The 138,961-nt window shown below is 43.5% G+C and overlaps 3 protein-coding genes and 1 non-coding gene across 8 annotated transcripts; 3 read left to right on the top strand and 1 right to left on the bottom strand.

Annotated features, from left to right (window-relative positions):
- The first annotated feature begins 12,997 nt into the window (after positions 1-12,997).
- Positions 12,998-25,027, top strand: Rdh12 (retinol dehydrogenase 12). Its single transcript, XM_038337313.1, has 7 exons — positions 12,998-13,176; positions 14,842-14,960; positions 15,403-15,558; positions 16,321-16,425; positions 17,203-17,412; positions 21,749-21,938; positions 24,441-25,027. The coding sequence occupies exons 1-7, from the start codon at positions 13,109-13,111 to the stop codon at positions 24,541-24,543; spliced, it is 951 nt and encodes a 316-aa protein (XP_038193241.1). The 5' UTR covers positions 12,998-13,108; the 3' UTR covers positions 24,544-25,027.
- Positions 25,028-34,981: 9,954 nt separating this feature from the next.
- On the bottom strand, positions 34,982-97,238 carry Zfyve26 (zinc finger FYVE-type containing 26). 5 transcript variants are annotated; one of them, XM_038336306.1, is made up of 42 exons: positions 97,147-97,238; positions 96,392-96,668; positions 94,745-94,823; positions 91,129-91,218; positions 88,434-88,956; positions 87,725-87,855; positions 87,023-87,187; positions 86,799-86,887; positions 85,761-85,924; positions 84,992-85,198; positions 82,582-83,190; positions 82,291-82,377; positions 81,284-81,352; positions 80,801-80,952; positions 77,714-77,915; positions 76,462-76,725; positions 75,097-75,216; positions 74,820-74,984; positions 73,427-73,645; positions 72,348-72,450; positions 69,627-70,372; positions 67,514-67,710; positions 66,473-66,577; positions 64,983-65,105; positions 64,456-64,632; positions 62,467-62,713; positions 61,498-61,593; positions 58,260-58,423; positions 56,151-56,287; positions 54,258-54,289; positions 53,267-53,403; positions 51,746-51,966; positions 49,602-49,749; positions 49,142-49,351; positions 47,881-48,102; positions 44,353-44,550; positions 43,141-43,340; positions 42,181-42,322; positions 41,677-41,736; positions 40,677-40,859; positions 40,132-40,176; positions 34,982-37,008 (listed from the first exon to the last, which is right to left on the bottom strand). In XM_038336306.1, the coding sequence occupies exons 2-42, from the start codon at positions 96,583-96,585 to the stop codon at positions 36,805-36,807; spliced, it is 7,626 nt and encodes a 2,541-aa protein (XP_038192234.1). In that variant the 5' UTR covers positions 96,586-96,668; positions 97,147-97,238; the 3' UTR covers positions 34,982-36,804. The 5 variants fall into 5 exon arrangements, with proteins under 5 accessions (XP_038192234.1, XP_038192235.1, XP_038192236.1 ...); XM_038336307.1 differs by having other exon boundaries at positions 47,881-48,099; XM_038336308.1 differs by having other exon boundaries at positions 85,761-85,921.
- Positions 97,239-98,153: 915 nt separating this feature from the next.
- Positions 98,154-138,021, top strand: LOC119819902 (DNA repair protein RAD51 homolog 2-like). Its single transcript, XM_042055406.1, has 8 exons — positions 98,154-98,216; positions 101,293-101,401; positions 103,072-103,185; positions 105,333-105,449; positions 119,135-119,271; positions 131,731-131,850; positions 133,724-133,907; positions 137,938-138,021. Exons 1-8 carry the CDS (start codon positions 98,167-98,169, stop codon positions 138,019-138,021), a joined length of 915 nt encoding a protein of 304 aa, XP_041911340.1. The 5' UTR covers positions 98,154-98,166.
- Trnae-uuc lies at positions 110,403-110,474 on the top strand. Its single transcript has one exon. It is a non-coding gene; the product is annotated as a tRNA-Glu (tRNA).
- Positions 138,022-138,961: the final 940 nt, after the last annotated feature.

The raw sequence follows: 138,961 nt of genomic DNA, 5'->3' as shown, positions 1-138,961 counted from the left end.
GAGGTGGAAGGCATCCTTTCTCAGAGACTGTGACCTATGGGGGTAAAGCAAGTAAGACATTCCCCTAGAGAATAACATTTCTCTGGGAACAGGCAGCTCCCTGGTCAAGCTTTCTTTCATCTGAGGTCTATTTCGTGGGGATGAACATGGGTTAAATTTTTTTTAATTACTTAAAAAAAATACCAATCCAAATTCCCACTCCCTCCTCTCCTCCTAGTCCCCTCCCACTGCCTTCACACACCCTCCCACCCCACCCCCTCCAATCCTAAAAGAGGGCCATGCACCCGGCCCTGTGGAAAATCCAAGGCCCTCTCTACTACATCTAGGTTGGGCAAGGTACACGTCCAAAGAGAACAGGATCTCAAGAAGTCAGTACGTGCAGTAGAGACAAATTCCAGTGTCAGTTGAGATAGAGGAAGGACAGATATGACAGCATGGGTTAAGTTTTAACAAATCATTATCTATCTGTGATTTCCCATCTACACTAATAGTTTCTGGTTCTTTGGCTTAATAACTTTCCATTTGATTGGAAGACACCTGTTCCATGGCCAACTTGAAGCAATATGGTGTGCAGCGACTGGGGAGGAGGTTCCTTCACACAACGCAGATTCTTAGAGACATAGCATTAGATTGTCTAGTGACCATCAGCTTTTGTCACGTTCTTCTCATTGTGCTGTTTAGTGTTTGGACATCAGCTCACAGGTCAACAAAAAGCCTGTTGTGTGTTTTGTTTCTTACTCATTTTACAAATGTTTCAGGTATTCCTCCTGGGAACTGGAATGCGCTGAGGCCCAGAGGGAGCCAGGCAGACATAACCTATGCCCTCTCAAACTTAAAGGGTGCCAGGGAAAGCCATGGAGAGGGATTACTATAAACAGATCATGGGAAAGCTGTGGAAGAATAGAGCTTTGGCAGTTGACAAAAGGCAGGGCTCTCCTGCTCTAGAGATTAGTGAGGGCTGCTCTGAGATGACCTTTGAGATGAGGCCTCATGGGAGGTCAAGATTAATGCACCTCAACACAGAGGAACTCACCAAGGAAAGACCCCACCACTACCTCAACACACAGGAGCATACAGAGGAAAGACCCCACCACCCCCACAGGGCTCAGAGCTGGGGAAAAGCAGGGTAGAGTGCAGAGGACTTAGGGGCAAGGAACAGAGCCAGAAATGTCACTAGCCAGTGTTTATATAGGATTTATGTGCCAGATCATGGACAAATACTTATAGTCCCCCCACCCCCACCCTATTGCTAAATCCTCTCAGCTAAGCCCAAATTTATTAGCTTTTTCAGTTATTGTTTTGTTTTGTTTTTTACTTTTCGAGACAGGGTTTCTCTGTGTAACAGTCCTAGCTGTCCTGGAACTAGTTCTTGTAGACCAGGCTGGCTTTGAACTCACAGAGATCCACCTGCCTCTGCCTCCCGAGTGATGGAATTAAACATGTGGCCCGCTACACATGGCTAACTAACTCTTTTCATTCTTACAAGTGTGAATCAGATACTATAATTTTTTTCCATTTTACCAACTAGGAAACTAAAGCTCAACTAAAGCATTAAGTTAGTTTAGTCAGAGTATGGGTAACAGACCTGGGGTCCAGACTTCAGCAGGGGATGCCCTGGGCTTCTGTCCTTAACATTAAACCATCCTGCCAAAAAAGATGAATCTGGAAATCTTCTCCCTAGACATATACTGTTTTCATATCCATATAACACTAGCAAACAATTTCAGGTGACTTGATACATTGTCCTTATTCATGAGACCTAAAAACTGTTGGTTAAGGTGCTGGAGAAAGTGTCCAACAGTTAAAAACACTTGCTGCTGTTCCAGAAGACCTGGGTTCAGTTCCTAGCAACCACATGGTGGCTAACAGCAGTCTGTGACTCCAGGTCCATGGAATCCAGTGACTTCTTCTGGCCTCCTCAAGTATAAGGCACACACATGATGCACAGACATGCAAGAAGACAAAACACCCATATGCACAAAATAAGAATTAAAAAACAAAACATTGGTTAAGCCAAGGATGGTGGCACACACTTTTAATTCCAGCACTCAGGAGGCTGAGGCAGGTGGATATCTATGAATTCCAGGCCAGCCTGATCTAAATGAGTTCCAGGACAACCAGAGCTACACAGAGAGAACTTATCTCAAACTCCCCATAGCAGTAACAACAACAATAATAAGGTGGGTGAGCTCCTTAGAGATGCTGTTTCAGAGGAGAACCTGGACAGAATCATAGGGACTTTGTTCCACCTTACTCAATTCTTCTGATTTGTAGCCTGCCTTCCCTGATTTATTAGCATCAGTATAAAGTATACCGGCTCTGGTTATTGGAACATCACGGATGATTTGAGGAAGAATCCAAGAAGTTCTCTTTATAAAGTTAAGTCTATTGTTTTTGGGGATAGTTGTTATTAATTTCTCCCAAAAAATTAGCACAAGCTCTTTGCCATGGTTCATTGTCTTCCCATAATTTTTTTTTTAAATCTCATCAGCAGTGAAAGGCACTATAATTTCTGCTGGGTCTATGCCTGCTAATTGACAAAGTCTCAATTTACCTTTTATAATTAATTCAGAGACTTTTTCCACATAAGTTTTTAATTTTTTACTTGGTTTATGTGGTAAAAAGATCCATTCTAAGATAATATCATCTCTCTGCATTAGAATTCCTGTAGGAGAGATTCTGGAAGGCAATATGACAAGAATACAACTGAGCTTTGGATTCACCCTATCCACATGTACCTCTTGTAGTTTTTCCTCAACCATTGTCAGTTCCTTTTCTGCTTCAGCTGTTAATTCTCTGGGACTGTTTAAGTCTTTATCACCATACAAGGTTTTGCCTAAATGAATTATTAGATCAGGTGTTATCCCAACAGCCAGTCGTAGCCTGGAGATGTCTCCTAACAATCTTTTTTTTTTTTTTTTTTTTTTGGTTTTTCGAGACAGGGTTTCTCTGTAGCTTTGGAGCCTGTCCTGGAACTAGCTCTTGTAGACCAGGCTGGTCTCGAACTCACAGAGATCCGCCTGCCTCTGCCTCCTGAGTGCTGGGATTAAAGGCGTGCGCCACCGCCGCCCGGCATCCTAACAATCTTTGAAAGTCATTAAGAGTCTGTAACCGATCTCTCCTAATTTGTGCCTTTTGTGTCCTAATTTTTTGTAAATCTATTTTATAACCTAGATAATTGACAGAATCTCCTCTCTGTATTTTTTTTTCCAGAGCAATCTGCAATCCCCACTTAGGTAAAACTATCTTCTTCAAAACAGTCTTTCTAAGGTATCTATGTTTGAATCAGACAACAGAATATCGTCCATGTAATGGTAAATTATAGACTTAGGAAATTGTTTGCGTATTATTTCCAATGGTTGACTTACAAAATATTGACACAGGTGGAACTGTTTAACATGCCCTGTGGGAGGACAGTCCACTGGTACCTCCTAGAAGGCTGAGAGTTATTATAAGTAGGCACTGTGAAGGCAAACTTTTCTCTATCTTTTTCTTGTAAAGGTATAGTGAAGAAACAATCCTTTACAGTTCCAGAGGGCTAAAGTCCGTGGTGGTAGAGCAAAACCATGGCAGCAGGAACAGCTGAGAGTTCGCATGTCAAACCACAAGCAGGAGGCAGAGAGCACACTGGGGATAGCATAAATCTTTTGAAACCTCAAAGGTCACCCCAGTGACACACATCTTCTATCAAGGCCACAACTCTTAATCCTTCCCGAGCAGTTTCACCAAATGGGTTCCAATATATGAGCCTATGGGGCCTGGTCTCATTCAAACCATCACCCTAATAGGTGTGCACAATGGAATTTTATTCAACTATGCAGAGGAACGAAATTATGCCATTTTCTAGAAAATGGATGGAACTGAAGATTATTACATTAAGTGAAATGGGCCAGACTCAGAAAGACAAATGTCTCGGTTTTTTTCATATGCATAATCTATATTTCAATACAAACATGATAGTACATAGGTATAATATGAACATAGGAAGACTATGAGCGGGAAGGAAGAGGCCTAAAGGAAGGCAGAGAGACAAACAAGACAGAGTCCTTCCCAGTGAGGGTGGGAGAGAAAAATAAAACAGTTCATGTCTTCTCTCTTATGGAATCTGGATTTGACTCTCTTCCTATCTACCTGTCTATGTACCCTATGTACTTATCTGGTGTCTATCTACACATGCAACAAGAAAGCACTGGGGAGAGAGAAGTAAGCAGTGAGGTGGGAGGAGGGAGAGGAGAGGATAGTAGAAGGGTACCTATTATAAGGGTATGAAAAAATATGCTATATATACACTATATATATATTTATATATCACATATCTATATATCATATATAATATAATGATATGTGTGATATGTCACATATCATTATAGTATATGTTGTACATTATATATGTTATATAGTATAGCATGTTATATACTATAATGATTTATTATTATAATATATATTATATACCATAATGAACCCTATTATCTTGTTTGCTAATTTTAGTCATTTAGAAGGCTGGGTACAGGCAAGGGATAACCGCTAAGGTCAGAGACACAAGCAGTGGCGAGGGAGAACATGTTGGTCCTGGAATGCCAAGCTGGAGCTACACTTTTACATTACATCAAACAATGGAGGGTTTAGACAGAAGAATGAGGCACTGAGTTCATGTTCTATTTAATTCCCCAAAGAAATTACAAAGCTTAACACACCCATTTCTCCCTCCCGGATTTCTCTGAGTTTCGGACCTGTGTTTCCCACCACCCATCAGGCCCCTTTATCTGGATGTCCTGGTCCTCCCCATGAGTTTCTTACGTTTTGGTAAATGAGACCATCTTTCTGTGTACCTACCAAGAACGCAATGGGTGTTGTTTCTTTTCCCTTTGGAGAGGTTGGGACCTGGCAAATCGCCCCTCAGTAACTGTAACCCAACATCACATTCATTAATCCAGACTGGTAAAGTACTCAACTGACATTTGGAAAGAAGTGAGCAAGCCTGTGGCCTCGGCAACAAGCTGGCTCCCAGATACCACTGGTTTATAGATGAATATCGTTCTCTTTCAAGTTTACATCTAGGCGTGAATTCAAAGGTAGTAAGATGTCATTAGTAAGGGATCTTTGTTTTATTGCTTAAGGTATTTATTTTGCAAATGTGTGTTGAGTAATAGTTCTCTAGGGCAGCTTTGTCAAACCATTGTTCCAATTATCCATAGTTGGGTAACATTCCACCCACACTTAGGAATTAAATAGAATTTACTTCACAATGATCATGATTTGATCATGATTAGGAATTCAGAAGAGTTTCACAGGGTGATTCTTCTGTGCTCTATGGAGCTGACTGTGATGGCTCCATGGGGCAAAATTGACATGTGGGTAGGTCTGGGGAAATTCAAAAAGGTATCCCTCAAATGTCTTGAGCTTTGGCAGGAATAGCCAGAAGCTGAGGCTGGACTGGGCCACTCACGCTTTGTCATCTTGGGATCTCTTTATGGTCCTCCCAGAATGCTGGTTGTTGTAAGATGAGTGGTGGGTTGTCCCACCACCTGGCTAGCTTAGCCCTGAAATAATTACACAGAAACTGTATTTATTTAATCACTGTCTGGCCCATTAGCTCTAGCCTCTTATTGGCTAACTCTCACATCTTGATTAACCCATTTTTATTAAATCTGTGTATCACCACGTGACTGTGGCTTACCGAGAGAGAGTCAGCATGCCTGACCTAGTGGCTGGCTCCATGGAGGCTCTCTCTGCCTGTCTTCTTCCTCCCAGCATTCTGTTCTGTCTACTCCGCCCATCTAAGGGCTGCCCTATCAAAAGGCCATGCAAATCTCTTTATTCAACCAATGAAAACAAAACACAAGCAGAAGAACCTCCTACATCCGCTGGTTGTTCATCATCTCCTCCTACTTCTTCTCTGCCTCCTCCTCCTCTTCCCTGTCTTCTTCTTTTTCCTCCTACCTATAGTTATACAACAAAAACTCAGATAATAGGAAACTTATTATGTCCATACACAACAGAATACAATTTTAGCTATGCACACAGATTTTGTTTGTTGAATTTATAATAAGATAACTTTGCGTTTTAAGAGTGATAGGCAAGAGAAAGGAAGACTCCTAAGCCTAAACATAGAAAGCTGCATGATGCCACTTCTGTGTGGTCTGTTATATAAAAGAATGACATCGAGGTTACCTGCCCTTTTGAGATTCAAGGGAAGGGGACACAGAGAGAGTTACCTCTCCATAGCCAAGCATACTGAGCACTGATGCTGTGTTTAACCTCACAAGTGTGACTCTAGTGAAATTAGCCTTTTGATCTTCTGTGAAACAGCTGCAATTGTTTTCATACTAAATGTTCATGAAGACATTTAAATCTAGTTCATTACGTTTTTATTGTTATGTGTGTATAAAGTTCAGAGGACAATTTGTGTTTTGTTTGTTTGTTTGTTTGCTTCTTTCAAGACAGGGTTTCTTTGTATAACCGCTCTGCTTGTCCTGGAACTTGACTTTGTAAACCAGGCTAGCCTTGAACTCATAGAGTCCCATCTGCCTCTGTCTCCTGAGTGCAGGGATTAAAGGCATATGCCACCACTGCACAGCTTAGAGGGCAACTCTTATGAGTTCTCTTCTGCTTCTCTGTGGGTGCTTGGGCTCAAACTCAGGTTGTCAGGCTTCTGTGACAAGAGCTTTATCTACTGAGCCACCTTGCTACCCAAACTGTTTGTTTTTATTATTAAAGATTTATTTTATTTTTTAGTTATGTGTGTATCTGTGTCTGTGCATCTTACATGCCACATATCATATGCAGGTGTCTATGGAGGCCAGAAAAGGGTGTCAGGTCCCCTGGAGCTAGAGTTGTAAGTGGCTGTGAGCTACCATACAATGTGGGTGCTGGGAACCAAAGTTGGGTAGCTTCGAAGAACAGGAAGTGCTCTTACCTGATGAGCTATCTCTCCAGGCCCCCGAAAATTTTTTTTACTCAATGAATTATGTTTTTGTTTGTTAAATAGTTATCATATAACAATTGCATCTCTCTCTCTCTCTCTCTCTCTCTCTCTCTCTCTCTCTCTCTCTCTTTCTCTTTATAAAAGATGCAATCTCACTATGTTGCCTATACTGGTTTCCAAATCCTGAGACCAAGTGGTCCTCATTTCAGCCTCTTGAGTACTGTGATTAATTCATCCTTTTATAAAGTAAGATTTAGGGTCTGATGAGATGATTATTCAGTGGTTAAGGGCACTTGCAGAGGACCAGGGTTGGTTTTCCAGCACTCACATGGTGGCTCACAATCATCCATAACCAGTTCCAGGGGATCCGGCACCTTCTTCAGCCTCTGCAGGTAGCAGGTACGCATGTTGTGAGGTACTCACCAGAGAAGACCACTCAGACACAGGTTCAAGCCAATAGAAAGTTTTTATTAATTGGCCTGCAACTACTCTGGGTGTTCAGGACCCCAGTGTAGCTCAGAACCTTTCTTACAGTAAGCTTTAAACACACAAAGGCACATCCTGGGTTGACATCACTAAGTTAACAAAAGCAGTTAGCTAGAGGCAGAACTACAGAACCAAAAGGCAAGGTTAGTACATTTGTGGACTTCCCCAGAGCTATGGATTTTGATGGGTTAGGTCTTCGTTCTGGTTTTGGTAGGTGTCGCTACCTACATGCTGGGCTCTGCATAGGCCTAAACGGTTCTTCTATCACGGTGTCAGTTGTGCCAAGGTCTGGGAGTGAACACAGGCACGTGGTGCACATTTGTACATGCAGACATGATACCCATACACGTAAAATAAAATTAAATAAATCAATTTTAAAGCACAATTTAGAGATGGAGAGATTGTTCAGATTTGGTAGTAGCATTGAGAGGTGGCAGGGTGATAACAGGAGAATCAGTGGGGAACTTGGGGGCTGGATAGCCTGGAGTATGCTGTGCCGCCTCAAATAAGGCAGAAGGAGAGAACCACCCTTGACAGTTGCCTTTGGCCTTCAAACACTAATCCGTTTCGGCCTCTATGTATGTCCCTATTCAGGACACATCGTAAAAATGAAATCCTACACCACGTGGCCCTTTAAATCCAACTTTTTTTCATTTAGCATAATTTTTGCAAGCTTTATTTTTATTATTTTCAATTGTGTGTATGCATGTGTGCCTGTGTGGGGGTATGCCAGATTCTCTTGAAGCTGGAGTTATGGGCTGTTGTGAGCACCTGACGTTGGTTCTGGGAATCAAACTCAGGTCCTCTGCAAGAGCAGTATGTACTCTTAACCACTAGGCCATTTTTCCAGCGCCCCCAGCATAATGTTTTGGTTTTGTTTTTTTTAAAGATTCATAATTTTCTAGCATGTATTAATATTTAATTTCTTTTTATGGCTGAGAAATATTTCAATTTGTAAATATGCCTATCTTGTTCAGCCACTCATCAATGAATGCAGTTTGATTTTTCTGCTGCTTTTTGATTATTGTAGATAATGCTGCTATAAACATTTGTGTGCAGTTTCTGGATGGACACATTTCCATTATCTTGACTGTATACCCAGGAATGGAATTGCTGGATCACCTCTCATTCCTATGCTCAATGATTTTACAGGGAAGCCATCTCATTATATATCTTTACTTGCAAGTATGAAGGTTTCAATTTCTCTGCATTACTGCCAACACTTGCCATTGTGTATTTGATGTTAGCCTTTCTTGTGGGTTAGTTTTCCCTGATGATTAAAGAGGCAGATGCCTTTTCATATACTCATGGGTCATTTTGGTCTTCAGAGACATATTCTTGGAGAAATGTTCATAACCTGTCGGATTACCCCTCTTACTCTACCGCCTTTTGCTAAGCATAGTAGTCATAACACAGTACAGATATTGTGCAGCTGTTTTGTGGAAAGGCATTTGAAAGTTAGAAAGCAGTTTCTCCGAGCAGTGTAAACAGTCTTACTGTGAGTGCAGCCACCCCTTTGGCAAAGGGAGCAGTTAGTATTATTGTCTCAAGAGAGTTGACTGCTTACAGTTAAAGGTGGCGCCCACCTTTAACACCAGCACTCAGAAGGCAGAGGCAGGAGGATCTCTGAATTTGAGGCCAGCCTGGTTCTAGGACGGCAGGACAGCCGGGGCAATAGAGAAACCCTGCCCTGAAAAACAAAAACAAAACAAAAAACAAACAAAGAAATCAAAATAATGGCGGTGTTTCCCAGACTGATGACTGGCTAAGGTTTATGATGGTGAGATTAGAGGAGCTAAGGGAAGGGTGTTCAGAAATGCTCTGTGTGGTTTTCTTTTCCCTCAACAGTTTTATAATATTTCAAAGTAAGATGCTTTACAAAGCAAATTGGATCAGCCGTGATGTAGGAAAGCTTGAATATGTTTTCAGTCTCTACGGAAAATCCTGTTTATAAAATAATTATTATTAGAAGAGCTCATCAGAGCGCACACAAAAGGATAAGAGAAAGAGCCTCAAAGGAGCACTGCAAACTGGCTTGCTCCCTGGCTCACCCAGCTTGCCTTTTTATACCTCCCAGGACCACCTACCCAGAGGTGGCACTACACCCAGTGGGCTAGCCACTGTCAATTATGAAAGCGATTCACGGACTTGCTTGCAGGCCAATCTGATGAAGAGTTTACCGGATAGTTTTATGTCAGCTTGACACAAGCTGAAGTCGTCTGAGAAGAGTGAGGAAATGCCTCCAAAAGACTGGGCTGTAGGCAAGCCTGTAGGGCATTTTCTTAATTAATTATTGATGGGGGAGGTCCCAGCCCCTTATGGGTGGTGCTGTTTCTGGCCTTGTGGTCCTGGGTTCTATAAAAACGTAGGCTGAGAAAGCCATGGGGAGCAAGTCAATAAGCAGCACTCCTCCATGGCCTCCACATCAGCTCCTGCCTTCAGGTTCCTGCCTGTTTCAGTTCCTGCCCTGACTTCCTTCAATGAACCCTTTCCTCCCCAACTTGCTGTATGGTCATGGTGTTTCATCACAGCACTAGTTAGTAATCGTAAGACAGAGGCATTTCCTCAAACTGATGTTTCCTCTTCCCAGATGATTCTAGCTTGTGCAAGTTGACATAAAAGCAACCAGCACAGCATTCTTTTTTTCTTTTTTCTTTTTTTGGTTTTTCAAGACAGAGTTTCTCTGCAGCTTTTTTAGAGCCTGTCCTGGAACTAGCTCTTGTAAACCAGGCTGGCCTCGAACTCGCAGAGATCCGCCTGCTTCTGCCTCCTGAGTGCTGGGATTAAAGGCGTGTGACACCACCGCCCGGCTCCAGCACAGCATTCTTGATCTTGATTCTCTTTCTTCTTTCTTTCTTTCTTTCTTTCTTTCTTTCTTTCTTTCTTTCTTTCTTTCTTCCTTCCTTCCTTCCTTCCTTCCTTCCTTCCTGTCTCCCTTCCTCCTTCCTTCCCTCTCTTTCTCTCTTTTTTCTCTCTCACCCTTCCTCACCCCTCATAAAATTGTGTGAACCTAAAAACCAGAGTGATGAGAAACCTCTTTCAGCCAATGACCTTTAAGAGCCTGGACAAGGTTGGGGCATGACTTTTTGGGTACTCAGAGAAAACCACTGACCTGCCCAGTACTCTCTTGTTCCCAATTCCCCACCTTGAGGATAGACTTATCGTTTCTGTTCCCTGAGCTTTCCCCTTACAATAAAGAATAATAATTGGAAACTTTTGGAGTTAGCTTGAGATTATTTGACTCGTGTCCCCCACTTTTATGCATCCAGTTACACCAGAGAAAAATTCACTAGGACTGAGCAAGCTTATTTAGGATTAAATAACATTATAATGGACCACTCAGGCCGCAATAAACCATCAGTGTATTTGGGGGACAATGGTGTGTGTTTTGGAAGTGAAATGATAATTACCTAAGATATTTTGAAAGAAAAAATTATGACTAAAGTAACTATTGTAAAGGTGATGCAAGTCTGAGGTCAGATGTCTTATGGAAATATTTTTTCTCTCTGTGTGTGTAAGAGGTAGATTTTCAAAAGACTATAGATTTTAAAGAATCTTTTGTACACAGCTCTTACTAGCAATTGCATCTGCAAGAGATCCACTCTTTCCTTGGCAGCCTTCCACATTTATTTATTTATTTATCCATTATGTATTGAGACAGGATCTTATTATGTGGCTCAGTGAGGCCTGGAACTCACTGTGTAGATCAGACTAACCTTGAACTTGCACTGATCCTCCTGCCCCTACCCTGCTTAACTTAGTCATTTATTTTTGTTAGGATGGACACAACTCTCTGTTCTGATCCTGGCAACTTGTATAACTGTAGAGAATAAAATTTCACATTCTTGGAGAGATTGCTGAAAACTCAACCACATCCACCCCTGTTCCTTGCATGTCTGCCTCATACAAACACTGGTAGCAGGTTTTTGTGGAGAGAAAAATACACGGGTTTGATTTTTATCTCTGAGTGTGGAAGATTAAAAACGTACTCAAATGAGATATAAGTCAAACTTTTTTGGTTTTCTTAAGGAAAAGGTAAATATAAAATATAGTATAAAATATGGTCTATGGGAACCAGGGGAGAGCATGACTGGTAAAGACAGGTGGAGGCCGCAGAGAAGGTAGAGGTGAGACAGAAAGGGGTTTAAATGTTTATTCAGCTAAAGAACATTTATATGATGTTAGAAAGTCAAAAACCATAAATATAGCAATGTCCCAAATCTCCATACTGAAATATTTTCTGTGTTGGTTTTCCATGACTAAAGAAAGGTATATATGCAGGCATGTTTCAAAATGTTTGTAAAATCTTAAGCCGAAACATATCAAACGTTCATAACTTTTGAAGAATTTCATGATAAATATCCAACTACCACCTACTTTCTATACTAACAGTTTTGTATGTTTGATTTACCACGTGTTTAAAGTAGATATAATAGTGGCATAAGGATGGTTTGGTGGGCAAAGGAGTTTGCTGACCTAAGTTCAATTCCTGGGACCCTTCTGGTGGAAGAAGAGAACTGTCTCCAGAAAGGTGTCTCTGACCTCCACATGCATCCTGTGACGCAATACCCCTCCCACAATAAGTAAGTATAATGTGAAAATTTAAAATAGATGCAGTAAAACATTGGTCTCACTTCCCTCTATTCATCAATCCACAATATTTTATTAATGCACTTAATCTACTTAATACAAACGTAATATGATTTCTGGATTTTGTGATATTTGTGGCAACTGTTAGGTTTGTTTTTAAAGATTTGTAATAGGCATGGGATAACTCTTGGGCATTGGCTTGTGGAACCTGGGAGTCAAACTCTGGTCATCGAGCCTGCGTGTTTTTGCTGATACCTGCTGAGCCATTTTCCCTGGCCTATTTATTTATGCTGGAGTTTGTGAGTACATGCATATGGAAGCTAGAAGACAATTTCTCAGGAGCCAGCTTTCTCTTTTAGTCTTCTTTTTGAGGCAAGGTACCTCTTGATTCTGGGTACCTTTCAGTTCCTCCAGGCTCCCTGGCCCCTGAGCTTCCAGCTTCCATTTTGCACTAGTATTACTGTGATTACAATTGGGAACCACCTCTTCTGGCCGGAGTCACCACATCTGGCTTCTACATGAGTTTTGGGGATTGAACTCTGGTCTACTGGCTTGCTTGGAAAGTGCTTTACCCACTAAGCCTTCTCCCTGACCCTCACTCTTCTACTTTAGATTACACATATTTCAAGCGTCATTAGGTCTTGTTCTTTTGACACAGGGTCTTGCTATATTGTTTAGGCTGGCCTTGAGCTTGTTTGTCATCTCAAGTGATCATCTTGCTTCACCCTGCCAAATAACTTGAATTATAAAAATGTGTCACTATGAGTACTTTTTATAAAGTCTGCTGATAAAGTTAAACATATTCTATCTTGATGATACAGTGGTTGGGGGAACTCCAGTTTCGCCAAATTCTCTCTGCCAGTAAAAAACCTAATCTTCCCTTAAGCCCCACCCCTGCAGGACTACATCTCCCAGGCGGCTGTGCTCTGACGGCTCTCGGATTTAAGTAAGATTCTGAGCTCCATTTAAACCAGCCTGTTGCAGAGTGCCCTGGAGTGAGAGGAGCCAAGAGTCAGCAGAAACTGCCAGGAGTTGGAGCCAGAGAAGGATCCCGAGGCCAGGTTGAGGGTGGAAGCTGGAGCAGCAGCAGCCAAGGAGGTTGACAAGATGCTGGTTATCTTGGGACTGTTCGCGTCTTTCCTCTCGATCTTGTACCTGACAGCTCCATCCATCAGGTTTGTCTTAATCCAGCAACTCAGCAATACCTTACAAAGCCCTGCAGTGGTAGCTGCCTGCGACTGCTAAAGGAGAAAAGGGAAGACGGTGAAAGAGAGATTAGAACAGTAAAAGCAGGAAAGGAGGGGTTATGGATGCGAGGTGGAAAAAGAGACGGAAGCACCTGGGTGGGCGGAGGTGGGGCTGATTGGAATTCTGACGCTAAGGGAAGGCTTAGGGGACAGGTGTCCTGGAACTTTCATTTAACCCCGTGAGGTTTCTCTGACACTTTCCCTTTCTTTTCTGACCTTAGGTAAGGTAGGTGTCAAGCAGTAGGCACTCTGGGAAGGAAATAAACTCCCTTCCCGTGATACTTCTCTCAATAAATGTTTAGAAATAGCCCGTTCACGGGGGGATTTCTGGAGGTGTAAAAGAAAGGGCTATTCTGAGCAGAGAATTATAAATTTGCTGATGATTAAGAAGGTTAGATAGGAGGCAGGCGTGGTTGTGCTTGTCTTTAATCCCGCACTCTAGAGGCCGAGGCAGCTGGATCTCTGAGTTAGAGTCCAGCCTGGTCTATAGAATGAGTTCCAGGACAGTAAGGGCTAAATAGAGAGACCCTGTCTTCAGTCCCCATCCTCTCTTCCCGCCCCTGCTGCCAAAAAGAATAAAGGTTAGATAGACATATTAGGGACAGGGTGTCAGAGTGTTATACTCAATCATGGACACATTTACAAATGATTTGAACAACTTTGGGTTTCAGTTTTCTGCTTTGTAATGTAGAAATAATACTGAAATGGCTTGGAAATTAATATAAATTACACAAGGAAATATAGTATGTATGGACAGTATCTAGCTTGGGAAAGATAGTGAGTGTAGAGATGGTCTATCCTGGGGTAGACAGTGAGTGTAGAAAGTGTCTAGCCCAGTGTCTGTCAGCCATTGATGTTCAGGAAGTGTTCTAGACTCTATTATGGTCTTGTTTTCAGCAAGAAAGTTTTCTCTGCATGCCAATGGCCTGAATAAAATCCCTAACCCAGTGGCTGAAAGTCTCTCAGGATGCTCTACCATGTACAACTGAAGAGACAACTGAGGGGTGATACTTACGTGTGTCAGCCCAGATGCCGTCCACCATTGGAGTCCAGGGCTCAGGGCTATTGATTCCACTAGTGTTTATCACCTGTGTGTTTCCAGTGTGGGTCAGAGGAGGAGGCTGCCCTATGGCAATCTAGAGATTAGACTGTTAGCTTTGTTACCCGACAAGGAATGGCTCCAGAGCATTTTCTCTGCTTATTCAGGGCACATGACCTTCCTCTCTATGCCTCTGAGCTGGCCACTACCCTGCCCAATCAAACAGTGGTCCATGCAAACTATCTTCTTTGTTTTTGTTTGTTTGTTTTTTGTTTTTTTGAGACAGGGTTTCTCTGTGTAGCCTTGGCTGTCCTGGAACTAGCTCTGTAGACCAGGCTGACCTGGAACTCACGGAAATCTACCTGCCGCTGCCTCCCAAGTGTGGGATTAAATGTGTGCACTACCACTGCCTGGCTCAAATGAACTTTTTAAGATGATGACATTTTATGACACCAACTTAAAGTCCTCCGTCTTTGTAGTTATGTAGTCTCATTTTATGCATCTCAGCATGAGTTTGGGAGACTGGTGTATGATTTTCCTCCCTTTGGGCACAGGAAGTTCTTTGCTGGTGGAATTTGTACAACGAGTGTGCAGATTCCCGGAAAGGTAGTGGTCATCACAGGTGCCAACACAGGCATTGGCAAGGAGACGGCCAGAGAGCTTGCACGAAGAGGTGAGTCCTTCCCCATCTGTTTCCCTGGGGCCACACCTCCTGCCCTCTTCACCAGGGTCCTGCCTGAATTTCCTTGTCTTTCTTTCTGGGCTTGGAGGCAATGATGGGAATTTAAGGACACTGGAATCCAAGTCTAATGTGGCACTAATTTATTCCAGCTTTCCTCATAGCTCCCTTCCTTCCTGTATCTTCCCTACTTCAGGGAGTAAGGGGAATGATGTCTATGTATAATAGTGGTCAAGTCAGTTATTCTAAGATCGATACTAAGCAGGATGAAATATCAGAGTGCAAGATGAGGGTTCTCAGGTGTACTATAAGAAGCTGGAAGTGGCAGTATGGCTGCTCCACTACCACAGGGACAGCTATGAGTATGCTCTACCCATCAGCTGCAAGCTCACTTCCTGTACCTCTGCACACATTGCCCTTTCTGCCTTGGCCCCAGGAGCACGAGTATACATTGCCTGTCGAGATGTACTGAAGGGAGAGTCTGCTGCTAGTGACATCCGAGCAGATACCAAGAACTCCCAGGTGCTGGTGCGGAAATTGGACCTATCTGACACCAAATCCATCCGAGCCTTTGCTGAGCGCTTCCTGGCAGGTAAGGTTCCAGCGAGGAGCCAGGAAAGCAAGAAACTGAACAACGTAGGGATGACTGCCCCACCCAGAACCATCTATGGCCCTTGCATCATACCCATGATCCCACTGGACAGGTTCAGCCACATAAACCAGCAGGACAGGGAATTGGCAAAGGGACAAGCTGGGCAGGATCTTTATCAACATTTTGCTCCACAGTAGGAATCTTGGAGGTTTCATCTCCATGTCTGAGCTTGTACCTTGGCGTGAGGTGTGGCCCTGGTGCTGTTCTTCCCTTTCATCCAGAAAGTCAACCTTCTGTGGCTACAGGCACTAGATGAGTGTGTGCCATTGTCAAAATGCTCCCATGTCTTGGGAAATTACCGGCATCTACCAAGGACTACAGGTCCTTGAGGGACAAGGTCTAGGTGTGCCTTGTTTTGCCAAGTCTTCCCAGGGCCCATCAATGTGGGCCTGCTCCAGAGCTGGTGATTAGTATACATTGGCCATCTGAATGAACAAATGGTGTCCAGGAAGATATCAGCAAGTAAAACCAGAAACCCAATGACAATGGTAACTCTATGTCACCCAGACAGGTCCAAATGGGGGAGTAGTTATTGACTTCTGAGGCAACATCTTATCTTAGGAGACAGGAGAAAGATGAGTGGTAAGTGATATCCTTGCCTAACAAAGAGTAGTCACCGACAAAAGCAGGGAGGAGGGTGCAACACTCGAGATGGTGACAGGTAGCTAGAGGTTGCATTGCCAGCCTGATTGTACTCAACAGAGGAGAAGAAGCTCCATATTTTGATCAACAATGCGGGAGTGATGATGTACCCCTATTCCAAGACAACAGATGGCTTTGAAACCCACTTTGGAGTCAACCACCTGGGTAAGTATCTTTGTGTGGTTAAAGGTGAGCTATAACCCACCTTGACCTCTTGGGAAGATGACTCTGCCCAGTGCTCAGGATCTCCATTGATCCTCATAGAGCATCTTAGGATCCTCATAGGATCCCTCACCACAAGACACATTGCTTGTTTGCACTTTTTTAAGCAGTCAAAAATGTGACTCGGTGTTTCTATTCAGAAGCCCCCATCTCAGAAAATACTAGGGTGCCATCCTTAGATGGGGTAGTGGCAATGTGGGGCTTGCTGGGCAGAGCCAACCTATGGGTATTCAGGATCTGGATTTGGGAGAGAAAGTGACATCCACACGAGAACCAAAAAAAGCCTTGGGCTGGTGTATGGGGGTAAGTAAACCTTGTGCAGTTGATACACAAGATAGATTGGTGTTCAGAGTTCAAGATTAATGCTCTAGTCACGGGAGCATGTGGCATATTCTAAGCGAATGTTATTTTTGCTGACTATTATAGCTTTCTTTCTATATGAGTAGATGAGAACCCACAGTTATACAGAGAAATAAGCAGATGAGAATATAAACAATAGGTACAAAAATCTAGATTAAATATCATTGATGCAGTCTAGCTTTGGCCCTTGCTCTGGTGTATTGACTGACTTAAAGAAAGTGACCATTTAGCATGGAGTGATTCAAGCTTTATCCACACGCAGAAGACAGTGAGGCAATATGAAAAATTCTCTCTTCTGTCCCCATACTCTGAGCCTAGAGACATTATAGCCTTGAGTTTTCCTTTTGGATTTCTTTGTAGGCCATTTTCTTCTTACATACCTGCTTTTGGGGAGGCTGAAGGAGTCTGCTCCTGCACGGGTGGTAAACCTATCCTCCGTGGCCCACCTTGGTGGCAAGATCCGTTTCCATGACCTCCAAGGAGAAAAACGCTACTGCCGTGGCTTTGCCTATTGCCACAGCAAGCTGGCCAACATACTCTTTACCCGAGAGCTGGCCAAGAGGCTCCAAGGTACGTGTGGGGAAATAATAAAGTATTTTATGTTGTGATGGTAGCGGCAGGCTGCTTCCTGCCACCCAAAATAATTATATGGAAACTGTATTCATTTAAACACTGCCTGACCCATTAGTTTCAGCCTCTTATTGGCTAATTCTCACATCTTGCTTTAACCCATATTTAGTAATGTGTGTAGCACCACAAGGTGGTCGCTTACCGGGAAGGATCTTAGCCTGCGTCCATCTCAGAGAGGAGAGCTATGGCAGCTGCCTGAGGCATCTGCCTGACTCTGCTTTCTTTCTCCCACAATTCTGTTCTGTCTACTCTGCCTACCTAATTTTCTGTCCTATTAAAGGGCCAAGGCAGTTTCTTTATTAATCGATGAAAGTAACACATAGACAGATGACCCTCCTCCATCAATTTTATCATTTAAATAATAAAAAACAGGACCCTTAGTACAGATTATAGGTTCATAGAAACTTCTGGAGCCAGGCTGTTGAACATACATATTTTAGTACTATTCTGCATGGTTCAGAGAATGATCTTTGATAGCTGTGCTTTTTGTTTTAAATAAGTGAGTTTAATAAATATGTAGGAAGCAAAAATAAAAGAATAAAGAGTAGTAACAGAGAGAACAGTGGACAGATATTAAAACACCAGACTGGGCACTATCAACATCTAGTGTATACAACTGGACTCGCCCAGTTGAGACAGCAAATAAAAGGGAACATCAGGGTCTTCCAAACACCTAGCAGAAACTAACTGAGGAAGCCCCATTGTGGCAGTCAGTTGAAGTCCTAATTGAGAATACTGAATAGAACATAAAACTGTTTCTAAGCAAAAGAGCAAATAGCTCCAGATAAACATAACATTACCAAAGCAGGCACCTGCAACATCCAGCAGAAACCAAGTACTGAAATTGAAGCAGTCAGCCAGAATTCTCGTTGAGCTTTTTCTCCACGGGTGAGCCTCCTGTAGCTGGACTTTAACTCCCTGCTCCTTTTCCAGGCATTTTAACGTTACAGGATAGACAATGAATAACCTTGGTTGGGAACTGCTTCCCATCTAGGTGCTCTCAAGAACACATTTTTAACACCCTTAGCTGCTTGCCATTTTTTTCCCGTCTTCCCATTACAGAGCCAGGGGCCATTCTGACCTAGGAAAGAACAGGGCCGGTTGGAAGATGTTTGACATAATTATGCTTCAGTGTGAAGGGGGCAACTCCATTTCCAGAGCTTCCCAGTGAGTTCTAACAGAGAACAAACATTTACCGATACAATGTACCTTACAAGAAGGACCATGGAGTGTCGAGGAGACTGAGGCTACTAACAGAATGGAGTTGCTGTCCCTCAGGAAGTCCTGGGCTGAAGAAGTTGGAACTCTGGAAAGTTGCCTTATGTTGGCCGCCTCTTTGCCTCTGATTATTTTGTTTCATTTTTCCAACAACCCTTTGTAACAGTCGGAGTGGGTAATAGTATTCCCATTTTATAGGTCAGAACTGAAATCCATGGAAACTGCTATCTCAAGATTATACGATAAATGGAGGCATCAGAAGACCTCAGGGATTACTTCTGTAGTTCATCGAGAGCCAGATCTGGGATGTGGGCTTTCTGCTCTAACCCCAGAGCTCTTCCTCCGGTGTACCTTTCACTGAGTTCTGATAAGCTTCTGCCAGGAAGATAGGGCTGGATTTCAGGCTCCTGGGTCTGAGTTCTTGCCCTTCCGCATACTAAACTACTTGTGCATATGTAGGCATGTTCCTTTAACTTCCCCAACCACCTCGTTAGCTATAAAATGAGAGCTTAATCCTTAATAATTCTGCTCTTCCCTGGGGTCTAGATAATCCATGGGTCCTGATATCTCTGAGTTTTGGGGACTGTTTGCTATTGTGAATAATTCAGAACTGGGAAGAATGTCAGTATCAGAATGTCAGAGCAGGAGAATAAGATAATCATGGCAATAAATAGTAATGACAGGGAGCTTTGCATGTCAGGCACCGTATAAGCCTCCAAATGTTCTTATGAGATAAGGATTATTATTTTCCTCTATCTATGAATGAAGAGAAAGGCACAGCTGTATTAAGGAATTTGCTCAAGTACGTTTCCCAGCTGAGACAGTCCTCACTCAAGAATCTAGCAATGGGAGTCACTCTCCATGTGGGGCATCAGAATGGGCCTACTACCTATGACCTTGGGAAATTTATTTAGTTGCTGTGTGTCTCCATTTCCTTAGCTGTACATAGGCATCTTAATGCTACCTACTGCTGCATAAGCCTCTTTTCAGAGCTAAGACATGACTTGCCTCTGTCCCCTGCTCTCCAAGTCCCCCTGCCTCTGATTAGTTGAGTAAGAAGCGCTGTTCCAAAAAAGGAGAAGGAAAAGGGAGGCACAGGATTGCCTGACCTTGGTGTCACACCTGTGCTGGGTTGAGCAGGTGTGAGAAGAAGCAACAACCTCTCAGCATCAGATGGTCAAGAGTTTTGGCCGGGCCTTTGGAGACAGTCTGAGGTAGTGAGGAGACAGGTGAGAAGCACAGACTCTGTGTTGAAATGAAGTACTAAGGCACATAAGGACTTGGCCCATAGCCCTCCCCCACATGTTCTGCAGGTCAGTTGAGGATGAGGTTTCTTTGACAAGCCACAATTATGGAGCCTGATGATAGCCCATACCAAATCAGTGTATTCTCTTCAACAATTTATTTCCCTACAGGGAATACCTTCTCAACCAATCAAGGCTGTATGTACAACCAGATTTACCACCCACATATTAACAATAATGACCTCATTTGTCTCAGATTTCTGAGGTTACAGCAGTCTCCTGCTTGAATTATTTCCTAAGTTACTTACTTATCTGTTATGTCCACTACTAAGTAATCCAAAGGTGCCTGCCCGCCTTGTGCAAGAGAGCGTATAAATCTACAAAACAGCGCTACAGGCAAGAGCACATCCAAGGAACAGATCCTAGAAAGATGCCATGCAATGTGGCCCTGAACGCAGAAGAACCTGCATTGTAACTGGAATGGAGTCCAAATTGCTGTTCCTGAGCTGATTTTCTTATCCGGTTGTTCCCTGTCAGTCCTCACCTTTATTTTATTTTATTCAAGCTTTGAACAATAACTACTTTCTAAAATAGTTACTTGTTGACTAATATCGATGATTTTTTTTAAAAAAATAAAATGTATCTATTATGTGGACAAAATTTTCACTTTAACTTGGTTGTGAAAGATATCCTGCTGTCACATCAAAGGAAGGAACAATATTCTAGCTTCATCTGTTCCTGTTTAAGGCATCCACTCTTAGAGATATACTTTATGTTCATAACTGTTATGGCTGGAGAACCAGTATTGAATTTATAGCATCGCCAGAAGCAAAAATGTGATATAAGTTACTTGCATCAGTAAAGGAATGGCCTGCTCTTTACAAAGTAGAAATTGAAAATCAAACACCCTTTGTATTCCAAATTAGAATCTCAAAACTTTTGTAGTTTTCATTAAATTACCGGGAGGTTTGGCGTTGTTAGTCCATCTTCCAGCATATGGTTAAATGTCTCAGTGAATAACTGATGCAAGCCATTAGTGGCTGATTGATCCAATGATAACTCTGCTAGTAACTGATTTATTTTCCTTCAGTAAGTTGTTTATATTTTTATTTCATATGCATTGGTGTTTTGCCTTCATGTATATCTGGGTGAGGGTGTCAGGTCCCCTGGAACTGAAGTTACAGACAGCTGTGAGCTGCCATATGGGTACTGGGAATTGAACCTGGGTCCTCTGGAAGGGCAGTCAATGCTCTTAGTGCCATCTGTCCAGCTCCCTTCCTTCACATGTGTAAATAAAAAAACTAAAAAGCAATGAAACAATACAGGTAAAGTGCACAGTGCAGCCCCTGCACGTAAAAAGTACTGAAAATGAGAGATGGTACGGGAGTCGTATTGGGGCAGCTTAAGGTCCCATAATTCCCACCAACACCCCTCCATCCACACCTCATAAATGTGCTTCCCCAGTTATCCTCTATTCTCAACCTTTCAAACAGATTGTTGTCCCGAAGCTCCTCCCAGAGAAATGGCAAAGATACTGTTATTAATGATTAATACTTCTATTTCCCACATATTTTTATTAGTAGATTGAAAGTCTCCGTATAAGATAACATTGAAATAGGACTCTTCTTTTGGAGCATACAAAGCTGAGAAGGCTATGTAGATCTTTCTCAAAGAGATCAATTCATTACTGGGCAGAGTGAGTAGACCCTTTTGAAACCTAGACTTGGGTTTCCCAAGTCCCTTCTTGTCATTTGGGTATTTTGCTGCAGGGCTCAGTGCCTGTCCTTGGCCTTACTGTGTCTTCTTTGTCCTAGGAACGGGGGTCACCGCCTATGTGGTACACCCAGGTATTGTCATGTCTGAGATCGTCAGGCACTCCTTCCTACTGTGCTTGTTGTGGCGGCTTTTCTCACCTTTTTTCAAGTCCACCCGGCAGGGAGCTCAGACCAGCCTGCACTGCGCCCTGGCAGAGGGCCTGGAGCCCCTGAGCGGCAAGTACTTCAGGTACGGGTTGGCAGTGCAGGGTGTCTCCACTACCATTGTGTCTGTGAATCACGGAGCTTTGCATTGGTCAGATCCTTGGTGCTGGATGATGGAATCCAGGCTTGGGTAGGGTCAGTTTTATTTCAGTGTGCCAGGTTTCTGTGAGCATCTTTTGAATTTGAGTGCCACATGTAAACATAACTCCATGTGCAGTCAGAGTTTCCAAATGAGAAGTTCAAGCTAAAGTCTCCTTCCCGTTCCCTGACTTAATCCGGCCCAGTCTGGTTTACTGTCGGTTGCTAAGCAACACGCCATTTGTTAAGTGGAGCTCTGAGAGTACCTTTAGTGTCTGCAGTAGGGGAATGGATGAATGGTAGCGACCAATGCAATGTGGCTTGAGCTCTTGGCATGTGTTTGACCCTCAGCTAAGTGTGTTATGTGTATCAGATCATACAGTCATCTCAGCTGTCCTCAAACTCAAGAGTTCCAACTGTCTCTGCCTCTGCCTCCCAAGTGCTAGGATTAGCGGAGTGTGCCACCATGGCCAGCTCTTGATTTAGTTTAGAGGCATTTTCTCACTATGAAGTCCAGTCTGACCTCAGATTTATGATTTTCTGTTTCAGTCTTCTGAGTGCTGGGGTTATAGTTATGTCCCAGCATGCCTAGTTTCCTTTTGTCTTTTAAGTGTAGCCATTAGAAAATCTGAATTATGCATGTGGCTCATATTTTTGGTTTGCATCCTTTTGTTGTTGTTGTTGTTGTTTGGAGGGGAGCAAGTTTTCTCTGTGTAGTTTTGATTGTCCTGAAACTTACTATGCAGACCAGGCTGGCCTCAACTCACAGGGTTCCCCTCTGCTTCCCAAGTGCTGGGATTAAAGGTGTACACTCTAATGCCTGGTGTGCATCCTCTTTTTATTGAACAAATCTACCCCCACAATCTGAGTGTTTACATTACTGCCTTATGAATGTGACAGATATTATGTAGTCATTTAATGATTTCAGATAATGTTTAATTAATAAGGGATTTTCATAATACAATATGAGAAAACAAACAAACAAAAAAAACCCAGAATACAAACTATAGGGGCTGAGATATGACCCAGTTGAGGGTTCTTGCTGCTCTTGCAGAGGACAGCAGTTTGGCTCTCAGTGCCAAGTGTCTCACACTGACTGTGACTTCAGCTCCAGGGGACCAATGCCCTCTTCTGGCCTTTACAGGCACTCACTCACATGCAAAACTCTCACACGGACACGCGTGGATACATAGAATGAAAATAAAATCTTTTTAAAAGACCACGTGAACGTTGTTACAAATACATAGTGAATATTCTAGAAAAACCTAGGGAGATGAGGAAGTGCCAGACAAGCTATGAAAGAGGCTTACAACTTCTTATTCTAGCTGTTTCTTTATTATTTAAAATGTTTTGGAAGGTCTTACATATATTTGCTATCTATATAATTAAAATATATTTTAACAACAACAAAAGACTTCTTCCTTAAACTAAATACAACATGATCTCCCTTTTGTATAAAAGTAAAAATCCACATAAACGTACATATAACTATGCATAAACAAACAAGGTTGGAAAAGGCCAGCCAAATGATAGGCTTTTTTTTTTAAAGCCCAAATTATATTTTCCAAACATCACATAGAAGTGTCATAATTATGACAACTAGAACTGCAACGGGCGGTCTGTCTCCTTTCCACTATTCTTCCCATCCTTGGTCCCTCGGCTCACTCTAAAACAGGTCAGTGCTTATGTAGTTCTCCCTGGGCACAAGTGACTTTGGATGGAATTCAGAGTTTCTCTAAATTTAGTAAGAAAGTCACTGCAGTGTTTTCTGTGACTTTGCCATCACAGGTTACATTGAATTATTGAAGATATTTCATAATGCCTCTTTGGCTCACAATATTTTGAAATAGTTGGGTATCAGTTCTGGTATCGCATCTTGCTGTAGGTCACACTAACAGAAAGCTTATGTTTTACTATTTCAAAACTTGTTTTATATTTATATATATGCATATGTGTTTATATATTTAAGATTTTTACATTTATGTGCATCTGTGTGAGTGTACATGCACGCGTGTGAGGATGCCCATGGAGGCCAAAATGGATGTTGGATCCTCTGGATCTGGAGTTGCAGGTGGCAGTGAACAGTCTGACATGGTGCTGGGATGCAAACCTGGATCTTCTGAAAGGGCAGCAAACATGCTTTGCTAGCAACTCATTTCTTCAGCCCCTATATTTTGGTTTTTCAAGACAGGGTCTCATTGTAATTCAGGATAGCCTCAAAGTCACTCTGTAGCCAAGGATGACCTTAATCTTCCAATCTTCTTGCCTCTGCTTCTCAAGGCCTAGGATTATTTAGGCTGCACCCTGACCCTGAAATACTTAAGAATTCATTTCAGTGTAGTTTCCTTAAGTCCAGTGTTCATATTTTATATAACTAGAAATTTATTCTGAGAAATACGTTCTGAGATTGTCAGTTTTCATTCTAATGTTCGCTCTCTGTGTCTGCCAGCGACTGCAAGAGGACCTGGGTGTCCCCAAGGGCCCGGAATAAGAAGACAGCTGAGCGTCTATGGAATGTCAGTTGTGAGCTTCTAGGAATCCAGTGGGACTAGCTGGCTGGGAGACTATAGTCTTTTCAGGCCCAATCCATGTCGTAATGAAAGGGGACCAAAGACAAGGGGAGCCTGAACAGATTATCCGTTTAGCCTGCTGCTGCTGCGACTCCTGCCTACTCCGAACCTTCTAGAATCCTTTGTACATATGACCTTTTTGTGAGGCAGGGTCATAGTCCACAATGATAGTCACACCTACAGACCATTCTCCTCAAAGACTTAGAGAACCCACAACCCTCTGGGGCAAGAGGTCTGCGCAGACGCCAGGCTGGACATAGGGGTAGAAGAGGAACCTAAGGAAATCAGGTCTGTTTCCTCACCAGCATCATGAACACTAGCCTACACGTTCATGGGAGCACTAGCATTGCACATTTCTATGAACTATAGGCTCAGACTCTAGATTGGCCTCTTTTCTCTTTGAAATGAAATGCTAGTCACACCCCTGAAGTCTGGACTAAGAAAGGAAGACGTGGCTTACTTTGGACGAGCTTCATTTCTTCTTTTGAATGTCCTGGAGCCTTTGCATGACGCTGAGCACATTTTCCACCATGTAGATTCCCTCCCCACCTAAACCATTCTCTTTACCTCAATTTTTAGAGAAATAAAGATTTATGTTCATCTCATTGTCTTATTTGTTTTCTCAGGGAGAAATGGAAGAAAGGAAATCAGCTTGTCAGTCCAGTGAGTCCATATGTCCTCTTACTGAGCCGCTCACCCATACATCTAGAACTTTCTTAGAGTACTGTGTCTGGGTACAGTGTAAGCTGGCCAAGCTAGCATTCACTCAGGTTTCTTTCAATGCCAGTATTTTGTTATGTGAGAAGTAAGAGGTGCGACTTAAAATACAGAGCCATTCAGCTCCACCACAGATTATGATCAGATAGATTTGACATATAGATACAAAAAAGCAAGCCCCTGCCAATCTGTTTCCCTAAACTTATGGCTCTCATTCCCTCTGGTTCCCCTGTTCTTCTGTGTTGTGGCCCTCATGATCTCCTTGCTGAAGGTCATCCAGAAGAGGTAGGCAGATGTGGGCAATGTTACAATCCATTGGCTCAAGAAGTCATGTTCATTGATCCTAGATCTGAAGGGCATTTGGTGATAAATACTCTCTTTTCTTTAATGCAACATAGCCTTACATTTTTATAAGTTTTTATTAACTGTACAAAATAATGGGTTTATTTATGACATGTTCACACATGTGTATGAGGTACTTTGATCATATTTATCCCCATTATCCATACTTACCTTCTTGCCCTTGGAAGTAGCCTTTAAAAATCTTTCATTATTAATTCTCGATCTCTCTGTGTAATGTGAGTGTGTGTGTGTGTGTGCACAAGTGTTTGCTGTGTATGAGTATGTGCACATGGGTGTTTGCATGTGAGTATGTGTGTGTTTGCATGTGAGTGTGTGTGCATGTGAGTGTATTTGCATGTGCGTTTGTGTGTGTGCAAGTGTTTGCATATAAGTGTGTGTTTGTGTGTGATGTTGAACTCAGGGCTTTGAACATTCTAAGCTAGAGTATAAACAAGGTCAAGACAAGCAGAAGAGACAGAATACTTATGCACTGCATTGATGATGACCCTGAATGTCCTCTCAGTGCTAGGAACAGGAACAGAGACTAAGAATCATGGAAGGAGAGCACCCAGCAGAGCATTCCATGAGAGCGGTGTGTGTGTGTGTGTGTGTGTGTGTGTGTGTGTGATGGTTCACACGTGAGTCCCAGGCACATCTGCAGGGTCTAAGAGATCTAAAAGATGCAGTGGAAACAGGGATGCGGGGGACAAGCTTGAGGTGGGATTCACATATATAACAGAGGGGGTTAAATAGATGCAGAAGGGGCAAAGCCATGTGTGGGCTACAGGAAGCTTGCTGCTCTCTGGCTCCCCCACCCAGGGCATCATACTCAGAATGAAATCGGCATTAGATGCTAGAACAGAAATTATGTTTGCAAATGGCCACATGAAGTTTGGAGCTGGCTCTGCAAGGTAGTTCTTCCTCCATTTCAGACCCAATCATGTTTGTCCCAAAGGGTCCCCTAAAACTCACTGTCCAGGACAGACTGGCCTTGTGTCAAGGAGAAAAGATGACAGCAAAACAGTCCAAGAATGAAAACATGATGCCCCTGAAAACAGGAGGGCGAGTCAGCTAATGAGACACTGTGCCCTTGAGAACAGCTGGAAGGCAATCATAGAATATAAAAATGCTTGTGTGGACGGCTGATTGGAAGTCTCACTGAAAGGAAGGCATTCTGCTTGGGACCTCGGTGTAAATCAGAGACTCTGGCTGACTGTTTTCTTGAGCGATTCTGCCAGGTGGTGGAAGAGCCTAATCTGATGTTCTAACATACTATTTTTCTTCTACTTTTTTGTTTGCTGTATGTTTAACATTCTTACTCACTTGAAACCGAAAGGCTATCATGGATCATTTTTTAGATGTAGCAGATGCCAGACTCCATTTCCCCTGCTATTCCTGTGCTTCTTTGAGCCAGAGCCTCCCTTAGCAATAAGCCTCTAGGCTAGAGGTCATCTCTCTACAGCTTCCTCCCAACATTCAAAATATTGTCCAGTGTAGGACAAGGAGGAAGTGTCAGCCTTGGCTTTTTCCAGAAGAGACTTTCCCAGAATTAATAATCAAGTGACCCAAAGTCTTGATCCCACATCAATAATGCTATTATCAGTAGTGGAGACATTGACCGGTCCATCTTGGCACTCCCCTGTGACCACAGAGAAGGTTTTCCTTTGGCTTCCTTGTGTTTGGATATGGACATGGCATCTGGTCTTGGCAGAGTGCTCCCTGCAGTCTGGGATACTGGATCCTAGAAGAGGAGGCCTCAGGGGTGACAGTCCTCCCCACTTCTTTCCAACTGTTCCAGTTCCCTTGCCTTCATCACTCCTGGATCCTCTGAGTCTCTGACACTGTTAGCAAGGCTAGCTCACTACTACAAATCTTTTCTCCCTTAGCTTGCCTGACAGACTGTCCAAGATTTCTTTAAAATAACACCCATAAAAATAAGAGAAAAGGAACCTGAAGAGACATACACAAACGAGCAAGTGTGTCAGTGTGCCGAAATGATGACCGACTGACAGCCACAGGTGATCTTGGCTGTCACCAGGCTCAAGTCTAACTTGACTCTGCATCCAATGCCACCAAGCATCTCAAGTCTTAGAGGACAGACTTCCGTGTATTTATTCTCTTCTCATTATAATACACACACACACACACACACACACACACACACACATTGAACAGACTCAGGACAACAACAACAACAACAACAACAAAGGAACGTTTTGCTCAAACTCAAGCGAAAGAAAAGCTCAAGATAGAGGACACAATTAAGGGGACACAGCCAGCACCCCACACAGGCCAAAGGGTTTGTGGTTTAAGAGAAAGCGGGGCTGGTTGCTGGGAACCTAACTAAGTTGGTAGAGTGCTTGTTTTTCTCTGCTGTGTCCTAGTACCACTGCAGTCTGTCTCATCAAGGCCCAGAAACAATGGAGCCTGTCAACCACAGACTGAAACCTCTGAACCAAATTGTTTCTCCAGGAATTTGAAACATCAATGAATCTGAGTAATCCAGCCATCTTCCCAAGCCCCTTTCCTGGGACCTCCTCCTGACCCTCCCTCTTTTGTTCTTTACTTCTTAGCATCTACAGTGATCTTAGAATGTGTATATAAGGAGACACTGGACTAGCAAGAAACAGCCCCAAAGTCCCTCAACTGGAGAAAAAAAATGTATCTTCAGTGTGGTGTTTTGAATGAAAATGACCCCCATAGATTCATAGGGTGTGGTCTTGGATGAAGTGTGTCATTGAGGGTCAATTTTGAGACTTCAGAAACTCAAACCAGGCCCTGCGGCTCACCCTCCTGCTGTCTGTAGATCCAGATGTGGAATTCTCAGCTACTTCTCTAACACCATGACTACCTTCATGATGCCCTGCTTCCCATCATTCTGATAATGGACTAAGCCTATGAATTGTAAGCCAGCCCAATTAAATGCTTTCCTTTATAAGAGTTGCCATGGTCATGGTATTTCTTCACAGCAATATAAAATCCTAAGACATCCAGTATAAATATATATGGAGTGCTATTGCTTTTGGGGTTGTTGTTCTATAAACAGTTGTATTATTTATATTATTTAAAAATTAACCATACATGGATAGATGGATTTCAGAAAGACAAATGTGTGTTTTGTGATAAGATTTATATTTTATAATAACATATCCATATGCAATTGTAGGAAACTCCAGAAAAATGTGCAATTCATTCAAATTTTCTTCTTCAGACTCAGACTTGTTGCCCAGGTTATAAGTCTATTTTGGGGAAGGTTCTGCAAACTTGAGGAAGTGGGGCCTTGTTGGAGGAAGTACTTGACTGGGGGTATGCCTTTGAAGTCTGTGCCTGGTTCCTAGTTCCTTCCTCACTGCCCACTTCCTCTATGTTACTGGGTGAAGAATCCCCCATCACACCCTTCCACCACTGTGAAGATACCACTTGTGCTGCCTAAGAGCATGCGGGCAAGCAACCATGGATGGAGCCTTCTGAAACCATGAGCCCATATAAAGCCTTCCTCCATTGGGTTGTTTCCCGGAGGTATTTTGTCATAGCTATGAGAAAGCTAAAATATGCCAACCCATAGTCATGTCCTAGGCTATCCCTTTTGTGACTCTGACTTGTTTCAGCGTCCTTACCTCTGCCCGCATTGTAAACAGACCGCCCAAGCACCAGGACTCATATGCAATTGCTCTGGTCTTGGCAAAGTGTTGTCAATTTCCCCAGATGTTTCTAATATGTTGGGCCACTGGTCCAAGACAATCATGGTGATGACATTTTCTTAGCAAGCGACTGGTTCTAGAAAAGTCATGTGGTACAATCATGGCCAATGGGACATAAGAGTTTTGGTATTTTTAGAAAATGTTTCCTAATTAAGTGATTACAAAGTGAGACAGGCAGGTGGGTGTGATGGCATATGCCTGTAACTAAATCCAGTACACAGGAGGCTGGGTATCAAGATGGTAAGTTTAAGGACAGATTAGACCATATAAGGAGTTCTCAGACCTGTCTGGGCTATATGGCAAGATTGTGTCTCAACACTTAATGAATGAAGAAGTACACGAAGTATAAATGTAAAAAGTGAGTGGCATAGAGCCGGGCAATGGTGGCTCACTCTCAGCATGCAGGAGGCAGAGGCAGGTGGATCTCTGAGTTTGAGGGCAGCCTGGCCTACGGAGTGAGTTTCAGGACAGCCCTGTCTCAAAAAGCAAAACACAACACAAAACAAAGAAACAAAAAAAAGAGTAAGGCATAGGAAGAAATTTGTTTTCTATTGCACGCTGTCCATGAGTGGAGCTGAGCTGGCCCAGCAATGAAGCTGACATGCTGAATCTGGTTTGTGGCCTGATACAGTGGCATTAAGTAGAACTATAGAACATTTCTAATACTAAGCCATTTTAATTTATTACCAGTGTAAAGCAGACATCTCTCTGTTTTTGTTTGAGAGAGAGAGAGAGAGAGAGAGAGAGAGAGAGAGAGAGAGAGAGAGAGATCCTCAATATGTATTCCAGACTGACTTAGAACTTGCTATATGCGGCAGGCTTGAACTTGCCATCCTTCTGGGTTACCAGTGTTTGCCACCACACCTGGCTTCCTGCCTTGCTTTCATCCTCCTCAGTTTCTTCATCTTCCAAATAAGATTTTGACACCTGCTTTACTTCAGCTATCTGTATCAGTATGTGGTTAGCTGATTATTAGAAGTGAACATTTTTTTTTCTTTTCTAAAAAAGAAAACAAACTATTATTTCATTTTACATACCAATCCCAGTTCCCACTCCTTCCCCTCCTCCCATCCTTTCCAACTTCCTCCCTCACCCCCCATCCACTCCTCAGAGAGGGTAAGACACATTGCTTTGAGGAAGGATCAAGGCCCTCCCTACTATATCTAGGTCGAGCAAGGTATTCATCCAAAGAGAATACGTTCCAAAAAGCCAGTACAAGCAGTACAGATAAATCCTGGTGCCACTGCCAGTGGCCCTGCAGTCTGCCCCAGCCATACAACTGTCACCCACATTCAGAGGGTCTAATTTGGTCCTATACTGGTTCCTTTCCTGGTCAACTGGAGTTGGTGAGCTCCCATTAGCTCAAGTAAACTGTTACTGTGGGTGTCCCCCAAAAAGGCAGTCTACTGAATGGGAAAAGATCTTCTCCAACCCCACATCAGATAGAGGACTAATCTCCAAAATATATAAAGAACTCAAGAAATTAGACATAAAAATTCCAAATAATCCAATTAAAAGATGGGGTACTGAACTGAACAGAGAATTCTCAACAGAAGAATCACAAATGACCAAATGACACTTAAAGAAATATTCAACATCCTTAGTCATCAGGGAAATTCAAATCAAAATGACTCTGAGATACCATCTTAGTCAGAATAGCTAAGATCAAAAACACCAACGATAGTTTATGCTGCAGAGGATGCAGAGGAAGGGGAACACTCTTCCATCACTAGTGGGAATGCAAACTTGTACAACCACTCTGAAAATCAGTATGGCGGTTTCTTAGAAAATTGGGAATCAGCCTATCTCAGGACCCAGCAATACCACTCTTGGGCATATACTCAAAGAATGCTCAGTCATACTACAAGGACATTTGTTCAACTATGTTCATAGCAGCATTATTTGTAATAGCCAGAACCTGAAAACAACCTAGATGTCCCTCAACTGAAGAATGGATAAAGAAAATGTGGTACATTTACATAATGGAGTACTATTCAGTAGTAAAAAACAATGATATCTTGAAATTTATATGCAAATGGATGGAACTAGAAAAAACCATCCTGAGTGAAGTAACCCAGACCAAGAAAAATGAACATGGTATGTACTCACTCATAAGTGGATACTAGCTGTAAAACAAAGGATCACAAGCCTATAGTCCATGATCTTAGAGAAGCTAAGTAACAAGATAAACCCAAAAATAAACATATATAGATTCCCCTGAGAAGGGGAAATAGACAAGATCTCCTGGCAAAATTGAAAGCATGGTTTTTTGAGACAGTGTTTCTCTATAACTTTGGAGCCTAATCTGGAACTATCTCTTATATACCAGGCTGGCCTTGAACTCACAGAGATCCACCTGCCTCTGCCTCCTGAGAGCTGGAATTAATAGTGTGCATCACCGTCCAGCATAAATTTTTTTCTATCTCAGGAAATGACTTCTATATTTGGTGTTTTGCTAAAAGAACTATTCTTACCTACACACAAATAGTCAATTTCACAGAGACAAAGAGTCCAATGGAGGTGTTGCCAGGGGATGGGGGAATTTTTTTATGAACCCATGCCACAGTGGTCTCTTCAGTGATACACTTGCCAGAGACCTACCTATGCTTCTTTTAGTAACCCCAATAAACTCACTGGTTCACTTGAGTGGAATTATTTCTTTGCTCTGTCATCAGTACCCTAGGTGAAATGAATATTTGTTTTTCTACATCCCCCCCCCCCCCAGGAAAATTAATGCAACATAGGAGAGAGGGTTAGACCAAGAAGAGCCCGTTTCTGCCAGGGTAATGTGACTATTGATATTTGCTTGCCTGGGTATTACGAGTCTAACTGCCTGTGATCTACTCTGCCTAAGCCTCAGCCAAAGACATCTGGCAGCCTAGCCTGTCTCGGGTTTCCAAACCTAGTGCTCCTGCGTCCTGCATGCAGGTGGAATGCTCCCATACTCTTTATTGTGACATGTCTTCGTGTCACGGCCACGCCAGATGTTTTCAGGCCTCCTTCCATCCTTAGCAGGTTTTTGCTCCATTTGTTTTTGTTTTGTTTTGAATGAGAAATCGGAGAGGCTCACATTTCTGGGGAGAGATAACAGCAGCGATGTGAATGCCCTCAGCTCAGGTGTCGTTCTGCAAACGTGCTCTGAGAGAACGAGAAGCAGGTTTAACCTTGACTTTTGCTCTTCTCAAATACTACAAAGGTAGTTTTTTTTTTTTTTAAATCCATAGATCATTTGATAGTAAAAATACAGTTGGGCATTTTTTGTTGTTATGCTAGGAATCATAAAGTCTGAAAAATGGCAACTAAGTTTTAAGAAGGTCTCAGGATGCTATCTGTCTCCCACTACGTGAGCAAGAATCGATGAAAATGAGACCCTATCTCAAAAACAAACAAACAAAAAAATCCATCAGGTTTATAAATTCCTGGGGGACAAGAATGGTGGCAATGGTAGGGTGAGCACTCTCTACCCCACTGGTGGGAAAGTAAATTGCTATGGAAAATGGCTGCAATTATTGAGCAAATGCACATACCCTCTGACTCAACAATTCAGGATAATCTGCTGTGGCAAAATACCCATGCACCCCGCCCTGGAACTGAACACTAGATATTGGTGACACTGGTCACCTCTGAGAGGGAACAGGCAGTGGGACAGAGATGGGTGGACTCTTCAGTCATATTCCTACTCCTACTGTATCGCCTATCTCCACCCCTTCACCATGAAAGCAGACATGAAACATATCAAGTTTCCTAGTGGTAGAGGGGACACTAAGAGGATTCTAAATTGAGTTTTTCATTTTTTATGGTGGAATTGGGTAATTGAACCTAGAACTTTACACATGCCAGGCAACTGCTGTACTTTCAACCAAATTCCTTTTCTTTTTTTGGGGTGGGTGGGTAAAGTTTATTTAGTGGGTTATGGAGGGGAAAGGTAAGGGGAGAAGGGATAGGGAGAAGGGGGGGAGAAGAGAGGCAGAAGCTGCCTCTCCAGAAGAAGGGCAGACAGAGAGCTCAACCACATTTCTAACACACTAATAAAACAATACTTTATGACAATAGACTTATTTTATGTATGTGGATGTTTTGCTTATATATATGTCTGTGCACCATGTGTATGTCTGGTGCCCTTGGTGGAGAGAAGTGGGTGTCACATTCCCTGGATCTGGTGTTGTTGGGAGGCCTTCTTGGTCAGCTTATAGTCTGCCATAGTCTGGCAGCTCTCTCTGAGCTCAGCAACAGGGAGGACTCCCTCTGCCCAGCAGAGGGTTTCCTATGCTCTATCTGAACTTATTTGAAGACTGTCTCTAGGTCCAGACGCTTGACTTATCACTGGTGTGACCCTTGACGCAGTTCCCTGCAGAAGCCGTCTCCCAGCGGCCCATATGGGAATTAGACATAGTTCCAGGATCTTTAAGGCAGAACTGTGCTTCCGCATATGATCCTAAGACTTGTACTAAGGGTTTTGGGATAAGAATGTGCTGTTTAGTGCAAATTAAGGGATGCCCCAGCCACTGTCCCCATCCTTTCTTCCTTACTCGGGAATAGAGTTGAGCTGTCTCACTGAAGCTATCTCCTGGGAGGCTATTTCCGCCATGGTCACAGGCCATCCAAAGCTCTGTCCTCGCTTTTGTCCCTTTGTCCTCATGGACTGGTGGCCAACAGACTGTGAGAAAAAGGGAGATTCCACATGGAGTCTGTAAGTAGGTACTGGAATCGAACTCCAGTTCTCTGGAAAAACAGCATTGCTCTTAACCCATCAGCCATCTCTCCAGCCCCAAAGTGTTTTCTTCGTTTTTTTCGGGTTTTTTTTTTTTTTTGAGACTCTGTAGCTCTGGTTGTCCTGGAACTCACTATGTAGATGAAGCTGGCCTTAAACTCACAGAGATCTACCTGTCTCTGCCTCCTGAGTGTTGAGATTAAAGGTATACACTGCCATGCCCAGCCCCTTCTTAAGGTTTTAGGATTTACTAATACTTATGTGTATTGTGTGTGTGTTCATGTGTACAGACACATTCATGCCACGGTGTATATATGGAGGTCAGGAGACAACTTGAACAGCCAGTTCTTCCTTTCCGTGTTTGTGTGGGTGTCAGGGACCAAAGTAAGGTTGTCAGGCCTGTGTGGCAAGTGCTAAGACACTGATATACTTCTGGGACCCACTAGCAATTTTTTTAATACACTGGGAATTTGAGAAATTGACTGTATGAACAGTCAGTGCGGGACTTGTTCAAGAGAAAGTTTGTCAGCTGAACTTTCTTCTCTACTCACCTTTCCACAGAACACACGAGCAAAAGGCAAGAGTCTGCAAACAGGGAGCATGGAGAAAGAGGATCAGGAGTTCTAGGTCACCTTCAGCTACACAGCAAGTTCAAAGTCATTCTGGCCTACACGAGAACTTGTCTCAAAACAAACAGAAGTCACGGGCTGGAGACATGGCTAGGTAGTTAAGAGCACTTGTTCTTACACAGGACTTGAATGCAGTTCCCAGCAACTCACAGGCAGCTCACAGCCACCTGCAACTCCAGTTCCAGGGGATCCCATACCCTCTTCTGGCCTCCACAGGTGCCAGGCGAGCAAGCACATGGTATAGCATACAGACATTTAGGCACTCATACAATTTTTTTTAAAAAGTGTGTTTATATAAATCAAGCCACGAAGCTAAGAAGTAGGTAGAATAGATAGTTTATTGTGGCGTGGGTGTAGAACACACAACCCTTCAACATGTATGGGTGTTTTGATGTTATTGTTGCTTTGCAGGAGACCACAGTGTGATGTCTGGGGTCTGTAGTTTCTTCTCTGTTAACCTGGTCAATGGTTACCTATTTTATAGTTCAAGTTAGGAGAAAGTCAGGGAAATCTGGTTGTGACACCCAAAATCAAGGGCTGCAATACTTACAACCCAGGTGTGTAAAGTGCTTATTCTCAGTGCAAAAAGGACAGCCTTGAGTGTAAGCAGACACCAGGCACTGGGGGCTCCCGGGATCTGGGTGGTGTGTTCTATGACTCAAGGAAGGGAAAGCCACCACCAGACTGCACCCTCAAGGGATCGAGTATTTTCCCCCAGCCTTTCTTCTCTAATAGGACCATAGCTTGGACTCTTGATAAATGTCCATTAACAGTTGTTAAGAAAAACTTGGTTCAGAAGAAATGAACAGGGCTTCTAAGCACCAGAGACACTGATTTCAGTTTCCAGTTCCTGTTGCCTTGGCAGCAAGGGGGAGACCAGTAGGCTGAGCTCTGGCTGGTGGGAGTCATGGGGCTACAAGCTTTTCTTTGGGGCTCTCATTTGTAAATCAGTCACTGAATGACAAACCCTTTCTCTTGAGCACTGACTTGTCTCAGGTGGGAGGATAAGGATAAGCAGATGCGTATTTAACCCTTCATCTTGTTCCCACCACTGGATGGGACTTATTTGTTACCTCCTTGTGCTGACTCATCTGAAGGTCCAACTGTGACATGAACCCCATTCCTCAGTGTACTGCTGCCTCATGAGCCAGGTCTTTGCATATTCCAGCCCATGGTCCTGAGGAGACTGAAGGGAAGCATGAGGGATAGAGAAATGGTTTCTTAAAGAGGCACAAACAAGAATGCAGCTCAAATAGGTAGAGTCTGGCCATTCGTTCAGCCCCAGGATCCTAGCTACTATCTCTTTCCCTGGACGCTAAAAGACAAAGTCATGTGTTCTTACCCACCGACCTTGCAGTAGGGATACTGACAAGAGCCAACCCTGTGTTCGAAAGAGACCTGCTTTTTCCTCCGCTCTGGATGAATGTGATGGGGCCTGGCCTCATTGACCTCACCCCTCACTCAGCCTCCCCAGGTCTGACCATTATGCTGTCACCAGAGCCTTCAGATGCCCGCACCTGAAAACCTTGTGCTTGTGAGAGGTGCTGCCGGGAGAGCTCTCATGGTCCTCAGGTGTAAACACTCCCAGTGCCTTCTCTGAATTTTGGAAAGGGAGAAGAAGCATTTCTTTTTCCAGCACTGCTTTGTAACTCTGTTAGTCGCTCATGTTAAGAGGAGTCGCTAAAGTGTGTCTGCACAGTGGGGAGGAACCGTGGACAGACAGGATGACCTAGACTAAGAACCAAAAATGCAAGGAAGGTTTGCAGACCAGCACGAAGCCAGCACAAGGTAGGAAGGAAAGTGCCTCTCTTCAGCAGAGGGGTCTCATTTGTTCAGATTGGGCGTAAACATGAGTGCACAGGAGCATGCACACGTATGTGCACACATGCACACACACAGTCACTCTGAGGTAGAAAGAAGTGGCTATCTCTAGACAAACACGAATCCTACAACTTCTCATGGCACTTGTGTGAAAGGACCTGCTCTTGCCCACACAGCCAAGCAGGGTCCAACCTGCTCACTCCAACCTCGGGCAGGGCCAGAAGTTCCACTCCACAGGAAGACGGAGATGGAGGGCATTGTGTGGCATTGTGCCTGTGGTCATAGCTCCCAGGCTACAGTTCCTAGGTTCTGCTGCCCAGGGTCACTTCCTGGAGCCTGAGCCATGGGCACCACGGGAGTGGCTTGTCAGAAGCCACTGAGCACAGATGTCTTGAACCACAGAGTCCCCACTGCTTTTGGCAGCCTGTTGCACCTGCTGGACCAGGGCGGCAGCCTGCGAGTGTTCTTGCTTCACAGCGATCAGGTAGGCAGAACGCAGTTTGCAACAGGTCAGATAGGCTCGGACCTAGTGATTGGTTGGGCACAAGATAGTGGAAAAGAAATGATCAGAAAAGGCAGGTCAAGGAGCATAAAGAGTCCCAGGAAGTGCTGGTGGGTAAACAGTACTTTTCACACACCAAACTGATAGCTAGGCTCTTGCCTTCTATTATTTCATAACAACATTCTAGACATCAAGCGATTGCATGGCTTTGTGCTCAAATGTAAAGCGCAATCACAGATGAAATAAGATTTTAGAAACCAAGGTAGACAGGCAGACTCTGCTCTTTATCCAGCTTCCTCCAGTTTCTTTTTGGAATCAGAACTAGTATTGCCAGTGCCCACAGGCTGTGGTTTTATAGTTTCTTTTGATTAACTGATAGTCTTGACTAGACTACAAGGTTCATGAGAGCAGGGATAATATACTCTTTGGGCCTAGCATGCAGTCAGTGTGCAGCCAATGGGCCTTCCATGGGTGACTGGGTGGATGAGTAAAGAGTCATACCTTCCTTTGGCAAAGGGTTTACAGATTCCCCTTTTCTGTTTTGAACACGCTGAATTAAAACAAAAACAAACCTTTGGATGGGTGGTCCTGGGGACTGAACCTGGACCCCATGCATGCTAGGCAAGCACTCTAGCATTGAACTATATTCCCAGTCTTGAATTTAAAGCCCACTGACAGATAACATGGGGAGAAAAATGGATACACATGATTAGAAAAGTTCTAGTTAAGATATTACCCCATGAGACTTTTTTTTTTTTTTTTTTTTTTTTTTTGGTTTTTCGAGACAGGGTTTCTCTGCAGCTTTTTTAGAGCCTGTCCTGGAACTAGCTCTTGTAGACCAGGCTGGCCTCGAACTTACAGAGATCCGCCTGCCTCTGCCTCCCGAGTGCTGGGATTAAAGGCGTCCCGCTCCCATGAGACTTTAATGGAATATTCTTGTTTGGATGGAAGGCAGCTCGGTGTGGGGATAATGTATCTCCTATGCTGTCCGTCCCACGATTCAAGAGCCCTTTTCTCCTTGGCTCCGGTTTCACCAGCGCCTCCATCATTCTGAGCGAGCCCTAGCAAGGGCTCCACAAGCTGTGGCTGAGCTCCCGCTGGCAGCTGCTTTTCTACCACAACAGTTATTTCTGAATTGGAGACATTTTTTGCTCCATGCAAAATGCTTCATCTTTTGGGGATATGTGTGGGTCCTGCTAACCAAAGTCTCTTTGACTTGATTTCAGATAGTTTCCCACTACAGAAAAAAATCTGGTGAGCTGTGAGCTCACTGAAGCAATTGGGCACTGCTGTTGGGGGATACATATGCTGGTCTGGGGAGTGAGCCCTCATCTAGGCCTCTAACTCCAGCTAATCCTACCTATATGAAATACCACAAGCTGACAAGCAAAATCCAAGAGAATGTTATTGTTAGAATCTAGAGTAAAAAAAAAAAAATAAAATGGATCATGCCAGTTTTTGGCAAGACCCGTGCACTGAGGTCCCAAAAGAACTTTAGAATAGCTGCTGAAAGAAACAACCATTGAGTCTTGGGTTCTCATTCAGACTGTACAAAAGTAGCTGTCATTTTGGAATGTGGAAATTTCATCCTTTCCAAGCGCCTTATTGGGATGTTGTACAGGCAGTGGAGAAATGTCTAGAACAAGCTCTCCTTAGGATCTAGCCTAGACCATGGTTGGCAGGTTCTGCCTGGGGACCGATTGCACTGCAGTGGGAGCAGCTCCGTGGCTGTGTAAGAAGCCGCTGACACTAGTTTCCATCACGAGGGACTGATAGCTGGGAAATCTGGCTCCTGATGGCCAGCCGGTCTGGCTTTGCTTTTTTCAGGGCTCTTCTAGCCTGGAGGCCTTCCTGAAGATGGCAGGATGATGGGTCCCATGACCAGCCACAACTAGTGACGCCAACCAAAGGATAAGCTGGCTGGCACTTCTCACAGAGGTGATCCGAAACAAAAGGTCTGGTCATTTCCCAAACAGGGAAGAGTTCACGGCCCTCTGAGGGAGCACTGTCCTCCAAAGGGCTGAGTGGATGTTCTGGTTTGAATGTGAAATGCCCCTCACAGGGTTATGTATTGGAACAACTGGTTTGTGGCTGCTGGTGGTGTTTGGAAGGTGAGCCCTCGCTGGAGGAAATGGTCACCTGGAGCGTGTATTGAGGTTTTAGGACCCCACTTTTTGTTATCTCTCTTATTTCTTCTTCCTTCCTTCCTTCCTTCCTTCCTTCCTTCCTTCCTTCCTTCCTTCCTTCCTTCCTTCCTTCTTTTTTTTTCTTTCGAGACAGGGTTTCTCTGTATAGCCTTAGCTGTCCTGGAACTTGCTCTGTAGACCACGCTGGCCTCGAACTCAGAGACCCACCTGCCTCTGCCTCCTGAGTGCTGGGGGTCGAGGTGTGTGCCAAGACCGCACAGCCTCTCTCTGTTTTCTAACTCTGGATGCAATGTGAGCAGCCAGCCACCTCCTCCTGCCCCTGTGCCTTTCCATCCCCACTACAGTGGAATTTATTCCTTAAACTCTAAGTTGGAATTAATCGTTCCTTCCTTAAATTGCTTCTTATTAAGTATTTTGTCATAGCAACAACAAGAACAGTAGCTAATACAGTGGGTTTTTCTTACTGGACTCTTTTTTTCCTCCAGAATAAGGAAAACCTTCCCCACCAGGAACCTCATCCAATCAGCCAGCCTGAAGACGGAAATGAGATTTCCTCTATGGCTAACGGGTGAGAGACCTGAGAATAACACAGAGATTTAAGAACAGTCTCAGGGAGAGGGAATTGGGAAGACATCCGGGTGGTGGTGGGGCACGCCTTTAATCCTAGCACTCAGGAGGCAGAGGAAGGTGGATTTCTATGAGTTCAAGGCTAGCTTGGTCTACAGAGTGAGTTCCAGGACAGGCTCCAAAGCTACATAGAGAAATCCTGTCTTGAAAGAAAAACAAAAAAAGAAACAAACAAAAATGGGTAGGCAAAGGTTTGGGCAGTCAATGTTCATCTGCTCCATCTATTGCGTCTGGAGCGTTTAAACCACTGTCTAGGTCCTGGATAACAAAGAAACCAAACCACAAGACTGCATGGAACTACTGTGCGGGGCAAGGGAAGCCTTGGTGCTATTCATGCAATAACACCACCAGGGCTAGGAGACATCCTGCTCACCTTGTTGTCATCGCTGTGGATCGCCTGGATCAGTCCCTCCAGCTCCTGTGTACAACAGAGACATAGCGGCTGTGAAAGGAAGAAGCTAGGGAAGCCTGCCGGATCCTTCTCCCTACCTCAATTCCCACTATAAGAATAATGAATGATGGCTAGTCATAATACTAAGCTTGGGATTGGGGCAGAAGGAGCATCTCCTCTGAGGCCCATGCTGAGCTTTCACAAATGGATGTTGCTCTGTTTGCCCCACAGGCATGTCATAGAGGATGGTTTTGCAAGCAGCAAGTTTCAAAGCCCACTCTGGTCTATCTCATCAGAACACTGACATTTCCAAGTGCACACACTATTAGACGAGAGGACACCAAGGGATGCTTTCTGGAGACAGCCATCAGAATCATGACTTCTACAAAGGGAGAGAGTTGCTCAGAGTGAGGTCATGATTGCAGAGAGTTAGGAAGAGAAACGGGTCTTGTAGTAAGGATGAGGATGAGGATGGGGTGATTCTGAAGCAGATAGTGGACACCCAAGAGATCCAGGAGTGAGCGCACCTGTGGCGGGATTCTCTTGAAGGCTTCCAGGCAGTTGAGGAGGATGGTGTCGCCGTCACTTTTGGCTGCCATGCCTGACTCACTGACACATTTGAGCAGCCGTCGGATCTCACCGTACTTTTCCCTCTCCACCAGCTGCCTGGCGGCTCTGCAGTAGGTTGCAGCAGCATCCAGTTGGAAGTCCTAGGACAGATGTGGGATGACGGACTTAGGGCACTGGGAGACACCCACAGTGGGAAAAGATTGCAGTTACAACAGGGAACCCAAATAAAACAAACATGTAGAAGTAAGAAAGGCTCCCTTTGGAGTCAGGCAGACATTTGAGAAGTGAGTATAAAAGCCGCCCCCTCTTGGTATGAAGTGGGGTACCCTACTTGCTTCCGTGGGGCTTTCTTTTACTCAGGACAGGGTCAAGGCTGGTCTTCATTGCCTGAGCTTCCTTTCCCCACTTCCCAAACACTGAGATTCCAGAGTGTACCACCATGCCTGGATCCATGGACTTTCAAAGACATTCTGTTAAGTTTCTAAGGACAATCCTCTCTCCCCTGACTAACCTTTCTCTGGGAAATGGTGCACAGGGCTGGTGTTTGTTAAGAGCTACCCAAGTGATGAAACAGATTATCAAGACTCACTTGCTGGGACCTGCCAGATAAATGCCTTGGAACCCAGCTTTGGTTAGCCCTTACACCATAGGACTTCGGAGAGATAGCCTGGCTAGTCCTTCTAGACAGGTTCTCCTGAGACAGTGAGTGACATTTTTGCAGTTGTGGGTAGCTGTCTTACATGTGCTCCTAGATACCTTTTGAGATGCTATGATTGGCTTTTGGCTAAAAGGCATATTACCTGGCATCTGACCCAGTTCTGTTATCTGTTTTGACATGTAAAGCTGCTCTTCTTGGGACAAGAATATTTTTTAAAGAATAGCCTTTCCCAGAAATGTCAGGTGCGGGGTCCCTTGCCATAGTCTTGAATGGAACATCAAGAGTACAGAACATCATACCTGTAGAACGCGGAATGCAATTCCAAAGCCGTCTTCCACATTTTTCCCTCCCAGCATAACCTGGAGGGAGAGGGAGATGGAGATATGCTTAAAGAAATGATAATTATTCAAATAACTTTTCAATAAAAACATCAGGGTCCCTATTTATCTATATCATCATGTTTTTGTGGAGACGGTCTCTCTACACAGCCCTGGCTGGTTTAGAACCCACTATGTAGATCCGGCTGGCCTTGAATTCATGGTGATTCTCCTACCTCTGCGATTATAGATATGAGCCAACATACCCAATCCATTTGCTCAGTTATTAAATATATGTGGAGCCTTTACCGAGCACCCAGCAGCAGAGATCCAAGAGACCAAAAGGCCTCTAACTCCCGCCTGAGGCACGCATTCCAATGGGGAGGAAGCCATCAAGCAAACGACTGAAATAGTCAGATAATTACAATAGGGATAAGCACTCTGAAGGAGGTGAGCAGTCTGCCACAGGTGAAACACTGCACGCACCTTGCAGGCAACTTCCATCTTCATGTGGTTATTTCCGAAGAGTGTTGGCAGAGGCAAAGTGGTGATCTGCGAGGTGCCAGCGCTCTCACACCGATGTAAGAATCTGGTCACTTCCATCTGTAGCTGAAGTGTATTCATATGCCTGCGGGCACAGGGCGGGCACAGGACAGCCTCAGCAGGCTCTCAGAGAGTGGGGGTCTGGGGCTGGGTGACAGGCTCATAAGAAGATGGCAATGGAGAGACCAAAGAAATGGCACGAAGGGAAGAGGCTTGAAATACCCTCCAAATAGTATGGTTGGACAGAAATGGAAGACCTAGCCCCTCCCCCTGAGGCATACAACAGTTAAGGCGCACTGTGGAACTAGACAAGCTTCTGGCACTGACTTAACAAATATTTACTGAGTATCTATGTGGCAGGTCCCAGAGTGAGCAGGAGGCTTGAGCCCTGCTTTCATGGCTCATGGGCTAGAGGAGAGATGGATAGTAACCTGACACAGAAGAGGTTTAGTGACTGAGTCTAAGAAGACAACTAATTAAAGTGTTGGAAAATCTGCTTATTCTCTCTCTCTCTCTTTTTTAAACTAGATCTAGCTACACCGCTGGCCTCAAATTCACAATCCTCCTGCTTCGGCATGTACTACCATGTCTGGCTAAGCCTTTTCTTTAGACAGTATGTTCTGAATAGAGGGGTTGACAAGCATAAAAGAAAGCGCTTGGGTTGAGGATCCTGGAGGCTAGTGCCTGGAGGCCAGTGGCTGACATCTACCAAGGAAGAAGAGAGGGGCAGAGAAGGATTGTGCTGGACCTTTTTTGCTCATTGTAAGGAATGTGGGCTTCAGTCTGGGATAGCATGGGATCCTAATCCCTTCCTAGAGTGGCTTTCCAGGCTGTAGCAGATGCTGTCATCCAAGGGTGATGCCTTCCCGCCCTGCGCTGACCATCTCCAGAGTCTTGACATACCTGGAGACATCAGCAGCAGTCATCTTCTTCCGGAAGAAGGTGCTTTTCTTCCTCCCGGAGCTGCGGGATGTTTCTTGGAGGTAGATCTTCAGGTGGTCCTTGGCCTTAAGCAACCACGAGAGCTTTTCTCCAAGCTCCGTGTAGGACTTTGCTTTGTGACTGAAGAACCGAATACAGGTCATGGCAGCCCGGACTTGGTCCTAGGATTGGGAAGCAAATGTTTGGTTTAGGAGAGATCAGAGATGTTGGGGTGGGGAAGTGGGTGTCACAAGAAGCCTGATCTGATAAACTTCAGGTTCTGGCCCTGTGATGTCTTCATCCTTAGCTGGAGCCTGGCATCCTCTTGATAAGTGCCAGTGTCTATCATCAGCCGAGCAGCATTTTACGTCAGTCATCACAGGGTCCCAGAGACCCTACAGTGAGCTGCCTGTCAAGCTCTCGGGTGGGATATTATCTCACCACGGTAGAGGTCTCAAGGAAGATCCTTCCGACTCTCTATTAAGTACCGATTCAGCTTTGACTTGGCATCAGATGATCTCATTTCTGAGATCATAGTACTGAGAATCAGACAGGGGGAACTTGGTTCTTCTCCTTTCATGCATTTTCTTTCAGCTTCCCAGAACATATTCCTATGGATTCTTTATTGCCTGCCTTCCTTCCTTCCTTCCTTCCTTCCTTCCTTCCTTCCTTCCTTCCTTCCTTCCTTCCTCATCTTCACTTTTATATTCCTTGAATTCTTTTTAAAAATTATAGTATTTATTTAATTTATCTATTTATTTATTGATTTTTACATGGGTGAGTATTTTGCCTGCATGTATGCCTATGTACCACATGTGTGCCTGGCGTCTGCGGAGATCAGAAGAGGGCATCAGATCTCCTGGGACTGGAGATGGTTATGAGTCACCATGTGGGTGCTGGGAATTGAACCTGGATCCTCTGGAAGAGCAGGCAGTTCACTTAACCGCTGAACCATCTGTCCAGCCCCACACTTTAAATTCTGAAGAATGCTATTATGGGCAAGATTAAAGCTTGGCTCTAAATGGAGGAAGAAAGTCTAAATATTTAATAATGTTGGAGAGTGTGGTGGATTTGCTCCAGGGTCAAGCACCAAGGTCAGGAATCAAATGGCTGTCCTGTTCCCTCATCTTGCACAGCCTCCCCTGCACGACAAAGCACCAGCGCCAAGTGGAAGGGAGGGTGGGTTGCTGTCACCTTCATAAACTGCTGCAGCTCATACAGGATGTGGTAGTAGTTCTTCTTCTGCAGATGCTGGCAGGCAGCGATCAGGTACGTCCCCCAGCTCTCCAGGGTTGGATCAATGGATTCCAGTAAGTTTTCCAAAGTGTGCAACTTCCCACTTTTATAGCTCGGCTGGAAAATGCCTTCTATGAAGACCTCGGGAGGGCTTTCCTGGCGCAGGAAAGAAGTAAGAAGTCAGAAGTGTGGGAATGGTCCCGGTAGTCTGGGTTTGCTCTGAACCTCCACACCCTCCTAGGGCAGTGCCTCTCGGCCTTTTCCTCTGAGAAGCCCTCTCCAACGATGCTCCATGCACTCCTTCCTTGAGTGGCTCTCTCCACTCACTGCTCTTCTTCCTCGCCTAGGATTTATTTATTTTTGGCCCTGCATGCTAGCTAACAAGGAAATTTGACACTGCTAATTCCATCAGTATCAGTTCTTTACAGTGTTGGGGATCAAACCCAGAGCCTCTCAAATGCTAGAAGACCTATTTACTGTCTCCAGTGGGCCCAGCAGTTTTTGAAAGAATAATGACTTCCTTCTCCTTAAAAAACTATTTTTTTCAAAAAAATTAATTTTTTAAGTTAAATAACATTGTTTAAATTTCTTGAAAAAGTTTAAGCTTAACTTTTTTTTTTTTACTTTTAAGTAAGAAAAAAATCTTTATTTTGCTTTCATTATACAACAAGCCAACCACTCTAGGCATCCTTTCAACATCTCTGGCCACTCAATTTCCTTAGCTGGTTCCTCTCATCCCTTGTAGGGCTCCTTTTCTCTCTACTTTCCTAGTGATTTCATCCAGTCTCATGGCTTTCCATGCTGTGTGTGATGACATCCACACCTCTACTTCCAGCCTGCTCATCCCCCTAGACCTCCCAAACTGTATATCCTGTGGGACCCAGCTGCCTCTCAACAGGACTTCCTGCAAAGCCAATGAATCCAACACACAAAAGACTGCATTCTAGATTGTTCCACGAAACTTGCTCTTCCCACATTCTCCTCTTTCTCAGTCACAGTACAATTCTTCCAGGGGCGCAGGTCAAAAGCCTCAGGACCACTTTTCTTCTCAAACTCTGATATAAAATACCTCAGCAGGTTCTACCACTGAAACGCACCCAGAAGCTGCCCATGCCTCACACCCAGAAACTGACCCACTACACCATCACATTCATGAATTATCGAAAGAGCCGTTCCATGGTACCCTTTCACAGTCTGTCTCCTCCACAGAAAGCCAACAAACCAATTTTCTTGGCACATGAATCAGAAGTTACTCTTCAGCTCACTGTCTTCCAGTGATTCTGCTCCCCATTCACTAATAAAGTCCAGGCTCTCACAATATCCACATATACTATGTGATTTAGCTATTGCCTTCCCAACTGTATCTGCTACCACCCAGGCCCCATCTCTCCTGGCTTCAGCCACCTGACCTTTGTATTTGTTACTTCCTCTGCCCAGAGTACAACTCCTCCAGTTGTTCTTGTGTCTTTCAGCCCTTTAGTCAGATGCCACCTCCTCTGGGCAGCCCATTTTCTTCTGTTCTGCCTCTCCTTCTACTTCCCGTTCTCCTTCCTACCCTTCCTCTGCCCTCTTCTCCCTTCCTCTCAAGTTCATGCTCTTCTTTTGCTACCTCTTTTGATACAGAGCCTTTCTGCATCGTCCTGACTCCTGGAACTCGAACTGATGAGGCAGGCCTTGAACTCACACAACTCTGCATGACTCTGCCTCCCAAGTGTGTGCTCCTGTTCTGGATGTTTACCCTGTTAAGCTTGAAAGGACGAACAGAATTTCTCCCAGGAAAACAAGGAAGGCAGGGCATTCTAGATAGATGGAACAGCGCATGAAGATTAATAAATATAATAATATCAATATTTTGGTGAATCTGGGACATGGAATATCAATAGCATTCATGGTGAAAAAAAATCAGAAATATGGGAGACAGATCTTGAGGTCCAGCCGCATGCTAAGGAGTTAGCTTTCATCCTAATGATTTGTGAAGACCCTGTGGAGAGAGGGTGTGTGTTTAGGAAGTTCACACTGAGGGCAGTGTGACAGGAAAAGGAATACACAGAAACCCTATGCACATCAGGTGTTCAAGTGTCATTTTCAGTGCATTTCTTTTCTGTACCCCTGGTTGCTTGAGGACAAAGGTAAGGGTCTTAAAAAGCTCAAGGGTAGTTGAAGACAGGAGACAAAGAGAAGGTTTCCTTACAGGCTTTGTCATCTGCAAAGCAAGGGCAATGCTGTCGTCAGCTTCCACTTGGACTATAAGATAAGCAGCTTACCTCTGGCTGCGCTTATCCAAGGCACCAGACTGATGGTTAACACTCAGTCTGTGCCGGCAGAAACATCTTTACTTCTCAACTCATGTGGAGAGGGAGGGAAAGGGGAAATTAACTTCCAAATAATCGACTCATCCTGTATGGTTCTTAAGACACGGCTCAGCAGCTGAGATACAGCAGCAGCCACACAACGGTCTCTTTCGCTGTCCTGTAAGGGTTGGATCACAAGCTGGACTTCTCATGGAGTCATCTAGAAGTTGTCTATTTGCAAACTACTGTCGGATGCTGTTCTGATTTAGCGTGGCTGACTGATGTTAGTCTGTGCTAAGTTCCTTCAGTTTCCTATGGAGTTTGGTAAATACTGGTCACTTTGTCAGAAAGTTACCATGAATGTTGAGATAAAAGGAATTCTAGGCCTACGACATAGCTCGGAGGGGAAAAGGTCTTAGTGTGCAGCCTGACCACCTGAGTTTCGTCCCCGTGACCATGCAATTAGCAGGAGTGTGTATCTGTAAGCTCAGAACTCTGATGGACAGATGGGAGGCAGAAACATAAGGAAGCTTATGGGGTCAGCTAGCCTAGAGAATGCAGAACAGCACAGAGACAAGAAACCCCACCTCAAAGGTAGAAGGTGAGATCTGATTTCTGGAAGCTGTCCTCTGACCATAACCACATGCACCATGGCCCTGTGTATAGACTCTCTGACACACACACACACACACACACACACACACACACACACACACACTCTCCCCCCCTTCCCTCTAAATAAGTAAACAGAAGGGTGATGACCAAGGAAGTAACTCTTAGTGCTCTTCCATCAGGAGGGAGGTGGCAGGGGAGTGAGAGAAAATCAAAGATAGGGTGTGCTGCCTCCTCATGCACACGTGTGGGGTGCTCCTCTCTGTAACAGCTCTAGGTACACTCTGTCCTAGGCCAGGTGGAAACCAAGGTTCAGCACTGTGCCTAAGGTCACTGTGGAGACCAGGCTGACGGTCTCACTGTGTTCTACACTGTGGGAGAGGAGACGAATTTGCTATTGCTGGTCAGGAGGGAAATTTGGGGTTTAATGTGAGACTTGCTGACCTCATTGGATGACTGTGTAGACAAAGCTTCTTAGACCTGTGTCTGCAGGGAATTGTCTCACTGCTAGAGTATACAGGATGGGGTGGGGGGCAGGGTGTGGTCAAGGTGGCCACTCTTGGGCTGTGTCTGAATGTCTCACCTTGTTGAGCAGGTGCAGCAGGGCTTCCCGAAGGCAGTTATGCCTTATGTAGAAGCTGATGATGGCCAAGTTGGTGCTGTAGTTGTGCAGGTAGAAGAGACATTCCTGATAGTAGGTGTTGTTCATGATCTTCCCATCAGGAATCACCTCGAGGAAGAGGCTCTGGGTCCGAAGGGTGGCTTCCAGTTCCCGCAAGGTGGCAAAGTAATCGTCATCTTGCTGCTGGCAGGAAAAAAGAATGGCTTTGAGCTCCAGGACCTAAGAAGTTAAGAAGTGATTCCCCCTCTTCTACCCCGCTCCCCCACCCCTAGCTTCCAAGAAGCATGGACCAGAGGCATTCACCACTAGGTCTGGCCTTCAACAAGTCTTAACACTAGAAAGGCTTAGTTGGCAGTGTATACAAGGCCGAGGCAGAGGATTCATGAGTTCAAGGCTGTTCTGGATTACACATTATAAAGCCAGGGGCTGGGAGGTGGCTCAGCTGTCAGAGGTCTTGTTGTACAAGTTTGTGGATCTTAGCAGTCATGTACAAGTCGGCGTTCTGGTGTGCGCCTGTAACTTGGTGTTTGGACAGGCAGATTCTAGGGGACAGGGGCTGGCCCGAGAGTTACTCTACTGCAAACAGTGAGCACCAGGTTCAGTGAAAGGCCTTGCTTTGAAAGAAAAACAAAGTGCAGTGCAGCAAGATAGTTCAGCCAGTAAGGCACCTGAAACCAGCCTGACCGCTGAATTGATCCCGGGAACCCACTGGTGGGAGGCAGAGCTGACTCTGCAAGCCGTCCTCTGACCTCCATGAATGTGTGGGCTCATATACATACACACACTCAAAACAAATGTAAAAGCAAAATGTTAAGATTGACAGAAGACTGGCTGCTAACAATGACCTCTGGCCTCCACACACGCACATGCTTGGGCGAGTACTTAAGTGTATTCACGAATATACTAGTACATTCAATGCATGAAATAACAAAACTGAAAAGAAAAACCCTACATGGAAAATTAAAATTAATTTGGGCACGTGAATTTTTGGATGCCTCTATAGTATCTTTTAAAATACTGATCTCCTGTTGCTTTTGTAACCATGCAGCCACTTATCTAACTACACATACTACAAACAAAATACACAAGCACACAAACATCAGCCTAGCAGCCTCTGCGCCTAACCCCACACTACTGACTGAACTGAAGCCAGTCCACTCCCTGGATCTTCACTGCTCCTAGCCTCTTAAAGGACAGGGCGCTCTACCCGCTTTGCTCTTACCAAAGAGACGAGCGGTCTCACTGTGGACTCCAGGTACTCAACCACATCCTGGACTAGCCTTGAGCCATGACTCAGTTGATTGAGGTCAAGGGGAGGCTTCAGGCAGCGACTGAACTTCTCCCGTGCAGCAGCGAGGTTGCCAGCTTTAAGGCAGGCCATGCCCCAGGCATGCCATGCCCCCGTGGAATCAAGCCCGGTCTTTGTAGAGACCTGGAGGGAAAATTGCTCTATCTGTGAGAGGTGTCCACATTCAGGTCTGAGAGTCTTCCCAAGCCATTCTGTTCCTTTGCCCCATCCACCTGCCCAACATCCACGCGCTGCAATCTGCACACCAGCGAGTTGCTTGTGCCCTGGAAGCATCCATGATCGGGACCACGGAGAGATGGTGGGAACTGTTCCCAAGGCTAAGCAAAGGCCACTCATGGCAGAGGGGCAGAAGAATGCTTTATCTTTGCCTCACCTCAACGCCCAGTTGGTAGTACTCAGCTTCCAGGAGCTGGTTCCTCAGCCTGGTCACCGCGGCCGGCTGCAAGATTTGGTCTAGAGATGGCACATGGCGATAGGCAGCGGTGACTAAAATATGCAGGACATCTACCTTGCTGATGTAACTACAGGGAGAGAGAGGGCATCGCAAATGAAGCTGTGTGGAGCTCTGGAGCAATTGTTGCTTGAGTGCTTCTATTGCATCTTCACTGTTAAGTGTGATCGTGAGAACTGAGAGATACACAGCACATGTACACTGAGTGAAGGTTTGAGAGTCGGACTCTTTTAACCCCACTCTCAACTTAATAGTTCTGAGACCTGCCTCAACTCACACATCTGTTACATGACTATAGAGCAGAAAATGAAATGTGTCAAATGAAAGAGCTTAGGATAGTGTCTGGAACTTCTGTAGCACTTATAATCTGTTGGTTTGTGTTTGAGCAGGGATGCCCTAGGTTTCTGTCTGAGACAAGGCCTCTATATTGAATACTGGAGCTCACAAATTACCCATTTGCTTTTGGCTCTTTGGAACCCTGCTTGGAAGAGTACAGAACAAGAGTCATTGACTCAGGGGCTGGAGAGATGGCTCACCAGTTAAGAACACTAGCTGCTTTTCCAGAGGACCTGGGTCTGGTTTTTAGCACCCACATGAAGGCTTACAACCACTTGTAACCTCAGTTTCAGAGGACCTTACACCATCTTTTGGATTCTCTGGGTACCATGCACACATATGGTGCACATGCACACACAAACAAAACATTCATACATATAAAGTAAAAATAACTCTTAAAAAAAATCTCAAAAAGTCCCACCGACTCATATTCCTGGTTGGTACAGTGGTTTCACCACGCCTCTTTCCTGGAGGTGGCACCAGGCAGGGGCACCTTGGCCCTTTAGTCTAGTCTTCACACCCTCTCTCCGTGCCAAGAATGGCCCTCCTGGTAGCCCACTGAATCTTATTCCTTACTCCTTTGGCAATCTTACTCCTGACACCCAAAGATTAAAAAAAAACCTAAGCAGGACAGAGCCCAGAGGGCCACACCACTCATTCTGCCTGATGTGGCAAGTTCGCAGCCATGGCTCCTGGGTGCTGTCTCAGAACCACAGCAGACAAGCCATGGCTCCTCACTCGTCTGCTTAGCAGTTTTCCTGGATTCCCTATCTTTAGTGATGCTTAACCTGGTAGGAACTGGGTAGGAGAAAGGACAGTGTGTAAAATCTGATTCGAAGCCATACAGTAATTTGAAGACTTATATTAATAAGGCTCCCTTTGGAAAATGAAAACATTTGAACTAGATGATGTGTTTTTGTTTGTTTTGTTTATCTATCAGAAGGAGACATAGTTCAAATCAGAAGCGTCTGGTTTGTATGGCAATATACACAGAAAGGAGTCATACACTGACAAGAAATCATCATAATGAAAGTGTATGAATGCAGAGTGGGGCACAAAGAAGGTGTGATTTGAAATCAGTGCTGTAAACTGTCCAGGAGGCCCATGACTGCTTGCAGGGGTGAGAACCCTGCTGAGTGAGGGCTTCCTTGATCTCTGCCACCTCCAGGGGCCCAGAGGGGTTAGCAGTGCTGTCTGAGGCTGGTCTTAAGGGATGGAGTGGGCCTGTGCCTGAGGGAGGCATTTATGCTTCAGAGGGCTTCCTGCCTCTGGATTCCGAGCTGTTGGGACTGTGGACTCACGTCACGAGTCATGGATCTGGGTGGATGGATAAGCAAGGAATTAGGAGTCTTCATGTCAGGTTAATGAGTGGAGGCAAAGCAGGTTCAGTTCCCGCCTCCAAGGTCCTGCCTTGACTTCCTTCTATGACGGACTGTGATGTGGAACCGTATGCTGAATAAGCCCTTGTCCCCAGAATTGCTATTACACATGTTGTCTTGTCATAGTAATTAGAAAGCAAAAGAACACCTTCTGTTTTTAAGGACCTAGGGAAAGAAAAGGACACAGGCTGACAGAGGGCGAGGATGACTACTTGTGATTAGGGACTTATATTTCATTAACATTAAATGAGACGCATGTCGGCGTGTCTTGTCAGAGAGGATAGAAAGCCATATGGGGTCACAGATAAAAGACTGCCCCAGGCAAAAGAACAGAGGCTCGCTTCTATGTACCTGTCACAGAGAGCCAGGTCCTGGCTTCGGCCAGCCTTGACGAACATCATCTTGGCGCTGAAGAGCAGCTGCTTCATGATGTCTATGAGCAGCCCCGCGTCCAGCTCCGGGTTGGTGAGGCCTTTGGACAGCTTGCAGCAGTGCTCGATCAGCTGGTGGCCACAGGCAACGCTGTCTCGGTGCAGGTTCAGGATAGCAATGCACAGGGAGGCGCTGGGGGCCTGATCAGGGGCAGGGAAGGGAGAAAGAGACAGTGAGTTTAGGGACCAGAGCAGTTTTCTAAAGCAGCTGTTCGGCAGAAACCACCATTCCCACTTTATGAGGCTGGAAACCATTGCAAGAGGAAGCTGGACACATCACAGCAGGGCAGAAGCAGAGCTTGGCGCATTTCAGAAGCTCAACCTTCCACGGCCAGAGCTCTAGTTGCTAGGCTGTGTCACACTGCGTCACGGCCTTTCTACATAGCCCCGGTTGTCCAGGAACTCACTTCCTACTTCTTGACAGTGTCCACAGGTGGCCTCCTTCTCCTCAGTTGCAGTCACACTTCTCTGTGACTTGGATGACCACAGTTACTTAGCTGAAGTCACTGTTTAAAGTCCTGAACATGCTATGCTGCTGCCAGATCAACATCTGTAAAGCACCCCTGTGAAATTCCTAGGTGCTTCTACCTATCACACAGTCATTTCTTACCGTCAGCTTCCTTCACAGCTTCATATATAAATTGTCTTTCTCAATCTTACCACATTACCCCTTACATCATCAATGCTGTCTTCGGATGCCCTCATCATGCCCTGTGATTTTTGGACTCATTGCCTTTGCTCGGATATTTAGAAATATGGGCCCACAAGTGTGTTGTTGTTGTATGAGTGTGTGTGTTGTGTTCATACAAATGTGTAAAGGTGGGCATGCATTTATGTGTGCATGTGTGTGTTGAGGCCAGAGGTTGATATTGGGTATCTTTTTAAATTGTTTTCTACATTATTATTATTATTATTATTATTATTATTATTTTTGACTCAGGGTTTCTCATTGAACCTGGAACTTGATGATTCAGCTAGAACCTGCTAGGCAGCAGGCCCCAGGGTCTGCCTGACTTTGCCTCCTCGGTGCTGGGACTATATAGGCACCTGTTGCTGCATCTGGTTTATATGTGGATGCTGGGGATTCAAACTCAGGTCCTCATGCCTGCACAGAAAGCACTTTACCACCCGCTGAGTTCTCTCCCCAGTCCCCGCACAGGTCAGTTTTGTGCTCTATCTTTCCCCTGTCCTCGACACTCCCCCTTCACCGCAATCTCCACATTTTTCTTACCACGCACATACCCTTCTTTCTGGTTTCTTCCTGTACGTTCCCCGAGATGTTCCTCCTCTTCTGCCTACCTGGTTTACTTGTTTTGGCTCTCATATAATTGTAGAGTAAGCAAGCAAGGACCAGGCTGTGGTTATCAATCTCTGTATTCCCTGTTCTACTATCAGACATCATAAAGAAACTTAAGTGACCATTACATTTTATTATTATTACCTGCTCATAGTAAAATTCACTCTGCACCAGCTCGTTTTCTTCCTCATTTAGACTCAAGATCCATTCTACCTCCATGGCTTTGGGGACTCGCACCACAGCTGAATATGGAGGGCTTTCATTCTTCGAGCTGTCTGAAACTAAGAAGAGAGTCGTCAATCACATGCCAGTCATTGGCTGGCCATGCAGCCTGATAAGCTAGTGTGTCACGAGCACATATTTACCTACTATCTAAGAGTCCCTTTTCCTCTCCTTGCTCCCTTTGCTTTCTTTTTAAAAGATTTATTTACTTGTTTGTGGGTGTGCCCGCATGAGTTTATGTGTACCATGTGTGTGCATGCACCAGCAGAGGCCAGAAGGGGGCATCAGACTTCTGGAATTAAGACTCATCAGCAATTGCGCATCACTGAGTTTGGGTGCTGGGTACCAAACCAGGGCCCTCTGCAAGAGCGGTAAATGTTCTTAACCGCTAAGTCATTTGTATAGCACCTTCCTCCCTTTTTGTTTTCTTTAGGAAACCTCATTAGATTCTTTAAGTACTCTTCCCCTAGCATAGGTCTGGGACAAATGTCACAGTATTTGTGCCATGACTGATGCTTCCCACAAGAAACCCTGAAAGACATGGCTCAAACGTTGGATACTCCAAACACTAACCTGCTATGGAAAGACATTGGCTAAATTGCTAACAGTGATAATCTCAGGGTAAGGACAGGGCATTGGATGATGGGGCAATGGAGGAAGGGGCTGTGGTGAGGTAGATAGGGTAGCTTACTAAAAGATAAGCACCAAATCCATTGGTTTTGGCCTCCCTGGGGTTGGAAGCTACTGGGCCTAGATAACGGTTAATATGAAGAATGTCGAGGGAAACAGCTGATGCAAAAGCCAAGATTTCTCTTTGGTGAATTCACCAAGCAGACAGAGTTGCCATATGGCTATCAGCTGAGAGCCAACTCCAGCACATAACAGAGCCACAGAGAATGGGATCAGACCTTACCTTCTGACTGGCATGGGCTCTCCTCGGGTACACTAGAAACAGAGAAAGAAAAACAAAATTCCTCAACCATTGCTTCTCTGTTTTGAGCTCAGTGAATGACATTTGCTCCATCAGTCACTGGTCGGGGAATTAATGGCGCATTAACTCTTGCTCTCTCCCACCGGTCACAACCATCTCTTACCATGCTCTGTCCATTATATCTCTTACATATCCATTTAAATGCCCCCATTGCTCTGTGTCCGAGGGGAATCTCATCATTTTTCTGCAATAACTCTCTTTGACAGCCGGGCCTCTACTTGCAGCTGTAGCAACATTTTAAGAATTCAAACCCGGTCCCATTCTGCTCCTGCTGAAGAACCCTTCAGAAGCGGCTCAGGCTGAAAGAATTCTACATTCACAGTTCAGGAGAAAGGCCCTTGAGACCTTCCCTGACTGCCTCTTTAGCGATCTCCTTTCATCCATGACTTGTACTCAAGTCGTAAAGGTCCTATTGCTCCACCACCAGCTCTGGTCAACTTCTACTGGTGCCACAAAGGGCCACGTTAAAAATGAGTACAAGGAACACTCTGGCTGACCTCAGTCCATCATGGCACCAGGGAGTAAGCCCAAGTCTTGTGCCAGTGTTCAAGTCTTCCGGATTCAGCTGCCAGCTTTAAGGACAGGGTCCAGTGATCAGAACCCTAGCCTGTCATCTACCTACTAACAGCTCCTCAAATGGTCAATTTTTTTCTCCTTCCTCTGCCTTTGATGTGCCTCTCCAACCTCTAGGCATGTCCCCCCGCCCCACCCCATTTTTAGTTTTTTTTTTCCCTACCAACTCCTCATTCTTTAAGATTCATTTCCTGGGGACCCCTCCAGGACACCCTCCTGCCTATCTGGGCCAATCTGTGTGTACAGTCACCGCTGCACTTACCCAATCATTCCTAGTGTTTATTAGCTGTCTCCCTAGTAAAATGGGGGTTCCTTTAGGTGATGGAACTACTGCAGAGTGACTGCTGGTCAAAGAATTCCCATCAGTACTGATTGCTCACTTGAAACCCCATAAGGACAGTGTTTGGGTAATCCCTGTCCTACCCCTGGCAGGGGAAGGCAGAGAGTGTATGTTAGGGTTTCAGGAACTATACCATGTGTATGGCATGTCTTCCTTCCCATGCCATCAATACTCATTGTGGCAAATAATCACCAAAACTGCTAAAGAGTAGAACACATAATCTAGTTAAAGTCTGCTAAATAAAAGAAAACATGAAATCTAAAGTTAGGTTCCTTTTTATGGGGGATTTCCCCCAGATGCACTAGGAGCCTTACACTTCACACTTTCACTCTGAAGCAGTAGAAAAAAAAACCTCAAGCAACCATGAGTCAGCAAACACTGTCTTCATCCATCTGCCTTGCCAGAAGGAGGGACAGTTTCTGAAATTTATCTGGAGGCTAAGTATATGCAAGAAAGTGTAGGGGCTTGTCTATGAGTAACAAGTCAAGATGACTACTCAGTTGGAGCCGAAGCAAATGAACCCAAGCACTTGGCAGTTGTGGACATGTTGTCCTGAGACCAGCTGGAGCCAGGAGTGACCAGGAAACAGGAGAGGTGGCCAGGTGAGATGGTGACCTCGCTGTGTGGAAGGGCTGAGGACTGAAGTGTCTTGATTTCTGAAAAACCAGCCTGTAAGAACTTCCTTCTCATCCCCACTTCCCATCTAGAAGTTTCTCTGACAAGGTCATTCAGTAAGCACTTCACAGTACAGCTAACAACACAGCCAGCATGCACGTTAAACCCAACACCCCCATGAGTGTAACAGGTTCAAAGCACTGCATAGTGGGCGTGCTAGCCGTGTAAGAACCCTGGGGAGAGAACAGTGGTCCATGACAGTGTGGGTCCTGTTGCAAGACACTCACTCTTTGTTGTAGTAACCGTAGCACTGGTCACACACGCGTACAGGGTTTTCTCGGCAGCCTTCCACCACCATCTTCTTAGAGGAACAGGAGCCACACACTAGCCGCCCACAGCGGCGACAGTGATGACGTCTGTTAAACTGAGGAAAGGGAAGAGATGAAAGCGAGACTGTCGCCCAGAAATTTACCCTGGTTTTGGGCAACCATGGCTCATCAGGAACACCGGACACTTGGGTTACTGAGAATGAGCACACTAGCTCCTGTCCTCAGAAAGGTCACATTTAGGACTGGGGATTTAGCCTAGCACAAGGCTCTAGGTTTGATCCTTAACACCTTCCCCTCCTCCATACACACGAAAGAAAAGAAAAACAAAACAAACGAAAGCCTTTCAAACTGACATTTTAAGGTATTATTCAGCTGAGGGACAAACATTCCAAGCCCTGGGTAGCCTGCAATCCATAGCTCTTGACAGGGGTTGCTTCTGCATGGAAGCAATATGTTGAGACACTCTAGAAAGCAACAGGGAAGGTGGGCATGGTGGCTCACCTTGATAATCCCACCACTTGGGAGGCCAAGGCAGGAGGATTGCTGCGAGTCTGAGGCCACCCTGGGCTACATACACAGTGAGTTCTAAGCCAATCCGAACTATAGCAAACCCAGGAGGGGACTCCAGAGTCCTGCTCTCCCGACCATTTGGCAAAATGACTGCTGAGCTCCTTCTGAATGTGGCCATAGGGTGTGTGTGGTGGGGGCTGGAGACAGGAAACAGGATGCCGAAAGACTGACAGAGCACAGCTGAGGGCTTCTAGGAGCTTACATGTCCTTCTGTATGGACAGCAGAAGCTTCTCTGAATATAGCTGTCATTATTAGCACATTCCGTGTTTGGTAACCCAAGTAAAAATTTAAAAATTCAATCAGGAAGAAGAGCTTTGCTTAGCCAGTGAGGGCCATGCTTCTATAGAGTCGATGGAGGTAAAGTGAGAAGGCCACCTTTACTAAGCGGTTTATGGTATTAAAAATTTAAAGCTTTATTTTATTTTTATTTATGTGTCTTTGTATATGGGTTCTGCATGTGAGTTCAGGTGCCCAAAGAGGCTACGGACACAAGATCCCCTAGAAGCAGAGTTACATGCAGTTGTGAGCTGCCTGGTATAGGTGCTGGGAACCGAACTCTGGTCTTCTGTAAGAGCAGCAAGCATTCTTAACCACTGAGCTATCTCTCTAGCATGTATGTATGTACCTACATGTCTGTCTGTCTATCTGTCTGTCTGTCTGTCTGTCTGTCTCGGAAGTATCTCTTGTAGCTCAGGCTGGCCTCAAACTCACAACATAACCAAGGATGACCTTGAACTGCTGATCTTCCTGTCTCACCTCCTGAGTATGGGAGTTAGAGATGTGTACCATCACATCCATTTTAAGTGGTATTGGGACGGAACCTGGGGCTTTGTCCATGTTAGGCCACCACTCTCCAAAGTGAGATATATACTCAGGCCCCTCCAACTGTTTTTGTTTTTAAGGAGGTATAGCTTCATTTCATTTTTTTATAGGTTGATAGTCATTCTATACTCTCTCATAGAAGAAGAGATGCAGAGAAGTTGTATCTCTACTGCTGACATTAGTGCTGTACTGCCTCTAGACAGATACTGGTTAACTGTGGTACCATATGCAATCCATGAGCCAACTTATAATTAGCTTATAATAGGCACATGAGATTAAAATGTTTATAGTCACATTGCTATTAGGAAGTAGAGCTGAGCATAGGACTTGAGTCTTCTTTCTCCTGAGGTAGCATATATAATCACCACCAGGCCACTGTCTTATTGTGAAAGACAGGAACTAGCTATGAGATCGCTAAAGACTTGGTGACTCCTGTCTACCTTTATTATTCGATGAAAATGACAAGAGTTTCTATAACTTAAGGCTATTTGAGGATGTCTACCACATGAATGGATCCTGGGAAAACACTGAGGCCAGGTCAAAGGCAGACCCAGCTGTAGGTCTGGCGACCTGAAACCATCACGGTCTCTTGGGGACAGGAGGCTGTGTACTCAAGCGCACACGCTGGCCCTCTGCATTCTCTCCCCGGAGTGCTGCTGAGGAAGGCTGCTCACCATTGTGAAGCGCTCTCTGCAGCACACCATGCAGGTACTTTCAGTCTCATCAGGGACCCACTGATCCCTGGCAGGCGGTGCTTCTGGGGGCACAAACTCCAGCTGCGGCTGAGTCTGCGGGGAAGCCCTTTCCTTAGGACTGGGGGAACGGACTAAGGCACTTCCTGGAGAAAGAAGTCAGAGAAAAAGCTGGTAAGTGAAGCGGAAAGAGTAAATGTTACTGTTTAACAAGGCTCCCCTGGAGTGATAGAGCCAGTTGATAATCAATGGCTGCTTGAGTCACAAAAGAGAGACAGGGACACTCTGTGTCCCCTCCCCCATTGGCCATGTACAACAAAAATCTATCAAATACAATTAATAAAAATCACTGAGCCTGGGGGAAGCAGTGGCGGGTCGGTGGGTAAAAGGTGCTTGCTGACAAACCTAAAGACTTGACTTTGATCCTAGGACCCATGCTGGTGGAAGGAGAGAACTGATTCCTGCAAATTGACCTCAACACATGTGTTATGGCAAGTTATTTAATAATTAACAACAAAAGTAAATGTAATTTAAAATTACTGAGTCTACATTGAGATAAGCACTAGATCTAACTACCAGTGCACCAGAAACTTAGGGGACGCAGACCCTCATTGTCATAAAGAAAAAGTCAGCAAAATCTAGCATGTAGGGTAGGGGTGGTAGCACACACCTGTGGTCCTAGCACTCTGGAGGCAGAGGCAGACTGATCTCTGAATCTGTGGATAATCTGGTCTACAGGGCTAGTTCCAGGACAGCCAGAGCTACACAGAGAAGCCCTATCTAAAAAGAAAGAAAGAGATAAAGAAAGAAAGAAAAAGAAATCCAGCACACGGGATAAATTGCCTAGTTTTCTCCATAAAGAGGTAGACTGACCAATTAATTAAGACAGACATGAGAGGGGCTGGAGAGATGGCTCAGAGGTTAAGAGCATTGCCTGCTCTTCCAAAGGTCCTGAGTTCAATTCCCAGCAACCACATGGTGGCTCACAACCATCTGCAATGGGGTCTGGTGCCCTCTTCTGGTCTGCAGGCATACACACAAACAGAACATTGTATACATAATAAATAAATAAATAAATAAATATTAAAAAAAAGACAGACATGAGAGATACTTTAGCCAAATGTCACATATGGATGTTATTTGGAATTGAATTTAGAATCAAAACAACGATAAACAAACAAACAACATTATGTGATGATTTAGGGTATTTCAATATTGACTAGATATTTGATAACAATCATTAATTTGTGTTTAAGTCCAATAAAAGCATTGTGGTTTGATTTTTAAAAAAGATTTTATTTTATTTCACATTATATGAGTGTCTGTGTGTCTATGTGTGGGCATAAACACATGTTAGGGCAAGTGCCCACAGGATCCAGAAGAGGGTGCTAACTCCCCTGCAGCTGGAGTTACCACCAGTTGTAAGTCACCCAGTGTGGGAACGGAGCTTGGGTCTTTTGTAACAGTAATACATGTTCTACTGAGTCAGCTCTCCAGCCCCAGTGGTTGGATACTGTAAAAGCATTTGCCTTTTGGGAATTGATAACAACGTTCCTATAAGTGAAATAATGTCTATCTGAGATTTATTGAGAAACAACCCATTAGAAGGATAAGCACACAGATGAAATAAGAAAACACACACACACACACACACACACACACACACCCCAAAGCTGCTCAGGCGGCCTCACACAGATGCACAAAGCTGTTTAGATCCCCAGAGTTCGGGTCCTCCCTTCAGGTCTGCTGATACTGTGAAGCATGGCCAGGAGATGGCAGGGTCTTTGCTTTATGGTATCTGATGAGATTTCTTACTGCTTCTTACTGTCTAGAGGAGCAATTTCCCCACCAGCAGAAACAGAAGAGGACAGAAAACACAGCGCTTCTCAGCAGCACCCAGAGTTTTGCTCTTCTCACTGTTTGGTCAAACAACCGCTGAACCTTTTCTGAATACGGGCCATTGTGCAGCGGGCTGGACACTGGGAAGGAAGGATGCTGAAAAAGGCGAGCAAAGCAGAATTGAGGCCTGCAAGGAGCTTGTCCCTTGTGCGGGCAACGGAATCTTCACGAGGGCTAAATCTAGCTAATCCTCATCATGAACAGATTCCATATTTACAGTGCTATCTATTCACTCAATGTGTAGCTTCAGAATCGATATTCTTGTGCTGGCTGGCTGTCAACTTGGCACAAGCCAGAGTCACATGGGGACCCTCAGTTGGAGAACTGCCTCCATCAGACTGCCTGTGGGCATGTCTGCAGGATCTTTTCTTGATTAATGATGGATGGTGTGCGTGTGTGGGAGGGGAGCAGTCCAGCACATTGTGCCACTCCTGGGCGGTATAAGCAAGCTGAAGAAGCCGTGGGGAGCAAGCCAGTACGCAGCGTTCCTCCATGATCTCTGCTTTAGTTCTGCTCCACTTCCTCCAGTGATGACCCGCTACCTGGAGGTGTAAGGTAAAGAAACCCCTTCCTTCCTTCCTTCCTTCCTTCCTTTCTTCCTTCCTTCCTTCCTTCCTTCCTTCCTTCCTTCCTTCCTTCCTTCCTTCCTTCCTTCCTTCCTTCCTCCTTAAGCTGCTTTGGGGAAGTATTTTATCATAGCATTAGAATCAAACTAAGACACCTCAAAATCGACGCTCCCACAGCGTTTACAGCTACTTATCGACGTATCTAGACTGGAGAGATTGATTTCCAGTCACCCAGCATTCAGGTTCACAGTAGAGGCTGACTAAGGTTCTCACGTGCTGGTGACAAAGGGTCTGGAGATAGTAGGGGACAGGGCAGGGCTGGGCATGCAACTGGTTCCATACAGATGGGCAGATTTGGAATTCACATGGGAACTTGTTGGTGAGGCAAGTCACTTCTGAGCCTCTTCTGAGACAAAGAATACAAAATCTACTAGAATGGATTACTTTGTTGGATTTTAATAGGATAATCTAACTGAGGTGTGTGTGTTGTGTGTGTGTGTGTGTGTCTCTCTGTATGCATGCCCATATCATGCCCATATGCATATTGTTCCCTCCTCTTGGAGCAACAGCTCATAGCTTACCGGTTCAGCGTTTGCAGGGACTTTTATAGACATATTGTCACAGATAATAAGAGTCAACTGTAAGCTGAATCTAATGAGAAGTAACATGCTAACATAAATTATGAAAAACAAGAGTTTCTTAAGTGGGAATGAGGGAAGAGAGGGAATGAGACAGTCAGACTAAGAAGTTCTTACCAGGACCAGCAACAGAGAACTCAGCTGATGACGATCTAGACAGGGTCTCAGAGTCGGAAGCTTGCTGGACGAGCTCCTGGAGGTGAATCACAGAATCTGTCGAGAGAGAAAGAGCTGACAAAACACTGGCTTGCTTAAGCATCTTTTTTTCTCATGCTACATGTCTAGTGCAAACCTCTGTTTTAATTTTGCTGGTTGAGGCATCATGATTTTATTCAATACATACAGAATGGTAAAAGAACTTCTAAGCTGGCCAGTGGTGGTGGCACATGCCTTTAATCCCAGCACCCAGGAAGCAGAGGTAGGCAGATCTCTTTGAGTTCGAGGTCAGCCTGGTCTACAGAGCAAGTTCCAGGACAACCAGGGCTATACACAGAGAAACCCTGTCTCGAAAAACCAAAACCAAACCAACTAAACAAACAAAAACAAAAAAAACCTTCTAAGTCAAAGGTACATTCTTCTCAAATTTCACAAAAAACAAACAAAAAAATAAATAAATAAAACACCAAACCATGTTTAAGGCGCGTGAAACAATGGAGTATGTTTTTTCAAGATAAATCTAAAAATACCCAGAGAGACGTGGAAAACATTTAAATGATGCCCCTGGAGGATGGGAAGCTGGCCAGAAGCTTCACCTAGATTAGTTTCTTTTTCTTCATTCTAGAAGAAGTTGAATCAGCTCACAGACAACTGATGTCTGATGTGACGCTGGAAATGAAGCATACCCCACCAAAAATGATGGCACTTATGAGGCCAGTCAAGGCAGACAGATTTTCTCAGCAATGTCTGGCTTTTCACCCCTTAGGATCGCCATGCATGTAGTATTTGGCCCTTCTAAGATCCAGATCCTGCTGAAATAACAAAGAGCCGTATCTCCCTTTCAGTTAGTAAGGAGAGGAGACAGAACCCAAGAGAAGCAAGCCATTTCTTCTGAAGTGTCAAACTGTTGTCTAGTATGCAGCCAGTCACCTGATCGTTTTTCCCTCAGAAGGTACGGGAGGTCCAGGGCTTTCCCTGCATATCTGGAGAGCAGCGAGTCAACCTCGTCCAGGGTGAAGCCGATCTCCTGTCCAGCCAGCAGCTGGTGCAGAGTCTGCACAGCCATGGTGGCCCAGTCCACCTTCATGTTCATCAGCAGCTGCTCTAACATGAGCAGAGGACTGGAGGACAAGTGGGCATAGCTGGCCCGGTGCTGCTCGGGCAGGGTCAGAAGAACCTGTTTGCAGAGGAGAGTCAAGAAATGGTATACAAGTATACAAGCAATAGGATCTTGCTTTTCTTGCAGGGAAGTGGAAGGGTCACAGAGACAGAGCTGTGGCTAGCTAGTGGTCATTCGGTAAGCAAGGCTGAACTTCTAAGTCCTCCGGGTGGCAAAAGAGAAGTGTCCTAAGGACTTTGACCTAGACAAGTGGTTGCTGATCTTTTTCTGCAAGGAGTAAGAGAGTAAATATTTTAGATTTTAGGCCCTTAACCTATTCAGTTCTGTAGCATGAAAGCAGACACAGGCAAATATTTAAATGGACCTATGAATGGGCGTGTCCCGATTCAATACAACTTGACTTATAAAAACAGGCTGAGGACTAGATCTGGCCTACAGGTGACTGTCTGGGCTAGACCCTCCAGGCATGGTTGAACTTTGCCTAACCCATGCTATCATTCTATGTGAGGTCTGAGTTAGAATGAACAATACAAGATGAAGCTAGTAGGCTGCCCAGTCCCGGCAGCTCCAGTGTCCTAATCTTAAAGGTGGATCCAAATGTTCTTTAGTGGTCATTCGTGAGGTTCGAGTGACCATTCATATGGTCACTTTTCTGTCCTGCTCACTACCATTTTCCCCAGGTAATTAGGTGACATGGATCAAGAGGAAGAGCTGCGCATAGTGGACGACACCTGACCCCCAGCATACAGAAGGCGGAGGCAGAAGGACTGGGAACAGTCTCAGTTATGTAGTGAGTTTGAAGCCAGCCTGGGCTACATGAGACTGTGCCTCCAAAACCAAATGGACAGGGGGCTAAAACCCAACAACCCCAAATTCCCATAATAGAATAAAATAAAAAAGGAAAAACAACTTCTCAAGCGTAAGGCTGTGCCCATGATTTTCTTGGCACTTGTTCTGTTTGTGGGCAGTGTATATGAAGAAGTCAGAAGAATTAGAAAAGAATTGAGGGTCCCCTCTCTCCAAACCCTGGGTATCTGGATTAATTAGTCTTGTTTGTAATGTCTTCTATTGGTGTCTCTAACCTATTTTCTCATAGAATTACTGAGACAAATGACCCTTCATGAGAACAGACTAGTTTATCATGCAGTAGTTTTAATTTTAAAATTTATGTGTGCACGTGTGTGTGTGAGTGTGTGTGTGTGTGTGTGTACCTGACTGTCTATCATGCACTACATGCATGTACTGCCTGTGGAGGCCAGAAAAGGGCATCCCACCCTTTGGAATAACAGGTTGTTGTGTGCTGTCTCACATGGGTGCTGGGAACTGAACCCGGGTCCTTTGTAAGGGCCACCAATGCTCTTAACCACTGAGCCATCTCTCCAGCCCCTCAAGCAGTTTTAAACGCCTACATCCAAATCTGTTTGGAAGAGAAGTAGTTCCTATCCCATGACCACTTTTAATAAGTCTGGTGTGAAAGTGAAAGTCAATTACCAATATTTTTGAAAAAGCCAGCAATCCTAATGTACGGTCAGGCTTGAGAAACAATGATATAGCATGCACCATAGAAAGCACAAGGACAGCTTGAGAGAACTGGGCAAATCTCTCTTTGGAGGAAGTGCGGAAAGACTGCGACAAGTCCCATTAGGACAAGGTGAGCTACCAGGTCAAGTTTTTACACAGCACAGGCCAAGGGCGGCAGGTGCCTGGCACAAGAGCTGAGGCAAGGGCAGATTCTGAGGTGGAAGTGAGGCCAGCAGTCCCCACTCCAAGCTTTATTTTCTCAAACCATTCCTCCTCACCTTAGATCCCATGTACAGTGCCCGGATTTCACGGTGTCGGTCGGTGGTCAGTTCTCCATAGAAGTGGGAGGTGAGGTAGTTGGCCAAGAAGTGTGAAGTGGCTAAGCTAGGGTGCTGGTCAAGGGACCTCTCTGTGACCTCAAGGCACATGGTGCGATCAGGGATTCGTTGCAGGAGCTGCAGCAGAGGGTACAGAAGGAGGTGAGACCTGCAGAACTCTCACGCCAGCCTTGTTTGGTGGGAGACGATAATATTTAGGTTCATTTACTTGGGGCTAATTATCTTTCTCCACTCATTTGCTGCCACTCCCATACTTAACCCATGAGCTGTGGCTTTGCCAGGACCCAGATGCTCCCCCTGGCACCTAAGGTAGATCTGGGCACGTAGCTCAAGCGAGTATAAGTGGTTTCTGAAGCATGGAAGTCTGCAATCACAAATACTGTGCAGAGGATTCAGTAGGAGAAAAAGTTACCCGAGGATGAACCTCGGCTCTCCCCCAATAGAAATGATAAAGACTCAGAGCTTACCTGAAGAGCCTTCTCATGTTCTCTTCTTTCTAGCAGGTGGAGAAGATGTTGGTGGTGCAGACTGATCAGATGCTCCCTTGGAATGGAATATAGACAGCCCCACTCCTCACATAGTTCATACTCCTGGAAGGAAATACACGCCTTCAATCAATTCCTTTAAATTACTAATGGTCAGGGCTGAGAGATGGCTCAGCAGTTAAGAGCACTGGCTGCTCTTTCAGAGGACTTGGGTTCAATTCTCAGTACCTATATGGCAGCTCACAACTGTCTGTAACTCCAGTTCCAGGATCTGGCACCCTCACATAGACATACACATAGGCAAAACACCAATGCACGTAAATAAAAACAATTAAGTCTCTAAAAAAGTTTACTGTCATTTTTTTTTTTGAGACAGTTTCTCTGTATACATTTGGAGCCTGTCCTGGAACTGGATCTGTAGACCAGGCTGGCCATGAACTCAGAGATCCAAAAGGTGCCACTACTGCCCAGCTTAACATCCTCTTTGTTATTGTTGTGTTGCTCTTGTTGTTGAGACAGGGTCTCTCTATAGCTCTGGCGGTCCTGGAACTCACTGTATAGACAAGAAGGGCCGGAAACTTGAATAAATCCACCTGCCTCTGCCTCCTGAGTGTTGGGATTAAAGGTGTGTACCACTACACCCAGCTTTAGAACATCGTCTAGCATCCCTCTCTGTGCCTCTGCCTTGTCTGACTCTGGACTAAGTTTTGTCACTTGCTATTTTATAGCACAGCCACCTGGGGTGCATCTTACATTGCCTTTCCCCCTTCGAGGGCAAGGACTAAGATTAATGATCTCTGTCTCACCACCTTTCTGTACAGTGCCCTCCAATATTCTAAATGTTTCCTGAATGAAGGACGACAGTTTGAATGAGCCTCTACATTTTGAATTATATGTATCGGTCAGGGCTGAGAGATGACAGCCCTGCCATCTTAAAAGGCAGATTCATTTCTATTTATTAGTGTCAAAATGGACAGTATAGACAGGAAAGAGAGTCTCATTCATGACCAATCATGGAAATGCAACTTGGACCAATAAGATACCATCCTAGTGGCACACACAGACAGACAGACACACAGAGATACACACACACACACACACACACACACACACAAAGTGGACAATATAAAGAATTAGCAAGGATATAGAACAATTGGAAGTAGGAGCAAGAATTGACATGTGATTTGATGAGACACTTGACTTCATCCTAGTAAAAAGGATGCTCATGATGAATAGCGTTCCCGTAGAAACATTCTGCACACAGTGTAGAAAATCTCACATGGGAATTCCATGGTGATGTATTATCCTCTCTATCTCCATGTGTTTTGGAAAATCTCACAATTAAAAGAAGTAAAGATGATATTGTAGTTAGAGAGTCTGTAGACATCGATACCTGCAAAGGACTCTAGCTACACACCAGCTAAGGTGGTACAGTTCAGGGAGGAAGATGAATCCATCCTGGAAAACGGTACCTGTGCTTCCAGAATCATGTTCATGACAGACGATGAGTCTTCAGTACAGCAGCTCCTCAGGGTCTGCCAGTCAGCCCACATGGGGGGATCCTGCAAACCTAGGACCTAAGGAGAGACAAGCAAACCATAAACCACCTGGCAGCTTCTCCCTCCGAGAACAAATCTGTATGCCCACAAGAAAGGGGCTATTCTTTGAGCTCTGCCCCAGACTCAAGCTGTCTGAACTTTTCAGGAAAGAGGGGGAAGAAAGCAAATGGACAAGGGTTGCTTGGTGACAATAAACATCTTCAGAAGTAAAATCGGGGGGAAGTCTGACCAGTAGCCAGGACAAGAAGTTCTTGGAGGTTCAAAGCCTGTCCAGCATCCTGAGGTCATCCGTCCCAAGTTTCTCTACCTCAACACTCCACCCAAGGAGTTCTTCCAGCCTGACCCGTGAATCATCATCCTCCCCGCAGCATTTGAGCTCAGGATGAAAACTGTTCAAGAGGCACGGATAGGAAACCTTTCCCCCTTGCCATGTTCACCTTGCCTGGTGAGCCCTAGGCTCCGTACTAGGCCACAGGGGAAGGCTCTCATATACTATATACTGGTTATACAGCTGAATGCCCTGAGTCCATCTCCCTGAGCCCCCTCAACTTGGATAGAACCCACCCCATAAGATTCTTCCACTGTTGAAAGATTCAAAATGGTTCTGGAAATTAGCTGAGCTTTAGAAATAATATTTAAGAACAGACATGATGTAAGTAGAATCTACACAGAAGCTCATTCATGCATGTGAAAATACCTTTGTGGACTGTACAGCACCATCCCAGTATTAATTTTATTACTATCCTTCCTCAAAGCAAATGCATTTAAAACAGTAAGAGAAATCACACAGAGCTAGACAAAAGGCCTCCTTTCAGTCATGGAAGAACAGAAGTCCAGTACAGAGGAAAAGCCCAGCCTACATTTTCTGTTTCTTACAATACCCCATCGAGAGAATGGGCTGAGGGGACAGCGGCTAAGAGATCTGTCTTCGATTCTTGACGCAACAGCCTGTACCTTCTGATATACCCGCAGCTCCATTAGCTTCCTCTGAAGCTCAGACTTCAGTTCTTCTTGGACAGCCATGTCTGAAACACAGTAGGCCAGGATCTCCAGGCATGACTCCAGGGGCCACCTGTCTACAAACCGCAGGGCCAGCTGACTTCTCAGAGTTGCGTCCTTCACAGGAAACAGGTACTGCCAACCTTCCTTGTCTACAAGACAAAGCAATGTACGGGGGCAGTAAGCCTGCCCTGAAGAAGTTTAAAAGCTCCAGTTAAGAGGGCTTTGTTCTATTTTATGGCCCAGGAGTTTGTGGGGGTTGGGATATCCTTCCAATCCATGTGATTATAGCTAGGTCTTATACCTGGAATATTACACCACAGGGAGAAAACCTCTACTCCTAGGCCCTCTTTATGCAAGCCTGTCACGACCATGGTACTCTCTAAAGGGAGAGAAGGAAAGAACAAAGGAGAGGAGAGGAAGGAAGAAAGGGATGCTTCCCACATTTTGTCCTGCAGCACACCCGGTGCCCTTGCAAACTCAGCTGTCAATAAGGCTTGAGGGCTCCCTGTAATTTCTACCCTGCATCCTACACAAAAGTTATTGGAAGTAAATGAGCCTCATTCCCTAAATGTCACATCATTAAGTAGCTCGCTCTCTCTTTTCCACGCCCATTCATAAATCTGACATTGGAGAGATGAAAAGATAAGCCCCAAGCATTTAATATCATACAGTTTTTTTTTTTTTTTTTTTTTTTTTTGGTTTTTCGAGACAGGGTTTCTCTGCAGCTTTAGAGCCTGTCCTGGAGCTAGCTCTTGTAGACCAGGCTGGTCTCGAACTCACAGAGATCCGCCTGCCTCTGCCTCCCGAGTGCTGGGATTAAAGGCATGCGCCACCACCGCCTGCCTATCATACAGTTCTTTTACTGAATTTCTTACCCTTCTTGGGGCGGTCTCCTTTCAAAGGGCAGCTCTGGGTCTACGACAAAGCTACCCTGTACAGCACATCTGGTTTTTGCTCTCTCCGGTAGAGCAATATGGCTCATTGGTTTTCTATTTTGATTACACATGAAAATCTCTTCTATTTACATGCATGCACGAGCGCACGCGCGTGCGCATACATGTGGAGAACAGAGGTTGATGCTGGGTATTTTCTATTGATTTCCACCTTAGTTTTTAAAAATCTTATTTATTATTGTGCGTGCGTGTGTTTATGTGCGCGCGTGTGTAATATGTATGTCAGTAAAGCTGCACACGTGTCATGGTGGAGGTCAGCCTTGGGAGCTGGCTCCCTCCTACTTTTATGTTGGTTCTGGGGCTCAAACTCAGATCATGAGGTTTGTGTGGTAAGCACTTTCAGCAGCTGAACCATATCACTAGCCTCAGACCTTACCTTTTGAAGCAGTGTCTTTTACTGACTTGGAATATGCGCTTTGGCTTGATCTGCGGGCCGGCCAGCCCCCAGGATCTACTTGTCTCTGTTCCCCAAGTGCTGGGGTTACAAATGTGTGCTGGACACACCTAGCTCTTATGTGGGTGCTGGGGATCTAGGGCCTCACGCTTGAGCAGCAGCACTTTTCCCACCCTGCCATCTCCCTAACTCTTTGTTTTGTTTTGTGGCAGGCTGGCCTTACCCTTCCCAAGTGCTGGGCTATACGCACTGACCACCAGGCCCAGCTCACAGTTCATTAGCATGCGGATGCTCCAGTTCCTTACGTGTGGACTTTGGCTGCCTCCGGGCTGCACTGGCAGAATGGCATAGCTGTAACAGAGACCACGTGGCCTAGAGTACTCTGCAGGAGACTGCTAACTTCTCTTCGACAGTTACCATCGACTTGAACTCCACCCTGGACCTCTGAAGGCAGGGCCCAGATTGCCATTTATACATCTGACAACAACTCAGACATGCAGGACTGTAAAGGTTGAAACTGGTTCTAGCTTCCCAGTCTAAAGCCACATAAGCTTGGGTTCTAGACTTAACTCACAATCCTGCATAAATTTTCAAACTGCTCTGAGCCTTGGTCTAGTTGCAGGAATGTGAGGCTACGGTGATGCAGTGATTCTCTCTAGAGCTCCTGTGAAGACAATGTGATCAGGACACAGGGAGGGAGGCGGAGCGCCCTGCTTACCACACGCTGCAGCACAGCTCAGCACCGCATCCCTTATCCTGCTCAGGTCGTCCATGTCTTGCCCATACACTTCGATGAGCTGAAGGGCCCGTGGCCAATCTCTGGCCACCAAGGCATCCTCAAAGGCCTCGGTGAGTACATCCAGGGCCACAGGAGAATGCAGGCCCAGAAGCACAGTGGAGAGACTGGCCTGACCACAGAGACTGGCTGCCAGACCCTGGCCTGGCTCCGAGGCTTGGTGTAGAGGCTCGCAGGCAGCGCGGAGGGCAGCCTCGAGCATAGGAAACTGCTCCAGGAGGTGCTCACACTCCTGGGCTACCTTCTCTGCAGTCAGAGGCGCCTCCCTGCGACCCCGCAATTCCTTCCAAGATAGGCTAGGCTTGCTGACTTTTGTCCCCCGGGAAGCCCGGAGGCAGGCCACTGTGGCCAGTATCTTCGAGCGAGACTTAAGGAACGTCAAAGCAGAGGAGGTGAAGGCTGGGGGTGATGAGTCCTTTGGGGAGGGACGAGACTTCTTCTCTGCTGAGGGATTCTCGCCTGGTCTAGGGGAACCCGGCCTAGAGAGGGGCAGGCTATCCAGAAGGTGAGAGGCGTGCTCCTGAGCCAGCATGCCCAGGTGTGTCAGAAGGGATGAGGCCTGCTGGCTTTGTCGAGAAGGGCAAAGAGTGAGGGGCTCACAACAGCAGCTGACAATGACCTGTGGCACACTTAGGTTGAGACCTTCTTGGGCAAGAAGGGATGCCAACCTGGAGGAGAAGAAGTGGAAGTCATGTGAGGCCTGAACACATAGGCACCACTACCCAATCTTACAAATGCATGCATGCATGCATGCATTTATTCATTCATTTTAGATCAGGTTTTGCTGTGTAGTCCTGGCTAGCCCCAAACTTACTGCCTTTACCTCCCAAGCTCTGGCCTTCAGTCAGGTATCATCACATAGCAAAAAGAAATGAAGGCTCTCTTAAGAATAACATAAAAGGCAGTTTACCAGATACACTGCTCAGCTCCATTTCACTTCATAATCTGAAATCTGTCCACAGATTTGTCCCCTCTATAGGGAGGTGATTGTTCTATAGCTATGAAGTATAATATAACTTAATTCATCCTGTCTTTGCATACCATGGAGTCTCCTGGCCCACTGCACATGTACCGCTTTTCATATGTACAACCAAGAGTCAGAACTAGGTTAAAAGACATATCAATTTAATTTTTTTTTCTTGAGACAGGGTTTCTCTGTGCAGCCCTGGCTATCCTAGAACTCACTCTATAGACCAGGCTAGCCTTAAATTCAAGAGATCCGCCTGCCTCTGCCTCCCGAGTGCTGGGATTAAAGGGGTATAACACTTCTGCCCAGCCAATTTGTTTAGTTTTAAATAGCACACAAAATAAAAGATTTAATTACGGTATTCTCATAGTTTTCTTTTGTAGCCCATCCGCTTTGACCCTTCTCCTCTATCCATTGACTCCTAACCCTTTCAACTTTGGTTGTTCTCTTCCCCCTCTTCTTCTCCTCTTTGGTTTTTCAAGACAAGGTATCTCTGTGTAGCCCTAGCTGTCCTGAAACTTGCTCTGTAGACCAGGCTGGCCTCGAACTCACAGAGATCCGCCTGCCTCTGCCTCCCGAGTGCTGGGATTAAAGGCGTGTGCCACCACCGCCTGGCTGTGTCCTTTGTTTTCATATCCTGTGTATCTGATACAACGCCCCTCTACAACCTCTTCTTCCCATCTTGTCCCCTTTCTAGTTTTATGACCCATGACTACACACACACACACACACACACACACATATACAAGTATATATATCATAACACACACATATTAAAAGCTAGGATTGCACATGGAGAGACTATGTCATATTGTCTGTGTTGCCTCATTTAGTATGCTATCTGACAATTCCTCTATTTTCCAGCACATGTCCTTGTTCTTTATAGAGCATTAGCTTCCACTGCGCACACGCTGCCCATTTTCATCGTCCATTGAGCCCTGACAAACATCTCAACTGATCTCATTTCCCTGTTACTGTGAGTAGATCGGCTGCCAACAAGGTCACGGTATAAGTATCTTTGCACAAGGGTGGTGTAGCGAGGTCACATGGCCGTCCAACTTTCGGCTCTCGGAGAAACCTCCACCCTGAATTCCACAGGGGCTGTACCAGTTGGTTTGAATAAGGGTTCCTGTCTTCCCATAGCCTCTCCAGAATTTGCTGTCATACGCTTCTGAGAGCAGACTCGGGTAAGGTGGACTTTCCAAGTAGTTCTAATTTGCATTTCCCTGAAGGTTAAGGATGTTGATTACTTTTTACAAACATCTGTGATCAATTTGCAATCTTTTTTTTAAAAAAAGATTTATTTATTTATTATGTATACAACATTCTGCCTCCATGTATGCCTGTAGGCCACTATGTGGTTGCTGGGAATTGAACTCAGGTCCTCTGGAAGAACAGTCAATGCTCTTAACCACTGAACCATCTCTCCAGCCCCTCAATTTGTAATCTTAATAGATACTGATAAAATGCTTTGCCACAGGAGTTACAGCAATTTTTATGCCTTACCAGCAATGCCTGAGAATGCTTATTTTTTTTAATGCCTATGTGAGAACCGTCACTGAACCTTTGGCTTTTGCTCATCTGTGAGTGAAGACTCACCATTAGTCTCCTACTTACAACACACACCAGCGGTGGTAGGAGAGACAAAGAGTCAAAGTGTCGCAGGTGACGCCTACCTGTCTGGAGGAACTTGTCTCTCAAGCAGGAGGTGGGACACCAGCTGGGAAGAGCTCTGCTGCAGGAGAACAAAGGGGTTTCCAACCCTGACCTCCACATTGTCTGAGAAAGTAAAGAAATAATCTTTGTTTGTCCTGCTGGGTGCCAACGGCTTAGGGCTCTGTTTCAGAGACCACAGTAGCCATATTGTGAAAGACAAAGGTGACAACATGAAGAACCCTTGTTGACTCGTAGCAGGTAAAGGTATTCTCAACATGACCCTGGATACAAGTTCACTTACATCTTACAGTGTTAAAGACTTCCAATTCAGACAAACTTCAGTGGCCAGTCTAACTAGGCAGCACACAATGCTCATTTCAACCTGACTGAAGTTGAAGTTGACATTTCGAGAGCATTCTGTCTCCGAAATACTTGGGACTAGATGTGTTTTGGCTCCTGGAATGTTTGCATTCACGCGACAGGGGATCATGAGAACTAGGATCTAAGTCTAAACATGGATGTTTCATGTATATCTTATATACAGAACCTGAAGGTAAGTATTTTCATTATGACCTGTCAAACCATTTATGGCATCAGGTTGGTGGTTAAAAAGGTTTGGAATCTGGGAAATTAAAGATTTCAGACTTTTTTTCCATCTGCCTAAAACTTGTTATGAACTCAATCTGCGACTCAAGTCAAAAGCTTCATTTTCCTGCTGGACTCTCAAATCTACAACGGACCCCAGTCTGGCAGAATTTTTGTTCTGTTTTCCTTACAGGGTGTTATATAGTCCAGGCTGGCCTGGAACTCTTGGTCCTCCTGCCTCTGCCCTCTGAGGGTTGGAATTATAGGCATGCGTCACCACTCCTGGCTTCAGAGATACTTTTGAGGTGCCAATTCATGAGCTGTTATTGAGTACTTCCATGTATAATTTTACTTAACACAAAGTGCAAAAAATAGATGAATAAGAGAACTCTACAATCTGGTACCTTTAGATACTGTGTACCTAGGAAGAACCTCTTAAGGAAGCATGCCTATTCCTTTCCCTAAATAACGGGCTCCGTATCGTTCATGACTCCGTATGGTTCTCACTACTTACTGGGATCAGAGCTCAGACTCCGGAGAAGAACGGCTGCCAGGGTGCTGCAGTAGCTGAAGAAGATGCCCACATAGTCAGCCTGTCTGCCGCCTGCCAGCGCCTGCTTCCCCAGGGTCTTCTGGAGGAGCTGACTTTGGATGTGCACAGGGTGGGCCTCTGCCTCGGGTACCTTCTGGGCTGCCTGCTCCACTAGGGACGTGAGTGGAGTACTCCTGGGCTCTGAAGGGAAGTAGGGTGGGAAAAGAGACACGGCTTTAGTCTCTGCTTCTAGCTTTGGATCGATTTCTAAAAATAAACTTTTTTTTTTACTTTTATATATTTGCGCATGTATGTGGATCTGGGGTGCCTGCAGAGGCCTGAAGAAGATGCAGGATGCACTGGAGCCAGAGTTATAGGTGTTTGTGAACTGTTCAGTGTGGGCGCTGGCAACTAAATTTGGGTCCTCTGGAAGAGAAGCAAGTAACCACTGAGCCATCTCTCAGGATCCTCAGCTTTGGGGCAACTTTTGATCCAATGTGTAAACGGAGCAGCCTACAGAATGCACTGGGTGTCTATGGGACATGGGTGACTATGGGAGCACCACACTCAGAAGGTAGACAGACACCAAACACAAATCCCAATTCAGCCACGTGAGCAAGTGATCTCAGCCAGGAAGAGCTTGGAGTCTAGAGAAATCAGGCTATATAGTTGTTTTGGCCTCTTGTCTCTGGGGGTGAAGTATCTTTTTTTTTTTTTCTTTCTTTTTTTGGTTTTTCGAGACAGGGTTTCTCTGCAGCTTTTTTAGAGCCTGTCCTGGAACTAGCTCTTGTAGACCAGGCTGGCCTCGAACTCACAGAGATCCGCCTGCCTCTGCCTCCCGAGTGCTGGGATTAAAGGCGTGTGCCACCACCGCCCGGCTAAGGGGGTGAAGTATCTTTATGAAGAGCACATGAAGCTTTTGGGGAGGTCTGATCAATACCAACTAACTACCAGCTGGGTATATTTCTCCCCAAGAGTGAAAAAATGTACCTGCTAGTGAGAGTGTTAAGTGTCTTCAAGTAAGAGTTGGGGAAGATGCCTGGGATGTGGTGGCACACGCCTTTAATCCCAGCCCTCGAGAGGCAGAGGCAGGCGGATCTCTATGAGTTCGAGGCCAGCCTGGTCTACAGAGTGAGTGCCAGGACAGGCTCCAAAGCTACACAGAGAAACCCTGTCTCCAAAAACCACAAACAAACAAACAGGTTGGGGAAGAGCGAAGTGAAGTTCTGAGTTGTGCCTTGCTCAGCTAGAAGGGCCGACTGCGCCCAGCTCTAGAGTGCAGAGCCTCTGCTCCGAAAGGCTCATAAATCCTTGGCTGTCTCATCTCCCTTGCTCAGTCCTCTGCTTATCTGTTCCCACGCAGGCAGATCTGTACCTGGCAGCACTAGTGCCTCTCGCAGTGACTGGAGTGCCTGATCCAACTGCTGGGAAAGGCTGGTGTGGCTGGCAACACAGTCCTCGGTGAGGCTGGGCCAGCATGTCTGAAGCAGCTCCAAGACGCTGCACCGCGCGGTACCTCCTCCCCTTTCTTCTAGAGTCTCTGTGGAAAACATGTGAGAAAGGAAGAGGGGAAAAAAAAGTCTGTGGATTCATTGTTCCAAGTCCAGGAAAAACAAAGCTAGAAGAGGATACGGTGCAGTAAAGCTTCTCACCTGGTTTTGTTTGTCCTGTTAAGGTAAGCGGATAATTGAGAATCTTGTTAATTTGCTGAAGGACAACAGGAAAACCTCGAATACCATCGGGATTGAGGACAACCTGGTCTAGTTGTCGACCTGAAACAGGAGGAGGAAGAGGGACGCTGGAAGAAAGGGGTTTTCAGAGGCTGATGCTCAGTTCCTTGTGTGACTCGGTCTTTTCTAATAGTAACTGTGAGCTACACACTGTGTCATTCTGGGTGACAACAAGCAGACCTTAGTGTATGCATTGCCAGAGACTCCAGGACTGCCTCAGCTATCAGCGGCAGAAGCTATGGCATTCTGTGGGATTTGATGACCAAATGCAAAAGGACTCTTCTTGTGGATTTGCCTTCCTACTCTCTTCAGCCACGGACTTGAGCCAGGATCAGATTTATATTTCCTAATTACCCCAGTCTGTCTTCATACTTTACAGACCTGATTCCTCTAAGTCAGTGCTTCTCAACCTTCCTCATGTTGTGACCCTTCAACACAGTTCCTCATGTTGTGGTGACCCCCCAACCATAAAATTATTTCATTGCTACTTCATAACTTTAATTTTGGTATTGTTATAAATTGTAATATAAATATCTATGTTTTCCAATGGTCTGAGGTGAACCCTGTGAAAGGGTTATGTGATTCCAAAGGGGCCGTGCCCCACAGGATGAGAACCGCTGCTCTAAGAATTGCATGCACAAGTCCTAGGACATTTCCCCTTACCCTGGTTTATAGAGTCATGGCAGTCCCAAGCTAGGGTCAATGCCTTCACCCAGGAGGGGCCTGTAGTCTGAGGGCACTCATTCCCTTGTACCTTGGTTTCTGTATGCTAACAGATTGAACCCAGAGCTCAAGCTGCAACACCCTCACCCCACCCACCCATCTGTATCATTCTTGAAGGTATGTTTCTTTCCCTCTTTTTAACAAGTACCACCTTTCAGTGGGTTTAGCAGGTTTCTTTGTAGCATTTCCATACTATATGCCATTGTTTCTCGTCTCCTCCTCCTCTCTCCACTCCTGTTGGGGATCCCTTCCTCCCTACAAACCTAGCTGCCTTTTGGCTTTCCTGTTGAATATATGTTTCTTCCCTCATTTTTATGATAAATTAGAAAAGAATTTCCTCAAATGGCTGCAGATTGCTGTCTATGAATACGAGACACCCAACAGTCTCTATTTATGCCACTAGGACAAGGGCATTAACTAATGTTAAATACTTCTCCTTCTGCTCTCTCTGTAACTTAAGGCTTGTTGAGCTTATCACTACAGCTGATAATGAAAGAATGAATAAATGAATGAATGAATGAATGAATGAACAGGAATGGAGAGAGGTTCAGGATGCCCACTCACCCCGGCTCTCGAAGCTGCTGCTCAGGCGCCGCTCAGCTGTTTCTAAGAGCTGTTTGCAGGTCTTCCAGAGCTGACACTGGCAGCAAGCTAGGTCAAACGCAGCCATGGCAGGGGGACTGAGGTCTTCCAGAACTTCTCTAAGAGGAGTGGTGGGCTCCGTCAGGGTCGCATTTATCCAAAAATCTTCCTGGAGCGTGGGGATGGAGTCTTCGGAGGGGCTAAGGAGCTTGTCGGTCACATCCGAGATGGAGTAGAACACCATTCCTGGGCGCGCAGTAGTGGAGCAAACAGCAAGGGTTAGGTGAGTCTACCTGCCACGTGTCGTATGAGAAGCAGTTTGTCTGAGGCTCTCCTGCACAGGAGCTGTACACACTAACACTTTCATTGGGGCCCGCTCTTATGGAATCAAAACAAAGGTATGAAAAAAGGCCACAGTAAACCCAGAAGGCAGCGACGAGGGAGTGTGTCTTCCCAACAGGATATAAAGCAGGCCGAGAAAGATGTGGGCCAGGGTGGGCCAACTGGAAACACTCGCTGAATAATTGCTAAGAAAGCAAAGTAGACAACACTACTGCTTTAAGAGCCCTAGTCTATCAAGACCGTTGACAAGATGTACCTAAATATTTTTTAAATAGGAGGCCAGGGAGATGTCAGTGCCAGCTCAGTGAGCAATAACAACCGCTGAACAAGCAGGAGGACTTGGGCATGTATTTTAAGGAGGGCTGAAAGGTTTCTGGAATCACACATAAAGGACAAGACATGATGGTAACCTGATCTATGGAGTCTGGGGAGCAATGAGTGAAACTATGGGGCAAGCTTCTGCTTCGAGAAAGAAGGGAAGGCAGCTGTGGGATGTGCTGCCTCAGCTGGGAACTGAGATGTGGTCCTCAGGCTACAAACACGAACGAGCAATTTTTCACTTTTAGGAACAGTCAGATAATAGGCTTTATTGCTGGATAATTATACGAAACAGGAACAGCTCCTCTAATGTCCAAGCGAATGATCCCAAAATGCACTGGGACAACAGTCTTTGTTCTTTAGCTGCAGAGGACAGGCAGAAGTGGCTTCAGGGGCAGCAGCCATGTGACCACCTAGTCAGGGAGGCTGAGAGCAGCTAGGAAACAGCTGATTTTGGGGACAGGAGTCCTGCTTTCCATTTCTGGCGATTTCTCATGGAGATTTAGGTGGTTTCTTCCCTCATGCCGCCACCCCAGCTACCCGTCCACCTTTGATGTCAGGAAGGAAGACTAACCTGCAGCTGCAGCGCTGCCAATGGCTTGCAGAGTTGAGCGCCCACTGCCAGTGCGCCGAACGGTGTTGTTACCGCCGTCGGAATTCTGGTTTTCAATCTTATGCTCCACACGGGCCAGTTCCTGGATTACCTCCTGGTAACGTTCTATAAACATCAGCTCCCCAGCACTGGGTGAAGACTTTAGGTTGAACATGAATATCACCTGTCACGAGAAAGGGAATGGTGTGGCGGTGGTAGGTCCACATAGTCTGGGGATATCTAGAGACAGAATGCTAGGTCAACTCATTTGGCTATAGCCCCGAGATGGTTATTTTAGAGCATCAGAGAGCATCTGGCTTTTCTTTTAGAGACAGAGATTTTCTGTGTAGTGCTGGCTGTCCTGGAAGAAAAGTCCATTAACAAATCATCAAAGGTCAGAAGGATATAAGCAAATGTTAGTAGTGATTTCAGAGGAAACACTTATGGGAAATAAACAAACAAGAAAATATTTTTCCTACCAGTAATTTAAGTTATGTACGATACTATTTCAGTTGCTATGGTGAAACACCATGACCAAAGCAACTTGGGGAGGAAAAGGTTTATTGGCTTCCACTTTCACATCGGGTCCATCATTGAAGGAAGTCGGGACAGGAACTTAAACATGGAAGGAACCTGGAGGCAGAGGCTGTGGAGGGTTGCTGTTCACTGGCTTGCACAGCCTGCTCTCTTACAGAACTCAGGACCACTAGCCCAGAGGTGGCACTACCCACAATGGACTGGGCCCTTCCCACCAATCACCAATTTAAAAGCCCTACAGGCTTGCCTACAGCTCGATCCTATGGAGGCATTTTCTCAGTTTCTCTTCTTTGATGATTCTAACTTGTGTCCAGCTGACATAAACTAGTGCAGATACTATTTTATATCTAACTCACTAACAAATTGTAAGAATAAATCCTCATGGTTTGCCACAACTGCTGTTAATAGTTTGGTATTCTTTTAAATGTTAAAAATATATTTAGGCACACCTTTAATCGGGAGACAGAGGCAGGCAGATCTCTGTGAGTTTGAGGCCAGCCTGGTCTACAGAGTGAGTTCCAGGACAAGCTCCAAAGCTAAACAGAGAAACCCTGTCTTGAAAAACCAAAAGCATTTTTTTTTTATAATTCTATTGATTTATTTGTCTACAGAGAATGCGTGTGGGTACGTGAGCACCACGGCACGCATGTGGAGGTCAGAGAGAAACTTGCAGGAGTTAGTTCTCTCCTCCAGCCATGTGTGTCCTGGAGGTCAAATTCAGGTTTTCAGGTTGTGTGGCAAGTGCCTTCACCTACTGAGACATTTCATTTGCCCTAAAACATGTGTTGACTCAGTAATTGAGGTGAGACCCCTTTCCTTCCCCTCCTGTCCCCCTGCCTTTTCTGAGACAGGTTGTTATTCGATAGCCCAAGTGGTCCCCAAATTCACAGCAGTCACCCGTCTTCAGTGTTGGGCTCACCAGTGGCAGCCACCGTGCCCAGCTATGAGAACGTTTCTTAAGGAATTAACTCCAAAGGCTTTACAAATAAGGGTGATCACATTTCCACAGCATTATTATAAGGCTGAAAGCAATCTGTGTGTTGCATAGAAAGTGACTTAAATGCAACATGAGCAGATGATTATCATTGGAAAAATATTTGCCAAAAACATACATCTTTAACATTGGCTGTTTCTTTTTTTTGGTTTTGCTTTTTCAAGACAGGGTTTCTCTGTGCAGCTCTGGCTGTCCTGGCACTCACTCTGTAGCCCAGGCTGGCCTTGAACTCAGAGATCTGCCTGCCTCTGCCTCTCAAGGGCTGGGATTAAAGGCGATGCGGCCATCACTGCCCGGCTTACATTGGTTGTTTCTATATGACAGTGTTAATAATATTAAAATTTTAATTTATTTTCTTAGTAATACTGTTTGTAATACATACAACTTGTTTTGTAGCTAGCTTAAAAAATAAAGTGGCAGCGTGTGCACGTGCACACATACACATATACACACCAAGGCTTAAGAAAAGGAAGATAAATGTGGAGTATTTAGGGGAGAAAGCACCATGCAAACTCCTAGCCAAGTTGTTCAGGTTGAAGAAAGGCTGAAAAGTAACAACAACAACAACAACAGAGCAATGAGATCCGGGATCTGTTTTTTTTTTTTTATCGAGGACTGTAACTCATGTAAATCCCAGCATGTGTGAGACCCTTGGCTCGATCCCCAGCACTACAATAACAATAACAAAAGAAAGGGTTTGGTGGAGGGGTCCCCTGTTGTGTTCAGAGGCTCCTACTTATGAAAGAAGGAAGTCTAAAAGGAACAGAGGAGTTAAGGAAAGACCATCTCAGCATGGAGATTTCCCCTAGATCTGAACAAGTGCAGTCATGCCATAGGACATTCTAACCTAGATGTTCAGGGACCAGCATTAAGTTTCCAAAGAAAAAGTATCACAGAGCATTTGAAGCATAGAAGAATGGTACTTAATGATGCTATTGAGTTTAAACAACACAGAGGATTCCTGTATTTCTCCCAGCTCCTGTATAATCGTCTTAACCTTACTATGAGGTGGGAGAAGCAGGAATTATACTGAGCTACAATTGTCCACAGAGGATCAAGGCTCAGAGAGCTTGCGTTGTTCTGACTGCTATTCCAGGGTTATTTTCCCTGCATTCTGCGGCACTCCAGTTTGCCAGCCCCTCTGCTGTACACAGGACTAAACTGTCATTCTGTGTATTACCAAAAGCTATCTGCATTATGATTTTTAGCTATATAAAAACACAGGTATGTTCACAGGAGGATGAAGCAAGAAACAAACGTTTCACTGTTCAGAGGTGGTGAGATTGCGGCTGTTTTAGTTTGTCAAAACACTGCTTGTATTGAGAAAACAAATAACTCAATGTCTCTAAACCTGCAGCGTCGAGTCCTGGGCTGCACACGTGGAAATTCCTCTCTGTCTTTTTCTGCTCCATGTGACTCCCCAGCAAGTACTCTCAAGTACTTTTGGGGTCACATGCATTTAGCTTTCCCAGAGGCCCAACATGACAACCAGTCAGGGTTTGACGTAGCATGCTTTACTGTGACAAGTCTCCTGTTACCTGGTGGGCTTCTGCGAAGTTCCCCCTGAGGATACAGGATGCCAGCAGTGACTCCGGTGGGGAGAACATCATGGGGATGATGGAACTCTGAGGCTGGGGCTGCAACCGGCTGTCCAGCTCCACCTGCCCAGACACAGCGCTCAGACTCCCTTCTGGTGGGCGGAAGAACATTGGACATAGTTGGGAAAAAACACAGAGCTGTCACCTCTCCCCACAATCCTATATTTTCTGTAAATGGGTCTTGGTTTTTGTCACCATCTTAGAATACAAGTAACAACTGTCTCCCTTGAATAGCTCCCTTTTCCTCTCTGCTGCTGGGCAACGTAAATAAGAGAGAAAGCCTTTGCCTAGCTGTCATCTCCGTTATGCAGAATAAACCTTGAGCCTAGGTTCAGTTCCTTCCAGTGTTCACACCACAGGGCACGGCAAGTCTGGACATGGGCAAAGCTGCCTGAAGTTAACAGCTGACTGGGACCCAAATACCTGAAGTACTTGTGCTCAGCTCACTGCTGGTACTCTCCAGGGATGGGTTGGGGCCTCTTTCCCGGCCATCTAGAGGTAGAAGAGCGAAATTCAGCCATCAGCTCCTTATAGCCTATAAACTGCAAAGTCAGTCTACTAGCCGAGCTCCGGGTAGACTGAGGATGAAGGGTGACTACAGTCAGGATGGGTGGCAGGGACGATGTGGTCCTGGGTAGCAGCCTATACCAGTGTTTTTTAACCATGTGGGGCCTTAGAGTCCTAGGAGCTAGTGACCACCATCTGCTGACTAAGTACTAGCGCTAGCTTGGTAAAATGAAAGCACAACTATCATGAATAGGAACCAATAGGCTGCATGACGTTTTCTGATGCAGAGGATGTGTCTCGCCCAGATCCAAGCCGAGGAGAAAAAGTGGCTCAGCGTCAGCTTTCCTAAGTGCTGAGATTTGCCAATGGAGGCTGCCTGTCCCCTTGTGTGACAGCCCCTATAGAGGCTGTCAACCATGCAGGGAGTCCCCTTGGCCCACTACTGAGGCAGCCCCGTGGAAAGACGAGGCACCTGTGGGGAAAAGGGGACGGAAGACATGTCCTAGGGCAGGAGGATGCAGGTGGACGCAAACTCAGCCTATGTCCCAAACCAATCACTGAGCAGCTTCAGCGCCATGGCAACACTGCCAGGCAGATTTTCCACATTTCCCTTACGGCATCCCTTCATCTCACTCAGGGTGTTTACAGTGTGTGCTTGAGTGTGCGTGTGTATGTGTGTATGTCATTGTGCATATGTGAAAGGATGTGCATGTTGTGTTGTGTGGGAAATTTCTACATGGCTATGTAAGACACTGTTACGACCTGACTGGGGAAGGGGTGGGACTAGGAGGATCTTCTGACTTTTGCTATTTTGACAATGTGCTCCGCCTAAAAGAACATTAGACAAGCAAGCATCGGCATGCCTCTTTGTCAGGTATGTGGGAACCAGACTCGAGGAGAGAAAAGAGAGGTTTGTGGATCACCTGCCCGGGTTCTTCTTGTCCGGCGACCTCGGCGGAGACTAGAGTGCCTTGTGGCAATGGGCCGGTATCTTCGGGAAGGTTGGTCTTCTGCAATAGCAAACACAGACACAGTGTCTAGCTTTGATGTGACCTTTTGTAGAAGCAGGCAGGGGCCATCTTTGCTAAGCTCTGAGATGTTGGGCAGTGGGACAGGTCACTGTCCCTGAATTCGGGTGTGGCTCCCACGTGCCCACCCCTTGCCCACGCCACGGAACTTTCCTCCTTTCCTCTTTTCTGTCCCCCTTTACTCACCTGAGCGCTGGTTGCTGGTTACCACCTTGTATCGCCACTGGGCCTCAGAGAGAACCTTTGAGAACCGGTGCAGGCGGCTCTGCAGTCCATTTTTGCCTGCGGAGCCGCTCTGGCCTTCCAGCAGCTTTGTTTCCTCAGGAGTGCTGCGGCTGCTGATTTCATCCAGCTGCTCCTGAACAAGGCTGAGGAAGGCTCCTATCGCGAACTCATCAGCCAGGAATCCACTCAGGCCACTAGTAAAGTGCTTTAGGTCCAAGAAGCTGTGCTTGTGAGGCCCCGGTGAACTGTCTTTTGGCTCTGCCTTTGGACAGCTTGGCACTGTGTGCTCAAGGCTCCTGGGTCCCAGGGGACCCTGCTCTGCCTTCCTCTCGGGTGGGGCTGCGTGCTGAGGGCTCTCTGATGGAGACCTCAGACCCAAGGATCCTTTCCACTCAATGTCATCATCTTCAGCATAGTCCTCGGGCAGGTGAGGCTCTGCGTGGAGATCGGCAGAGGTGACGAGGAGCAAAGAGAAGATGTTTTCGAGAATTTCCAGGCACAGAGAGTCGGGGATACTGCGTAGATACTGTCGGCATCTGGCCAGGTATGTTGTGAAGAGATGTGAAGCACCTAAGGAGGATGGGTAAGAGCAGAGGCCGGAGGGAGGGGAGAGAGAACAAAACACTAAAAAGCACAGCTCACTGAACACTCCCTCTGTTTCTGCTCTTGAATTATGACGTCATCCCTTACCTCTGACAAGTACTTCATATTCTAGGAATTAAGGTAACAACGTGGACTTCTCACCCTGCAATACTATTTTAACCTCCTGTTACTGTAACAATAATCTCAGGCTGCCTAGGTCTCTTAAATATCTGATATTCAACAAGGGTGTGGTAGTACAATTCTGATCCCAGCATTCAGGAGGCTAAGGAAGGAGGACTACCACAAGTTTAAGGCTACCCTGAGCTATAGCATGAAACTTTGCTATAAAAAAACAAAGGGACTGGGCAGTGGTGGCACACACCTTTAATCCCAGCACTCGGGAGGCAGAGGCAGGCGGATCTCTGTGAGTTCGAGGCCAGCCTGGTCTATAAGAGCTAGTTCCAGGACAGGCTCTAAAGGTGCAGAAACAAAGGGACTAGAGAGATGACTTAGTGATTCAGAGCACCGGCTACTCTTCCAGAGGACCGTGGTTTGATTCCCAGCACCTACACGATGGCTCACAACCTCTGAAAAGCCAGTTCCCCCCGCCACCCGAGACAGTGTTTCTCTCTGTCGCCCTGGCTGTGTTGGCTGTCCTGAATCGATCTTGTAGGCCAGGCTGGCCTTGAACTAATGAAGATCCATCTGCCTCTGCCTCCTGAGTGCTGGGATTAAAGGCCGAAACTCCAGTTTTAAGGAGATCTGATGTTGTGTTCTGGTCTCTTTGGGAAGCAGTCATGTGCATGGTGCACAGACATACATGCAGCAAAACACCTACATATATATTAAAAAATGCAAAACATACATTTAAAAGAAGAGAAGGAGGAAAAGGAAGAAGAAGAGAAGGAAAAGCGGAACTAAGCATGATATTTCAGGCCTGTAATCCCAGTGCTTGGGAGGCTAAATCAGGTTACATTAATTTCCATTTGTACTACACAGTACGACTTGGAAGGAAGGAAGGAAGGGAAAAGGAAAAAAAATTCATAAGTATGTTCCATTTGGAGTACTGTAAACTGAGCTTCAATTTATATATCATATACATAAATGCACACATATATAAATATATAAACTGTACATGTAAGTTTAAACCAGAGTTATTTTATTCTTTTAAGAGATCTATTAATTTATGTAGTTTATGTGTGTGTTTTCTTTGCATGTACATCTGTCATCAGAAGAGGGCATCAGATTCCATGGGACTATAGTTACAGGTGATTATAAACTGCCTTGTAGGTGCTGGGTATTCAACTCAGGACTGGAAGAGCAGCTGGTGCTCTCCCTCCACTCTCCCCAGACAGGGATTCTCTGTATAGTCCTGGCTGTCCTGGACTGTAAACCAGGCTGGCCTTGAACTCAGAGAACCACCTACCCCTGCCTCCTGAGTGCTGGGACTAAGGGCATATGCTACCACTGTCGGGCTGCAGCCAGAGCTCGTAACCATAGAGCCAGCTCTCCAGAAATGGCATTTCTCCAGCATTTCTTCTGAATGCTATTCTTACCATGGTGTCTAGCTACAAAAAGGAAAGCATTTGGCAAATATTATGCTAGATGATCAGATTAAGATCCATTAAGATGTAAGCAAGTCCCTTTGATGCAGAGGCTGATAAATGGATAAAATTGTTCCTGAGTACTTTCAAATCAAGGGCACTCCATCTTGGAAGGAAATGGTAACCACACAAAACAGTCCCTGGGAAAGGTGCCTGCATACACCGGGGACAGGAATGCTCTGTACCTGCGGAGGGGAGGGAATCATTGCCTGGATCTGCCACGTCCAGGTCCTCAGAGGCAGAGGCGATGTCTCTGCAGTCCTGGCACTGAGCGTGCTGGTGTGAGTTCACACAGAGGGCATAGACAGCATACTTCATGGCACAGAAGCCCTGGTAGAGGGTCAGGCTCTGACACGGGCTCAGGTGCTCAGGGGCTGAGGCATCACGGGTATCTGAAACAGAGAAACAGGCAGAACTTCAGAGTTAGCCTGTTCAGGCATGAGCAGCAAGAATGACTGAAGCACAGAGGGCTGACCTGTAGGTCTTACCCTCCTGCATGTCTGACCTGCAACATCCCAGGCCTCTTCCCTAGTCAATACCAGCTTTGTCCTCTTTGCTTTGCTTTTCTCTACCAGTCTTCCTTCTATATGATACATGGTCTCCATTGCCTGGACTCTAACTTATATTCCACATGGTTTGTATCCAGTCATGGTCCTATTACTGCCCTTTTCAGGTTTAAGTCCCAAGCTCCAAGTGCATCTCAATGAGTTCAGAGGCCAAATATCAACTACATCCTTGGAAGAAGCCTTTAACACTTCTCATTGTGAATCAGAATTCTAGTTCTTTTAGGAAATTTGTCAAACAAGTTTCTCAGATTTCTGCGGGGGGTGGGGATAGGAAGAAAAAAAAAGGAATGTGGTCAAAGCAACATCTCCCTACTGGAAACATCTGTTCACACCTGAGGAAGTTCCCGGACCTGTGTGACACAATGCGACCACACTATGGCCAACTCACCGTGCTCTCGTTGGAGGTCCTTAGCTGGCACCTTCTGAAGGAGCTTGAGGACTTCTTCCTCCCTGAGGGCTGGAAGGTTTGTGAGGTGATGGAGAGAGTAGAGCACGGAGTGGCTGTCTCCACCATGTAAGTGACACAAGAGCTCTCTCTTTGGTATGAGGCTGCTGGAAGGCAAAGTCAGAAGGACGGACAAGGAGGTGGCTTTATATTATTGCCCTGCAGAGAGACAACTCTCTTTCCTCTTGTTCTTCTTCTCTGGCCTCTACTACTTCGGGTTTCACCTTTTCAAACTCTTTTGTTAGGTTTAGGATAAAAGGTAACATTTATCCACCTTGAGGAATTATAGCCATCAAGTTAGTTGCTTGTCTAGAAAGGATCTAGGAAGGGCCTTTCTGCCCAGTGGAGTCTAAGAAGGGCCTGAAGATCCAAGTCCCTGAGTTCTGTACTCTCTGTAGCTTTCAAATAAGCTTCTTTGGTTTATTCAAAGAGCCCCTCCCTACACACTCCTCCACCTGCTTTCTGAAGCATTAGTGAGGTTAACGAAGAACAAAATGGAAACTCAGATCTAGGTGAAGGCAGATCTTCCTATGTAACCCTGGCTGGCCTGGAACTTGCTATGGAGACAGGGCTGACTGTAAATTCAGAGATCTGTCTGCCTCTGTCTCTCAGGGGCTGAGATTAAAAGTGTAAGCCACCATGTGTGACCCTTAGTGTTTAAAGCAACAATCATGTCTGTATCTACTTTGCCAGAATGTTATAAGAGGCTTAGCACAATGCCTGGCCTATAGTACATGCTTGTGTAGGGATTGTCAGCTGCTGTTCTTTCGGACTCCAAATTATCCTTTGGCTGTGACATGAAGGTCACAAACGGAAGCTAAGCATTACTTAGGTTTCCCCCAAACCCTACTTTAACAGATGTAACAATTATTTGCATCTGGCCAGCATAATCAATTTTTTTTTTTTGTTTCTGAAATGGAGTATAGGGTTGAGTGTGCCCCAGGTATGGTAGAACGGGGGAATGACTTGGCAGGGACATACCTGCTTTGCTGTACACACCACTCCAGGACTTCTAAGTGAGCCCACAATCCTTCACAGGCATCCCTGAGAAGCTCATCATGGCCTTGGTCCTATGTCAATGCAGAAGAAACAAATACTGACTTAGGCTTCAGACACTGTGGCTGACTGTGAGACTAGGAACTCTTCTAGGTCCAAAGCCCCAGGGCATTCACTTCTGGAGCACCCTGTGGCGCTGCATGAGTTACCTGGGTCCTGTAGAGTGTTTGGAGTAATCGTTTAGCTGATTCAAGGCTCTGGCAGTGTGTCCAGCCCAGGAGCACGAGCAGGTGGCTGAGAGGCCGGAATTCTCGATCAAGCAGGCACCCAAGGCTTGGGAAGTCTTCCTCTTTCAACAGGGTCAGCGCCGTTACCTGTAAGCCAAAGGTTACCTGCTTACCTGAGCTGGAAAGAATGAGTTCCAGTTTCACTAGGGTAGCCAGTTACATAAAAATACAGTTCACAAAAGTACGTTCTAAGCATTTTGAAGTGAGGGACTGACTTCTCTTGTCTTAGCATAGCCCACAACCTACAAGTTGAGATTCACAAATATCTGTTGAAGTAAATGAGGTTTGGCTGCAATTTAGAAGGCAAGAGTTAGAGTAATTAAATTTCCCTGCCAGCTAGGCCTTGAATTGCGGCCGTGGCCTTTGCTGTCTACATCCGCCAGAAAGCTGATGCACAGCCAACATCTTATTCCTACCAAAGGTTCAACCTAAAGTGGCTACAGCATCAACTAGGAATGGAACTAGTTCTCAGAGGCCCCTCTCCTGAGGGACTTCGGGATAACAACCAGATGATTTGCCAGATTAGACTGCAGGCGTTGGATGCGTGAGTGAGAGAGAAACAAAGAAAACCCAAATAGCCCTGGAAGAGTTCTGGGTTCTTCTATGGCGGACAGGAAGACTCACCAGGATCTGTTCCAGGAAGTGTTTGCTGTTGCTCAGGCAGTAGAAAAAGGCCATTTTCCAAGCGTGGGCTGGGTCGGGGGTGGAGAACAGGGCCAGCATTGCCCGCTCAGGATCCTGATGATCTGGGGACACTGAACGTCACAGCGGGAGGGTTACTAAGGAAGAGCTCCTTTTTCTCACGCTGAATTTTTCTCAGCTAAAAACCAGCCAGCCTGAGACTAGGCACTTGTATTTATTTACTTAAAATGTACCATTATTATTGTTATATTGTATATGCATGCATGTGCATATTATGGCGGTCAGAGGACAATGCTGGGGAGTTCATTCTCTCCTTCCACTCTTATGTGGGTTCTGGGGATCGAACTCAGATCATTGGGCCAGTGTGGTAAGTAGAAGCACCTTTAGCCACTGAGCCATCGTCCTAGTACAAGAGTAGACTCTTGCAAAAGCTAAACTCTATTGTTTACACTTTGTCTGAAAGATGTTTCAATCTTCTCAGTAGTTTCTGCAAAGCTCTTTTCTGCTCCTGCTAGTTCCTTAAGCTATGCTTTAAACAAACAAACAACAACAAGAAAATGCTACGTGGTTTTGCTTAGCCTCTCCTGTCTTGGACAACAAGCAGGTACAATACTAGTCCAGAGCTGCAGAGGGTACATCAGAATGACCAAAATACTAAATTACTAAAGGAGAAACAGCAAAAGACACACACCTTTTCCTGGAAGTGTGGCCTTTGGTGTCCTTTCTGTCACTTTCTCTGCATAGGTTTGGCCGTAGAGGGACAGTAGGCCCCGTCCAGCCTTGTGTAACAGGCAACCAAGCAGCCGCTCCTCCCGCAGGGGACTGCCCTCAGTCCTACAGGTCTCTAACAGTTCCTCACAGAGGACCCGCCATTCACTTTCTGGTGGCTCGACAGTGCAACATAGAGCCTGAAGGGCTCCACAGACAGCGTCGGCCACCCCAGGGGGCCGAGGGGCAGGGTCCCGAAGGGTCTGTAGTGCCTTTCGAATGCGATCCAGCAGTGTCTTCTGCAGAGGGCTGTGACAGAGGCTGGTGCTGCGGTAATCTACAAGCAGGAGCTCCAACAGGGCCTGGGCTAGCTGGGGGGCTTGCTTCAGAACATCCCAGAGCGCGGAGACAGCTTCAGGGCTGAGCTGAGGGGTCCCACTCTCCCACCTCTGGCTTCTGTCAGGTATGTTGTCTACTGGACTTTGTGCTAAGGTTTCAAACAGCTCCTAGGTGGAGAATGAAGACAGGGAGTGCGGTGGCCACCAGGATGGTGATGACCTGTGTGCCCTGAGGGCTCAGCAGCTGTAGCAAACATTTCTACAGGTCAAACCAACCATGATGACAATCTCCAGAAGCAGAGACCATAGTTATTCCTGCCTTACTGAGAAGACTGAAGTTAAAAGTGATTAGCTCAGCTACCCAAGCCCCACCCCCACTCTCCTCAACATTTGTTAGCGACCTAATTAAGACTATACTTTTATAGACCAGGTGGGTAAGGCATTATGCACACCTTATACACAATTCAATCTAATTTTTGAAAGAACATTATATATCAACTTTTAACTACTGATCTGAATTACTTACAAGTTTTAAGGCATAATCCATTTTTTATCCTCCCATAAAACCCTTCTGCTGTGGTTCGACTGTGTACCTTAAAAGTTCATTGTGTCAGTAGGCAGGTATGTGGCACATACCTGGAAACCCAGGAAGCTGAGACTTTGTGGCCAGCCTGGGCTATATGCCGAGACACTGTCTCAAACCACAGCAAAGTAGTTCATGTGTTAGAAACTTAATCCCTAATTTCAAGTGTTAATATTTGGAGACTGAGCCTTTGGGAGAGTTAAGATTTAATGAAATCTAATCTCAAGGCCTATCCCCATGGTATCAGCAACTTTGTAAGAAGAGAGACCCCTGAGTTAGCACACCTGTTCCCTCTCACTTTGTGATGCCCTCTGTCATGTTACGGTGCAGGAAGAAGGCTCTTCCAGATGCTGAGCAGACACTAGTGTTGTGCTGTTCTTCGGTATCCAAACCATAAACTAAACAAATCTGCTTTATAAATTACCCAGCCTGTGGTATTTGGTTACAGCAACAGACATCAGGCACTTGCTTAATGTTTTTAATCCACACACCTTCGAACAATTGAATACCGTATGGTTTATTAAAAATATGTCTCCTGTCTATTAGCTTAATTAGGGATTGAGTCTGCCTCTTCAACTAGTGTGTTAGAAGCATGACTCTCTATAAACTGCTTATATAGGGAGACTTAAGGAGAAAGGAGCACAGGGATGTGCATTGTTTCCTCCATCTGTACAGGTTGTACAGGGATGGCTCTTTATTAATTGTTAGTCCATGAGTCCTTGAACTAATACAAGTCAGTTCTCTCGTAAATTCTACCATAAATATATCTTATCTAGTAGCAGGGTCTTAAGAAAACAAATGGGGTAGTAGTGGCGCACGTCTTTAATCCCATCACTTGAGAGGCAGAGGCAGGTGGATCTCTATGAGTTCCAGGCCAGCCTGGTCTACAGAGTGAGTCCCAGGACAGCCAGAACCATGATAATGGGCTGGGGTGTGGATCAAGGACAGAGTGATTGTCTAGAATGTGCAAGACCCTGGGTTTGATGCTAACAAAATTTAAAATAAATAAATGAGGTATTGAGTCTCAGTAAGTAGCAACTGATGTGTGTGTGTGTGTGTGTGTGTGTGTATAATGTATAATATGTAATATATTTCTATATAGATTTGGTTATATGTATCTACAGAAAAATCTAGTAATTGATAGATGATATAGAAATAGTATCTATATCAATCTATAGATATCTATCTATAGATATGGATAACTATATCTATATATTATCTATCTATTGATCACTAACTTTTTCTGGGGGGGTGGCAATTGAGACAGGTTTTTACTATATAGCTCAGGCTGGCCTTAAATTCTTAAATATTGGCATATACAATCATGCTTACCTAGACAAAGAGAACACTTAGTTGGACTCTGCATCTAGAAGGTTGGTAGAATGATTAGCTATAAACATTAGTGTATCTGTTATAGAAGACAAGTCTATCAAATATTAGTTTCTTTCTTAGCTCAAATTCCCTATCATCTACTCATCAACAGTTCAAATATCTTAAATTAAACCCAAGTAATGAGCTCCTTCTAGGTGAAATGCAAAGAACAATCAATTGCTTGCTACGATCAGTTCTGCTGGGCAATCTGCTTCCAGAATTTCAAAGTCAGGTAAGTTATACTCATTCTAAACTTGCCTTGGAGAGGCCTGCCTATTGCTTTCTCTAAAAACAAAGAACAGTCAACATCTTAGAGACCTGTCTCCCTGATGGCCCTGAAAATTAAACTTGTTGAGTGACTGCAGATAGCCCTCAGTCTTTCTTACCTTGAGGATGTTTTCTGGAATGTCACCTTGGAGGTCTTCTGACAAAAAAAGAAACTCAAGTTTTCTTCGGAAAACAGCAGAAAGTAATTTCTAGAGGAATAATAAGCAATTATAGAGGTCAGGCATATGCTTTGCTTGACAAATACAATTTCTGTTTAGTTACTCTTATTTCTGCTATTTCTCTAAGATAAGGTACTTTTAACCATTACACCCCTGGATGCATTTTTAAAAATATTTATTTTTATTTGAATGTATGTGGATGATTTATGTATGTCTGTATACCATGTGAAAGTCTGTTGCTTGCAGAGGGCAGCAGAGGACATTATAGCCCCTGACACCGCAGTTACAGACAATTGTGAAGTGCCATATGGGTGCTGGGAATTGAACCTCAGTCCTCTGGAATAGCAGCCAGTGCTCTTAACCTCTGAGCCATCGTTCCAGTCCCTCTGGATATGGTTTTAGATGCTTTCCTTTGGAAATAAAGTTGGCTAAACTTGAACATTCTTTAAATTAACATGCAGGGGGATGGAAAGATTGCTCAGTTGGAAAAGTGCTTGCCCCACAAGCACGAGGACCTGAGTTCAGATCCCTAACACCCACATTAAAAAGGGGGGGGGCTAGGTGTAGTGGTATATGCTATTAATCCCAGCACCTGCCTTTAGTCCCAGCACTTGGGAGGCAGAGGCAGGTAGAACTCTGTGAGTATGAGGTCAGTATGGTCTACATAGTGAGTTCTCAGTCAGGCAGAGCTACACAGTGAGACCCTGTCTCAAAACCAAACCAAACCAAATCAAAAATAAACAAAAAAAAAAACCCAAAACCTGGCCTGGAGAAATAGCTCAGTTGTTTAGGTACACAGACATACATACAGCCAAAACACCTACATACATAAAAATAAACATAACAATAATAAAAACACAGTCAACAACAAAAAAAACAGATAACAGTAATAAATATCTAGGGTTGAATGCATATAATCCCAGTACAAAAGGATCCTGGGAGCTTTCTGACCAGACAGTATAGCCAAATTAATGAGTGTCATGTTCACTGAGAAACTTTGTCTGGAAAAGAAAAAAGACTAAAAACCCCCAAACCGAAAACACCAAAAACTCAAAACACCAAAGAGAAAGGCAGGAAGACACCTAACTGAACTGATGTTTATATCCCTATCCTAGACATAGCCACACAAATGTGCACACACGTGCACACACACACACACAGAACTAAAGCCTACACTGATTAACCTCAAACTCCAAGCTTGTTCATTTCATGTGCTCTTTCCTTTTCTCCTTGTCTGTTCTGAGACACGGTCTTGCTATGTAGCCCAGGCTGGTCCTGCACTCAGGGTCCCCTTGCCCCTTGTTTCCCTCCTGCTGGGATGAGACAGATACCAGGCCTGACTTCCCTCTTCTTGAAAAATCATTAAAGTTTTTCACCAATAATTTTTATTGCTGTGTGTAAAACAGCTACAGGAAACTCTTGGAGGGTACACCCTCATAATCCTTTTAACCCAGCCATGCTTTTGGTATTCACTATCCTTTGTATACCAGTTGTTGAAAAAAAAAAGGTATGCACGCCTGGCACTGTATTTCATTTCCAAATTAAAGAAACCTGTAGCATGAAGTTATGTGGTGGGTTTTTTTCTTTTTTCTTTTTCCTTCCTTCCTTCCTTCCTTCCTTCCTTTCTTTTTTTTTTTTTTTTTTTTCTTTCTTTCTTTCTTTTTTTGAGACAGTGTTTCTCTGTGTAACAACTCTGGAAGTCCTGGAACTTACTTTGTAGACCAGGCTGCCCTTGAACTCACAGAGATCCACCTGCCTCTGCCTCCTATGTGCTGGGTTAAAGGCGTGCACCACTAAAATGACACTGTAAACTCACTGGCCGTATAATTTCGAATAGTGGCATCGTGCACTGTATGGAGATATGCCTCCATTTATTAGCCAGGCCTGTGTACTACAGACATGAGGGTTATTGCGAGCTGTCCTCTGGGAGTAGCCGCTTATCAGCAAACATCTCTGTAGCTAACCCTTTAGACACATGCTTACACATGTAGGCCTAAACCAGCGCAAGATAAACAGACAGAAGATAAAAGTGAGTGAAGGATAGAAACACAGCACCACTGATTGGCCTTGTAATTAAACGGCAGCTCTTGGCAGGCAGCGGGAGCCTGCAGCTGTAAGCGGCTGTGTGTTTCTGAGCAACAAGGCAGAACTTGCTCTGTAGCACTCCAAAGTGCACCTGATGTCCTGGTCCTTAAAAAACCGTTTATAGTTCTCCAAACAACAAAATTACTACTACAACCGTTTAACGCAGTGGATCACTGGAGCTTTAAGGACTCCATGAAGTTTGGCCAAAACAAGAAAAATTCCCCATCTAGGCTGAGGAGCCGGGGAAGTGAAATCTACCACCTGACGTTGTTAAGCAACCCTCCAGAGAAGAATCAGTCAATGAGGTCACAAGTCAGCAAACAGACCTCTTCTCCTCAAGGGGAAAGGTCAGTTAGTTCAACAGACTTGGTGTTTGTAATAGGGAGATCCTTATTCAGTAACAAAGCCCCTCTGTCCCCTTCCCTTCCAAGATGCTAGCGAATCTTTTTTCTTTCTTTTCTACTTTACCACATTTTGTCTTTTTCTCTCTTTAGCGCTGACTCTTATTTTTCCTAGGTTTCATTATTTTACAATTTTGCTTCTTTTACTTGCTCTTTCGGCTAGTCTTTCTACAAGTTCTCTTTGCTAGACAACCCTCTAAGTCTGCCTAAAAGATAGATACATTTAAGCTTGGTGGTGCTGGCACACACCTTTGATCCCAGCACTAGGGAGACAGAGGTAGGTGTATCTTTGCGCATTTGAGGTCAGCCTGGTCTACAGAGTAAGCTCCAGGACAGCTAGGGCTACACAGAGAAATCCTGTCTTGAAACACAGTAACAAAAAAGAAGATACCTTTAGGCCAGGTTTTTTTTGGCACAGTTATGGGAAGGACAAAAATGCAAAAATTGGAACTAAACAAAAAATTAATTAATTCTGAAGACTGACAGGAACAAATGTAAGGAGAAAATGATAGATATTAAAAACCTGAATTTTTTTTACTTTGAAGTCCATGTAGGCTAAATATAATGTTGACGTGGAAAATGAACATGGGTTGAGGTAGTCAGATCTCTGGCTTTGCTGGAGTCATTTCTCTTGAGTCAAAGATTCTGTGTGTGTGTGTGTGTGCTTTGTGTGTGTGTGCGTGCATGTGAGACAGAGTCTCATGTTGTCTAGGCCAGCACTGAACTCCTGGACTCAAACAATCTTCATGTGTCAGCTTCTTGAGAAGCTGGGGTTACAGCCTTTACCACCACACCCCACCCGTCTTGGCATAGTCACTGAAATCTACAAAGTTCTCTTCAAGAGCAAGACTTCTAGAGATAGTTAACAAATTAGTATCACTCCTAATGATATTATATGTTAAGGTACCAGGGTAAATTAACAAGCAAAACATTTCCACAGTCAACCCTGAGAAAGACTACAACCAACCACAAAAAAAGGGAAGTAGCTGACGGATGGAAAATCTCTTAACTTCTAAGTTCTTCTCAGTCCTGGTCTCAGGGAAAAAAAAATTAAATGTAAGCCCACATACTTTTTCTTGGGTCACCCATTTTTCCAGTATGAGAAGCCAGAGCCAGGCTAATCTTTGAGGGTTGATATCTGGCCTGCATCTGAAAAAGAAAAGAAAGATTTAGCAAAACAGGAGTTTCAACTGACCCTTTCTCTTTTGTGATTCAAGTTTCATATATCATTTTCAGTTCAGTTCATTTTAAATCAGAACAAGCAAGTCCTAATGAGAAATTCTCAATTGCGAGTAACAGTTGAACCAAACAGAACCACGTAACTTTCAGCTTCCACTGATGCCTGTACTACCTTATCTAATTGTATTGTATCTTCCCAGCTGCAGTACTGTTAGGCTGGAACTCCTGGGCTCCAGAATGTCTGGAGCTACAGAAACAGCCTCACCATACCTGGCTTAGTTTTATTTTTAGGAATACTCCCAGAGAAAGTCACCGTTCATTTGAAATATATGTGTATATGTCTATGTATATGTATATATACAGACAAACACACATACATAGACACACACTCTGTCACTGTTTTGAGACAGGTTTTCATACTGTATCATTTAGGCTGATTTTGAACTCATAGCAATCCTCCTGCCTCAGGTGAGACACATGTGTTAAACTACCATACCCGGCCCCTAAGTGTACTTTTGAATAACAAAAATGAATCAAAGACAAAAGAATAATGGGAATATATAGAAATTCATTTTTAACTATATAGTTATAGGAGTTCAGAAGTCAGTAGATTGGGTAGTACCAGCCTAGAACCCAAATTTAAAGGCTGGGGGAGGGACACCATAAGAGTGATTGGTTTTTCTGGTCTTTATGTGCTAACCCAATAATTCCACAGGCTTACAACAGAACAGTTAAAGAGATAGAACAAAATAGTACATGACACTGTTCATAGCACTGCTAGGAATTTAAAGATCTAGGATGAAGAACCTCAGTTACCAAGAGGCAAGAAGGAGTCACAGTGTAAATATACAGTATAATAGCAAGGATGAGAGAATTCATGTCCAGTGAAGCAGGACATCTTTATCTTTATTACAGTAGGGTTAAGTCAACCCTCACATGGGTAAAATCTCAAAGAATTACAAGTAAAAAGCAAATATAAGAGTTAAAAATGGTGAAAATCAAGTAAGATCTTTACTGTAGCTCATGAACTAAGGTCAGTTTCCTAGTTTTGATGTCTTACAACAGGTGGAAGAGATGTCACAGCTGGGGAGTTGGAAAAAGAGGTACCCTGGACTCTATAATTTTTCAATTTTTTGTGGATCTACGATTATTTCAAAATGCGAAGTTTTAAGTTAACGCACGTTCAATCCTTTGTTAAAGCAACTCCACCATTACTCTTACGAACAAGAGGGGAGGGTAGGTTTGTCTTTTGGTGACAAGATGCAGCTACACCATCTTTTATCGAGAATAAACAAGGAATTATTTCAGGAACCTTTTGGTAGCCAGGCTTAAACTCAGCTCCAGAGGGTAATCCAAGGCCAGTGGAGTATATTAAATGTAAAATACATTAAACAGATAAAGCATCAGAACATTGAAATGTGCTCTACTTCTGCTAACTTTTAAAGAAAGTAGTTGATTGGGGGCATTAAGACCAGAGTCCAAATATTGAACCACGTGTCTTCCTCTCTGAGATCCTGGAAAAGAGGGAGATTGCTTACCTTAGCAGAACGGGACACTGCACCAGCGCCTGCAGGATGTCTTCCACCTTTTTGGGGATATCCCCTTGTCCCTTGTGTAGCTGAGGTACACATGCTTGTGCCAACTCCCAGTCGCCCCTCCGCAGGCACTCACAGAAAAATTCAAAAAGTTGCTCCTCGGTAGCGGTTTCCTCTTTTCCAAACGGGTAACTCATTTTCCCAGCACAGAGTGCAGGGAGATAGAAAGAGAGGAGTTACGCCGAATACATTCTCAATTTTCTAATTCGAGGAGTACCTCCTAGAAACAGCACACCAGATGAGAAGAAACGAAACTGTTTAGATAAACCACCAGCTATCAGCCCGAAAAGAAAAGGCAGAACTTACTTTTCTAATTATTGTTTTGGGTTTAATTTGACCTGTTACTATCTCCTTTCGAGAACCGCCTCTTTCTCTAAGGGGTGGATCCCATCTCCTAACGCAGATCCCATATCTAATAATCTTAATATTTGTGTTAGTCTGGGGCACAGACACATAAATTTACTTCCGCATTCGCTCCTGAACATTTTGCTAATAGGATTACAAATCTCGAGGTGGGTGTCTCGGTTAGGATGACACTAAACTCCTTTGGTTTCAGCCTTCTGTTAAGGCAGAGAATTAAAGATCAGGAGATCAATCTGGGACTGAACGGGAGAGCCGGAAGGCTGGGGGACAGGGATGCTCCCCCTAGCGGGGTCGGAGACAACACCCTTGCTGTCTTCCCAGCGCTTTACACTCACCTGCTCCGGGAGTCAAATGCATTTTAGCTTCCAGGGCAGCCATGTTTGAGCCCAGTCAGGTGACAGATCCCATTGCGAAGAGTGGTGGAAAGGGGTTGGGATGACGAACGAGAGAGCCACTCTTATTGGCTTAGAAGAAGGAAGATGCAAATCAAGTACCAGATTTATTTGAGTCACGTGACACCTGATCGCTAGGGTGAAGCTACGGAAGAGTTAAAATCACGAGCTACTGGGCTGAGGACCCTCCGCAATTATGGTTGCTCTTCTTTACAATTACGCATTTCGGGGGAGTTGACGTCAGAAAAAGCTGTCTGTTCCACAGCTCCAGTCCCGCCACTGTCTCAGTGCCAACCAATGACAGACGCTGGGGATGTCCACAGGAGTCCTGGATCCTCCTGCATCATTATTCTACTTATATATCTACTTATATATCAATACATAACTATATGTAAATCTGAGTTTTGCACAAATTCAGTAATCAAGCCAGTTCTTAATTTTATTTTACCGCAGCTGCTTTACAATTAAATCTACTTGATTTCCTTTATTTCATTTTCAACTACACTCTTGTTTTTATTTTCAACACATATTTTAGTTTGAGAACCTTTAGTTAGCTTCATTTTCACCGTTCAAGTTTGGTGAAAGTGCAAAGTAAAACAAATACGAAGCTCTTTTTCCAAAACTGTAATAGGCAGATAGCCCATACTTTCTCTAACTCCTCAACCCCCAAAAGACGCTTCTCTGGCCCAGGAAGTAACTTAAAAATGCGATTCACTAGGGAAAAGAATTTCCAGGCAAGGTTTTTCTTGCTTCACACTCGCCTTGACAGGTTCTTCCTCTCGAGCTTGACGCTGAGCTGAGAGTTTGAACTACATTTCCCAGAATGCAGCGGGACCAACCCGAACTTTTGCCTGCTTCTGATTGGGTGTGTTTCCAGAGTACTGGCCAACCAGCACTACAGTTGTTGCTGTGGGCGCTTTTCGCGGGTATTTGTGTGAGGGTAGGGGAAAGTTTGAAAGTTCGATGCTGCTGACCTGGTACTGGAGTTTTCTGAGGGGAGCAGTTGTGGGCAAGTGGGTGTGCTTATCTCGTATCTTCTCTCCGGGCCTGTGGATGTTGATACCGGGGTGGCAGAGAGTCCTGGGTGCCGGCCACACCCTCTACTTCCCGTGGGGCTCGTCCGTGGAACCCCGGCTTGGGTCCTGGGGCTTCAGACTTTCTTTGGGGTGGGTGATGCTTGGAAGCTGCCCTGCTTTATTAGGGCGTTCTGCAGGAGGTTTTCTACTTCTTGATGCCTCTCCCTCCTCTTCGGAGCAGTTAGGGATCTGGGCAAGTTTAGGGACTGTCACACTTACGTTGAAGAGCGAGGAATCTGGAGTTTGAGCTCTGAATTAGAATGCGTGCTTCATTCTTGGCTAGTTTGCGCGTTTCTCAGCTTAGTGCATCTGACTAGTCTTATGTGTAAGATGAAGTAAAAACACCCGAAGCATTTAAAATTAATGTCTGGCGCGTATTAAGGGCCCAATAAATAAATTAATCCCCCAAATCCCCCCAAACAGTTGTTTTTGTTACTTCACTGTTTTTATTGAGCGCCTAACATAAGCCGAGTCTGTGTTGCCATCTCTGTCTCACATACATACATACATACATACAGACAGACAGACAGACAGACACACACGCACCGCTGAAAGAAAGGAAGAAAGAAAGGAAGGAAGAAAGAAGACAAACTATAAAATAGCACAGATAAGATTAAGGAAGATATATGTGCCAAGCGTGGTGGTAGTCATGGAAAAGAAGAGACTGATTATCGAAGGCTTTGCGTGCAGAAATGGAAGATATGTGCTTGAGGAATCTAACATAAACCAACTTAACCTTGTGAATGGTCATGCTGGAGGAATCCCATGTTTGTCCATGATGCTTGCCTACGTTGGGCATTAATGCAGCAGCTCTCGAGTAGAAAGTGGAATTGGCCTTATTTTACACACGAGGAAGACAGTGCTCTGCGAAATCTGATTGAGCCTCCAATCTAATATTTGAGGGAGAGCTAAATAAGGGACCCCGCTTTTCAAGTTGTTTTTTTTTTTTTTTTAAATGTGATCCTAAAAGTTTGGAAGTTGTCATGTGGTCTGATAGTCCCACAAAACATTTTAAGCAATGAAACCGACTTAAGGAAGCTACTTCTAGTAGGATTGTGACATTCATCCTATTTTTTTTTTTTAAATTTTAGGCCATTTTGAGACTTCTCCCCGTCTGTTTCTTCAGCAGCTACAACTATACTTGTTGCATAGTTGTAATTATTTGAGTGTATATCTCGCCATCTTTCAGTTGTAAGTACGAACAACAGAGGAAATGAGTTTTACACCCTTGAGCTCAGCAGAGTGAAAGAAACAAACAAATGGAGAATATTATAATTAGAGAATTTAATTATATTTGGTAGAGTAGAGAATAACTCGAAGCCATAAGCAGTAGTATAGGCAAGTGATGGGAGTGGTACTATTAAATAGAACGGTTATTGCTAAGGTCTTTGTAATTTTGGGTTATAAGTGGATTTGTTTTTGTTGTTCTATGGCTTGAACTTACTCATTAAGTGATGTTATTGCCTGGAACTACCTTATCTGAAATGCAGTAGGTAACAGAATAGCAGGTAAGCGTCCTCTTTTCTCTTAAAGAAACAAATCAGCCCCAACAAATTCCCATTGAGAGAAATAAAGAATGTGTTTTGTTTTTGTGGGGAGAGAGGAAAGTAGGAGATGGGGGATGAGAGAGAGAAAGAGCAGGGGACCTCATGTAATTCAGATAATTTAAGTGTTAAACAGAATTGGACTAAGTGGTGTGGTAGCAGATACCTTAATTCTTGTTTATAGATTTGTTCTTTGCTGTATAGTTTGATTGTTATTGCTTCATTCCATGGAATAATGAGCTCCTATTCTTTTATTTCTGGACGATCCTTTGCCATATCAGTGAGATACATAGCCATTTCTTTGCATGCATTATTACAGAGATTACAACAGTTCTAACTGCCCAAAGACTAATATTGTATGAGTCTCATTTAGCAAGGTACAAGAAGAACAGAATTTAATTCTATATGGGACAGTAAGCAGCTAGTACAATAATGAATATGTTTATTGCTAACACCTATATTAGTAAAGTCTCATTTGACTGAGATTTGTTCTGACTCTTAGAAAACGCCAATAAGATTTGTGTTTCTAAAAATGGTTCAGAGGATAGGTCTCAGTGTCAAACTGCCTGGATAGAATTCTAAATCTACTGTTTTTTTTTTCTGATAACAGTGGGATATGTGACATTTGCAGAGTAGCTTTCACATAAGTTAAAAAGAAAGCTACTTTCATTATAATTTGTTCAAAATATTAAACGTAAAGTTTGGAGCATGGCTGGTATGTAATAGATGTCTATTTATTGTTCAGTGCAGAGTTGGTATTTGGAAATGCATCTTGAAGAGCACATAACCAAATAAAATTTGTAAATAATGCTCAATATCTTAATATTATTGTAAGTGATGGCTAGTCTTGGTAGTCAACTTGACACTCCTGAGAAGAGGGAGCCTCAGTTGAGGAGTTGCCTCCATCAGATGGGCCCGTGGGCATTATCTGTGGAGACATTTTCTTTATTGTCAATTGATGGAGGAGGGCTCAGGAGTAGGGTACTTGTGAGTGGTTCTACTCCTGACCTAGGCTGCCTGGTGAGCGAGCAGGGGAAGCAAGCCAGTACACAGCTTTCCTTTGTGGTCTCCGCTTCTGTTTCTGCTTCAGGCTCTTGCCTGGAGTTCCTGCCTTGGCTTCCCTTGACACTGGAATGTAATTTGTAAGCCAAATAAACGCTTTCTTCCCAAGTTGCTTTTGGTCAGCATTTTATCCCAGGAACACAAAGCAATCTAGTCTACAATGTAAATATGAAGTACTGTTAAAGTCATGTAATATCCAAGAATTGTATGGAATATGGAATCTGTTTTCTGAGGTTGCCTTCTTTCTCTGTAGACAAGCTCAATAAGCAAGTGTCTCTCCTACTTTTATTAGCAATTTTCCCATGGATTGTTTTGTCCATAGAGAAGTCTGAAGGACTTTTTATTTTCTGGGGCATTTTGTATACTCTGTCCACTATCATTTTTATTACTTTCTGTTGTTTTTCAAGATTCTTCTTTGGGAGATCTAGAAATATGAGCAGCAAGAAACTAAGACGAGTGGGTTTCTCACAAGAGCTGTGTGACCGTTTGAGCAGACATCAGATTGTTAATTGCCAGGTAAAGATTTGTGTGTTTTTAGATACATTTTATGTGCAAATTAATTTTAAGTTAACCTTTACTGTTAGACTTGGGTTAGGAAAATTTAGGGTTGCAGGGGCTGGGGAAGTGGCAGAGTCAGTAAAGTCCTTGGCGTGTAAATGTGAGGACCTGAGCTTGGCTGCCCAACACTGTCATAACAAGCCGGGCCTGGCACATCTGAACTGGCTCCAGAGAGGCAGAGACAAGAGGATCCCTGGGGCTTGCCAGGTAGCCAAGCTAGCCACATTGTGACCTCCAAGTCTGTCCCAGAGGTCAGTTCTTAAAGAGAGACTAAAGGAGACATCCAATGTTGACTTCTCACCTCCACTTGCCTAGACAAAAATAAAAGTAAAAACTTAGATGCTCAAAAATAAGCTAAATAATGCTGTTTCCTGTAAGTGATTTAGGTTGCATCTCTAGCTGGAATTTTATTTACTGAAGTCTAATATTTTTGTATTTTAGGATGAGAATGGTCATGGCATAAGGAAGTATGCCTGTGCCATTTATTTGGGGTTCCTGAGAAGTTTAATCCACTTATAATTTTTTAATATTACCTGAGAGATATGACTTAAATGAGATTACAGTGAGGATGATTTCTCTTAGAAGAGACATTAATAATTGGGGTTATTATTATGGTTTACTAATGTTGGATATTGAGCCCCCGGTTTAAATTTTCTGCAACTAAGTTATACCCCAGTCCAGCAGTAAATTTTTAGGATAAAAATATACAACAAAAGTTTTTTTCTTCTTCTTTTCTTTTTCAGATGCTACATCTTTAAGTACAGTAATGAAGAAAGTCCCTCTTAGAAGGGCAGATTAGGGCCAAAGTTTTATTTTAGGATTTTTGTCTTTAATAAACATATTTTCACAATGTATAATTTTTGTGGATTGTTTATTTCAGGGATATCTTTGTTTATTCTGTTAATACATTTAATAATCATGTTTATATTTTAAATGGTTTAAAAGCATGAATTAAACATTTTATTCTGTATTCTGAATTAAACATTAAACATCCCCATTCTCTCAGTTAATACTTTTCTCTGAGGGTTTTTTTTTGAGACTTTTTTTTTTGTAGTTTTGTAGTCTGTTCTGGAACTAGCTCTTATAAACCAGGCTTGCCTTGAACTCACAGAGATCTTCCTGCCTCTGCCTCCTAAGTGTTGGGATTAAAGGCATGTGCCACCATTGCCCAGCTTCTGAGTTAACTTTTAGCCTAAAAGACAGCACTTTTTAACCTGATTCTTTCTGGGCATATATTTGAACCCAAACTCAAGCACAGTGCTCACATAAACTTGGACTGGGTATTGCTGTTCATGACGTCTCTTGATGTATCTTCTAAGACACTCCAGCTGGACTGTGTAATAGTGTAATAGTGTGTAATAGTGTAATAGCTGGTCTGTGTAATAAGACTGCCTTACATCTCTGAGTTAAGGCCTAGAAGCTCAATGACAGAATGTAAAATAGGCATGTATCTTCTCTCTGCAATAAATTTCACTTCTGTTTAGAGATGAGCAGTGATAACTGAAAGTTTCTTTATATTTGCATATCTTTTAAATTAAAAGAGCACATGATGAAAATTACTTTTTAATTCTTATGTCTTTGCTACACATGTATGTTAAATATTTATTTTTACCTTTTTTTATTTTCAGGACTTTTTAGATCTCTCCCCACTGGAACTTATGAAAGTGACTGGCCTGAGTTATGGAGGTGTCCATGAGCTTTTGTATATGGTCAGCAGGGCCTGTGCTCCCCAGATGCAAACAGTACGTGTAATTCAACAACGAGGGGCATTACCCCCTTTAGGGTCAGGGCAGCTCCCTCCTGTGCTTAGCTGAAATGTGAAGGATGACTAGGGGAGACAGACAAAGACACTGGGGTTGGAGAAGGGCCAGTGTCTGGCCTTTGCTGTAGCAAATGCACAGGCTGTGAGAAGGGCGCTTGCTCAGCGGTTAGCAGGCTGTGCCTGCAGAACCCAGTGAGTTACTGCAAAGATGCAGCCAGAGAGAAGCAGGAGGCAGCATGGGGTCTTGAAGACCATGCTAAGGATTTGGGACATTATTCCAAAAATAGTAAATCATAAGGGGGAGAGTCAGTGCATTTGAAGAAGGTAGGTCTTGAATGCACATCGAAAACAAGCAAGAACTTATTCAGGGTCTACTAAAGTATCTGTTATGGTGTTGTGGAAATAGTGGGTAATGGGTTATTAGTGTGGTATTGTGGCAGAGGCTGGAGTACTGATCACTTGGTTTTTTTTTTTGTTTTTGTTTTTTAACATTTATTTGTTATGTGTACAGTATTCTGCCTGCATGTATGCCTGCACGCTAGAAGAGGGCACCAGATCTCATTAGATGGTTGTGAGCAACTGCTGGGAATTGAACTCAGGACCTCTGGAAGAGTAACCAGTGCTCTTAACCTCTGAGTCCATCTCCAGCCCTGTAAAATTATTTTCATTGCTACATCATAACTGTAATTTTGCTACTGTTACGAATTCTAATGTAAATATCTGTGTTTCCTGATAATCTTGAAGGGTTTGTGACCCACAGGTTGAGAACCTCTGTTCTAAGCCATCCTTAGTATCTCCTCAAAATGATAATTTGTGGGGTTAGAGAAATGACTCAGCAACTAAGGACACTGGCTGCTCTTCCAGAGGACCCATGTTTCATTCCTAGTACCCACATAGAAACTCACAGTATAACTCCAGTTCCAGGGGATCCAGTACCTTCTTCTGGTCTCTTCAGTTACTAGGCATTCATGTGGTTGATAGACACACATGCAGGCAAAACAGCCATATACACATAATAAAAATTAAACAAAATACAATAGTTTGTTATATTTACCACAAGTGGGTGGATTTAAAGAAGAGAAAGAAGAGAAAGTTGTCTCAGTCTGGTTCAGGCACAGCTGCACCCTCTCTGGAGTGTCTAAGGGAGAATCCCTTTCTTGCCTCTTCAGTTGCTGAAGAACGTTGGCATTCCTCGGCTTGTGGCCACTCTCCCTCCGTTCTATCTTCACATCATCGTCTTCTATTGAAGTTGCCTTTGCCTGTGTCTTAGAAGAGTACTTTTGTTGGCATTTGTGGTCCAAACACATAATCCGGGATTGTCTCCTCATCACAAGGTCTTTAAGTTATTCACATCTGCAGAGACCTTTTCTCCAAATATAGTCACATTCACAGACAAACTCCAAGGATTTGGTGTGGATATCTTTTAGGGGCCATTTCTCACCCATCTCTCCAGCCTCCTTCAAGCTGTACTTCACAAACAACCTGAGTTTGAGATGATCCCATGGCAAGTTACCTGTCCCAGAGTTCCTCGTGGGTAGCTCCTGCTTGCTTCTCCTGCTTGCTTCTCCTGCTTGCTTCTCCTGCTTGCTTCTCCTGCTTGCTTCTTCTGCTTGCTTCTCCAGCCTTGTCACAAGATGCCCGCTGCCACAGTTCGTCTTCCACCCATCCTAAGTGAATCTGTTTAATTATTATGGTTTGCAGTTTCCATTAGCTCCTGCTTCTTTCCCACTTCTTGATCTGTCTGTGTGCATCCTTGCCTCTTTGGCAAGAATGTTCACGTTCCTTTTCTCACCTAACAGTGGATTCAGAGTTTTGCACAGATACCTAGCTCTTCAGTGAAGCCTTCTAGACCACCACGTCTGGGTTAGGTGTAACTAGTGTGTAAGTCTGATACGTTTGTAAGTTAACAATGTTGCCACCTGGTGTTTGAATCCCATAGTCCTTGTTTTGCAATAAGCCTGTGAGCATGGTAGCTGTTTGTTATAGTCCATCCTTATAATTTCGCATGGTCATCGGCACTGGGTAGATATTCACTAGTCAAATGAATAATAGAGGAAGGAAAGCTGACTTATGGTTATAGAGTTGGTTTGTAATAGCTGAATGGAACTTAATGATTTTCCTTTTTAGGCTTATGAGATAAAGATGCGGAAGTCTGCTGGTCCCTCCCCAGCGTTCCTATCTACTACCCTTTCTGCTTTGGATGAAGCCCTGCATGGTGGTGTGGCTTGTGGGTCTCTCACAGAGGTAACGGAACCCATACCTTCTTCTATAAGTATTAGTACCAGGTGGAATGTTTAGTTAAAAAAAACAAAAACAAACATAAATTACCTCATGCAAACGACTGTGAATTAAGTCCTAAGTACTTTGCTGGCATAGTCCTCTAGCCAGTATCAGTATAGTTGTTTTCTAAACAGAGGCATTAAAAAAATCATTGCTGACTGACTAGATGTGTCCCGGTTTTGGTTTCTTTGTATTGCTTTAGAAAGTGATGAGTATTGGGGTCTGAGGAGGTAGCTGAGTGGGCAGAGTCCTTACACTTGCCTTATAGTCTGGATCAACAGCACCCGTGTAAAAGCCATGTAGTGGGGTATGTCTGTGATGGCAATGCAGTGGAGAGGAGCTGAGTCTGTCTCAAAGCACAGGATGGAGAGGAGTAGAGGAAGGCGTCAAGTGTTGGTCACTTGCTCACACACCTGCACATGCACACGCACGCATGAAAACACGTGCATGCGTGCAGCCACAATATTGTGAATAGTATTAGGAGGGAATTTAAAATAGGATCACTACTTAGCAGATTTATAGTATGAGCCAATTTTGACAATGTTTTAGCAAATAATATATTAAACTGTCGTGAGCTATTTTTGTTTCTTGCTATTGATAGCATTTGATTCTAGGAAGCAATAACTTACTGTATTATTTTATGTTGCATAATGAATTATGTTCAAGTTAAGTGGCACAAAGCAACAATTAACAGTGCCTTTGGGAGTGTCTGAGCTTAGTGATGTTGGCAGTGCCAGCAGTCAACCACAGCTCAAGATGCCCAGAGGAGCTCACTCCTAGGGGCATCACTGGCAGGCTGGTTCTGGTTTTTTTTTTCAATTCTTCCCTAAGTGGGGTCTTCATAGCCTGTCTTATCTTCTCTTGACATGCTGGCTGACTTCACTCAGGCTGAGTAATACAAGACAGCAAGCTGGAAATGGTGGTATTCTTGGTGATTACACCACTGCTCATGACAGGTTCTCTTCATTGTGAGAACTGTAAGCCCAGCTCAGGGTCAGGGAAAGGAAATTTAGGCTCTGCCTATTGAATGAAGTTTCAAGAAGCGGAGGGCACTTCAGGATCACTGTGTCTCTTTTCCCTGAAAGTTGCCTTGGTGTGTATGGGTGTGGCACCCGCAGGCTGCGTATCAGTAACTCCTGAGAACTTGCCTGAAATTTTTAGAAGCAAACTTCTAAGAGCAGACACATTGTGTGTGCGCGTGCGCGCGCATGCACGTATGTATTTGTTTCTGGGTATCAAACACAGGGCCTCAAGCATATTATACAATGTCTGCTTCACTGAGCTACATCCCCAGTGTTTTCTTATAGTTCTCATAATCATAATTTAACTGTAATGTTTTTCTTAAAGATAGGAATCCTGCTTTAGGGAATATTTTATTCTCTATATTCCTAGAGAGGTTTAAATACTGCTGTGACTAGTAGGTGCCTAGGAAATAAATAGTTGATGAATGAATAAGCTAATTGAAGGGCTTGTAGTTGCATATGTTGCCACCAGATGGTGCTAAAATTACACGTTGCACAATCATTTTGAGGTGAGGCTGGACCAGGGCAGTTAAGAACTATAGGACTGATGGAGTTATGAGTTTACGTATAGAAAAAATGAATGTGAAGATGATTAGCAGAAGCATGTTTTTCATCTTCGAATATTGTAGTGATTTCTCCACGTTGTCATTTTCATTCACTTCACTAATTCTGTTTGAATTCAAGTGAAGTTATAAGCCTTTGGGTGTTTTGTTATGGTCCATCTAGCTAGCTTATAATGCTGATTAGTAACAAATTTTTTACTTTCTGCCCTCATTAGATCATTTTAAAAATCTTTTGGGCCCTTTCAGTTAAAATAGCTTACCTGCATCCCAGGTTTTTACCATTCTCTGGGGTTTCCTTTAGTTACATAGGAGGAATACAGTTTTTGTTTTGCTTATTTTTGAACTTTAAAATCCATATATTTGTGATTAAGATTCATATCTCATGTCTCCTTCATAAATTGCTTTCTCATTTAATGTTATTTCTAAGGTTTTTTTTTTTTCATGTTGCTTCAGGTAGCAAGACCATACTTTTTATTGCTGTATTATATTTTATTTTGAAAACATGTCACAGTTTACTCCTTTTGTTATTAGTGAACATTTGGCTTGTTTCTTATTTGTCACTGATATGAATAAGTCCTGTGAAAATTTTTATACACAGTTGCTAGGTATTGGGTAGTTTCCAGTTTACATCTATTATAAATAATGTAACGTTTATGGGTATGTTTGTGTAAAATAAATTTTTGGTAGTAAACATTCACCTAGGAGTGAATGGAAAGATTGGATCATGTAATATACGGGGCTCTTTAAGAATCTGCAAGACTGGTTTCCAAAGTGATGGTAGCATCCTGCATCCTCACTGGAATGCACAGTGTATTTTTTAATACAATCTCACTAACACTTAGCATTTTTTTTCTGATGCTAGGTTTTGAACCGAAGCCCTCACTCATGCTAAGTACACAGTCTGCCATACATCTATGTCAGTGTGCACCAATGCCTGTTTCTGTTTTACTTTAGGTCCTCTCATGAATGTATGGGTTATTTTTTTGTAGTTTTGTTTTGTATTTCTCCAGTGTGTTCATCTTTTTGTTTGTCTGTCTCTTTCAATGCAGGGTCTGGCTGTATATAGCTCAGGCTGGCTTTGAACTTGTGATCATCTTGCTTTTTAAGTATTGTGATTACAGGTGTACACCACCATACCCAGCTTCTTTATTTTCTAAGAATCATCTTTTACTTTTATGTTTTTAAAACTTATATGCCCGTTGCCTGCAGAGGCCAGAAGAGGGAGTTGGATTCTCTGGAACTAGAGTTACAGATACCTGGGAGCCACTGTGTGGGTACTGGGAACTGGGAACTGGACTCAGATCCTGCAAGAGCAGCGAGTGCTCTTCTCTATTGAGCTATCCTGTCAGCTGCACTTTGGGTATTTTTCAAGACAGGGTTTCTCTGTGTAACAGCCTTGGCTGTCCTGGAACTAGTTCTTGTAGACCAGGCTGGCCTCAAACCCAGAGATCTGCCTGTCTCTGCCTCCTGAGTGCGGGGATTAAAGGCATACCACCACCGCCCTGGCTCATATCTTTAAGTTTTAATTGAATTGTTAATAAAGTTGATTAACGTTATATTGGGGTCAGCAATGTGACTCAGTGGGTAAAGAAGCTTGCTATCCAGCCTGGTGTTCAAAGTGTGATCTCAGGTACCCACACAGAGAGGGATGAGAAAACCATCTCCAAGGAAGTTTATCTGTACCTCCTCTATATGTATGCACAGACAGAGTAACAATATATACATTAACTAAAATAATTACTGTAGTGGGCATCATCACCCTTGCTGGCTTTAAAAGGGTTATGCTTCTCATATTTCATCATTAAAAATGATGGTGAGTCTCACTGAATCAAATAACAGAAATTAGCAAGATGAGCAATGTTAGGTTACTGAACCTGTTAATTAATTGCACTATGATTATATGAGAATATCTTTATTAGGAAGTACACTAAAATATTTAGTGAATTACTGATGTATACACCAACTCAGATAGTTGAGAGAAATAGGTATCTTACACATAAATATGTAGACTTGGGAGAGGACAATAAAATGATAAACAAATGGGAAAATGTTAACTTAGTAGGTGTGGGAAATGAATTTAAATGGTTTCCGATAGTCTGTTGTTACTGTTAGTTGTTGTATAAGTTTAAAAGTAATTTCAGACAGATAGTGAAAGAAAATCATGCAATCCATAATTGTTTCATGTATGCTTGGATAGAATAATTGTTCTCTAATTATTGGTTTCTTCTGTATATGATCATTAAATTAAGCATGCTATTTAAAAGTTATTTCCAAGGGCTGGAGAGATGGCCCAGCAGTTTAGAGCATTGGCTGCTCTTCCAGAGGTTTTGAGTTCAATTCTCAATATCCAATGTCACTCACAATCATTTCCACAGGATCCAACACCCTCTTCTGGCCTCCATGGGAAGTACACGCATGGTGCTTAGCCTTGTATGCAGGCAAAGCACCCATAAACATAAAAAGAAGTAATAATAATAAATATTTTGAAGGTTATTTAAACCTACTTTATCTTTATTGATCCCTCTCAAGTTGATATAATACCTCTTCCAGGAGAGTTATTTAGCCTATTTCATTTTGGGGTAGACAAATTTTCTTTTTGTTATACATATCTTGAGCATATTTTATTTTATTTTGTTATTTATTTATTTATTGTTTTTTCTCTGTGTAACAGCCCTAACTGTTCTGGAACTAGCTCTTGTAGACAAAGGTGGGCTTGAACTCACAGAGGTCCTCCTGCCTCTGCCTCCCTAGTGCTGGGATTAAAGGTGTGCACCACCACCGCCTGGCTTAAGCATATTTTATTATGTTAAACTAAAGACATTCAGAATTGCCATGTACACCTGGAGAAACAAACGACATGGGTCGTCTATGTGTGTAGCACTTGTCACATTACAGTTTTACTACTTGTGTGATTACTGTGTGTCCTCTTCACTGTATAATAAGTGCCAAGTGGCAGTGATTGTTTTATTATTTTTTCTTATTCCAATTACATTATTAACACACGTACAAGGTACTTAATTAGTGCCCATTAAATGAAGGCGTTTGGTTTTCTTTCTTACTTCTTTGCTTTCTTTCTTTATGTATCTCTGGCTGGCTTGGAACTGGCTACGTTGATGAGACTGGCTTTGAATGTGGAGACCTGCCTGCCTCCAGTTTCTTAGGGCTAGGATTAAAGGTGTGCGCTACCATACTTGATTTCTTTCTTTATTTTTAATACTTGTCTAGTTCTTGTTTACTCTGATGTTTTGGTTCCTGTTGCCTGTCCTCTCCACTTCTTTGATCATGTAATTAGCAAAGGTTTAGGAGTTTTTTTTTTTAATTTTAAAGATTAGTCCCTGGTGGTCTAGTGGCTAGGATTTGGTGCTTTCACCGCCACGGCCTGGGTTCAGTTCCCGGTCAGGGAACGTCCTTTAGCCAGGCGGTGGTGGCGCATGCCTTTAATCCCAGCACTTGGGAGGCAGAGGCAGGTGGATCTCTGTGAGTTCAAGCCCACCTTTGTCTACAAGAGCTCGTTCCAGGACAGGCTCCAAAGCTACAGAGAAACCCTATCTCGGAAAAAAACAAAACAAAACAAAAAGATGTAGCTTTAGAGCCTGTCCTGGAACTAGTTCTCATAGACCTGACTGGCCTCAAACTCAGAGATCTGCCCGCCTCTGCCTCCTGAGTGCTGGGGTTAAGGTTTATGCTACCACCACCTGGCATTCTTATACCTATAAGATATGATATGTATTATGTATTTGACACATGGACAAACTTGATATGTGGAGGGGACCACAAAAAGCATGGATACAAAGAGTGGGGATCAGTGAATCCATCTTAGAGACTATCAACTAATATGCATACAAATGTGTATATGTGTGTGTGTATGTGCATATAATAAAAAAAAACCCTATGTATCCCAAGTGCTGGAATTAAAGACACGTGCCACTACGCTGGGCAGAACTATTACTTGATTTGTTTACTAGGTCTCTGTTCTCAGAGACGTTATATTTGGCAAAATTTCTAAAGTGGCTTCCTGTGGTGGTTTGAATAAGAATGGCCCTCATAGGCTTATATTTGAATGCTTAGTCACCTGGGAGTGGCACTACTTGAGAATTAGAAGGATTAGAAGGTGTGGCCTTGTTGAGTTAGGTCTGACCTTGTTGGAGGAAATCTACCCCAGTGGTGGGCTTTGAGGTTTCAAAAGTCTATGCCAGGCCCGGAGTCTCTCTTTCTCTGCTGGAGGATCAGGCTGTAACTCTCAGATACTTCTCCAGCACCACACTCAGCTGCCTTCATGCTCCCTGACATGGCACTGGACTAAATCTCTGGAGCTGTAAACCAGCTCCCAACTAAATGCTTTCTTTTATAAGAGTTGCTGGGCTCATGGTGTCTCTTCACCGTAATTAAACAGTGACTAAGACACCTCCCAATGACACTGTATTCTCAGCAAGGTGCCTGGACTAGGATGAGATGTCATTGCCATGATTGAGGCATGTTATATGGCACAGTGGCTTTCAGATAGGAGAGCAGCTGGATCTCATCCTGTGAACTCTCCAAAGCGGTGATCATTCTCTCGAGTCAAAGCCTCGGGAGGACTGATGGGTTGCTGGTTTAGAGATGAACAGGAATGGATGTGGCTAGTATGTGATGTTTTACTCTTTTGGCTTTTTGAGGGGCCCACCACTCAGTGCCCAAAGAAATCTCACACGGAGGCTTATTCTTAGTTATGAATGACTGGCCTTAACTTGGCTCGTTTCTTGCCAGCTTTTCTTAACCTAAACTAACCTGACTACCTTTGCCTCTGGGCTTTATCTTTCTCTATTTCTGTATACCTTTCTTTACTTCTTTCTCCGTGACTTGCCGTGTAGTTGGGTGGCCCCTGGTGTCCTTCTTTCCTTGTTTTTCTCATTTGCTCCTTGTGCTCCTCGTTCTCGGTTCTCCTTCTGTTTATACTCTCTGCCTGCCAGACTCGCTTATCCTTGCTCCTGCCTTGCTATTGGCCATTCATCTCTTTATTAGGACTGTCAGGTGCTTTAGGCAAGGCACCGTAACACAGCTTCACAGAGTTAAACGAATGCAGCGTAAACAAAAGTCACACACCTGAAAATAATATTCCCCAACATGTGGCCACCAGGAACAGTAAGGATGTTCCAAGCTTTCAGATGACAGAAGAAAGAAACCTCAGATCTAGAGCAGCAGCACAGATTTTTTTCCAACAGCCTGAGTTTGAGACTTGACACTGATCTTTCCAGAGTGGAGCCTGGACTTTCCAGAGCTCAATGGCTACCTTTTTAGCCTTAGGAGATACTGAGCAGAGAGTTCCGTCAAGCCTGTCAGGAATCTGACCTCCAGAACTCTAAGATAACGAATGAGTGTTCTTTCCAGCTTCTGAATCTGTGGTGATTGGTGTGGCAGTAGGAAAAGTAGTACAGGTATAGACGGAGGTATCTACTTGCATTGTGCAATCTTTGTTTCCCATTGAAAGGCTGGAAATGACTGAGGGAGTAAATATAAATCTGGAAACATTTTCTCATCAGATTTATAGTTGCCCTTCCTTAACTTTAAATGTACAGTTCCTAAATGTGTTTAGCATCAATTGTAACTTACATGAACTCGCTGAATCTGGGTATGATAAGTTACATCATCAGTTACTGCACCAAGATGGGAAGTAGAATCAGAGGCATGCTCATGCGGAGGGAGCTTCAAAGACAGTAGTCCTGCTGAACTGCTGAGGGGATGAGCCAAGGGCTTTGTCTATTGCCTGACACAACTGATTCCTTACTTGTGGATTATATAAGCAAGTAATTCTGAATCTGTTATAATTGAAAAGGGACAGTGAAGATAAGTTTGAAGCCTAAACTTTAGAAGTTTGTATTATGTCAATGATTATACCTACCAGTTTTTTCATTATCCACTAAAGAGCCTTTTAAGAGTTTTTCCCCTCCCCCAACCCTCTTGTATCTTTACTGTCCATGGAAATTTAAATGCTATAGATATGCTGTGCATTTGTTCTGTACTTTGTGTCTATCTGTGCTAATGTAAAAAAAATAAACCATTGTTTTCTCAAAAACCAAGTTTCACCTCTGGGGTCAGTATTACCCCTGCTAAAGGTACACAGGACTAGATGCTATTGTGAGTAGGTAGAATTAGAGTTGTATTTAAAGGTATTGTCAGGGGCAGGCAGGATGGCTCAGTAAGTAAAGGTGCTTGCTGCCAAGTCGACTGACCCCAGTTCCATCCTTAAGACCCATATGGTGGAAGGAGAGAGCCAATTCCTATAAGTTGTCCTCTGATCTCTACACACACCTTGATGTGACCCCAATAAATAAATAAATGTAAAAGAAATCATTAAAAGGTAGTTTCACTTTATTTGTTTATTTATTTAAGTTTTGGAGACAGGGTTTCTCTATGTAGCCCTGGCTGTCCTGTAACTTGCTTTGTAGACCAGGCTGGCTTCAAACTCAGATAGATCTGCTTTCCTCTGCCACTTGAGTGCGTGGATTAAAGACGTGGACCACCATTGCCAGGCTTCGTAGTTTCATTTTGTAATCTAGATATTACACCATCTATGGAACTGGTCCAAGGTCGTGTCAATCAAAAGATGTCACATCTGTGTATCTTGGTTCAAAGAGTACCTCCAGAAGACCAACCAGTGAGTACTGCTAAATATTTACACTGTTGGTATTTCCTGGGTCATCTGTAAGCTTTTGTTCATGATTTGAGATTAGTATCAGTATCAGTTGCCAGAAGGGACCCAGAGTCCTTATTTGACACCCCATTTTCCCTTGGATAAAAGTCATATTACAGGTTTTTTCTTCCTTCTTCTCATTGACTGATTAGTGTGGCCTACTTGGTTCCAGGAGAGAACAGAGCAAGGCTTGTAAATTCAGATATCTGCAGGGCCTGCAATAGAAATGTGAAAGATTTACATGGTCATTAGATTACTTTCACTGTTGACAACAGCAGCAAATCTTAATTTTTCTGGCTATGGACCTCCAGATCTAGGAAGATGAGTTTTATCATGTTCAGATACAGTTGGGTTCTGATGGTCCACTTATAGCCACAGTGGCAGGAAAAATAGGGAATGATTTCAGGTGGGGATCGTTTACGTGTGATACACTCACTGATTTGTTTACCTGATGCACTTCTATGAAAGGTTCCAGTCACCCCAAGATTTTAACATGCACTGTTGATGTCTTCACTCATTCCTCATTTTAGATATACCTTCCTTTCTAATGGTTTCTTAGGATTGTTCACGTAACATGTTCAGGAAATGCTGCTAAATGCATGGCTATTTGTCTTCACGCTCTTTGATTTTTATGTGTATTTTGCAATGTTTGTCATCTCCATGTCCTACTTTTTTACTGTTCTGGTTCTCTCCTTTCTTCTTACACGCACACGCACACCCACACGTAGACGCACACCCACACGCACCAGCAATATATACTAATGGTACAGAGAGTCTTGGATATAAGCATGCTGATGTTCTGTAAGTTAAGATCCAGTTTTCTTTACAAGGCAGAGTGCAGCAGCCTTTCTGTGATCCTTGACTCTTTATTTTTAGTTTTAGGATTGGGAGAGGTAGTCATAAAATGAATTAGGTAGGTCTGAAGACCTAACCATATTTGTGCATAATTCTTGAGCAAATACAGACAAGTTCTTAGATGCGGGGTCACTAGAGAAAAAGGGAAGTTCCCAGGAGCTGTCCTGTTTCAGATCAGGGCCAGAAAAACCTTAATTTTCTTCTGCCAAGTAATGGCTTGGCAGATTACACTATCTTGCTGCCCCAGGCCTCAGAGTGCAGAGTTAACTTGGTAAGATGTGAGGTCCTAGCAGGTCTAGGCTTCACATTCTCTTTCACCGTGCAATTGAGCTTCAGGTTGAAGTGAATAGGTTCGTTCCTTCGTTCCTTCGTTCCTTCCTTCCTTCCTTCCTTTTTTTTTTTTTAAACAGATAATTAGATTTTCTTTTATTGGGAATAGCATTTTTCTCCTCAAATGTGGCACTAGTTTTTGCTATCTTGCTGATACTTGAATGGTCTTCACTAAGGATTTTCCTCCTGATGTTTTTGCATTTCTCGTGGAGAGGTGTTGAGGTTCAGCTTAACTGTGTGCAGCTGGTTGTATCTTACGGTGTTTCTGTGTGCAAACATTTCCAAGAAGCAAACAGCTTTGACTGCTCTAGCTTGGCAAGTTTTTCTTTCTAACCACCATTGGGTAGAAGCTGGGAACCAAACACAGCTTGAAATCTTGTGGTTTGGATGCTGGAATTCAGGGCTAAACTGTCTAAAGCTAAATTTATTAATGTTGAGATATTTTTCCCCAAAAACCTGAAAAATAATGAAATTTAACTCCTGGAAGTCCATAAAATTGTATATTTGTACACATACTCATACACACACACACACACACACACACACACACACACAGCTAACAAGAAGGAAAATATACTAAGAATATTCTAGAGATAGTTACTACAGTATAAATCAAACTCAAAATAGCCAAAACGAACCCAGATATGATGTTGTGTTTCCCCAGACTGTACTAAGGCAGTTCACGAGAGAAAATGATACTTTACTTAAATTTGCAGCTTTTTAGGTAGATGTTTTCAGAGAGAGAATAATAAATGAATACTATACACTTTCATAGTACCTGATACTGAATATTTCATATGTGTCATTTAAATTTCATTCCACTAAATGACCAAGCATTTAGTAGCTTTAATCTCATTAAATCAAAGAATAGATCCCAGAACTGGCCCTAGACAACAAGCATTGGAAGCGGCCTGCCCTCCATTTTCCTACCCTTTTACCCTCTAACATGCACACATTTGTTCTGTTTCAAGACTCATGTGCAACTTTTCCCAACTGGAGTGTCTCCTGTTGTGACATGTAATGAACAGTTTGATCTGTGTTGATGTTGGTAATGATAAAGACCTGTGAAGTTTCAGAGATCAAAGTCAATTATTCAGTTTTGATCAATCAAAGGGAGAATGCTATACATGTAAAGTATATTCAAAAATATTTTTGGCTAGGAGTAGCACATGCCTTCAGTCACAGCACGTAGGAGACAGAGAGTTGGGTTTTTGTGATTTCAAGGTTTTTGTGAGTTCTAGGCTAGCCAGGACTACAAAGTGAGACTCTACTTTAAAATAAAAAAAAAAAATTAAAGGGGGCCTACTGAGATGGTTAGAGAGTAAGGTGCTTGCCATGCAAGCCAAAACTTGAGTTTAGTCCCCAGATCTCATGGTGGAAGAAGAGACCCTACTGGCTGAATTTCCTGTTTTACCTTCACATGTGGACTGTTGCATGATATGCAAGAGTAATGATAATAATAACAATGATAACACACGTGGACTGTGTCCAGTATGCAAGTGTAACAACAACAACAATAGTGATAGAAATCATGAGGAGTGTAAAGTGTGAATGTTTTTCTAGTATGATCTAGATTATCTGACAGGCTAGATTCTGTTTCAAAAATGAAATCAAATTAAGAACTACTTTGTGTATATGTCATTGAAGTAAAGATGTTGACAGGGAAGGGATAGCCCCCAAAATGAAAGACATCCTGCATAGATTTTTTTTTCAGCACTGGATGTGAAACTCAGGACCCTACTGGTTAGCTACATCTACTGCTCATTTTGAGATAAAATGTTGTCTAGGTGCTAGGCAGTGGTGGTGCACACCTTTAATTTCAGCACTTGGGAGGCAGAGGCGGGCGGATCTCTGTGAGTTTGAGGCCAGCCTGGTCTATGAGAGCTAGTTCCAGGACAGGCTCCAAAGCTACAGCGAAACCCTGTCTTGAAAAACAAAAAACAAACAAACAAAAAAAAAGTTGCCTAGGCTAGCCTTGAATTCACACTGTAGCTCACAGATGCCTTGATTCTTCCTATCTCAGCTTCCCAAGTAGCTAGGATTATAAGCCTGTACCACCAGACTTCCTCAGACTTCCTGACTAGAAAATAATGAATGAGGGCATTTTCTGGGGGTAGTAATGTTTAATTTGATGGGAATTTAGATTACATATACGGGGCTGAAATTGTAGCTCAGCATGAGACTACTTGCTTAGCACACATCACCCCTGAATTCAATTCCCAGTGCTATAAGCAAGTAATTCATAGATGGCGTATGTGTATGTTTGTTGCATGGAACCACTCGTTCATTCAGGCTGCCCAGAACCAAAATAATCACACAGAAACTGTATTATTTAAATCACTGCCTGGCCCATTAGCTCTGGCTTTTTATTGGCTAACTCTTACATATTAATTTAACCCATCTCTATTAATTTATGCATCACTACGAGGTCATGGCCTACCAGCAAAGTTTCAGCACATCTGTCTCCAGCGGCTGCTCCATGGCGTCCCTCTGACTCTGCCTTCTTCCTCCCAGAATTTAGTCCAGTTTTCCCTGCCCACCTAAGTTCTGCCCTATCAACAGGCCAAGGCAGTTTCTTTATTCATTAATGGTAATCACAGCACATACAGGGAACTCCCACATCATATGTTTGTAGTATTCATCAAATAATCACATATTTCATTGTGAGGAAGTCAAAAGGAAAAATACTATACATATTAAACTCCGGAGAGTGATATGTGTATAGAATTGCTGGAAGAAAGTATGTTGATGTCTGGTTTATTTTGAATCATAGAGAGAAACCCAAAATGTATTAGTAAATAGATACAGAGATGGACAGAAAGACTAATACAGCATGAAATAGCATGGTAATTGTTGAGTGTAGGGGGTGGGTGTATGGATGTTTCTTGTAAAAGTCTTTTAGCTTTTCTGTTGCTTTTATTTTTAGGTGACTGACAGACAACACAAAAGTTAATTTTAGATGGGCAAAAGAACTTTTCAAATGATACACGTTTTGCTAGATTTTATAAAAATTTGTTTGAGTCTACTACTATACCATTTGCCATAACAGAATTTTGGAGGTTGAGTACTTTTATATAGGAAAGAGATTTATTTGGCTCACAATATGATGGTTAGAAGATCCAAACAACATGACAGTAGCCTGTTGGGAAAACTCGCCTGGCTGTGCCACAATATGGCAGAGAAGCAAAAAGGAAAGTACTGTGTGCAGAATGTGCTTATGAAATAACACACTCCATAAGAGGTATAATAATCCCTTCTGCTCTCCTGTCTGACCTAATCGTCCTCCATCAGCCTTCCCCTGTTAAAGTTTCTGCTACCTCAAACCGAGGATGAAGTTCTGAGGGCGTGAGCCTTGGGAAAACATCTGGGCTGTAAAATATAGAATCTTTGTGGTACTCTGTGATGAGATGAGGACTGATCATGAAAATCCATTGAAGCACAACTCATAGTAGAGACTATGAAAGAGCTGTTGAACTGGCAGAAGCAAGAACACATACACACATGTATTTTACTATATATATTTAGTAATTTATATATATATAATATGTATTATATATTATAACTTTTTAGCAAATTATAAATTTAGTGAATATAATATTTTAAAATTGTATTTTAATATATATTTAAAAGATAAGAAGCTGGATATGGTAGCACATTTCTTTAATCTCAGCACTAAGGTGGAAACATACAGATTTCCATAAGTTCTAGGCCACTCTGGACTATGTAGTAAGTTCTGGGCCAGCCAGGAAAAATAAAAAGAAAGGACAGATGAAGCTATGTGCTATATCATATCTACTGACCCTCTTTGAATGACAAGTAACCGTGCCATCTATTGCCTAGAGGACTTAAACCCTACCAATCAGTAGTATTTTCATAAAGTCATTCGTCAACACCAGTATATACAGTCAGTGGGTGCAACGTCTAGCCTTTCTCAACTTTAACTTCACGTCTGGTAACAGAGCACAGAAGGTAATTAACTGAGTGAGCATTCTCGTTATTCCCAAGGATGATATGCATCCCAAGCAAACACCAATAAGAGGAAAGGTAGTTTGTTAATACAGTGGGTGTCTTTGGGAAGTAGAGCTTAATTCTCTCCTGGAATCCAGGCTCATTGGATTTTTTTTTTTTCAGCAGATCCTAAAATAATTTTCTTTGACTAAATTACAGTGTTCATTCAAATTTTATAGATAACGTCACTTTGTTTTTTAGATTACAGGTCCGCCAGGCTGTGGAAAAACTCAGTTTTGTATAATGATGAGTGTTTTAGCTACACTGCCTACCAACATGGGAGGATTAGAAGGGGCTGTGGTGTACATTGACACAGAGTCTGCGTTTACTGCTGAAAGGTAGGTTGTTTTAATTTTGACTAAAATGCTTTGCTTTCAGAGCCCCTATGCACCATGGGCCATTTACACTTAGGTTATTATTTAATATATTTGAGAACAAAGGGTGCTAGCTACTATTTTTAAAGGATTTTTTTTCTTTTGAAGTTGATTCAGGAAGCAGCTTGTCTTCTTCCTTTTCTATCCTTTCTTACTGGTTTAACTGGGGTTCCTGCATAAGCTGTGTTTTTATTACTGCATCTTGAAAAAAAATCTCCTCTCCATGGTAATATTTTGTTTGTGATCTAACAAATAAAGCTTTCCTGAAGATCAGAGTGTATAGCTAAATCACTACTAGTTAGCCATAAAGGTCAGGCAGTTGGTGGTGCACACCTTTAATCCTAGCGCTCATTGAGTTCTGTAAATTCAAGGCCACCCTGGGCTACAAAAGATTGATCCAGTCTAAAAAGGTGTGACTGCTCACACCTTTAATCCCAGTACTTGGGAGTCACGTGCCTTTTATCCCAGCACTAGGAAGGTGGAGACAGAAAGGGATATGGCTGGGTGGAGAGAGGAATATAAGGCAGGAGGAGATAGCAGCTCGTGGCATTCGGTCTGAGGATTCATGGAGACAGGATCTTGCCCACTTTGGTCTGAGGATTCAGTAGAGGTAAGAGGTCTTTTTAGTGGCTGGCTGCTTAACTTCTCTGGTTTTTCGGCATTTATCCCATATGTGATCCTGGGTTTTTATTAATAACACCTTTCCTCTCTTGACAGTCTTTGTACACAGTTACATCTCTTTACATACAGATACATCTCTGTTTTTCCATACATCTGTCTCCTCTACACGTTTCTTCTCTCCACTCCGCTACATTTCTTCACATAGAGCTACACCTCTCTTCTACATCATGTACTCACTTGCACACTGACACACTCACATACACTCTCACATACCTTTCATAGCACAAACTCTGGACAACATATAAAGAACATTTTTAGGGTCACGTAGCATTTCTTGAGTAAACAATAGAGCCATTCAGATACACTAGGAACCATACGGTTTCTCTCAGGCTAGGGAGGTCACGCCGACCGGGCATGGTGAGTAAAGCAGGCTTGTAGCTTCTTAAAGTGGTCAGGGTTCCCAGACAGAGAGTGACATTGAAATTTGGGACTTAAACAATAAACAGTTAGTTGACTAGGCCTTGAGTCCTGCATCACAAACCGAGGCCAGGGGTACAGGTCAGTTGCTGCAGGGAGTTATATCTCAATGTTACCACCCTGACTTTGGTTCAACAGATACCAGGGAACTTGCTCTGGTGCATATTTTGTAGGTGCATCTAGTCTATTTTGAATCTGTCCTGAAGCCTAAAATCAATTTTGTAACTGAGAATCTTGTTATTTTCCTATGTCAGTCTGAGCTATGAAAAATATCCTAGTATTATTTCTAGTCATTAAAATAATATAGATTAAGCAGAAATCATCTTTCTGACCATCCATATATATATATATATACATATACATATATATATATATATATATATATATAGTGTGTGTGTGTGTGTATATATATCAGATAAACACACTGGCACCGGGAAAAATACACCATAGCTGTTTTCAGGAAGAAATGTAGTGGCACATGGAAAAACTACAGACAGAAGCAACCGATTCACAGTCAGTGACCCCATGGTCTTTACCAAGTGGGGCTCCCCACCAGAGAGTTATTCATCTGGTGTGTTGACCTGTTGGATATGAGCTGTCATCTGCTGGATATGCTCACGACTCCAGCTGCTTTTTATTAAACCAACCACAGTGACACATCTTCACACAGTATAAACAAATATTCTATGACAATTCCCCTCTTTTTTGTTTCAAATAAAAAGGAAAGGTTTTTACTCTAACAAGGTAAAATTATATACATTAAGAACAATTATCAAGTAAGAGTTACACTTAGACTATCCAGTCCATTTATATTTGGCAAATTCAGAGAAAATACTCTATCATCTATCCTATCTTGGTGAGTCCAAAGTTTTATACCTAAACCACTTTCTATCATAACTTGTATTACCAACCTAATAGTATATATTTAAACCTTAAAACATTTTTTCATTATCATTGTGTGATTTTTTTTTTACCTTAGAACTTTTTTAGATAAACAACTTAAGCTTTTATGTCTATCAACCTTTATAAATTTTATATCTCTTTTTGTAAGTTTCTTTTCTGAATTTGGTAACAAAGAAAATGGTTTAACTATCTCGTCTTAAACCCTATCAGAGACCTAAGAAGGATAAAATATTACTTGAGTAAACAGAAAGTGCAGGGCAAACAACTTTCAAAACTAGAAACATTGAGACATCTGACTGTCTGGACAGTCACTCAAGATTCCTCTGTAATATTGGGGCATCCATCTTCAGCCTACAGGCCTAGAATATCTGACAGGTGTTTTTTTTTTTGTTTGTTTTTTTTTTTTTTTTTGGTGAAGCAGGAGTTTTGAAAAAACTGTCCTATCTTGCCTTGGCAAAATTCAGCAGTCACCCTCTTTTGTGTCTTTCTTGTCCAATTTGGACAGCATACTGTCTGCACTCTAGGCAAGGGCAGTTGCCCAGTGGCTAGCTTTGCCACATATGAAAGCAAATTCCTTATGGAGGTTCTTTGATACCCATCACCTTTTTTTTTCTGAAGTAGATTGGAGCTGCCAGGAGCAGACCTATCTCAATGTCATGAAAAGCTTTATGTTATTAAAACATCTTAATACCATATTCTATAAATCTCTGAAGTGCTTGAAGACCACCTATCTATCTAAAATATATCTGTTTAACCTTGAAAACATACCTAATATGATGACTACAAGTTAGATTGTTATAGCTGACTAACTAGTAATCTATATTTCTTAATTATGCTAAAGAGTTTATAATAATAACTTTTAAGAACTAGAATTTACATTACATTTTAAAATGAGCTACATGGGTACAATACTTTAAACAAGAGTAGAAACACACAGTCTATTAAAACAAAAGTAATCTTAAATTTGTATCAATGTACAAAATATCTTAAACAAGAGTAAAAATATACATTTACATATATATAGTATGTTCTAACAAAAATAACCTTACATTTGTATCAATATATAAAAATCTATGCCAATGTAAAATATTTGTGACTAGTAGTTGCTTTTTAGTTTAAAAGTAGATTCAGTAATCTACCATTTTATCCTATTATTTCTTTATTCCCCTTTTATTTTTTCAGAAAGAAAACCTTGAGTCTAACCTCTTTTGTTTAGCTTTTTTCCCCTGACCATGACCAATAACAATTTGCAAGTAAGCCCTGCTGAACAATGACAAGCATCCATAACCCACCGATTGACAATAAAACTACCCACCCCATCTCTTGGAAATGTGGGCGTCATGTTCTTTAAACTACTTCCTGCTGGGATAACTGTATCTTTAGGAGACTCTGAGAAAATTGAGATAATGGTCAAGTCCTGGGAAAATAGCTGTAATATTTATTGTCCAGTCTCTGTGTAATGGGAAAGTGCAGGGCTTTTCTGAGTCCTGACTGGAGTAGTCTGTGAAGCTGGACCATCTCAGCTAGCAGCTTTGAAGTTGTTCTGATTGCAGATTTTTGAGGAAAGTACAGCAGAGGCATTCTGAGAGGCTGGATCACCTGGGCTACTTGTCTTCATTGGTATCTGGTCTTTTTTTTCTGAAAACACACAAACTTTTAAAGATAACATACATATCTGCATTAACACAAGTATGGAATGTGTAGTGTGCTCAAGTAAGTTAAAGATGATTCTCTGCTCAATATTTGATCAGGTAAAAGACATCTGTCAACTTTTTAAGTCCATTTGGACTGTATAACCAAACTGGAATATAAATCTCCATCCATGTCATATAAAAGGATGGCATGTAAATAATAAAGCATGAGGATTCTATAGCCAACAAGATACATTATGTCTCCTCCAGTCTCAGAGCTGTTCCCATGTAGAAGGATCAGCATAAATGTTACCTGTCTTTTTGTTTTGTTTTGTTTTTACCTATTTATTATGTATACAATATTCTGTCTGTGTGTATGCCTGCAGGCCAGAAGAGGGCATTACAGATGGTTGTGAGCCACCATGTGGTTGCTGGGAATTGAACTCAGGACCTTTGGAAGAGCAGGCAATGCTCTTAACCTCTGAGCCATCTCTCCAGCCCCCAATGTCACCTGTCTTGTAGTCTTTCCTGGCTTTCCCCCTCATATCTGCAACCAAGGATCCTCAGGATCCCCACACCCATCAAATCTGATCTTCACTAACTTTGAAGGAATCCATAGTTTTTTTCCTGTGCAAACAGGGTATAACCTCTCCCCCAACACAAAACATTTCCTGACTCCCATTCTGAAATTAAGGCATTGATAAAATATATAGGCTGATTTAATTGAGCAGTCCTTCCTCAATCCAGTGTCTCTCAGCAGTGGTTGTTCTCTGTTCATTAGCATTCAAAAAGTGTAAAGTTAACAAAGCACCATAGGCCCAAACTCCCTGTGTTATAATATCTCCCACCCTTACATGGCTTACTCTTTTTGATAACTTTACTCACTCTTTAAAGACTTTATTATTTTTAAAGTATTTATAGGGGACTTTACCAACTAACTGAGCTACCACCCTACCCCCTTTTTGTTTCTGACACAGTCTTGCTGTATAGCTCAGGTTGTTTCCCCTCCTCCCTTTTCCGTGCTGGGGTTAAGGCCTTGAGCTGCCTCAGCTCTAAGTCTTTTGAAGCACTTCCTTCAGTTCTGCTCTTATAGTGCAAACGCAGCTGTAATAGGAAGTGAGCCAAGTAGGTGTTCAAATTAGACTTTATTAACAAAAACAAATTATTTTCTAGTTTGCGTCTATAATACATAGTGTTTGACAACCTCTATTTATGTATTTAAGTACATTTATAAGATTATGAATAGCTGTTTCTGAGGGCTTTAATAATGTCACCACCTGTATAGTTTCTGGTCTTTTGTTAGTGATTTACAGGCCTAGTAATTAAACATTTTAAAATTTTCTGTGTATGAGTGCTTGTCTGCATGTGTATATCTGTGTGAGAGTCTATGGTGCCCACAGAGTCCAGAAGAGGGCGTTGGATCCCCTTGAAATGAAGTTACAGAAGGCTGTGAGCTTTCATGTGGGTGCTGGCTTGAAACCGAGTCCTTTGGTTTCAACCTTAAAGCAGACTTAAAATAAGAGATTTGTTATTTTGTATTTTCTGTATATGAATGTGAGCTGGCATGTGGGGGTTGGGTTGAAACAGAGTCCTTTGGAAGAGCAGTCAGTGCTCTTAACTGCTGAACCATCTCTCCAGCCTGCCCCCTTTTCTTTCTCGTAATTTCTAAGTTGGATGTTAGATGCCGGACTTAAATATATAGTTTTAAAGCATCCGATTTTTGTTTTAATATATAGTCAAGATTATTTTGATCATTTAAAAGCTGGCCCTTCCCTTTTGTTACAGCAGATCCCAAGTGGTCTTTAAGTCTCAGTACGAAGCCCAGCTGAGGACTCCACGAGTGGCCTAGGGCATAATGAGATCTCCGCACTCTCTGTTGTCGTGGGAATGTGCACTGTTCTCATTCTGTGTGAGTGCTGGGAAGTGTTTAGTCTCTGCGTTGTCTCCTGGTCCCTTCTGAGTAGTTTCCTTCCATACATTATGCGTATTGGTTCTGGAGCATACCCATCCACAGCTTCCCTGTAGACCCCACACCTCCTTTTCTGCATTCGCACGTTTGGCCTTCCCAAACTCTGATCTCATCTTCTCTCAGGTTCCACCAGACTCATTTTGGCTTCCCTTTTTTGTTTTGGAGAATGGAAAGTGCCTCTGGTGTGAGCCTGGGACACACTTCAGGTTCCTATTAGTTTCCTTTCTCATGAGGGTCACAGTTTTGAACTATTGTTCAGTGTGTGAAACTGTTATGTCAGATATTTTGTCTGCTTTTCTAGCTGTTGATGCTATCAGGGCAATTCCCAAGCCAGTTAATCTTTTGTGCTCAGAAGTAAAAATCTCCCTATTATTTTGTCTTGAATTCATTCCATACTGGCTTTATCTCCTAGCCCTATTTTGAAATTGATTTTCAAAACTTTATTTAACTCAGTAGTATTTAAAACATAGCCATGTGTTGCTTAATGATGGTGGTATGGTCTGAGAACTGTATCACCAGACAATTTGTCCTATGTTTCTGTTAGAGTGTACTTACACACACTACACAGTGTGTGTTCTTTATAGATATGGTCTCTGTATGCAGTCAAGACATGGTGAGCAAAAACAAACGTGAAGCTGCTGCATTGTGTTTTACAGAACTTAAAAATGCTGTAATGGTGATTACAAGCAGAGAAAACACAACCAGAAACATAGCCATTACCAAGTGTTATAGACTGTGCATAATTGTATATACTGTGCTTTTATATGACTGATAACATAGTAAGTTTTTGTAGATCATTATTAGTATAAACCTGTTGAATAATGTGTTGTCCGTGGACAGTATGTCGGCTGTGACATCTCTAGGAAGTGGGACTGTTCCAGCCCCATCTTGGATCCACCATGTGTGTAGTCATATAGCATTGTTGATTGTTGTCGATTGTTCTTTGAACAGTTCTTCCCTTTAGCTGTGTTCTTAGCAGCAGTCAGTCTCTCTTGATTTGATTCCTATCTTCTGACCACTTCTTTCATCTGTGTTGCTGGATTTTCAAGTTTTCATCTTCTAAGCCTTGGAAAACCCTAGAACTCAGTTTTGGAATCTTGTTCCTCTTCTCTCTGTCCTCAGTCCCTGATATCCAATCTCATGATTTTAACAAGCTTCTTGATTGGCAGAAGTGTCGTGGGTTCATGTTCTGAGCTTTCCCACAATCCCCAGACTCATATACATTTGCCACTTGACATAATAGCATGTTATAGCTATGTTTACATATGTGGAAAATTGATATATCTGAAGATGAAGTCTGGAGTCCTTCATAAAAAGTAGAACACAGGAAGAACACCAATAACTAAAATCCTGATTGAATCTCCATTTTTCTAGATATTCATCCAAGTAATGAAATTCTTCCTTCTCTCCCTCTGAATTATAATCTAGGTACTTCTGATTATCTGAGGTGTTATTTCCCTAGGTCAAATCACCATCATTTTTTTGTGTGTACTGCAGTACTAGCTCATCTTGTTTTCAGTTTTCATCCTTGTCCTTCCTGTAGCCTTTTTTCCATTTGACATCTAGAGCAAACTCTGTGTGTGTGTGTGTGTGCTCACATGTGTGTACGTGCGTGCACATGCATGCACTTCTGCCTGCTTATGGAGGACAAAGGAGGATGTTGGTGTTTTGATGTATTATTCTTTCCCCTATTCCTTTGGGGCAGGTTTCTCACTGAACTTGGACCTAGCCAAGCCTCTGTCAAGCCTCAGCCATCCTCCGGTCTCTCTCTCCATAGTGGGGATTGGAACTCAGGGTCTCATGCGTGTATAGAAGCACTCCTGCATGCTGAGCCATCTCCCCAGACTCTAGAGCAGACTTTAAAAAAAAAGAGAGATTTATTTATTATTTTGTATCTTATGTGATGAATGTTTTGCCTGCATGTATGTAGAAGCAACATGTATGTGCCTGATATCAGAGACCAGAAGAGGGTGGCAGGCACCCTAGATACGAAGTTAAGGTTGATTTTGAGCCACCATATGAGTATTGGGAAATGAATTTCATCTTGTGAAAGAACCGCAAGTGCTTTCTAGCACTAACCCCACTCCCAGTAGTCTTTTATTATTTATTTATTTTAATTTTTAAAGAAACCTATGTGGGATGTGGTGGCTGAATGGTTAAGGTAATGGATTTTTGAAAAGGAGATCTGATGGTGTCAGTTCTGCTCCCAGACTTCTCGTTTTTCTTAATAAACTCCAAACAGATGACCACAGATCTGAGGTTCTGAGGGGACCTTGATCTCCGGCTAGATAGCTCTCTGGCTTTCCCCCGTTAGTCTTCCCCCTGCCCCCTGTGTTCCAGCTATATTATCCTTTCACTCCTGCCACTGATGCGAGGGATCTTCTCTGCTGCAGATCTCTGTTCTTCCAGACGGTGCATTGTTCTCTTACTCATCTGGACAGCTCTGCGAGGAATACCACTTGCTTCCCCCTCCTTCCCCCCCCCCCCGTCCCCTCATCCTGCTTCAGTTTTCCTTAGAGCACTGGAGCTGGCCTCTGATATGTTTATTTGCTTTTCTCTCCTTCCGGAGTGTCTTTCTTAGATGAAACACATGACCAAAGAGCAAGCTGGGGAGGAAAGGGTTTATTGGGTTTATGCTTCTACAGCACTGTTCATCGTCAAAGGAGGTCAGGACAGGAGCTCAGACCTGGAGGCTGGAGCCGATGCAGAGGCCATGGAGGGTGCTGCTTTCTGTCTTGCCATGACTTGCTCAGCCTGCTTTCTTCTGGAGCCCAAGACCATCAGCCCAGGGATGGCATCACCCACAATTGGCTGGGCTCTCCCTATCAATCACTAATTAAGAAAATGCTCTACAGGCTGGCCTACAGCCCAATCATATGGAGGCCTTTTCTCAATGGAGGTTTCCTCCTCTCAGATGGCTACAGTTTGTGTCAAGTTGACATAAATCAAGCCAGCCCAGGGAGAATGTAACTTTCTTCCTCCCTACTGTCCCCATTTCCTTTGTGGGATGTTGTAATGCCATGTGTTCAGTACTTACAGCAGTGCCCGGAACACGGCATAGGTCCTCAGGAAATCCTGAATGAGCGGATTTTATTTTCTTGTATTATTTTTTGGTTTTTCGATACAGGGTTTTCTTTGTGTATCCCTGGCTGTTGGGGCAGCTGGCCCAATCCCTGCGTTCAGGGGCGTGGCTGCTCCAGCGGGGTAGCCATGCCCCTTAAATAGGATTGGGGAGCCGGAAGGCGCCCCGTTCGTTTGCCCCGCGCTCACTCCGCTGGACCCTTGGTTCTGTAAGTTCCCTTATCTCCCTTTGTATTAAACTTGAATAATTATAAAAGGACTATTTTTGGTTATTTCCAATCTTCGCCGCATCATCTGGCGCCCAACGTGGGGCTCGAACCCACGACCCTGAGATTAAGAGTCTCCTGCTGGGTATTCTACCATCATTTGCTTTCACAGGAACCCCTGGGAAGAAAAGTCGCCCCTATGTCAGCTGGAAGCAATCTTGGATGACGATGCCCCCCCCTCCCAATAAAGTTTACCCTCAGATTTAGGGACACTAATTGGTGGCTGGTATAGGGTGGTCGGGTTGTGGAAGGCTTTATATGGACTCAGGGGTATAATTTATGTGTATATCTATATGTATTAAAAAAAAAAGGGGGGGGGGAGGGAGGGATTAACTGGTGATCTGAAGGAATAATTGATTTTTGTGAGTTATTGTTTTTCTTTCTTTTAAAAAAAAAACTATATGAGTGTTGATTCTTGTATATTGATATATTGAACATTATATGAGAGTATGATACCACCTCTGTTTGAAACAATTGTTATATTGACATTGTTTACTATATTGCAATGTACATCTCTACCTCTGATATTATTTATGTAATGACATTGTTTACCATATTGCACTGTACATTTCTACCTCAGATATTATTTATGTAAGGACCCTGTTTACATTTGGAAATCATTGTCTTCATTTTTTGCACAGTCGTCTATTCTATTAGTCATACAGTTACATAAGTGTTGAGAATTATATGTTGGTCATATTTATATTTAGGACAATCAGGTTTTTTAGACACATAGAGGTTGTATTTAGTATAGATAGCATAATCTTCAACCTCTTTGAAGAACTGTAGAACATGGCCTTTAATCTAACCTACAGTTTTGTATTTTTGAGACACAATCACTCCTGGCAACAATGCTCTACTCCCGAGAGAACGTTGAGCACCAAAGACACTCCACTGGGAGTTTGTCTTCTACTTGGCAGAACTGGCCTTGGGGCAAAGAAAAGCCCATACCTCCATTACTGACTAAAGTACAAAATATCCATAAGTGGATAAAACAGAATTGTCTTATCTTGCCAAGACAGGATAGGATAGTTCTACTAAAGGTTCCTTGCCATTGTATAATGGTATGTCAGGTTTTTTCAGGCCTCAGCCAAAGTTGGTTGCCTCAACATTGCTATCAAGACTTCGTGTGGTTGCCCAGGTAGTCAATTGTCTCTGTCTTCTGTTGCACATTTTGGAAGTTTCTCGTTTGTGCTTCCTGGTTGCTTTGGTAATTTTACTCTCCTTCTCAGATCTTTGATGGGGTTGAAGATTAGATAATGGTAGCTACCTTCTAGATTATTTAGACTTCTCAAAGTAGAGTGATTAGAAAAATTCTTCGTTATATACTTCTCGCCTGATATTGTTTACTTTTTGTAATTTTATATGATCAGTTCCCATTGTATATAGTTGTATTTGGTTTCTGAATCTGTCTTATTTAGACAAAAAATGGGAGATGTTGGGGCAGCTGGCCCAATCCCTGCGTTCAGGGGCGTGGCTGCTCCAGCGGGGTAGCCATGCCCCTTAAATAGGATTGGGGAGCCGGAAGGCGCCCCGTTCGTTTGCCCCGCGCTCACTCCGCTGGACCCTTGGTTCTGTAAGTTCCCTTATCTCCCTTTGTATTAAGCTTGAATAATTATAAAAGGACTATTTTTGGTTATTTCCAATCTTCGCCGCATCACCTGGCTGTCATGAAACTCACTCTGTAGATCAGGCTAGCTTCAAACTCACAGAGATCCATCCACCTGCCTCTGTCTCTGAAGCGCTGGGATTAAAGGTGTGTACCACCATGCCTGGATGAATGAATGAATGAATTTTAAGTGAATCTTTTCAAAGGAATGCTTTTTATTAAAAGTTATCCAGTAGGTGGCACTCTTTTCAAACTTAATGTGATTATGTTGGAGGACAGGATAGGTTTTTCTGTTGCTTGTCCTGAAAAACAAGGTCTTGTGAAGAAGATTGTCACAGGAGACTACTAGGGTTAAAACCAGGCATGTGGAAAACTTCATTTATATTTAGCTTTTATTTATATTTTAAAAAATGCTTCCTAAAATAAAAATCATTTGGATAAACCTATAGAAAATTGTTCAGTATAGTTATTCAGCACGGCAAATGTGAATAACACTAGCTCCTATCCATACACTGACCGAGTGCTGAACTTACTGCATAGTTGCTGCATCATCATCATCATCATCATCATCATCATCATCATCATCAAAATTACTTGTTTCTGACAAACCTTCGCAGCCTGCCCATCTTCCATGGCTAGTGGCACATCCTTTCATCTCTATCTTCCTCCCTTCCTGCCCTCTTTCCCTTAGTCCCTACGCCTCTGTTTGTCTTCCTCCCTTCCTGCCTCCTTCCGTTAGACCCTATGCCTCTGTCAAACACTGCTCACTTTAATACCTCTTTAAATAATATTTTTCTCTTGAAGCATTTTGATCTTGTCTTATTGAACCAAATTATGTATTTTTCTTTTCATTTGGCTGAAAATAAACTTAAAAGGTTGTTGACTGTCTCTATTTTTCTCTTCTCTTTTCTGTTTTAGGCCCCGCCACCCTTGCTTCTGATTATAGCATATTTAAGGGACTTGTTTTGTTTATCTACTTAACGTTCTCAGTCTCTTCTCAGAACCCTTTAAGTATCTGGACACCGATCTTTTGTACTTCTGTGTCTCTAACTTGAACATAGAATATGGGATGGGTTAGTGTTTGCAGTTCCTGTTCCAGGTCCCCTGGATGACCAAGTAGGGCTGACAGATGTAACTGAAATACAGCTATACTCAAAGAGTTTTAGACTTTTAAACCTATACATTCGTAAATTCTAGTAATACCCTTTATGCCTCATTCTGCTAAATGATGATGTCGTTTTTGTTTTATTTATCACTTTTTACTTGACCTGCCCCACATTATTAGATTTGGGCCTGGGGTCTGAATTGAGTATTTAGAAAATACCTTTTTGTTTACTGAGAAGTAATTGGAGAGCATTCACTTGTTTACATAATAATTTTCTGTTTACCAAGGAACTATTAGATTGCACTAAATTTTAATTGAGAAAGCATATTTTTTTCTGGAATGAGACATGCCAACTTAAATATAACTTATCATTAGGATAATATACTATATTTATTGAAACAGACTTTGTTCATTCAAGCAACTGAAAGCCTTTTCTAATTTCAAATATATTAATATAGCTTTAGACAAAAGTGTTACTTGTAAACATATTATTTCCAGAAAATGAAAATTTGGAGACATTGTTGCTTGTTGGAAGTTGGGTGAGACCCTGAAGCCTTGCTAGCTTCTGTCCTGACAGCTGTCCTTCAGTAATAGACACAGAGGACACATGAGTTCCAGGACACGTGTGTTTCCAGACTTTGGCCTGTACCAGACGTGCGGCAAGACTTAGGAATTTCCAATGTAGAATGTATTGGAGACTCAGCAGTGTGGCTTTCAGTACTCAGTGTTTTCTCCTGCACTCTTCTTTCTTTTCTCTGTAGACTGCTCGAGATCGCAGAAGCCCGTTTTCCACTCTATTTTAACACTGAAGAAAAATTGCTTCTAATGAGCAGTAAGGTTCATCTTCACCGGGAACTCACCTGTGAGGGAGTTCTTCAAAGGTAGGCAGTTTTAGATTTTGTTATTTTAGTAATGCTTTGAAGGTGTTAATCTTCTTCTTCTTTATTTTTAGCTTTTGAGTAAAATAATTCTTATAAAATAGAATTAAGGAAATAATTATTTCTGTACTCTTTATTTGTTGTAGTTTTTAAAATGTTTCTTTAACATAGAAAAACATTTAAATGAATATTTTAGAATCTGATTTATTAATTATGTGTTTTGTTAGCAAATTGCCTCAAAATGTAGCAGCAAATATGTATTTTCTGGGTGCTGGGCATCTGGGAGTGGTGTAGCCAGTTTTCCTGCTCCGCTCTTGTCCAGGAGTGCAGTCATCTCTCGGTTCAGCGGGCCTGGCATCTGTTTCCAGCCTCACTCCTGTGCCGTTGGAAGGCCTGCTTTCTTTCTTTCTTTTTTTTCTTTTTCTTTTTTTGGTTTTTCGAGACAGGGTTTCTCTGTAGCTTTTTTAGAGCCTGTCCTGGAACTAGCTCTTGTAGACCAGGCTGGCTTCGAACTCACAGAGATCTGCCTGCCTCTGCCTCCTGAGTGCTGGGATTAAAGGCGTGTGCCACCACCGCCCGGCTGGAAGGCCTGCTTTCTTACGTGTGGATGTTGTAGTCTTTGTGCCTACTGTCTGGAACAAGAGTACCACTGTATTCTTAGAAGCTTTTGTCACCCAGACCAACTCCTGCTCCGGGTGGGAGGGCACAGACACACAGGGAGAGGTAGTCATACAAAGACATGACATACCAGGAAATGGGAACAAGAGGGGGCCATTTTGGAGACTGACTACCACAAGTAGTTTTACTTTAAGATTACAGCTTTTATAGCATTGTAGGACAACATAAAAACACTGTCCCTGTTTCCAGAAGAATGCAAAACAATAGCAGTACTGGACTGAACTAAGTTATGTGTGCTGCATTTTGTAGTCACCAGTGTGACTTAGGGAAGTGTGTTACTAGGATGGAGCCTAGGGCCCAGTGTGTATCAGGCAGGTGCGCTACCAAAGAGCTGCATCTCAATCCTTTTTAATTTTTTTTACTTTGAGACAGGGCCATGCTACGTTGCCCAGTTTGGCTTTGTACTCCCCCTGTAGTCCAGTTCAGCCTTGAACTTCCAAACGTCTTTCTTCAGCTTCTTGAGTAGTGAGGACTACAGATGTGTCACCAGACCTGGCGTACTGTTTTAAAGCTGATTAACCTTTTAAACACTGTTGCTGTTGTTTTAGACTTATTTATTTTATATTTTATGTGTATGAGTGTTTGCCCACAATGTTTGTATGTACACCACTTGTATGTCTAATGCCTTTGGAGGTCAGAAGAGGGCGTGGGACCCCTTGGAACTGGAGTTTCAGATGGGTGTGAACCACCTTGTGGATGCTGGCAGCCAAACCCTGTCCTCTGAAAGAGCAAGTATTCTTAACCATTGAGCCATCTCTCCAGTCTCTTGACTCTGTTTTTAAAAATTAAGTCTTAGCAGTTGTTTACAGATATTCAATGTTAAACCTGCCTTTTGTTTTTCTTTTTCTGAGTTCTAACTCCAAAATCATGATTTTCCCTTCCCCCACTTTCTCTTTACTGGGTACCAACCAAAATCCCAATCATGTTTGATCTCAGACTCTGGACTTCCTCCCTGTTTTCTCTGACCCTCCCTGCTCCTCACAGACGCTGTAGACCCTAACTCAAAGGGCATGATGTTCTCTCTTCTCCCCTAGTTCCCTCCTCCTGGAAGCTTCCAGGATTTACAGCTTGCCCATCCTGAGGTTAGCTTTTCTCCCCAACCCTAATACAATGTTCTTCCATCTTCCTTCTAAAAAGACAAATAAAAAAAATATGTGTCTTAAATTTGTTCACTATTTTACAAATTCTACTTTCTTAGGCTTGAATCTTTGGAGGAAGAGATTATTTCCAAAGGAGTTAAGCTTGTGATCGTTGACTCCGTTGCATCCGTGGTCAGAAAGGAGTTCGATCCGCAGCTGCAAGGCAACATCAAGGAAAGGAACAAGTTCTTGGCCAAAGAAGCATCCTTATTGAAGTACCTGGCTGAGACATTTTCACTCCCAGTAAGTGTTCCCTTTCCTTCTTTTCTCATAAAGTCATGGTCTCACAGTATGGAGTAATGAACTTAGAAAAGACTAGCAAGCAGGCGACCTTTTAATATTTTATTACTACAGCAGGTAACTCTGGTTTTGTAAATTGCTCTGTCTGCTGAGATTTTTTTCGCCTTTTTCTAATGTGATGCTGGGCACATTTAAGTGTTTGACGGCTCCATCACCACTCTCTTTACTCCTTCTCACTCTTCACTCATTCTGGATGTTTTGTATCATGCCTGTCATGCTTAGATTACTATGAAGTAGTACAACTCACTGAGTTGCCTGGGTCTTTGAACTCTCTTTGCAGAGGCAGGGTATCTTGTAGATTCTGTAAATTAAATCTTTTAGGCTTTGTGCATACGTTACTGTATTTAGCGCTGTTTTGGTTTGCTTCCAGTGGGCAGAGGTCAACCATTAATGGAAATGCCCATGAGAAAACCTTAAGAGAGCTGTTGGAATGGCTTTCTGTCGTGGGCATTGTGATCAGGACATCTGAGGTGCACAGTTGATGACACAGAAATACATATTAAGGTCCACCCCACTCTGCTGCCTGTGGGAGGGCTGAGCTCGTTCTACAGCCTCAGGAAGAGTGCCGGTTCCAGACAGTCTCATTGTCCAGCCCTGGCTATCCTCCCCCCCAGACCTTCTTGCCTTGCCTCAGTGCTGGAGTTGGAGTTGCAGGTGTGGCTTCCACACCCTGCCAGGCTTTTCAGTTTCATGGCCCTCATCCAGACAGGGTAACTCTTTAACCTGATATAAAATTTGCTTGAGACTTTATAATTTTTACTTGTTTTGGGGGAAATTAAAAGCTTAGGTCTTTGTGTCAGAAATAATTCATACAAATTATGTGAGCCACCATGCAGCCTTTCATTTGTACAGCCTAGCAGGAAGCCAAGGAGAAGATGTCATATATGTGCCTTCTACATGTTTTAATGGCTCTAAAACTTACAGTTTGGATTAAGATCGGCTACTGCAAAGTTTAGCTTGAGAAGTGTTTCCTTTTAAAGTTTTGTAGTTACTTAAAATGATTTATTTGAATTTCTGTTGTTCCTATTCAAGTAGAAAAGAAAAATTTAAAGACTATTTCAAAGTGATACTTAATTGAATGGAAAGCTAAGATTAGTTGCATACTTATTTTATTAATTTAGTGTTGCTTGACCTAAGCCTGTATAAAGCATAAAAATTCACTTTTTAAAACTTGTCTTTTTAAATAGCAGTTATAGCCTGATGCTTTGCAATTTGCTAAGATAATTTATCTTTCTAAGTAAGAGAAAGGACTTTTTGTTTTGAGTTGCGTTCTCTGAAACAACACGTGCTCAGCGTCTGCACTCTGGAAGAACGTGAGCATGGCTGCAATCTGATGTGTGAGTCATTTCTGCCAGTCCCTAATCTAGATCCTTCTCCCTAGGTCAATAATCCAGGTCTTATGCTACTCCAAACAACCAGTGCATTATGGAATGAGGAGGTGCATATGCCTTTAATCCTAGGAAGCCGAGGCAAGTGGATCTTTTGTGAGTTCAAGGCAAGCCTTGTCTACATAGTGAATTCCAGGCCAGACAAGGCTATACAGTAAGACTCTTGCCATAAAAAACAAAAAAACATGAATCTAACAGTTTTTTGTATGGCTTCAAGGCACTGACATTTCCCCCTCCCCCTTTTTTTACCCTTTAAGGAATTTTTGTTAGAGCAAGAATTTTATAATTCAAATTGTGTTTCTGTGCTTAGTTATCAGTTCTGTTACTTAACACAGAATGGACAGCCCAAGCGATTCCACATTAAAGAATTACAAGTGCAAAGAAAGGGATGCTTTAAATTTTTGTACTTTACTGAAAATTTTTTTTATGGTCTACAAAACATTAATTTGTTCTTATATTTTTCCATTTTTTTAAAATCAAATAATCTAGGACTAGCATTGTTTGCATTTGCTAAGTGCATACAGTTCAAAGTTTCCCTTCCTTTTAAAATTTATTTTATATTTTTTTTTTTTTTTTTGAGACAGGGTTTCCCTGTAGTTTCTAGAGCCTGTCCTGGAACTAGCTCTTGTAGACCAGGCTGGCCTCGAACTCAGAGATCCACCTGCCTCTGCCTCCCGAGTGCTGGGATTAAAGGCGTGCGCCACCACCGCCCGGCAATTTATTTTATATTTTGCAATTTTTCATAGTATTAAAAATTTAAATGTTTAGATATTTTTCTTCTATGAAGCATTGTGTTTTTTGTTTTGTTTTTGCTTTTTTTTGTGGTCCCTGATCAAATTTAGCCATTTGGAACCCAGTGGCATTGTCCCCTGCTTTCTGGGCAGCCTCTATTGCTTGGTGTGCTGGTAGTATGGCTGTAGTATCATCAGCCTTTGAGGGAGACACTCTGGAGACTCAAATGTGAGGGAATTCTACAGCCTGCTATTCCCGTACAAGGTCAAGAACCTTCAGCTGCTTCCCTGCTGGCATCTGCACCCTTTGAGAACAATAGCGAGTGTTGGGTGAATGGCTGTTTGCTCTTACTCAGGCATGCACCCTACTCTTGCAGCGATTCTCTTGAACCCCCATTGCTGACTCCAGTGTTATCACTGCAGGAATATGATGAAATATGAATAATACTTCATACCAAATGGTATTTGTGAAATAAATCATCAGGTGTGCTGCATTTGTAACCAACATAATGGTGTACAAATAATTATGCTAACCTAATGTTATAGATGATAACTTGATAGGTTTATCTGCTTATAGTATGCATACACTAACCTGTGTTATAGCTTCCTTTGATTTTAACATCCATGCAGTGAATGTGATGACTCAGTTTTTTGAGCTACCAGCGAACCTTTTGTTTGGGAAGGGTGACATCATTTGGTCCTCACGTGGACATGAATGTGTTTATATTTTAATTCTGTTATGGCTCTTGTCTCCATTAGTCATTGACCATCAAAGAGGTTCTAAGTGACACCGCTTTACTGGAAACACACATTATTACGTTATGGAGGATTTGAGTTATAAAGTTAAACATTCTCAGGAGAGAATTTTATATACTTGAATACATTAAGACTGTGGTTTGCGAAGCTCAGTTGCAGAAGCCTGGTGGAATTTTTCCTCTCTGAAGCGTTTGAGAACGGAGAGGCATGCTGCTATGGGGGAGCTTTTGTCTTTAAAGCATGTTTATGATGGTGGTGGGTTCTGAAACTGTTTATTGATACTCAGTGGAAATAATAAGAGAAGAGAATTCAGATGTCGCCTTCTAAAGTCGGCGGTGACTGTGGTTGCCCTGTCTGCTCACTGCTGCTTCTATTTACCATATAGAAGCGGTAATGTCACATTGTGAACTGTGAAGGTGAAGATAAGTAATTGTTAGACAGTTCACAGTAGCCCCCCTTTCTGTTTTACAGATGATACTAAAATTCGAAGTAGTTTTTTTTCACCTGTAGTTATTAAAATTTGGCTTATTCTATCTAAGACATGGCCCTAGGCATTTCTCCCGTGGTTGCCCTCTGTGCTTCTGATTATATGCTTTGGGAATATGCATAGCTCTGATTTATTGCTTATTAAGGGTTCTTTTGAAATAGTAATGTCCATTTTTATGCTTAAAACTTTAGAAACATGAATGAAAATACTTGTACTTCTCATTTGCTATTTAAAGGCACCCAGATTTAGGATCATCATCAAGAAGAAACTGTTTTGTTTAAGTGAAAAAATACAATAAGATAAATATTTTATTTTTTGAAAAGGACATACATTTTTCTCTCAAATTAATCTGACCCAACTTTATATGGTCCAGAATTTATTTTTTCTATCTTTAGCTGTCTCATCATGCAAGGTGGGCTTAATCTGGAAGACCATACCTTATCATTGACACTAATACATACTAAAACATTAAATTAGTGGACAAATCATTAAAATAGTTAAGATTTTGTTAATTACAAAATTCTCATTGTGCTTTTGACTTGTGACACAGATATATGTGCCCACTTTTGCCATTTAACCTTTTTATGAGTGTTCAGAGCTTACATTTTTAGGAGAGTCTTATGAAATTGCTCCGTGAGATAGAAATCACAGATCCTCAGTGTATTAAAACACTGGAGTTGGTGCTCACACTGTAATCTTTATTGTGTGGCTTTTCTGGAAATCAGATCTTTTGGGTTCAGTCTGACCATTCATAGGAGTCACTGAGAACCAACACCTCAGACCTCTAGGTGAGTCGGGCTGTGTGGGGCCTCTGTTTGCTCACGCAGGAGACTGTGTTACTTCAGCTATCCACTTGCTGTCCACGGCCCTTAAACTCACTGTGTAGTAAGCCTCTGTTTCATCAGCTAATGGATAGCAGAGCGGCATTGGTGTGCTTGAAGGTGCACAGCCTGTAGCGGTGGGATGAATCAGGAAGCCCAGGAATATACTCACAGTGAGGAAAGGGTTAACTCAGCTGGCTCAATTTACTCCAATCCTGCTTATTTCCAGAAAAAAAAAATCTCCTTTTTTTGGCCTGGCTCTTGGCTGGGTCCTGAGAGATGAGCCCTAGGAATATTCCATCTAGTAAGTACTTTTGTATGTGTGAGGACTGAGGCCACAGGTACCAGGCTGATCCCAGTTCATGCAAACAATGTGGTTTGTGGTAAGCATTGATTTTGCTCTGGGGACTGGAGTCTAATTAGCTGAGGTCATTTAGGTGGGTGCTACATACCTCCCGACTGACCCTTATAAAAATGCTGGACACTAAGGATTGAGCCAACTTCGCACATGTTGCCCTGCGTCATTGCTGAGACAGTTAAGCACATCCTTGTGGTCCCACTGGGAGAGGACAGTGGCAGCCTCTACCTGGATTTCCTGCACTTTTTCATGCTTTCCTTTGCCACCTGTCTGTCTCTCAACAGTCATCCCTGAGGGAAGGGTGAGCAGAGGATGGAGAGAGAGAGGGGGCCTTAGCTGTAACATCTTTTCTGAGATTATAGTTTAAAAAATAGTTTTTAGAGCTATTTTTTATTATTGTATATTGACAGTTTATAATTTTATGTATTGATTGGATCCAAAGTGATGTTATGATAG

The sequence above is a fragment of the Arvicola amphibius genome, chromosome 7, assembly GCF_903992535.2.
Source record: "Arvicola amphibius chromosome 7, mArvAmp1.2, whole genome shotgun sequence".
NCBI lineage: Eukaryota > Metazoa > Chordata > Mammalia > Rodentia > Cricetidae > Arvicola > Arvicola amphibius.
This window is presented reverse-complemented; position numbering and strand designations above follow the sequence as displayed.

Coding starts and splice junctions, on each gene's coding strand:
- LOC119819902 (XM_042055406.1), top strand. CDS start 98,167: ATGCTGCTGACCTGGTACTGGAGTTTTCTGAGGGGAGCAGTTGTGGGC. Junction 98,217..101,292: donor AGGGGAGCAGTTGTGGGCAA/GTGGGTGTGCTT, acceptor TTGTTTTTCAAG/ATTCTTCTTTGGGAGATCTA. Junction 131,851..133,723: donor TGTGAGGGAGTTCTTCAAAG/GTAGGCAGTTTT, acceptor CTACTTTCTTAG/GCTTGAATCTTTGGAGGAAG.
- Zfyve26 (XM_038336306.1), bottom strand. CDS start 96,585: ATGAGTTACCCGTTTGGAAAAGAGGAAACCGCTACCGAGGAGCAACTT. Junction 88,957..91,128: donor TTCCAGAAAACATCCTCAAG/GTAAGAAAGACT, acceptor TTCTCCACCTAG/GAGCTGTTTGAAACCTTAGC. Junction 44,551..47,880: donor TGCTGCACCTGCTCAACAAG/GTGAGACATTCA, acceptor TTCCTGCGCCAG/GAAAGCCCTCCCGAGGTCTT.
- Rdh12 (XM_038337313.1), top strand. CDS start 13,109: ATGCTGGTTATCTTGGGACTGTTCGCGTCTTTCCTCTCGATCTTGTAC. Junction 13,177..14,841: donor CTGACAGCTCCATCCATCAG/GTTTGTCTTAAT, acceptor CTTTGGGCACAG/GAAGTTCTTTGCTGGTGGAA. Junction 14,961..15,402: donor CAGAGAGCTTGCACGAAGAG/GTGAGTCCTTCC, acceptor CCTTGGCCCCAG/GAGCACGAGTATACATTGCC.